This window comes from Calonectris borealis, chromosome 2 (assembly GCF_964195595.1).
Source record: "Calonectris borealis chromosome 2, bCalBor7.hap1.2, whole genome shotgun sequence".
Taxonomy (NCBI): domain Eukaryota; kingdom Metazoa; phylum Chordata; class Aves; order Procellariiformes; family Procellariidae; genus Calonectris; species Calonectris borealis.
This window is the reverse complement of record NC_134313.1, coordinates 130,141,828-130,285,100: the sequence shown is the minus strand read 5'-3', so window position 1 is coordinate 130,285,100 and position 143,273 is coordinate 130,141,828. Positions and strand designations below refer to the sequence as shown.

Here is a 143,273-nt window from a genome sequence, read left to right as displayed (position 1 = left end):
AATTTGTCTTGAGAAATTATTGTAAGTGTCTATGACAAAGCAGATATTAGAAGAAATACAAAATACTGCTCTAAATCTCTTTAACATTGCAGCAAATTATTTGTTTCCCCTCCTTTTGTTTCCCCAAGAGCAAAGATTTAAACAGGTTTTGGCTAACATATTCTGATACTTTAAATCATATACCACGGTGCATGAATCATAAGGATAATTTAGTGGCTTAAGTGTTGATCAGAGTAATATTCTACTGATTTCTGAACTTGTCAGGGGAGACAAGCTAAGATTATTCAGTTTCTCCGCATTTCCTCAATAGTGGTAGATTATTGCATTGCAGTTGCTCCTTTCTTTGTTAGCAGCTTCAAAACACAAAACCAATCCGTAACTTGCACCGGATCAGTTCATTCTTTTACTGCACCAATCTTTAGACAAAGGGAGGAAAATGGAGAAGAGGAACAATTTCAGTTCCTTGAAGTATTGTTGATCTACCACCTGACTATTCTGATCCCCCCCCCCCCCCTCCCCGAGTTGATAATTTTATTTGAGGTATATAATTTTCAGATAGCAACATGATGCAGTATAGAACATGGATGTTTCTCAGTATTTTTTCAGTAGCATTTTAATTACTGCTGCAACAGTTCTAGTAAAATTTCCAGGACCGTTTCCACCTTTGAAACATTAGGCAGATTTTCTTTCCTGAGTATGAATGTAAAAACACTGACCTTTATTTTTAGGGCTGTTCCAATACTTATCTTGTCAGTATTCCTCTTTTACTGTAGAAAGAAGAATAGCTCAGCAACTTGGACTCTGAGCTGTAGTTCAGAAGATCCCAGAATGAACTCCCGAGATTAACACCCACTACTCGATGTGACCTTACACAAGTCACTGGGGGAATGAAGGTCTAGGAAGATTTAGGAGACAGATATCAGCACCTTTGACTCCAGGCTACAAGGACAGGATAAATACCTCAAGGAATGTCAGAAGTTCAGTTAGTATTTTAATAGTGACCATTGAAATATCCAAGATATATCTAATTAAAAAAAGCACACCTCGCAATCCTGTTTAAGCAGTGCATTAGTCAACAACACTGCTTCCCATCTGTACAACCTCCTACATTTTAGAGGGGCAATGCCTTTTGCTAGCATTTTATTTAGTAAACTTTGGTTAGTTTTACCAGAGCTAATTTTCTAAGAGACATAAGTATGCATGAGTTCTAGGGAAAAATAAAGTAGTCACTTTAAAAAAGTGACTTTAAAAAAGAAAAACAAAGTGTTCTCTTCACAGTGTCATTCATGCAGGAAATGTTTTTGAAACATAAGGGTCAGCCCCTAGGCATTGAATCAGGTACAAAGACACAGTCCAGAGGTTTAGAAGCCACTGTGCATAACTAACATCTGTAGAACCTGATGGGAGGATACAGGGATTTTTCCTTGACGGACAAGGTGCAGCAGCCCTGCCATTAGAGCAGATTTCTTTGCATGAAGCAATGGCTGCCTGTCTTTCCTGTGCACCTATGTGCAATGAAAGGGGAATAAGCTATTTCATCCTATTCTCTTCTGCCTCATGGGACACAAAGGAAGAACTGTCAAATCACAAGTTTTATTGCAGCAGTATGACATCATTTTTCCTCTGAAGCATCAAATGAAAACTAGCAATAGCCAAAAATCAAGAACAGAATTCAACAAAACAAAATTACAGGAAAGGATTTCTAATCTTTTTCTTCTGAGAAAAAAAAAAAGGAAAGAAAAATCAGAATACAAGATATATAGTTACAGTTGCTCATTTTAGGAAGCTTGTTATAAGAAAAGGTACAACACTTCAGACCGAGTATTTGGGAACCAATTTCATTCTTTCCTCCCCCCTGCCTTTTGGGGGAGAAGGCACAAAAGAACAAAAAATAACTCTTCTATAGTTTTCTTATATAGAGAAGCCAATAATAATACTATTTTTTTCCTTTAGACTGAAAGAGGGAAAAATATTCAGTACGTGTGGATTTAAAACCTAAGGCAGATAGTGACATTAGCCAAAACATTTATTCTTGGTGAGAAATGTCTGGTGTTACAAGGACAAAATGAAAATAATTATGGAACATTCCAGCTGAATTTCTGCAACCTCATCTACAGAATGCTCTGCAATCACCTTTTATTCATGTGTTTGCTGTTTCCTCATCATTACTAGCTAAAAAGAAGTCTGAGCACCTTCTGTTCTATATACATTTATTCATAACAGGTTCACTGTTTTCCTGGTATGAATGTTTTCAACAGTTTATAAAAAGCTAACACGGCCATTCGGTTCTAGAATTATAGTCCATTTTCTTAAGCTGAATAACTGGCACTCAAATCTCCTAAACATATGGGGAGCAGACACTAAGCTCATAGGCACTAAATAATGAGTTGTCATGCATGCTCCATCTCTAAGGATAGCACTGAAAATCATGAACAGTCATCGTCTGTACAGCTGAATTCCTCATCTGAGCTACCACTGAGGACAGCAGCGTTGTCTGATTTTGCACCAATCAAGCCATAATCAGCATTTGTACCACGCTTTTGGTTTTAGTTAGATTTAAAGATTAGCCCTGTTCTCATCTTTTTGACAACTTTCTTAAATCATCTATCTTAAGATAGTTTACAGCCTGTTTGTAACCAGCATCACTGCAAGCAGAACCAAATTCTTGACCTGAGCAGCACTGAAGTGCAGAGGATTTGTAACCCAGCAGTTATCACACACCTAAAGTAGATCTCTAATAGATAACTACCAGCATTGCTTTTGCATATCAGAAAGGACAGGGCCAAAAACTTCTAATTTGTTATTCGGCTCTGTCCTCCACCCAGCTATATAAGTCTTTCCTGGAGAGAAAATCCGGTGCAGGGGGATGTTGAAGCTACACCGCAATACCTGTACTGCACTTCACTGACAAGTTACTCCTACTGCCCGATACCACCTGGAAAGGTAGGTTGCTTCACTTTCATTTCAACAGAAAGCAGCTACCTTTCAGGTACACACACTAGGAGTATCTACATAGGTAATTAAAGCATATTGAAAATCCACATAACCTTGGTGATCTGTATAGAGTAACTGTTTTGGATAAAGAGGGTCCTTCTCTGCATGGTTCTGAACATCATATAGTAATTCACATCCATGAAAACATAAAGCAGATGGAAAACCCTATGAAATCCAGATGGTAGTATTTTGTACTGCCACTGAGGGTATGAGGTTGCAGAGAATGGGTTGCATCGAGATGAGAGTTTCAGAAACGTTGACAGTAAACAAACAAAACTTCTGAGGAAAACAAACAGAAATAAGTTTTGACAAAGTCTGTTTTGATGTTTGTTAAGGCAGCTTCTTGGGTCCCACTGGGAAAGGAAAAACAAAGAAACAGGCATATTCGAACCTGAAGTTCCAGGCCTTTACCTCACTTGTATATCCCATTTTAAGGGTTATTTGCCCAATTTGAAAAACTTCATGGCATATTTTATAAAAACATCACTATTTAGTCCTAGGAGTTTGGAAAAATAGCTCCATCCTCTATCTATAGTAGATTTTAGTAACCCTTTCAAGTATTTCTTTAAAGCCATAAGAATTAGAAAAGCTTTTATTTAAATAAAAAAATGTCAGAAGTAAAATTTTCATTTATCTCTAGGACGGCAGCTTGAACAAAAGCAAAGAAACCACACAGATATCACGAGAATTAACAATACCGAGAAGACCATCACATACCTCTTTTCATGCCGTCTCAACATGAAATCATTGCAGTATTACCTGGGATCCCACCACAAAATGGCAAAATCAGCAGACCAAGGGAAAGCAGAAGCTTAGTTCTGCCATACCACACAGATTAGTTGTTCTCCACCCTTTTCCCCACAGAAACAGAATACCAGGAGATATTAGCAACAACACCTGAATAAGATCCCAACCTAATTGTGCACTGGAGAAACAAGGGGGATGTGGGGAGAGAAAAGCTTTTTTCTTGTATTCATCTTCTCACCTGAGTGTTATTTTCTTCCCAGGTGAAAGACATTACTATATTCCCTTTCAGGCTGAGGGCAGACTGTTCAAACTCCGACACAGTGTCCCGGTGCATTTAAAGTACACGTACCTGGTAGAAAGAACAAAACAGACTGAAGGGGAATATGGGATTTTAGTGAAGAGACAGTAAGATTGGCCTAAAATAGCAGAAGTATCCAATAATTTCTATTAATCAGGCTGGTTGCTTTACAAAAATCTAAGTCATGTTTTGAAAGTGACAAATAACTGCTAAAATATGCTAAATAAGCAGTTTTACTTTCCTTTTAGAGTTCTCATCCCCCAAAGCTGGCCCAACACTGCCCATTCTTGGTCTCCATTTCCCTGAACGGGTATGAGGAAGAGAGATACAGCTAAAATATTTTGTGCTCCTTTCACTGTTGGCTATGCTATGGCACACATAATTTGTGTATGAAAGGGAAGACTGAATCAGTTTCTCTACTCCTGTATCAATGCTTTCCTTCTTTCCCATTTTACTAATGCATTTCACATACAATATAATCTCTCCTTGTATTCCATTACACAGTCACAAGCAAGATCTGAACACAATTTTCACTATGGAGAACACTGTTTCACGGGAAAAAAAGACAGTGCTCTAACAAATTGTCCTTTGAGTCTAGACAAATTTTGTGAGAAAGTTATGTATTTATGAATGTAAAGATATGTTTACCTTGGTATAATAAAAACCTAAAAATAAAAATCAGTCTTATTACACAAGATTATGCTGAAAATTACTGATTTCTCTACATTGTTAATTTTTGTTCTAAATTTCCTATATTTATGAAATTTGAGTAACTAGAACATAAACTCAGTATACCTTAGTACATTTGAAGTCCTAAAACTTTTCCCTTTACTTTAAAGGTTTTTTTCACCTCTTGGACATGCATCAACCCCAGACATACGGACCAATAAACATATTTATTTCAGTCTTTAAAACAATGGGGTAAGTACAGCAAATGTAGCTTTGTTTATCATGTAAAATTACAAAGATATTTAACAATAACATCTGTCTTTAAAGAATACAAAAAAGCATACTTACACAGAACATATTTCCTGACACTTTCACCTTATCTAGTAATTTATTGAGTGAGTAATTCAAGTACAAAAACATGTTGTATTTGAATTAAAGCATGTAGCTTTGAAGAACAGTGAAAGTAACTAAGAAGAGTATAGTAAAAATGGAGGTGGCTAGACACAGCATTAAGCATTGCAGCTAGCAGCTCATAAGTTTATTTAACTATGGATTTCTAAAAGAAGCTTAGAAAAAGTTGATTGGAAAGCTACAAGTAAAGAAGCATCATTGCAGTTACATGTAAAACAAAATGGGTATTAAAGAAATTAAAATAGAAATAGCTTCCTAAGGTTATCTCAGGAACAGCATTTACACCTGTGGATTAATACTAATCTTAGTCCACTACATCTGTTCATGCTGCTTGCTGTGTTTGGGTAGTTAAAACCTAAAGGAAAAGCCATGCAGAGATCTCAACTGCAGATGTTGCTTAAAAGTATTGTAATGGAGATGAAACAAACAAACAAAAAAATCCAGCAGCTTTCACTCGGCTTCTAGGGTTTCTTTATTTTTTTCTTTGTGGAAATCAGCCACAAATCATTCTGAAAAATAATCATTTTCTTCCTCATTTTCTTGGGCACAGATGTCTGGCCTATTCACTTTTTATTGTCTGTCAAATCACACACAAAATATACATTAAAGTATTAGACAAAGTAGATACATTCTTCACAAAGCAAGATAACGAGGGCCTCACGTGTCCCATAGTTTAACCACCTTCAAGGCAGAGGAGCATTGGTCACTCCAGCAGTCACTACAAAAGCATGAGCTCAATTACTTAATTACTTCATTATTTTGATATCCAGTTTAAGCACACAAATCCAACATATTTTATTCAACTTCATAACTGTGTTTAGTCCAAAAGCCACAGTAAGTAGGGAGAAACGCCAGCTTGAGCACCATCTGCAATTAAGTACCACCTGACTCACATCTAGTAACATATACACTTTAAAATTGTATTTTCCTGAATTTCAGCCCAATAGCAGTTGCACTTAGTTACATAAATACTTATTTCAGTCTATACATAGGGTCTGTTTCTTCTTCCATTAGTTATCCACTTTTGTATCTATGTGGAGTTTTTTCTGCTTTATACCTATATAAGTGATGTCAGAGTTAGAGGTCGATGCCCAATAGCAGAACCGTCATAGCTCATAGACTCAATTACTAAAAATGATCCTTAACAAACTGGCAGAGCTTGATTCAACATTATCAGAATCAGGAAGTCCAGTGAATGAAAGAATAAGTTCTGCACTACCCTGCTTCAATTTCAAAGGTTGAAGTACCTGGAAGCAGCAGGTAACAGAAGTTATGATAACACATAGCAAAGAGCTTAAATCTTCCTTACCAACCTGCATACATGTGCACGCACACACAAAAACCCACTGTCCCAAGTAGCAAGGGGAAAATGTTCTGGGATTGTGGAAATTTCAGATCAGTACCCTACTATTATTGTAACTTACAACTGGTATTTGTCTTCACTAAATCATATAAAACATTACTATATTTTGTTCCTTTGTCCTGGAAGTACATACCAGTAGTAATGTCAACACTGGCAATGAGAAAATTATTTCTAATTTTTTTTCTTTACAGTAGGATATACACATATACTTCCTAATTTTTGAAGAAATACCTTGCTTCCATAAGTGTCCTGTTCTTTAAAATTTGTCTAAGGCAAACAGTGCCAGAATTTGGCAACTTTTTCAGGGTCGCAAGTCCAATTTAACTTTACTTTTCCAAATTCAACATTAATCACAGAGGTAGATAATAAGAGCTGGAAAATACTGCTTCTTGCAGAAGTGGTTGGCAGCATCTCTTTTCCCCCTAAATTTGGGCATTTCTGTTTATTGGGAGCTAGGATCTGATGTCCCACGTAGCTTACTAGCCAACTGGAAGTCTTTCAGCACTTTCAAAGTAGGCCTCTTGACTCACACCGATTTGGGGTTAAATCCCAAAAAAGCAGCAAAGTAAACATCTGAGAGGCAGCAACTTCTAGCCTTCTGAACAGCTCTACTGTATGCAATTCAAAAATCTGACTGTCCTCATAGTTTTTGATCCCTGTACTAGTAGTTTTATGTTAAGACAGTGTAGTTCAGATCCCATCCTTTTTCTCGGAACTGACTTTGTCACTTGACTTTCACCACCATCCGAGTCTATCCACAGACAGAGAAAGGTCCAGTTCCCTCCTCAGGGATCTCTCAGGGTACATGACACACACACATAGGAGCGGAGGTCTATTTTTAAAGTACTTCAAGTATCTTTAAAATGTTTCACTGCTGAAAAGCAACAGGTGTATTTGTATTTTAAGGAAGGAAGGATCTAAGTATAGTGAAGGAATCCGTTTGGTACATAATAAGATAGTTTTTGTGTCAAAGAGTATGATGGGGAAAGGCATAAAAATGGTAGTGGGAGTAGTCACAACATCAGACAACAGGCAAACACAAGTACAGGAAGGAGTAAAGGGAAGCAAGGATCAGAGAGAAGTAAAAAGGGCAAAATGCCAGACTAGGTTAGCCTCATTGACAATAAGATACACTTAAACTTCATGAAAAAGATCAAAGGATTTAGAGATAGACATGAAAAAAAACAATGGGACATTGTTCGGTGTTGTCCTGGTTTCGGCTGGGATAGGGTTAAATTTCTTCCCAGTGCTGTGTTTTGGATTTAGTATGAGAAGAATGTTGATAACACACTGATGTTTTCAGTTGTTGCTAAGTGCCCTCCTAGTCCAAGGACAGCTCCCGTGCCTACTGACTGAGCTGGGTACACGAGATGGGAGGGAACATAATCAGGACAGCCAGCCCAGCTGGCTAATGGGGTATCCCATACCATGTGACGTCATGCTCAGTATATGAACGGTAGGCGAGATCCAGGAAGTACCGATTGCTACTTGGTTATTGGTCAGCACAGGTGGTGAGCAATTGCATTGTGCATCACTCATTTTGTATATTCTATCATTATTTATTATTATTATTATTTTCCCTTTTCTGTTCTATTAAACTGTCTTTATCTCAACCCACGAATTTTTCTCACTCTTACCCTTCCGATTCTCTCCCCATCCCACTGGGGGGGGCGGGGGGAGTGAGCGAGCGGCTGTGTGGTATTTGGCTGCCTGCCAGATTAAACCACGACAGTGCTTTTTGGTGCCCAACGTGGGGCTCGAAGGGTTGAGATAACGATAGATCTGACCAAAGTGTGTTAAGGCAAAATTGTTATAAGCATTCATTATATTGATTGGTCACAATGTTGATGTATTGGCTGTCAAAGTTGTGGGGCTGGCTCTCAATGTTGGGTCATGTAATACCTTGCTTGCAGTATATGTTCCCTTTCGTGCTGTTTATCATTAGTCGGAACTGGGCCAAGATTATCATTTTGCTGCAGTTTTAAGAGGTGATAAAATCATTGGTCGTAAGTCTAATCTGGTATCTGTACTCAGCACTGCCGTCATTTCTGTACCTCGGGAAACACCTCTTAGAAATTATTAGTAATTGCACTTTTTTCTCCTCGGAGAATGAATTTAAGGGGGAGACAGGATGGGACACTTTCTCCCACTTGTTCATCTTCCCTTCCATATCATCAGAAACTCCTTTTTCTTCTATCCTCTTCACGAAGATGTCCACAATATTCCCTGAGAATTTTGAATATCCTTGGGATGTTCAAATAAGCATGTTCATATTGCTATGTCTCCTGAATGTGGTTCAGGCCTTGTTTAGGGTTAAACAACTATTCAGGAATACTGTCCAGAGATCAACCCTCAGGAACAAGAAAAGAGGGAGGGTAAACGGTGGTGCCTCGTCGGGGCGGGCGGAGCAGCGAGTCCCGGGGACGGCCGGCAGCGGGAGATCAACCCCGGCAACAGACACGGTGGCTACTCAAAACCCCACAACAGGCACTGCGGCTACTTCAACCCCCGCGACAACCCCTGTGGCTACTCAAACCCTGGCAACAGTCACCGTAGCTTCTCCAACCCCTGCGACAGGCACTGCAGCCACTCTAACTCTGGCAACAGTCACTACAGTTACTCCAACCCCCATGACAAGCATTGCAGCTACCCAAACCCCAGTCGCCCAGCAATCTTGCAGGTGATCACGAACTGGCCAGAAGGCAAAGATTTTGGAATATCCCCAGAGGAGGAGGTGACACGTGCTGAAGAGGCCCCACTGTATAATAAACTACCAGAAAATGAGAAGCAATATGCCCTGTTCACTGATGGGTCTTGTCGCCTTGTGGGAAAACATCAGAGGTGGAAAGCTGCTGTATGGAGTCCTATACGCCAAGTTGCAGAAACTGCTGAAGGAGAAGGTGAATCGAGCCAGTTTGCAGAGGTGAAAGCCATCCAGCTGGCCTTGGACATTGCTGAACGAGAAAAATGGCCAGTACTTTATCTCTATACTGACTCATGGATGGTGGCAAATGCCCTGTGGGGGTGGTTGCAGCAGTGGAAGTAGAACAACTGGCAGCGCAGAGGTAAACCCATCTGGGCTGCCGCACTGCGGCAAGATATTGCTGCCCGAGTAGAGAACCTGACTGTAAAAGTACGTCACGTAGATGCTCACGTACCCAAGAGTCAGGCCACTGAAGAGCACCAAAACAACCAGCAGGTGGACCAGGCTACTACGATTGAAGTGGCTTAGGTGGATCTAGACTGGCAACATAAGGGTGAATTATTTATAGCTCGGGCCCATGACGCCTCAGGCCGTCAAGGAAGAGACGCAACATACAGATGGGCTCGTGATCGAGGGGTGGACTTAACCATGGACGCTATTGCACAGGTTATCCATGAATGTGAAACATGCGCTGCAATCAAGCAAGCCAAGCGAGTAAGGCCTCTTTGGTATGGAGGACGATGGTTGAAATACAAATATGGGGAGGCCTGGCAGATTGATTATATCACACTCCCACAAACCCACCACGGCAAGCGCTATGTGCTCACCATGGTGGAAGCAACCACCGGATGGCTAGAAACGTACCCTGTGCCCCATGCCACTGCCCGGAACACCATCCTGGGCCTTGAAAAGCAAGTCCTATGGCAACATGGCACCCCAGAAAGAATTGAGTCAGACAACAGGACTCACTTCCAAAACACCCTCATAGACATCTGGGCCAAAGAGCATGGCATTGAGTGGGTCTATCACATCCCCTACCATGCACCAGCCTCCGGGAAAATCGAGCGATACAATGGACTGCTAAAGACTACGCTGAGAGCAATGGGTGGTGGGACATTCAAGCATTGGGATACACATTTAGCAAAAGCCACCTGGTTAGTCAACATCAAGGGGTCTGTTAATCGAGCTGACCCTGCCCAATCAAAACTCTTACGTACTGTAGATGGAGATAAAGTCCCTGTCATGCACATAAGGAATATGCTGGGGAAGACAGTCTGGATTACTCCTGCCTCTGGCAAGGGAAAACCCATCCGTGGGATTGCTTTTGCTCAAGGACCTGGGTGCACTTGGTGGGTGATGCGAACGGATGGGGAGGTCCGGTGTGTACCTCAAGGGGATTTGATTTTGGGTGAAAATAGCCAATGAACTGAATTTTATGATGTCAATTGTTATATGATATTGTATATCATTATTTCTATGGTTGCTATCAATGGTATAGCAGTGAAAATCACCCAGATTAACGAAGAATGAACTAACTCCGATGAAACCGAGCAAAGTGCAACAATGACAGAACTGGACGAGTGCAGCAGTACCGAAATGAGAACTGGCTTCAGGATGCAACAGCGCAACACCACACACCATCTCTCCAGCCCTGAAAGACTGTTATGACAGATGGAACCCAAAGTCATAGACTAAATGAACTCAATGGACATTTTAAAGGGGTAGTCCATAGACTAAGGGAATGATATCTGTGTGTACATGTATATATATATATATATATATAAAAAGAAAGATAGTGGTGATTAATTGAAATTTATCGAAAAATGTGAGACCTAAGCATAACGTAAATGGTATAGAATAAGGGGTGGATACTGCCCTGGTTTCGGCTGGGATAGGGTTAAATTTCTTCCTAGTGCTGTGTTTTGGATTTAGTATGAGGAGAATGTTGATAACACACTGATGTTTTCAGTTGTTGCTAAGTGCCCTCCTAGTCCAAGGACAGCTCCCGTGCCTACTGACTGAGCTGGGTATGCAAGATGGGAGGGAACATAATCAGAACAGCCAGCCCAGCTGGCTAATGGGATATTCCATACCATGTGACGTCATGCTCAGTATATGAACAGTAGGCGAGATCCAGGAAGTACCGATCGCTACTTGGTTATCGGTCAGCGCGGGTGGTGAGCAATTGCATTGTGCATCACTCATTTTGTATATTCTATCATTATTTATTATCATTCTTCCCTTTTCTGTTCTATTAAACTGTCTTTATCTCAACCCACGAGTTTTTCTCACTCTTATCCTTCCGATTCTCTCCCCGTCCCACTGGGGGGGGGGGCAGGGGGAGTGAGTGAGCGGCTGTGTGGTATTTGGCTGCCTGCCAGGTTAAACCACGACAGGTGTACAATCATTGTACAGTGATTTTATGTGCATCATTTTAAATGGAACAAATTGGTGAGGAGATGATACCATGGAAGATAAAGAAGACTACATTAAAGCAGTTAGGGAAGAGAGGCTTTAGAATACTTTTAGAGGACAATATAAAGGAATCTGATGCAAGATGGACTCAAGGAAAGAAGAAGAAAAGTCTTTAGTAAGACAGTAAGATTGTGGTTTCAGGAGAGAAAGGAAAGTGAAAGTACAGGAGTAGTTTGAGAGGGAAGACTTGTAAAGAGAAGCCTTCATCATGAGATCATAGTAGGAACTTTGGGGTAGATGTCAGGAATTAGTTTGCAGAAAAAGGAAGAACTAAAATTCAGCATCAATTTGGAGTTCTAAGGTTACAGTCAGAGATGAAAGCCTTGGCAGTGAATGCACTCAACAACAAAAATTAGTGAAAGACATAATTTTGCTAGTTCCAAGAAAATAACTTCCATTTAACCTAATCAGTTATACTTAGGAAACCATCTCAAATAATTTTCAACTACCATAAGAAAACAGGTAGGTGAATAGCCCTTAATTAAATAATTTAATTTCTACATACAAGCCCACACATTGAACAAAGTACGGAACATGGCTCAAGTGACTTGCATAATGGTCTGACCGTGAACCATTTGTCCACAGATTAATATGCAGTGTCAGCCTGTCAGCAACTTCTGTGTCACTATCATCACTTTCTGCAGCACTGCCAGCGGCAAGAGCTCTTGCTAATACAGAGACTTCTTTGCAAGGGCTGCAATGTTTTGCTGTGGGATGGCACTGGAGAGGATACGCTTTTGCAAGCAAAGCATGATTCCCATTCAACCCTAAGGGTAGATTCAAACCGAGTCAAAATACTTACAGTTGTAGTTGCTCTTTCGGCTGAAATTTTAGAATTTTCACCAACTTTTAAGAAAATGTTAAGAAGAAAATAAAACATCAGGCAACCTGACAACATCAGGACTAGGACTTAATTTTCCCCTATATTAATCAGAAAAAAAAAATCAACAAGTGAAGAATTGAGTTGTTGGCTCAATTTCTTTGTCATTAGACAAGAGTGTCATAACCAATTTTGGACTTGCTTCCTATTCGCTTCTTTTAAAGCATAAGTTAAATTCAGGAACCCTGTAACACAGTTAAGAGTATGAATCACTGGAAGATTATGGGTAAAGTAATATGTCTTCATATTACTTTGCTTGTAACGTCTCCTGCCTGTGAGTGCCTACATTTCTAGTTACTCTGTGAGGACCTTTAACGGCCTTTACTTTTAGAAAATGCTGATAGCCTATCCTTTGAAATACCAGACCTCTTAAAAGTAATTCAAGTGGTCCCAGAAAAAAATTGAAAGCAGTTTAAGTCTCCAGTACTTAAAAAGCAAGAAAAAAATAGTCCTTTTGAACACAGGAGAGTTTCTATATTTCCTTCCCCCATCTCTATGACCTTACAGAAAGATGTCTTTTGGCTTAGAGTCTAAGTTTTATTTGAAACATAAATTTGTCAGATGAGGATTTAAGAGAAAAAAATTATATACTCTTAGGTTTTGCTTAATACAGGAACAATTTCATTGATTTTCAGCTCAATTTGTTTTGGTTTCATTTTGCTTTCTACAGAGAAAGACTGATAGCTTTTAATATAGCTCAAACTCAAGAACTGGAAATGTGACATTCTCCAGCTCTGCTCCCCTACTCTGCAACAGTTCCTGGGGGCAGATATTTAGAGTGAATCTGTTACTGGGTGAATTGGAGTATATTTTACCATGAAGTAAGTTTAGCATTGAGAGGATATGAGAATCAAACAGAAAATGCATTACCAGTATGTGTTCGAGCAACAGAGTAACTAATTCACTACTGAAAATCCCATATTTAAGCATTACACGGCCAAACGCTTAATTCAAAACGTGTTTGTTACCAGGGGTATCAGCAGTAAAATATGAATAGCCACTTAAAATTTTTAAAAGCAATTTTTCCATCCTTTTAGTCCAAAAGTATTTTATATTATCAATGCTTTAAAAAAATCAAACAAACAAACAAAAAACAAAACACCAAACTTTTTGGCCTTTTGATTGATGAAAATCTGTATATTAACACCCAGGACATGAGTATTTCTCTAATACATGCACTCACTAATGAATCTTTGCTCATAATTGTTAGGTTATTGTAAATTGTTATTGCAATACTACCATAAAACATCCCGTGGCTTTTGGAGATCCTTTCAGGATTTTTCCTTTTTCCCCATTTGAATTGCCATTCACCATGGCTGCTACATATGTCAAATCACAAACTTACCATTAAAGGGATAAGAAGTTTTTATATAACTTTCCATTATTGTTTGCACCAAAGAGAAAACGTGATGTTTCCTGAAGATCTCTGACCTAAACTAAGGCTACTATAGATACAAACATGCTAACCCTCACAGACAAAAATATTCCCAGGTCCACCTGCAAAAGCATTTGCATATTGGTTTAATACTTATGGAACTTGACTGAAAATCAGTTACCTGCTTAAATTTGTGTGATGAAATCAAGTCATACAAACACTACAAAAACATGATGAATAACATAGATGTTGTGCTGGTTTTGGCTGGGGTAGAGTTAATTTTCTTCACAGTAGCTAGTATGGGGCTGTGTTTTGGATTTGTGCTGAAAACAGTGTGGATAACACAGGGATGTTTTTGTTACTGCTGAGCAGTGCTGACACAGAGCCAAGGCCTTTTTGGCTTCTCACCCCACCCCACCAGCGAGCAGGCTGGGGGTGCACAAGGAGTTGGGAGGGGACACGGCTGGGACAGCTGACCCCAACTGACCAAAGGGATATTCCATACCATATGACGTCATGCTCAGCATATAAAGCTGGGGGAAGAAGAAGGAAGGGGGGACGTGTGGAGTGATGGCGTTTGTCTTCCCAAGTAACCGTTACGCGCAATGGAGCCCTGCTTTCCTGGAGATGGCTGCCCATGGGAAGTAGTGAATGAATTCCTTGTTTTGCTTCACTTGTGTGTGCGGCTTTTGCTTTCCCTATTAAATTGTCTTTATCTCAACCCACGAGTTTTCTCACTTTTACCCTTCCAATTCTCTCCCCCATCCCACCGGGGGGCAGTGAACGAGCAGCTGCGTGGGGCTTAGCTGCCGGGGTTAAACCACCACAGATGAGATGTACAGCAGGGGAGAAAATATGACAAGGTATTAATTTACACGTTACAATACTCCAGAATTATTGAATTTCATTCCTCTCAGAGAACAAGGTTCTATGGACCAGAACGAACACACAGTATTAGACATCCCCAAACTAACGTTCCCCCTTAAAGAGGGGCAATACAGAGAAAGGGACAGAAGTGACACGTATCGCTTGCCATTAGGTACTTTGGCAAACACAGCGCTAAGCAGCCCTACCCGTCGGTTCGCAGCCCCTCGCGCCCGGCAGCCGCTGCCCTTCCCCCGTGTGGAAATGCTAGAGCGCCCCCTGCCGTTGGGATGGCCGTTCCGCTCAGCCCGCGGGGCCGCCGCCGGCGCGGGGGCCGCAGGGAACCGCTGCACAGCGGCCGTTCGGCAGGGGAAAAAAAGAAATCTCACTTTTTTCCCCCAGCCATATTCAATTAAAAAAAAACTACAGCAGTGGATAATTAGAGGTTGAATTTAAGCTTTTAAATTTTGTCTCAGAGACAAGATTTCTTTCTAGCCTTTCCACTGCCACCTAGTAAAAATAAATAGCTTTACATCATATGAGTCATTAAGAGCAAATGTTGGGCCAACATTGTGCTACAAAACAAGGCTTTTGGTTAACCAAAAAAAAAAAAAAGTAGTAAATCAAACTCACAAGTAAATTAATCTCGAGGAAAACTATTCTCTTCCACATGGTAATCTAATGTATGTATACCTGGAAGGCACAAATGAAGGGTAGGGACTGAAGAAGGTAAATTAAGCGCTGGAAACACCCCACCAAGTTCATGCGCTTAACTGATGTACCAAAGTGGTTCTAAACCTGCCCTTAGTCTTTGAAAAGCGAGAAAAATGTCTGAAAAACTGAACTGCCACAAAAGTGCACATCTTTTCTCCTGTTTAATATAAAGGAACCTTTAGGCAAGCTGATGCATCAATAAATTGTCTACAGTTAAGTGGCAGGCATAGAGATTTTGTGCTTAATACCACCAACTATCCTGTCTCCTAAATATGTATCTCAATCATCATATTTATGGTTAAAATGAAATATATTCTTGAATGCTGGATGAAAACATTTTGGACAACTCACAATTCCAGAATAACAGTACTGACTTGGATCCTGGAATTAAGGATGTGAATGACACCTAGAAATTCAAACAAATGGGTTGCTTGTCAGAAATGCGAGGAGCTGTTGCAGCTCTCAATTCTGCCAAGAAAGCAGAGTGGAAACAATATAACATATCCTCCCACTTGTATGAAACACTGCAAAATATTGAAGGCAAGTATATTTTCTACCCCACCAGCAGCCATTCAATAAAGTGATAATTATTGATATTCCTATAGTTCCCAGTGAAATTAAAGAGAATAATAAAATGCCGTATTTCTATTGCATAGCCAACAACTTAGGGAAGAACAAAGATTTATGAGCATATTTCTATAGTCATTCAACACAAAGAATCAGCAGAATAAATTATTCTAGTTTATAATGAGTGATATATATAAGAAGTACTGTGGGTCTTATCAGTGTTTCTTCAGCATATCAAGAAAAAGAGTATGAATGGAATAAGGAGACAGTCATCATTTTATTGCCTTTACTTGCCTTTTTCTAACTAATTAGATGAGAGACAGAAAGAAATTCCCTCTATGGAAAATTCTTATTTGATTTAATAAGGGGGGAAAAGAAAAACACATTCTGTAGAAATTTCTTTGCCCCTACTCTTTTTGCTCCTTCCCTCATTTCCTTCACCTTTCTCCACAAAATAATTATTTGCCTAAGAGGGAATGTTTCCTCCCACACCTCTTGGGATAATAAAATACTGTCTGAATATCTCATGTGCCCTCTGTGTTAGAAATGAGTACTTTCTGTTTGAAAAGGGCTATGCAGAAAACCAGGACTTGCTCTTCAGTTTAAGAGCTGCTGGGTAACGAAGTTATTTGTTAAACTTATTTCATCATTATATATGCAATAACCCATCCATAACCTTTAGATACTTCTAAACTCTGATATTTGCTTTCTGTTTCACGACAGGAATTTGTAATTGGACTTGCGCTCCTAAGAAGTGTAGCTAGACATGAAACAAATATGATATATGGTATAACTATCCTGTATAAAAGTCTTTCCATAAAAGGTCCTACATATTGCACACACTGGGGAGCCAGGCACACATTGTACTGGCACACCACTGTCGTACAATCCAATACACAACATTTCTCTCAACATTTCAAATAATCTTTTAATATTGAAGAATGACGGCTACTCTATAGACAGGTACAATACATCTTTTCTCACAAACCCTCTGCTGTATTTCAAGAAAGGGTCAATGTACTTTCAGGCATTTCCTTTTAGAGAATCAGCTTTCTTCTATGTAGGCTCTTTGGCAGAAACGGGTGGCACTGACTGAAAAGTCCCTTCAGACTTTTGTTCTTCTTATCGAAGAAAAACAAACAAACAATATCATTTTGATGCAAGTTTTTCTCCTCTTTGAAAAGATGTGTCTTTTCATACATTACTCATTTCTAATTTCCCCACTTTATCCTATTTTCTTCTTATTGTGTTCTACTTTCTTCAGTGGAATAAAGAGGAGAGACTGTTTCCCTACCTCCCTTTTTTTTGCACTGAAGAAAGGAATAATCCACAGAAAATGTGTAACAGCATACAAAATATTAGTTTCTTTCCCCTTCATTCCGAACAGGGTCTTTTTTCCCCTACCGATTCTGTTAACTGGTTAACCAGAGGGAGAATTTGATGTGACATTTGACATCTTTCAAAGCCCCAGGGCCCAAAGCTCTTCAATCTATGCAAAGCTCTTTTCAGGATAGCACTCTGCTTGCCTAATTCTCCAGTAAAGGAGCAGTGGAAAGGGAAACAATCATCACTCACCTGAACCATGCCTAGTTTTATGAACAAATGTTTGTCATGCAGCATTTTATTCAATAATCTCTCAGTTCTTCTTGTTCTCAAATAATAAGACCAATAATCAATGACACTGGAGCACTGTTAGCACCTGCATCTCTGACCACCTGCAAACACTATTAGGCTGCATGTTCCTACTATCCTCAATATTATCCCTAAGTAAATCATCTGAACAAAAAGCTGACAAACACAATAAATGGAGGGAAATGGCTTGAAGCAAAAAATGAGTCAGTAACGATGTACTAGCACTTTCTATGGCACATACTCAGGCTACTGCTATTGTTTCCAGCAATAAAAAAAAAAAAAACCAAAAACAAAACACACACCCCCCCCAACTTTTAAGAAACAATAGCTATTATTCAAGTGAGAAATACTTGTTATGATATCTATCTTTTGGTCCCAATCTTATCCCTCCGTTACTGGTATTAGGTTCATGTCAAAGCAACTTTAGAGATGAACTGTGTACTACCTTAAACAAGGATGTATTAAACATTGATGATGGTTTAACAAGGGTTCACTGATGGTTTAACAAGGGTTAACTGGTTTACTTAACCACCTGTGTGATTAAGTTAGAAAAGAAAACCAGGTCTGTGACAGACAATTATATGCCTGCATGTATGCAGGGACAGTTGCCTACTGTCTGCAGTAGACGGCTGCACAGCTACAAACGCATTTAACACTTGTCCTAAAAAATGGCAATATGAGTCTTTGTTTCCCTGCCTGTAGAATAAGGACAAAAGCAGACTTCAAAAACCAAAAAAAAGGCCTATGCATCATGCTACTATTTTAACTGTAATTTAAGTCCCCTTCAAATGAGGTAATTAATCATTAGCTTGTTTTTTACTCAGAAATTCTTTGTACTGCTTTCCATTCTAAAGAAGGTGCAAATAAGGACTTCAAAAGAGATGCTTACAGAGAGATCAGAAGTCTGGAATCTCTTCACATTTGGCTTTCAGCAGTACTCTACTTTGAGTGAATCATTCTACGAGTGCTGTTTTGTTACCCATATAAATCCACTGGAATAAGAAGCCCAATAAGTACAGAGATAGCATTATTCTACACTCCCACTGCGACGGAACAACAAAAAGAACACTGGCAGACAGCATTAGCTCTAGCCCTAGATGAAGAGACCTGGCATTTAAGAAAGCTAACAGACTGGATCTGATCTTTATTTTCACGGGGTTAGCACGAGCTTGTGCACTAACTCAGGCCTATTATATATGTAAGAGGTAGCTAGATCCCTTTGCTGAATTTATGCAGAGGAAGAATTACATCTCAGTATAACAAACATCTCTCACTAGCAGCTTAACAATTTACCTTGCTATGTGTACCATGGTGGCATTGAAACTGAGTATTAAAGCAAAACCAGTTTAATCTTAGGCTTCATCTTCCATCCAACACCTCCAAAGCATTTTATGAAAGAAAACACATAGACTGTCCAGGTGTATAAACTGAACTAAATTTTGTTCTCACAACAACATGCAAACTGGAATCAAATCCACTTGACTCAGTGTATTTATAGCAGCAAAGCAGGTCATGGGGGACTATGTTTGCATTAAGCATACAACTCTGTATCACAAGGTTGCTGCACTCAGCAGTGCCTTACTGACTCAGTCTGTGCTAGCTGCCCTATAATTGTACAAAACATCTTTGAAATTACCCCTGCCTCCATGTTTGAAATATAGTAATCATTCCTAATACTGTTATTAGGGGAAATAAACTAACAACACTGAGAAGCTCCCTTCTGCCACTTTTAAATCCATGTTCACTGTATCTCAGAAAATGTGCTGCAGAATCAGAAAAACTTCAGAGAAAAGTAACATGCCGAAAGAACACCTTAGAATCTTTTCTATACAGGCAAAAGCTAGGCAAGCAGTCCCTGGCCAGGACTTATGAGGGATGTGACAAAGGTCTATAAATACCTGTATCACTGACAGTGTCTAGAAATTGATTTATTTGTTGTTTCTTCAAATAGAGTAATCAACTTACATTGTACTAAGCCATCTGAAAGAAGGTTTAAAACAAGCAAAGGAACTAGTTTTTCTGTTCAGTGTACTGCTAAAGCTATGGAACTCCTGGCCAAAAGATGTTGCAGAGGCTGGACTATCACAAAGTTTCAAGGGCAGACTGGGTAAGTTCCTGAAGAGAAATGTGTTTAAGGTTACTGAATATAAGGAAAATATATGCTTTTCAGAAAGGTCCTTCCTTCCTTTCAACCACTTGAAGTTCAAGTGGTTGAAGCACTGGGAGACTGCTAGGAAGAAATATCATGTTTGCCCTGATCTGCTACTTCTCCCTAATCATGTTTTTGACCGCTGTCAGATGGGACACTGGGCTAGACAGAACCTTTGGGCTGCCCTGTACAGATACTCTTACATTCTTATGTTATATTCATTGCTCACTAGCAAAAAATAGCCCTAAAATTTGTTACGCATTCAGCCTTGTCGCTCACTGGGGGAACACACTTTAGTAAAGTATTCATATGGGATTGCATATGTCTCCATTATCTGTTGAAAACTGCTGGGAAAACAAAATCACCCCATAATTAACTGGTACCATTTGAAAACTCTTCTGCTCTTATTTCAGTCCTTTTTTCCACCTCAGATTTCAAAGAAATACTTGACATTTTCTAGAATCTGCAGAAAATTTCAAGGCTTATAGAAAAGCTATTTCTGTAAGTATGTGTACTTAAGCTACTCTGTCTGCTTTTGATCTGATTGGGTGGTAGAACCTTACCTAGTCAGTATACACCACATGCAAGTTGGGTTTGTTTTGTTTTTTTTTTTTTTTTTTTTAAGATGCAGAACATATAACCCTACTACTAGAGGAAGAGATACTTCACAAAAGCCGCATGAATAAAATCTGTCAGTGATACTCAGGCCCTTCTCTTTTTTTCAGATTAGGTCTTGGTTTTGCCATTTTTACTTACATCTAGGCACTGGAATGAGGAGTGCACTTTGAAAACATGCAGAATACACCAAAGATTTACTATTCAGGTATTATAGAATTTACCACCTAATCTAGAGTATAATTTCAGAACACAGCTGCATATACTTGTGTCCCGAGGAATATAAGTTTTCCATGGTTATGACATTTGGAAGTCAGGAACGTGGACCCAGGATGCACAAGTTCTCTACCTACTCCAGTCTGCTCAGAGATGCCACACACACTTGGCAGAAATCAACAAGCACCTATCTTAGCAAATCAGAACACAATGAAGACTGTTTTAACCACCTTTCCCTTTGCAGATTAATCCTGATCAAAGATGCCAACATCCTTCCTACAGGTTTGCATAATATATGTTGGCATTTTCAAAATTAATATAGTTTTAAAGAGTAATAAAGAAATATAGATCTTATCCCAACTAGTCAACCATGTAGCATTTAGTGGTTCTTTGGCAAGCTTAAACTCATACCCGTCTGCTAGAAAAGCATTCTGGCCAGTCAGCAAGGTGAAACCACACAGCCAGATGGTGCCCAATGATAGACTGTCAAATGCAAATAACCAGTTTCCAAAGAAATACCTCTTAATGGCAAACCCCAACTAACTAGGCTGTATAAGCCATTCCAAAAACATCCTACCTATTTGTATCTGTTGGCAAGATGAAGACTTAAATCATATTTCCAGGCACTTTGCCTCCTTTTCTGCTTAGACATCCATTTGAAGTATTCTTCTTAGCGTAAAGGGTTATTAGCATTCTATTTAGCACCCAAATAATTACATACAGTTGTTTAAAAACCAAACCAAACAAGCAAACAAAACTGGCTGTTCACTTCACTTCTAAGAATGAGTTCCAGGACCAGGAAATATACTTGCTTTACCAGCAATTCTTGGTAATTTTAGTCTACTGAAAACAAATGTTTAATCTTTTTAAGACATATATTAAAGTTATGTAGTAATAATATCAAGGCAAAGTCTACATTTATTTGTACATACATTTCTATGGAAGACAGTGGGCTGGATCTTCCAGCATCTCAAACACAAGTCATTGCACAGATGAGTTTTTCCATTAGATAACAGTAAAAAGAGTAATCCAGTCCAACATCTGCTTTACATAGCACAAGTCACTGCCAAATAAGTCATATTAGCTGTACGCTAACCTGTGCTAATATTCACATTCTAGAGATTAAGAGCCAGAAATACAGAATGAATAACAAATCATTTTGCACATTCAAATCTTCAGCCTTATCTTTTACAGGTAAGTGTTTTCAGGTATTGAAAGTCAGTATCCCTGGCATGGCTTTTGGGGAGAAGAAAACCCTGGCCTCTACCTCTGTAGAAAGGAAGACCTCCCTACTCTGTCCCTGGAGATCAATACATCTGCTCTAAGATGAACTTAAGAGGAGTTCAATTCATTTGACAGAACCAATTAAAAATGCATAATTCTTAAATATGCTATTCTTTAGAATAATTGTTGTAGTGAAACAGAGATTAATGGAGAAATAGTGCACAAATAGCTGAATGTGCTGTGTCTCTTATCCAGTGCCTATTTTTATGAAAATTCTATGAAGAAAATTTGGCCCAAAATGTCTAGAACTCACTGATTTTTACCAAAACATTTACCTTTGTCAGGATTTGCCATTTACTAGTTTTGTCCACAAAGTCCCAGTCAACATATTTACAATCTCTGTGATTTTGTAATCAGAGTAAATTCAGTCAGCAGCTAAATTTGTATGTTTCCTCTTAGAACGCATGGCTTTTGAGCCATAGTGGAGGTTATTTTGCTAACGCTTTCTGAAAAACTTTGCCCTGGATACAGCCCAAGGGTTAGTGAAAGTAGTGTGCTGTCCTAGTTAAATCAACTCCGTACCTAGATAAAGGCAATAACGCTGCAATGTAGAAGAAAGCAAACTTTTTATTTTCTGTCAAATGGAATATATTAAGGGAAACATAAAAATCACAGAACACAACTTGCAGCTCTAAAGCCTATCAATATGTCATTGAATTCATACACGTTGGGAAGTCAAACAGAAACGAAATACAAAAATCTGCACCAAGATTCTGTGTGCATAAAGCATTTAACAAAAAAACCCAAAGGGATTGGGAAACTCCACAGAAGTAACTGTGTGTGTCACAGCGATTAAATCTTTCAGAGGCCTCATATGTATATTGTGATGAAAAACAAGCACCTACAAGTAGAATTTACAGCTCTGTTCAGTGATTAATCCTTTAAAGCTTCAGAAGAGGTAAGTTTAGGTGATCAATGCTTCCAGTTCATTTCAAACCCAAGCTCAGAAGGAAACCTTTAGTCTGTGGTTAAAAACATACTGGCAAAAAACTAAATCATGATTTATTAGTCTTCGTTATTCTGGACTTATCTATCAGACTGCTCAAGAACAATGTTAATTCCATCTCACTGACAAAGGAAAAGATTCTACTGAAAGTAGAGGAATGAAAGTGGGTGTCTTTACAGTAGGTTCAAAAAATAGGGTACACAATTTTCAGCTGCTGCACAAACACAATAGATCTCTTATATATTTTTTTTATATATATATTCACAGAGATCTGATTTTTTAAAAATTTTTCCCTGAAGTGAGCTTAAATCTTTCATCTAAAATTGTCTATTGAAGACGAAAAACAATGTATTTTTTTTTTAAGTAATTCTGTCCAATGCTTTTGGAAGCATACCACAACAAAGGTAAAGGATTCTTCCCTCCCACCCTATATGAGCAGAAGAGGAGCTTTAGAGAATTTCACTGGAGGCAGTGAAATCCTGACATAACAAATTCAATTGAAATTAGCAGTACATTCATCTTTCTGTCACGATTTCACTTAGGACAGTCACAGTCTGCTTCCTGCATGCATCCCAGCGCATGCACAGAGTTCCAGCAGGACAGGAAGGCAAGGCAACAACAGTGCATAACAACTTACTTTCACAGCAGGAAAGAAGCTGCCCTCATAAAGCAGCATTTCCACCACCTGCTCCCTGGAGATACCAGAAAGCAAATTCTTTCTACTTGATGTAAGACAGCTACTATTAATGCTACAATAATAGTGTACAAAAGGGTCTGGCTTGTGGATCTCACATAACAAGCTAGCAAATTACAAGCTCCTAAAACACTGGCAAAAGAGGAATCTTGGCAATCACAGGAGTGCCAAGTGAGAAAAGAGTTACAATGAAATTTTAAGCTGTCATACATGCATTCCTAGTATTTAAGATATATAGAACCTTTACCTACATTGTAGAACTCAGTAAAACTTTTGGCTGGCAACGTTATCTATTCCTCCAAATCTTACTAAGGTATTAAAGCACTGATAGGTGACAAAGTGATATCCTTCCTGAAATCCTGTATGTTAAGATTACATTGGGCAAGGATTTTTCAATTAATTTGAAAAAGTCTAGAAGTAATCATTCTCACTGTCAATACTGAACAATTTCCATTTGTTTTATACCAAGCTCAGTACTGTACGTGAAGAGTGAACATACCAATTCACACTTGCAGATTTTAGTATTACTTGCTTTCCATTGTTTATTCGTATTGGACTTCATATATATTCACTGAGATTTCCATAATGATCCTCACGTGTTTTTCATTTATGAAGATCCCTCTTCCCAAGAAATTGCATTGGTCACAGGTGAACAGTTAGCTCTCTGAAAGCCCTCCCAAACTTTTCTGACTACCTAGCCTGTATTTTTATGTAATATGCACATACACCTCTAAATAGCCATTCTTTTTTCTTGCTTGTGAAAGCCAAACACTACTACCTACTAGCCATAAGCTTGCATAAAGAATATAAGCCCTCTGCCACACAATTGGGCATTTATTTTTGCACTTCTTAATCAATTGGTTCTTACGGACCATGTAGTTTCCTTAGTATCTTACTGTAAAACACCTTCTCACACGAATTTTTAAACGTATCAAATAACTTACCATAACCAGAGCTCTGTTAGCTACCATTTTGTTGACAAGAAATTATGGAATATTAGAAGCAAGGCAAGATGCCATTCTGCGATAATAATCTTTAAGAGGTCTTGCATATCTGAAACATTTAAGTACTTCAAAAGCGTCCCTCTGTTTGTAAGAGCAAAAAATAAATTAAAAAATGCAAAATGTGTTCACGCTCAAAGTATTATTATTTAGACTTAGAAACACTTTAAAAAGATAAAATAAAGACTATAAGATCAATATTTGATTTCCATTCACAAACATGTTGTATCCTCTTTTATTCCTATGGATATCCGTTCCTACTAACTGCAATGATAGCAGAAAGAGTCACATATATGTGGTGAACCCACTATTCAGAAAGACAATAAAGAGTGCATTCCAGTTCTGCAAACACACCTTATTTAAAATGTTTATTGTATTCAGCATCAGAATTATGACTGATGTCAATTTAAATAAATGTAAATGCAATGCCCGAAGACTAGAATTACCAACTGTTTTTTGTGTGTGATACATGTATTTCATCCAGTACGTTCCTGATGCTTTCTACACAAACCTCTTCTTTCTGATATTTCATACAGGCTTGCCGCCATATCTCTTCAAACCTCTCATCTGAAATGTTCACGCCAATGTTGCGGAGAATTTGTGCAATCTACAAAATAATACAATTCATGTAATTCTGGTCAGCATTTTATTTAAACTATATAGAGTCTGGCTTTTACATATATTAGCAATCTCTATTTGCCAAAGAATATTTTCCCACTCTTAAATAAAAACTACAGACCACATCCTGCATCCTTAACCAAAGAAGTTCCTATTTAAGTAAATCTGAATCTTATTGGGATGAAAGCTGTGGTGTACAAAATTGTCTTTAGTTAATAAAGTAAGGGTGATGCAACTTCAACATTGGAAAATGCAAACACAGAAGATTCAGGGAAAAGTAAACATTTTTTTAAAAGCCTTAAGGCAACTCCTGTTTATCCATTCTATTTTTACTGTTTGCAGTTATCGACATAAATCAGATTACATTATTGTCTGCATTTCACAGCAAGAATACTATACGCAAGATCTTCAATTGGTATAGATAAGTGGGTGAAGTGACTAAAATGAAATGGTTCACATCAACTTTGGGTCTTGCTATAGTTTTACTCCAAAGAAATCCAGCAGAAATACTTTTCTTCCCTATTTTCTCACTTGGATGCTTCCTGCTGCATGCCTCCTTACACTGACCTATTGACTCATTAGAGGAAGGTGGCTTTAAAAGAATATTGACACGGCTTGTGCTTTTGCATTAGCAAATGTTTGGCTTCTTCAATTGTATCATGTGTGTGCGCATATGTGTTATGTTTATGCTCTGGAGATTTTATGCATGCTTTGATGAAGACAGACCTTTAACACAGTCAGATCAACCTTGTTTGTCATCTTTCTCTAAAACTATCTTTTGTGTTAAATATAGGCCTGATCCACAGTACAGCAAATCTGCAGCTTCATCTTAGCCAATAAATCTATGACAGTTTATGCTAGCTGAAATTACAAGAGGAAAACATGGACTAAATTTTGTTCCTTTAAGCATAGGTGTTGTTTCAGTTAAATCAATAGTATTACTCATGAGGAAAACAAACCAGATTTGATCTAATGTCTTCAACAAGCTAGTGAAATTTAAAAGTTAATCTAAAAGCAATATTCCATTACAGAGTACCACTGCAGGGATCATAAGGACTACATGCTCTCATAACTGGTTTCACCATATTGAAATACAACTCTGTCCTGGCTCATCAACAGCCATAAAATAATCAGACTAAACCACAGACTATCAAGTGTGCAGACAGGGTTAAACTGACCCTCACCTATTATCAGCACAATCATGTTGAATATAAATTACACAGTATTACTCAGTTACATAACTTCTGTTCTCTTCAATAGACTAGGACGAATTCCAGTGAAGAAAATAGCAGGCCCTAGAACCATTTTGTTCTTTTGTAACATGAAGAGTCACCTCATGAAACTGCTTTATAGTCAGAATTCGCATTCATTTCTACAAGCCTATGCAAGAACTGGTAGTATTAAATGACTCTGGGCTTTCATATAATAATTTCATCAGCTATTACGTTTGAAAATACTAATGCTCCATATCAAAATAAATCGAAGACCATCACTAAAACACTGAAACAGTCCATTTCATGAGTATAGGGTGATTTAACACACTCAGAGGAGGTTCTGTACTGAACTCTGTATAGCCTGTATAGTCTACAATGGCGTATGATATCTCAGGCTACATTATAACTTCAGAGAAGAGTTCTATCTAGTGCTTGACAGGTATAAAAGGCTTCTCAATGAAGCATGAATTCTATTTACTGTTAGCTATATTCTGCATGCACGGATTTCCTGCTTCAGAGCTAGATTATAAAATGGTAAATGCTCTCGTACACGACATTCTGACAAGCCGTTTTATGGATATGTATAGAACATGACACCACACCTTTTACATCCCCAGCCACTAATTAGCAACATTATTTTCTGTAAAATATATACTCACGTTCCAGATCCACTTTCAAATGTGACTGAATATTTAATACAATGACTAGTAGAAAGGGAGAGGTTGTCAAAGCTTCTTTTTTCATTTTAGATTGGAATTTCACACTTTTGTTACAATTGTCTTATAAATTGTATTTCAGGTAATGAAGTTCTCTCTTAGTATTTTTTCACTAGAAAATGCATACAAATGTAGAAGCAAAAGAGTAAACAATACTGAAGAAGGAGCAAAGTTGTTTCAGTATTTATGTGGGAGGACCTTTGGGCTATGAGATAACAGAGTGATAGCAGCCCCCAGAGATACCAGCTGGAAAAATCAGAGAGTCCCCAAGTAAGTCCCTACAGTCTCATGTCCTATCTTTCTCTTCAGAAATATGAGATGGCACAGCATTGGTGTGTGACTCCCTATATCCTCTATCACTGTACAAGTCCTTTGTAGATCGGAGCCTACAACCCTGACTCAGCAGAGCACTTAAAAGCAGGTTGCTGAATTTGCCATTAGCAAAACCTTCAAGTTTGTTTGAAGAGAGACACTTTGAGTAAAATTTTCCACTGAACATCCCTCTGTGATAGAAGCTAGTTTTACACACCTACAAAAACCTTCCCGTGGGGCTTTTTAAGACATCTACTCATAGAATAACTTAGGTTGGAAGAGATCTCTGGAGATCATCCATCCAACCACATACTCAATGCAGGGCTAACTTTACCATTAAACCATGTTGCTTGGGACCTTGCTCAGAAATTTGAATATGTCCAAGGATGGAAATTTCACAACTGCTCTGCTCTTCTCACATTGCAGAAATGATGAGTCATAGACTCTTAAGCCCTAGATTAATTACCAACCGTTGTTCGACACAACATTTGAGCATGTGAGTAGCAACAACCTGATGTACTTCCTTATATTACTTATTGAAGTTGGATCTCAATACCTACCACCTTTATGAATAATTTTGAATGTGAAGAGTACATATTTTTCAGATAGTTGAATGGATGTAAAGAAAGATGGTAATGTTGCAACAATGAATTTTACAACCTGTTTATTTGATAGTATGACTTTCCACTCCTACATAGCTAGAGGTGCATTCATCTTGGAAGAATATTCTGAAGAAATGCACTATACCTCTGCCTTTGGTCTTGTTTTAAAAAAGTCGCTTTCATACACTCCCTTTTGACTGAAGACAGAAGGGAACAATAATGCGTAAGCATTGGCCTCATCACCGTAATTGGTTCTGTCACTGATGCGGCGAATTCGAGGAGCAGGAATATCTGAACGAATAGTTGGAACACCACACACTGGATAACCTGTGGAAATCAATCAACAGGTAGCATGGAAAAGCCTGTATGTAAAGATAGTACCATGGAGGATAAAACATTTTGTGTGAAATGAGAACAAATTTGATACTTCATCTCACATAGGTTCAATAAGGACTTATATAGTTTTATTCCTCATCTCTTTTTTCATATTTTTAGAATTCCTAGCTTCAGCTACATCATGAAGCATCACAACAGGAAATCTTGCAGTAATATTCTAGTACTTATCCAGTACTTCCAGCTAAAAACATTTTTAGGCGATTCCAAGAAGATATTCTTCTCTTAAAATTACTAGCATAATTTCTCAAAGACTTCTAGATTAACTTTCATGTTTTGAATGGATTAACCATACCAAACATCCAAGCCATGCCAACTTCCAAGCCACAATCCTAAGCAACTTTAGTTTAGGTAAATTAATTCACTATTGTACATTAGTAGAACCTGTAACAATACTTTTTAAACTTGTTCCTGATTTTGTCTTAAATAATGCTCAGAAGTGAGAAGTACAGTCCACCGTACTTACAGGTTGTTGGGAGACCACCTACTACAGCATTATACTGAGAAGAAGTTGTTCGATAATTTGCAAATACATGATCTGCTGATCTTGTTAGCATTTTTGATGTCTTTTCTGAGCTCCTCGGTTCTTTTAACACAAGATCTTCCTGCTTCAGCAGTGGCTCATCATTTGTCTTTGTGTCTTCAGGCAGAACAGGAGCATCTAGTTTTTCTCCTATAAACAAAAGTTATGGTACAGCCCGGATTTATTATCAGCACATTATAGACTAAGAGGTAAAAAACATTGCCTGAATCCTTGAAAAACTATAAAGTAGATAACATAATATAATTAATCTGCATATCTGATAATGATTCTATGCGATTTTTTACTTTCTCCTGATTTATGGGACATTCTCAACATGCAACCCAGAACTCCAGGGTTCTGAAATACATTTGTATCTGAGGCTGTACTGGTGGCAGGCAAGGACTAAATGCACTCTCTAAATCCTACCCTTCTAAAGGAGCACCTGGTCCGACACCAGCAATGTCCTTTCAGTAGCTGTTGTAAGAACAAGATCATCTCCACAATTTCCAAGTATTAAGTCATCTACCTTTTGTAATTATTTTTTCTTCAAACTCTTTAGCAGCCATCTTGTCTTTCCAGTTCAGAAAGTTTGCAAACTCCACATAATTAATCAGACCATCTTTATCCAAATCACAATAGTCAAACAAGGAATCCAGGAGCTCATCATCTATATTCAGATTAAGCTGAAAACAGGACTTTCGCAGGTCATCCTTGTCTATCATTCCATTGCCATTCTATTACAAATAAAATAAAACAATTGCTATAAAAGCGATTATAAAAAGGCTCCACCAAAAGGAACACATACACATATGTGTTTATATATACAGGTAGAGATATATGTATAGCGCCAAGCACACCATTTCAGAAGAGTAACATTGCTGAGTACAAAAAGAAACCCTGAGTAATTCAGAAATTAAAAATCTGAACATAAATCCAGTGTCAATAAATAATTTCCGACTTAAGTAATATAGTGATTTGAGATTAAAAGAAAGTCAGTGCGACAGGGTATTGTGACAAGATAACAATCTAATAATAAATGTTGAGGCAAAGCCAAGATTTCTTTTGAAAGTAAGGCATCAATCATTCTGTATACATTACAATTAATGTTACATATGAAATGTCAATTTTCTTTTTTTCCTCTCTGGAAAAAAATTTATAAGATATGAAATTCTGATGCTTGGTGACTCAGTCAAAAAGTACAGCTTGGAAGAAAATATGAACATAATACCTTCAATCAGATTTCTTTTAAGAAGAATCACCAAATTTTGCAGAGCAAAAAATTCTAAGATTATTCCTGCTCACAAGTCTCTTGCTTCCTGTTAACTTGGATATTCCAAATACTGTTGTGAAAGGCTCCAAATACTGTTGTGTTTAATTCCATAGCATATCACAGTATATTAAACGTACAATAACTATGAAGTTACCTTGTCTTTATAGTCTTCATCTATATTTGTCTTGCTATGCTTGTGTTTCTTCATGTCTGTATTTCCCCATAACACAGGAGCACTAATGTCACACACTCCTTTACATTTCTATTTTTTCAAAGCACTAACCTTATCATAATGCCTGAATGCTTCTAGTAACATGTCAAAATTCTCATAGTTAGCTTCCTTCAAACTTTGCCGAACTGCAGTCAAGACAGCTCTCTCTCTGTCTTTACCATGGAGGAACTCACATGGAACCCAGCAGTGAAGAAGATCACCAACTCCTATAAAAATAAACACTTCCTCCATTACTTGTGCATATACAGAAAATGGACATTTTAAAAAATGGCTTACAGTCTTAAGGAAAAGGAGAATTTCAGTTCTGAGATGCTGATTTTCAGCACTGCTGAGCATCCGATACGGCCATTTCATCAAAAGATCAAATGGTCCACATGATGATTTCTCTACTCACATGCAGTTAATATAAAAAAAACTTTGCAACATCTTAATATAGCTTCATAAATCCATCCACTGCTTCCAAAAGCTTCTGACAGCAGTAAGAGTTATTGATGTCCAGATAGTTGAGAGCAAAAGAACATATATTATTAATCTATCACTTCCAGTCTGTCCTATTTCAGGATACTTACAAGAATCAACGGAAAAGTCAATGTAATATTTCAGATAATTATATACCACTGATTTCTAGAAAGACAATGTACTATTTTTGTGTTACTCTTCCCATTTTCTATGTATCCTAACTTTGTTAGTATTTTTAAACACTTTGGCACACTGAGCTACAGTCTTCATCCAAGACCCCAAGACAACCAAGGTCACTTTCTAGAGTGCAAGAAGTTCATTCAGGGTCCAATAACAAATGGCAGTAGCTCACCTAATCCCCTTCTAACAGCAATGTACATGCATTATTTTCTACTTGTTAATAATGAATTTTTTGTTCAGTTCCTTCTGCTGTTCCTTATAGGACAAGCATACCTACACATTTAAAATATTTAATTTTATTACTCTACATAGTAAAGCATGTATAAAAGCTTATGCAGAATTTGAACAAGTCTTCTCTGGTCTTGACTAATTAAATAACTTTGAGCCACTTACATTTTTTGCTGCCTAACTATTCACTGTATTGCCTAGTCATTAAACATAATATTAAAACACCATTAATCCCAACATTGACTATTTGAGTTGACTAGTTTTCAAAATTTTGTCATAATGAAAACTAATAATTTTTTATTTCAATCTGTTTTCTGTCTCTCTGCTACCTTCAAAAACTTCTTCTTATTTATTGCTTGTTATTTTTACTCTTTTTATAGAAGTGCTGGAAAAATCATTGAGAGGAAAGACATATTCATTTAAATAGCCATTTTAACTTTGTCACTTAGATGTCAATACGAGTTTTTCGCTGTTTCCCATTTTGTTTACGTTCAGATACAGAGGCTTTAAAAAAAAAAAAAATCCTAAAGTTTCTTTATTTCTGACATTCATTTTTTTTCCACTAGCAATTTCAATTCTTCTCAAATTTTCCCTCCAAAAATTTAGTGTCACTGTTAAATTTTTGTACCTTGCCTCTAAGATTTTAGGAAAATTATATACTATACAACCAACAGTAATTACTTCAGCATAGTTTCATCAACAAGATAAGATTTTATTCTGCCCCTGAACTTACCATATTCATCTCGACGGAGTAACATTCCAAATGTATGGCCTGGGGGAACATTCAAAGTTTCTGCTATACTGTTAATAAGCACATTTTTTTGTTAATTGTCAAATAGTTTATTAATAGCCAAAATAAACCCTATGCTATTATTAAAAAAATATGTGATCATCTGTTATATAATTAGGGATGGTACCCATATCCCATATGGGTTCACCTGAAATTTGCTTCAAAGTTATCATTCCAGAAAAGCACGCCTTTATAACCCTATTTAGAACATTTGCTGTTCATAATATAACACAACCAAATGTAAACATTTTTTTGAACATTTATACTCATTAAAAGGAAAAACATTCTACGCTAAAATGTATTTTTTTCTAAGACAATGACAGAAATGGGTGAGAAAAGTCCTTATAACATACTAGTCAAATAATAGGAATGTTTAGGACAAACCAGATGTCCAACTGAAATAATGTCTCCAAATAAACTACTTTCAGCTAAAGTGGAAAAATTGAATCACATCTCACATGCTTTTTCACATGCAATTTTGCATCTACCAAAACCAGCAACCAAGCCAATATCCACCTGGAAAACTTGGCCCAGTTTTATTTACCAGAAAATTAAGATGCTGTTGGTGACATTAAAGAACTGTTTGTTTATTTCTTCATTTTAAAAAGACGCAATGTTCATTTTATCTCTATGTTTAATAATTAAAACTGTTACATGAATCAGAAATCTCCATCAAAATTGAAAAGAGAATCAGTGCTTTATTCTAAAATACAAAACAAACAAACAAACAAACCCACACAGAGATGGAAGCACTGTAATCTAAAAACTACTATGTGTACTTTTCTTTTACCATTTTCATATTACACATAGGATGTGGCTGGTGTAAAATTCACTAAATAAAATTAGGTTAGCTTGTATCGGTCTTGTAATATTTGTGCTGGGTTTGAGCTTGCACTGCAACCCGTATTCTCTGACTGATCATACTGCCTCATATTGCTCACACTCCAGGTCTACTTCACAGTAAGCTAGGACACAGTGAAGGGGAGAGGAGAAAACTGGCTCACATTTGTGTTCACTCCCTACAGGTTCTATGGGCATAGTTCTCCAGAGTCACTTAAGCCTGTGATCTTGAGCTTAAAATTAAATTTTGCTATCAAAGTCAATAATGTTGTTTGTGAGTCTTCAGATACAATTTTGCAGAAATCTCAAGCATCTGCAAAGACAGTCTTTGTATACATTCAGGAACCCTAGATTTGTAGCACAGCTGGATCCTAACCACACTGTACCTTAGGACTACTATAGCTCTTCATAAGTACTGTTTTGTAAAACTAAAAAGCTGTTCCAGATCACCTGAGGTTTATGAAGCATTGTAATGATTCGACTGAGATTGATACATGCTGCTAGATAATAAAACAATTTAGTTCCATGTCCTTTGCCAAGGAAGTAATGAAGTGAGAAAACAAGTGATATGACAAAGATGACCAAAAATAGTGTCAGAGTAAGTAAAATGGTCAAATCCCCAAACAATAGGTGAGACATTTCAGTTCTTTCAAACCTTCCTAACTGCAAAAGACAGGAAAAAATCCGAAGTGTTACAGTGTGCTTGAAATTTGCTTGGTGCAAATGTGATCAATTCAAATATAGACCATTTAAACAGTGAGACTTAACTTCATCACATAGACACAATACAGCCCTCATTAGTAACCTGTGTACTTATCAGCCTAACTAGGGCAAGCAAAAAGTCCCTTTCTGTAATTGAGTGCTGCAGTGGAAGCATTGAGCGCACAGTTATAATTTTTACCCAAGACAGAAAAAGATACTGGAGACTTGGCAAATGTGAGTGAATTTTGTTCTCAGAAGGTAACTTTGCTTACTTACGGATCAAGGACTTTTCCAAGCTGAGGTTGAAATTTTTCTTTGAAATCATCACTTCGTTTTGATACAATTTTTGCTGCTCTCTTCCTACAAATTATGAAAATAGTTCTCACATATATTTCTTTAACAATATTCAACAATTTTTCAATAATATTAAAAAATATTATTATATGTTAGAAGGAAACAGCAACTCTTCTGCAAGACAAACACAAATTCAGTAACTGAAAAATCCTGCTATTTAAAATCAAAGATGTCTTTACACAATGCTAAAGACATGCCAAGTGCTCTTATAATATGGTAGAACTGATTTGGATAAACTATACTAAAAATTACTCCTTGCATTTCCTATTCAGTTCAATACAGCTAAGGATGGGATTGTGAGCTGTAAAATTATCTTCAAATAGGAAGACTCTTCTTGAGAACTTACACCACTAATTAACTAGTTAAATCATTGCAACTTACAATTGCAGATCATAGAGCCAATTTAAGGATTTGGATGCACTTCGCCCATCTTTAAAGTGAGGGGTTTCTGTTCCATAAACAAAAGATTTGCTGAAGTTTGGTGAGTCATACTTCCTGTTTATTGCTTCCCCTGTGGAAAAAGTAAGCGTTTCAACCTGTATAAAACACCTCAGGAAGAAAAATGGACTAAGTATCTTCATTCTTAAGACAAAACAATGAAGAAACAAAAGCAAATAACTAATTAACAATTCTGTTCAATTGAAGAGAACTAATTTGCATTCTCCATGTTTATTAAGTAGTTAGGAATAATCTCATTGTCAAAAGTAAAGATAAAAGGCAAAATAAAAAGCAAAAACTGCTTCAGTGCTAAGATAGCTGGATGTCCTTTTATGTCTGACTGAAGACAAGCCCAACAGAATTAATGAAAAAATACCAGGTAGCCTAAGTAGTGAGGGTCATGCAAACAAATCACTTTATAATGAGCAGAGACGTGTACCATTTAATTTACTACTTGTTAAAAAAAAAATGCTAAAAAGAAAAAAATGTTTTTGAGGTGCTGCACTTTCAGATATACTCTTGCTATGTTGACTTCAGTGGAGATTTTGCCACTGTAAACAAGATATTACCCTACTTGTTCATGAATTTATTAATCCAGTTTTGCCTATAAAATGAAGTTTTACATACAAGAATATCAGATAAGTACTCTATGTAAGTAAGCTGCAAGCACATGTTTCTTATCACAGAAAAAAATGCCATTCTGTTTCTTCAAGCTCTTTTCTATCACCTTTTGAAAATAATGGCAATTAGAAGTTTGAAAAAATATTACTCACTCCATGCATTCTAATAAGGGCTTCCTCTGGCTGTATGGCAGTATGGAATTGTTATGTTATTGTTCAAAACTGGGGCACAAAGTTGACTTTTTTTTTTGTTGTCTGTCTGTTTTTGGCTTGGCCTCTCCATGATCTTGTGGATGGAAGTTACAAAGGAGACAGAAACAGAAAATGAACAATTCCACTAAAACACCTAATAAAGGTGGGGAAGAGGGGAAATAAAATCACAAGTTTGGCCAATTTATACCAATAGTACTTGTTGTAGAATTTCTCAATGAGAGAACACAGTACTATAATTTCACTTCTACGTAACTGCCTCCATGTAAAATTTACATTATTATGACTGAAATATCTGTATTGCAGTTTCTTATATGTTTGGCCTATACTTACAAAACTGTTGGTACTAGTGCAATGGGCAATTTTATTATAATAGTAATCTTATAGAGCAGCAATGTAAGTCCCTCAGCCTGTGGAAATGATGGAACTGGGAAAAATAGAAGTGGCTGCAAAAGTAATACATGTACTGCATTCCAGAGTGCTGCTTGTCACTGTTCCTGTGCAGACCTATGAGATAAAGGGTAAACATTCCTGAGCAGACCGTTTCACACAAGTACAGGCCCCAGAGGCTGAAGCAGTGGAGGCCCACTGGAAGGGCAGAGCCAAGGCTGTGGGACAGACTCACAGGCAGGATGCTGTAGGCTGAGGAACCTGCGTTCCAGAGAGTCAGTCAGCAGCCTGAAATTCCTTGTAACCAGAGCTGGATGCTGACCTCCCCATCAAAAAATCTAGCTGCCCTGAAATTCTGTTTGGATACTGACAAAAAAGAGGAACCAGAGGTGAAAGTACTGGAATGGGTTGGGCTCGCAGTCTGTAGCTTTAAGCCTGAGATTGCTCTCAATGGCATAAGCAATGCCTAACTCAATAAGCAACCAGGGCACCTGGAAATACTTTGCTTCTCAAATAGCACCCAACAGAAATCAGGCTTCCAACTCCTTCATTAAGTTCTTATACTGTCTAATACACCCACCACAAAGCGATCTACAGTTCTAGAAACATGTCATGCTCTCTCAGTTGCACGTAAGTATTTTTTTCACATCATTACATTTAAAAAGAGTTTATAATATATTAATACAGTAGTAAAAAGTAATAGTTTACATCTCAAAAAATAGCGTACAATGTGTTGAAGACACAAAAGAGGAACAATTACCTTTACTTATATTAGAACTTTTTATGTGGTTTCTTATCAGCAGCCTTTAAACTTACCCACATAATAATCATTGTGTGACACAATGTATAGATCATGTCCTTCTCTGGATTCTTTATCCACTTCCTCAAAAGTTTTTCGTGGATTTATAAGCTCTCCAGCTGATACATCTGGAAAGTAAGGAATAAATATATGGTTGGGGGAGGTGAGGGGGCGTGGGTGTTTTGTTTGATTGATTCTTAATTTTAAACAACATCTTGTTAGAGAAAATGCTAATACTGTGGAAGAATGATATTTCTTACCACATTTCTAGTCAATCTATAGGAATCTTACATGGGACTAGGGGAAAAAAAAAAAAAGATCCCAGAAACTGAGATGAACATAACTGTTGCAAGAGACCTATATGGTCAACACATATGTGATTTGCTCCAATCTATGCAGGAAAGATTCACAGGTCAAGGTAATATCTTTTATTAGACCTATTAGAATAGTTGGGAAAAGGAAAGTAAGTTGTCAGCTACCTAAACAGTTCTCCAGAGAAATCTACAAAGACAGATCTGGAACAGAGCCAAAAGCCCTACCAGTTACCAAATGTTCTCAGTTGCTTGTTTGTTCATCATAACTGAAAAACACTAGTACATTTTTATGCCTTTAAATAACTGTTATAATAATAACTTTTCTATTAAGCTGGAATTGTTGGAAGCACAGACTATGTGCTAGATACTAAATTGCAGATTATCTTGTATTTAGAAGAAATACGTTTTAACATTAAACTTCCCTACCTTGGATGATTTTTTTTCCAAAAGTAGTATTAATTATATCCAAACCCTTAGGTAACATAGAAGAAGTATCATGTGATCTGCCCAAGGATGCTTGACGATTACTAAAGTAGATTGCTTCTTTTTTGTCTTGTATTTTTTGTTGAAAATCAGTTTTAGGAAGTGGATTTATCAATGAAGCTGCCTAAAAACATCACAAACAACACAAGTGGCAGGAAACCCAGCAAATTTTAATCATTCACACATCAGTATGGCTACCCCCTCACACACATACACAAACAAAAGTTTGATCAGAAGTGTTCTAATGAGATCTTAGATGATTACACTGACGTAATTTTATCTACCAATTTACAAAACAAAACTGTATTTTGAGAGAAGACCACTAATAATCATTGCTATGCTAAATCTCCAGCTAAAGAAAATACATATTGTGAGACAGAACCTTTGATTTTTATGCGAGTTTTTCCACTTGTTAATTTATAAAATTTCAGACTGGGGCCTTTCTGTTCTTATATTAGAAACTATAGTCAAATTATAACATGACCAGAACTTAAGTATTATAATATGACCAACTCTTAAGTGTGAAAGTTATTATAGTTATAACATCTTTGGAACAAAGTCTCCTGGTGTTTATGATTAAGCACACATCTATGTGTGCCAAAACCAGCACAATTGTCTAGCAGTTAAGACTATCTATTCTCTAAACAGCTACTCCCAATTCTGCCAATGGAGAATTTAAAGATAATATTTCCAGATGTACACGACTATTGCATCCTAAAACGACACACCAACAGAAATTACTCCAGCAGGGTTTTCAAAGCTTAGCACTAGGTTGGACAAATTTTTTTTCCTCAGTGTACACTCTGGGCTTGGATCAATAGAAGTTACTTGTAAAATTAGGTCAACTTCAAGGAGAAAAAAAAAAATCTGCAAAAAAAAAAGTTTCAAAAATGTCAAAAGGGTATTTTGATCTTCCCAAATAATTTGATTTTTCAGGCTACCCATCAAAGTATCAAAATAATGGGAACTCTAGAGAGGGTTTATTATTAGACTGTTGTTGAATGTTATATAAAGAAATATTGAAAAAAGTACCAGCAAATACAATTGATACAAACCCACGCTTAGAGAACTCACTAAGATTCCAACTCTTCCTCCAGTTAATATTTAAGTAATAATGCAAAGTGAAACAGTCTTCAACAGACAGTACAGGCTAAACAAATTAATCCATTCAACGTAAAACTTCTGAGGACATACACCAAGAACCTGATTTTTTTTCATTTTGGATATGCCTAATAAATGTCCTACTCAACATCCTCTAATACCAGGACTTACATGTTTCAACCTGAAAACTTATTTTTGAGATCTGAACTCCTCTTTGCCTCAACTTCTTCATTTGTAAAATTGAAAACCATTAATTTACAAGCCCAGCTGATGAAATGCATCATAAAAGTGTATTTTACTAATACAACTGTTATTTTTAGAAATCTGAACAATAATTATGTGATGAAATCACCAATGATCTCTTCAGTTGTTTGATTACAGATTACAAAAATAATTTCTGAAGTGAAGAATACACACAAAATAGTCTGACATATCCAAAACATCACTTTTTAGCTAACAAAATCGGTTTCAACCCAAAGGTAAGAAAGAATACATAATAATTACACTGAACGATAAGCACATTCTCAGATAGCAGTTCTCTTGCTAAGAGCTCAACAGGTTTTACCTCTGCAATCAGTAAAAAAGAAAGCAGCAACATTTGTGGGTGGAAGACGGTTCATTAACTTAAATGTTGGAATGAAGTGAATAATTCAGTAGTTATTGCAGAATTTAAGTCACTGATAAGATAAGAGTCACTGAACTTCAAGTGTATTCCTATTTCAATCATGCTAATTAAATCCTATGAATTGACCTCAGAATTCAGATAATCCACAACAGCAGTGAAATGCTGCAGTGTAAATCACTCAGCTATGTCCCTTTATCCCTGACTATGAAGAAATCAGTTGCTCTTATTAAGGACATTCTTAAACGGTTCATTCTTAAAGAGAAGTAAACGAGTCACATTCTTACACTGAGTGAAAAACGTGACTCTATGCCATGTGTCAAGTGAGGTGCAATGTCAGGATCATCTGCTCTGCCGTAGAATATTCTTTCAACTCCAGGAGCTGGATTTGTTGTATTTCGAAACTTCCGCACAGTAGTTGGAGTAATGGGCTATATATAAGGCAAAGCAAAAACAATTTTACACCAGATATTCACAAAATATTCATGAAAAGAAAACGTACTGCAGCCATTTCAGTGTGATTCCAGAGAGATAAGAACAAAACATGAGGATGTTTTAGGGCTGTAACATATACGTACACTCCTGCAGATGCTGATATTCTGAGCATAAGGTCAACATAGCCCAGCCTAAATTTTATCAAGCCAGCTAACTAACAAGAGAGTTGCTAAGTTTCAACTATCTGGTTCCATCTTTAAGATGGATAACAGCTTCTTCTTATGAAAAGCAGATGTTACCTTTATCAACTTCAGAAACCTTTAACCTGATTCACAACCATTCCAACATCAATAAAGCAATTTCAGAAATTAACCACAGTTTTGGGTTTTTTTTTAATTACCCGTTTAAAGGGAGAGCTGCTATTTAAGGGATCCGTTTGTGTCTCAGTACCCTCTGACTCTTCCAAAGCATGGGGAAGGGCCAGTGGTAAGCACAATTCTGAGGGGCATCCTTGATAAAGAAGAAGGACCTCCATCAGAAGTAATAATAATTCCTAATAATAATCACTATAATTGTACTACCAGAGAAAAACTGTCTAAAACAATTCTGTCGTCCCACCTAAGCAGGCATGGTGAATTTCGTAAAACATGCAGAGTGAAAAAGAACTGCTAGAAGTGTTTTACAATCCTACCAGCTATTCTCTATCATCCCATGTGATAAAAACTGACATTTAAAAAAAAAAAATAGTAGTTTCTAATGAGACAGGATGTAGACAAAATGACCAAGGTTTCACTGATTTTCTTTTTTTTTTTAGGGCCTGTCTCAAAGCACAATCACTAATAGGAAATTATTACAAAAGTTTCACAGGGAGTGTCTGAAAAACCAACTCACCCTGGGCAAAACCTCAGTGAGGCAACTCGCAGCCGTATCACCAGTGGGAAGCAACTTTCCAGCCTAAACAATACAATCAAAAAATAAGGCATAATCGAACCCATTATACTAATAAGCACAACTAGTCAAATTGGGATCTGATACCTTGCACAAGATGTTATCTAATCGTCCCCGTTTTGATAAAACGGGGAAAAAAGGAGCCACACGCATTTTTGGGGGGGGAGAGAGGGGGTGCCGGAGCGAGATGCCCCTGCCTGCCCCACACGCTGCCCCCCTCCAGCCTCTCCCCTCAGCCTACGCCGAGACCCCGGCCCCAGAAAGGCGCAGAGAGCGGGCTGGCGGCTCCACTGCAACAGAGAAACCCCTCGGCGAAGGCACTCACGGCCAACAGCTCGGGAAACGGGTCGGTGAACTTCCCTTCGTAGACGGGACGCAGCTCCCTCGCCATGGCGGCACGGGGCCGCGGCGTTCGTTTACCCCGCGCGCTTGATAACGGCGGCGGGAGGCGTCACCGCGCCCCCTGGAGGCAGCGATGGGAGCGCTCGTGCGGGGCGGGCAGCGCCGCCGCCCCTCACAGCCCACCCGCCATCTCCCTCACACCCAGCACCCATCGTCCTCTCGCCATCTCCCTCACACCCAGCACCCATCGTCCTCTCTCCATCTCCCTCACACCCAGCACCCATCGTCCTCTCTCCATCTCCCTCGCACCCAGCACCCACCGTCCTCCTGCCATCTCCCTCACACCCAGCACCCACCGTCCTCTCGCCATCTCCCTCGCACCCAGCACCCACCGTCCTCTCGCCATCTCCCTCGCACCCAGCACCCACCGTCCTCCTGCCATCTCCCTCCCACCCAGCACCCACCATCCTCTCGCCATCTCCCTCGCACCCAGCACCCACCGTCCTCTCACCATCTCCCTCACACCCAGCACCCACTGCACTCCTGCCATCTCCCTCACACCGAGCACCCACCGTCCTCTCACCATCTCCCTCGCACCCAGCACCCACCATCCTCGCGCCATCTCCCTCGCACCCAGCACCCACCGTCCTCCCCCCCTCACACGTCCTGGAGAAAGCCAGGAAGCAAACTGCACTCAGGCTATTTTGTAACCATCATGACCTAAGAAAATAATTAAGCCAACTGCAGGGATATTATGTTTCTTAGACCAATTATTAAAGTCCTTGAAAATCCACCAGCTTTCAGACAGGCGGGTTGAGTCTTCTTTGGGTTGAAAGAAGGTCTTACATGGTCAAAAGTCTGATCAAACTTTAAATCTTTATTAATTATTCTAACAAAAAATACAAGTGTTGTCACATGTATAAACATATTAATAAAATATTTTATACTGAGACTGTTTCTCTAGAGAAAACTGCAACTCCCATCTATGCAACGGCACAGAGGTGGGTGAGAGAAGCCTGTCAGCACTACCCATATATCAGGACACGTGAATGCTCTTACTGTTTGTCTTAAATGAGTCAACACATCATATATCTAAAACACTGTATTTGCCTTTTAGAAACAGATGCAGATTATTTCAGCATGGGTAAGACCGAACAAGTTTCACTGCTGTTTAAAAGCCCCTCAGCTCTTACAAAGACTTTTACTCTCAGGTGACATTTAGTAAACTCTCCCCTCCTTCCCAGCAAAACACCTAAATTTAATCACATCCTGCTCCATTCTCTATAGTCCTATAACAGCAAACCCAATTTTAGATAAACATACAGACATTAACCGTAATTAATTAACAAACATTACCAGCTGTTGCCATTTTATTCTCGGCTCTAACATTTGCTTAATAAGGATTCAAAATGAAGGAAGCTAAATTAAAACTGAATTCTCAGGACCCTTTCCTACAAATGGAAGATGAGAGGCTCAGGCAGCGACTATGCTCTGATAATGGGGCCACTGGGCGGTAGGGGTGCCTGACTACCTGCTCCATCCATCAGAGGCATTGACAGTACACGTCAGTACTATGATCAGCTAGCTATCCAGCACACATGAAGGTAGCTTAATCTTCTCCAAGTAACATATGTTATCTTCAGCTATTATCTAGCTGTGGCCATTGCTGGTGTCCTTTTTCAAAAGTAGGTGTGTTTTTCTGCTATAGACATGGCTATACAACACCGCTAATATAGAACATCCGTTACCACTTGGGAACTAAAGAAGCTCTTGTAAACTCTTAACATGTTCAGTTCATTTATACTTCCTTCAATCATAATTGTTGTTACTTAAAGTTTAGAGTGCTCCTGCAAAATAAAGCAGTAACTGTTGGTAGTCTAACAAATAAAATAAAATGATTGGTTACGTCTTGCCTTGTGATCTGTTCTTCTGTCAGCTGCAATTTCTACCTAGTAAAGGCTAAATTGTGATTTGAACAAAACTGCAGGTGTTAGAAATCAGGGATTAATTTGATCTGATTGAGAGGAGTAACTAGGTAAGGATAAAGCTGTCAGGAGAGGGAACTATTGATACAGAGGAAGAATGAAGTACAGCATCACAAAAATTATATGGTAATTGTACAGCACAGGAAACTGGGACTTGAATTTTTATTCTTGTGTTTGTTGTATTTCTAAGGTGGCTATCTACCTGTGTTCAAGGTATTACCATTTTTATACATTCTGTTATTTCTGATTTATTTTATTTTTACATTGTTTTTTTCTCCAGTAGGTGGCCACTCTTGCTAATTGAAAGGATCTGCTCAGCCCCAACGGAGTAGGTTGCATGAAAGGCAGAAAAATACGCCCTGGCAATGTAAAAAGAATGCCTATTGCAGAAACAAGTAGAGCAGAAGTCCTCAGCCTTCTCTGGTTTGCCCCTCTGGGTTTTTTTTCAGCAGAGATGCAGGTCCCTATGAATCAATTTCAAACCTACTAACAATATACATGCTTCCCTTAGCTATCTTTCACACATCTCTTGGAAGCAGACCCTAAACCCCCTCAGACCGAAAACCTGCTCTTAGAAATGCTCTCATTGCTAGCTTCTTTGTGGAAGAGGGAAATGCCTCACTGCTGCTTTCCACGAGATGCATCCAGGTGCCAGGGAAAGCAGGAAAACACTTTTAACTGCAGGAGCTGGTTGTAGTATAAATTACTACAGCAGGATGGATACTGTAGAAAACTGGCTAGTAAAAAGGTAGAGAAGAATACATCTCTTTCACCTGTATAAAAAATACTCTACTATTAAGCTGTAAAAACTGCATCCATATTTTCATGCCCTATCAGAAAAAAATAATATTTTTAAAAATGCAAATCTTGAAATCACAGAAATGAAACAAAAATAGTAGTGGATGAATTTGGAAAGATTTTGCCTTCGTATGAATTGTATTAAAAGTAGATAGGGTTCAGCCTGGTAAAAGCCAGGCTAAGTGCATTCTCAGCTTATTACGGATAGACACACAATATGAGAAAGGGTAGTAAAAACTAGAGTTTCTTACCTCCACTTTCTAGGTATTTTCTTAAGTCTACAGTGCAGATACAAAATGTGAACTCAAAGTTCCATGTAGATGTATCCAATAAAAGAGCTGCCCCTTCTCCCTACAGTCCTGCTCATTTTAGGAATCAGTGTCATATTCACTCCTTTTTAGATTCAAAGTTAGTTGGTGCGCAGAAAGAATATTTGTAGGGTAGGAAGGATCTGTAAATTTTAAAGATAAGCTGATGAAAAAAAAATTGCACTCTATTTTAGAAAAAGAGATCAAAACTTTCTTGATTATAGTATGAATTTGTCATCTCCCATGTTAAAAAAATCATCTCTCTAGAGAAATGTTTGGAAAAAAGTTTAACAAAATATTCCCTTCTATAGCAATACTTTTTTACTAAACAGTGCTTGTCATTTGAAAGTTACCACTATTTGCTGACATCCAGTTCCCATAATATAGTGCCTTTTTCTGTCTTGTTCAGGCTAAAACTGAGAAATGGAAACCGCCTAAAACCTGCATTTTACTTTCTTTATGAAGCACAAAGACCCCATGTTCTGCAACAGTTCTCATTCTGACTATGGTGCTGGCACAGATGGCAATCAAAGCACTAAGTTTTAAATTCCTTAAGGTCTCTGAAGGCCAGATAACGTGATGTAAAACGCTGCAAGTTTTGTGAAACTCTTGAAGGACATTAGCTACACTGATACACTTTGCTGTTGTTATTGCCTGGTTACTTTCATGTTTTTTATTCAACTCATTTACTGATAGAAAATTACTGCTTTCTATGTGCAGCACATGTTCTATATGCTATGATATGACCAAACCAATGGATGTACACAAGCAGAGACAGAAGAAAGACAGAAAGAAGGTATTATAGCAGATGGACACATGAAAAAGAAATTTGGGAAGTTCAAACAGAATAAAGAGATTCTGCACGTCCTCTAAAGTCAACTTTAATTTATTATTACACATCTAGAGTCAGATTTAAACACAAAAAGACTGAACAGAGCATATTATTAAACTCTGCAGAGAAATGCTGAAACAGATAGAAATCCATCTGGTGAAATGATGACCCACTAACATAAATTTTTTTGTTAACATCATCCAACACAGTTTCACTTTTGGTATTTGACATATGACCCAAGATGACATAAAATATGAAAACGTGATCACTGGTAGGGCTATCTGGGTGATTTCAGAGCTTTTCTTAAGCAGCCATTTGTCCAGACTACAACAAAAGAAACTCTTCTTCACCTCTAACATTCACAGACCTGTCAAGCCCAAAATACAGTAACTGGAACTCAGTCATGTGATTACTGCCGCATGCTCTCCTGCCTCTGTTTCATATGTTCACAGTGAATCTTTGCTGTTTGATGAACCCGTATGTCAGTGTCAACCAGCTATTAACAATTTGGGCATTTTCACAAAGCAAGAGAGACATACACTAGCTCTGTGTTGCTGTCAGGGACTTTGTTAGCCAGTAGGGACCTCATGCATATAACACACCCTTTCTGGCAGCACAACAGCATCGTAGCTCTGCTGTTGTAGGATCTGAGTCTCAGAGTGTGTCCATCACATAATCCAAAATATGGACCACCTATATACTTAACAGACAAAAAGCATGTGAGATTTGCATTCATACTAGCAGTTTCAGCAAAATGGCCTACGTATCTTAAGTCTGCTCAAAGGATTTTGAAGATAAAAATTCTCTCATGACAAAATAATACGTTATCACTTTCACCCCTTTTTTATTAGTGCAATTATATCACATGAATATAATTCCTGTACCAAAAATTCCGTTCAGCCTTGAATTTCAGATACATTTGAAAGATTATTCCGGATTTAGAAAGTATTTATTTATTTATTTATTTATTTATTGATATTAGAAGTATAGAATATCTGATCCCTTCATATAGAATGCCACAGTTGTTCTTTTCGGAACATTGCTGCATTATGTTTTGTATTTTCTCTCATTCTTCTCATGTAAACTGAGGATGTGGTTTCATATTACACCTAACCAAAGTGTACTGCCAAACAGGGGGTTCTTGGCTCTTTTTCTTCTCTGAACTCATACTCCTTTACTCTCACCTGCACCAGATCTAGTCAGCCTGCAGCCACAGATGAGTTGGTTCAGTCAGCTGAGCCAGTAGAAAACCATGTCTTTTGGCAAATAATTTTTGCATTACATCAGTGGTTGATTCAACTCAACTCTGCAGCAGTAGGGTATCACAACTTGCTCAAGAGGTGCAAGCTTGCAACTGGAAACAGCAATGGACTAGGATCATACCTTCCATCAGTGGCTCTTCATTTGAGTGGATTAAGTGAAACATGAAATGCCATGTATGACATGAGCATTTAATCTCTAAATTGAATTTAAGTTCAAGTCATTCTAAAGATTCACAGTGTAGTAGTTTCATTTTTTTCATCCCAAACTGTTCATGTATTTATGGGGTCTGGCTGGGATGGAGTTAATTTTCTTCACAGCAGCCCTTATGATGCTGTGTTTTGGATTTGTGACTGAAACAGTGTTGATAACACAGCAATACTTCAGCTACTGCTGAACAGTCCTTGCACAGGGTGAAGGCTTTCTCTTTCTCCCCACTTGGTCATCGTCCCCGCCCAGGGGGTATGCTGGGGGTGGGCAAGAAACCTGGGAGGGGAACACAGCCCGGACAGCTGACCTGAATTGATCAAAGGGATATTCCATATCACACAGCATCATGCTCAGCAATAAAAATTGGAGGTAGAAGAAGAAAGAGCTGGCTTCCAAGACAGCTGCTGCTTGGAAACTGGTTGGACGTTGGCCTGTTTGCGGGAGGTGGTGCGTGATTTCCTTCATACTGCCTTTCCCCCCTACTCTTTCCTTCATCTATTAAACTGTCTTTATCTTGATCCACAAGATTTCTTGCTTTCGTTCTTCCTATTCTGTTCTCTGTTCCACTGCAGGGAGGTGGGTGAGCGAGCAAGCAAGCAGCTGCCAGGTTGGTTGGATGCTGGCTGGTGCTTGGATGTATGCTCATAATATATGTGGTAAAAAACATCCGTTTATCAGGATTCTGATGTTTTGCTCAGCAAATCCTGCAGTCCAGTTGAACGTACCGAGTATGGCAAATAAGCAGTGCATTAGAGCAGGATTACCTGATTTAAAGGGCAACTCTTACAAATATTCTAAAAGGCACTCTTTACAGCAAGCTTCAGCAAACTCGCAGCTCAGAAAACTTGCGTACTTTCAAACATGTTTCTCTGGAGCTAGTCTGGCATTCTACATCACTGGTGAACTCAAAGTCTTTTTCACTTTTTTTTAAGTTACATATTGGCTTTACAAAAAGCATTTATGTAAGTGATTAGCTTTTACTTAGTAAAGCAGAATGGTGAAGTTATTACTCTGAGACCAATCTGCTAACAATGGAAAAATACATGGAAAAGAAGAATTGAAGAAGACGAAAAGAAAAAGAACAGTCTGGTTTTATTTCATTCACTTCAGTAATTGTTAAAGTATTGATATGTCCATAATAGGGAAAAAAGACAAAGAAAAAGGAAAACACAAAAGCAGACAGATATGAGATTTGTTGATTTCCCTCTCATTCTACAAGGCCATCAGCTATAATATTTTACAAGTAATGAGATATTTCTAAAGCAGCACTGAAGAGTGGAGATGATGAAAAAAAAAAGGCTGTGACATGATTGATTATACCCTTCTTTTTGTTCTCAGCATATTTCTAAAGTAGCAGCAACAAGAGGAGAAGACAAATCTGCACTGGCAAGAGGATTGACTGGACAACTAACACTAAAGTCATATATTTTACGAATGAATGACATAATGGAACTGCAGCTCTAGTACAACACTGGCCATAGGCTTTCCCTAACTTAATTTTTGCTTCAATTAAATACATGTGGTTGAACTAAAGCATATTTTGAGAAGACAGCAACATCACATCTTGATTCAGTATTTCCAGTGATGAAGTGTCTAAACAATCTTCATTAAATTGTACCAATGATTAAATACCATTATTGATAAACTTATTAAATGTCTTACCGGTTCTGTTTTTTTATTTCCTTCAAATGCCAACTATTAAACCTTGTTAAATCTGCTAGACTAAAGAAACACTTATCATTTTGTTTCCTATACAGCCCACTTGTGACCAAGTGATCCTTACTCTTCTCCCTTACGAGGTCAGCAGGTCTTCGCCTCTTCCACCGTGAGGCAAGTTTTCTAGCCTTTTAACCATTCTTAAAGGCCATCCCTAAATTATCCTCAAATTTTTCAGTGTTATTCCTCAGTTATAGACATAAAAAAGGCACACGGGATTACAAAGGCTTCACAAAATACACCAGTAATAGAGAAAATCAATGATGTATATCCAACAGTCTCTAGAGCAAGGTGTGTTATTTAATATTTGCATGTATTAAGTCAGATTGTTTGTATCCACCCACTAAGCCATCAAGACTTGTTCTGTCTTAGCAACCTGTTCTCTTAAATTTTCGCACTCTCCCAATAATGAGCCTATCTCTAAGGCTTTATTAGTGGTTGTTCAATTTCTAAAAAGTTGGGTGAATTCCCAACTGCAACTCAGATTTTCCTGCTTAGTTCCTTCTTTCAACTCATTTGACTAACAGCTTTCGAAACTGGTTCTTTTAAAGCATTAAACCAGGACCCTTCTGTCTGTATGACACCCAGCTCCCACCCCTGGCACCTCAGTGTCCCCCCCAGGCTGCACTGCACCCGCAGCCGCTAGAGGACAGGCACGGAAGACGCTTGGTCGGCCCAAAGGCTCTTCTACTCGGCGCTGAGGAAAAGCAGGAGGTACCGGACACCCCGCGGATCCGTCGGACGAAGCCCCCACCCTGCTGACAGGCCGCCTTTGCGGTCACTAGTGGCTCCCCGGGCCTTACCCGGCTACAAAACACAGACAGCGAAGCTGGGGGGGGCGGGGACGCCTCTCCCTCAGGCTCCGCGTCGCGCCTCTACTCCCTCAGGCGGCGGCGGCGGCGGCGGCGGCGGCGGCGCGGGGCCCGGGTGCCGCGGGGCGGCGGCGGCGGCGGCGGCGCGGGGCCCGGGTGCCGCGGGACGGCGGCGGCGCCCAGCCCGCCTCGCGCCTCTCCCAGAGGCCTGCGCGCGGGCTAGCACGTGGCGGCCGTTGCGGCGCGGGGGGGAATCCAGGCCCCCGTGTTGCCATGGTAACGGCCGAGCCGGCGGGGAAGAGGGAGGGAGGGGAAGAGGAAACAAAAGGCGGAGGGAGAAAAACGTGGGAAAGAAATTGAGTCACGTGACGGGCTGGCGAACCGGAAGCGCATGCCGCGTGCGGGCCGTGACGTGGCGGCGGCGGCGGAAGTACGTGTGTGTGTGTGTGTGAGTGTGTTTTGGTCGGGGCAGAGGCGGCGGCGGAAGTCGGCGGCGGGCTGGGTGAGGCACGGCTGCGCCCCCGCCCCTCGCCCCCACCCCTCTCCCGCGCCCCGCCGAGGAGCCGCCTCCCCTCTTCTCCCTCCTCCACCCACCCTGCCCCGGCTCACCCGCCAGCCCCCACGGACGGACGGACGTCGCTGCGCCGCCGCCCGGCTCCCCCGGCTCCCCCTCCCCCCGCGCGTGGCCGCCGCGGCCGGGCCAGGTGAGGAGGCGCTAACGGGGCGGGGGCCGCGCTCGGTGGGGCCCCGGCGGCGAGGGGTGGGGGAGAAGGGGGCGTCTGCTGTTCGGGCTCCTGCCGGCCCGGGCGCCGCCGCCGGGCGCCGCGGGAACACTGGGCCGTGGTGCGGGCTGCCGAGGTGGGCAGCCCGGCGGGCGGGGAAGAGAGGCTGGTCTCTCCCTTCCCGTCTCAAAATGGCGCCCCCGATTTTCCCACTTCCCCTTATTCCTCTGCCTGGAAGGGAGCCGCGGGGGAGGGGAGGTGGTGGTGGCGTCGGGGGTTGGAGGGGCTGGGCCCGGGACCGCAGCGAGAAGGGGAGAGCGGGGATCCTTCCTTGCGTGCGGGCTCTCCTGCAGTGAGTTATCGCTGTCTGGATCCAGCTACAAGGCCGCGGTTCCCTCCGAGTTGCTTGTGAGATATGGCAGGGGAGGCTGGGTGAAGGATCCCTCGCTTTCCCTTTCACTTGCAGCTGGAGGAGGGACGGTGAATAAGGTGGGAAGTAAAATACTCAGCCAACGCGTCGCCATCCGGGGGATCACGACAGGCCTAGTATACTGGGTGTGCTCAACATAAGACTTAATTGGAACTAGACATAAAGCTAGAGTATGGTGGAGGAAGAAACTTACGCCCTCTTATGTTTTAGAGGAGAGCTGAATTGTTTAAGAACTATGAAAATGTTCCAAACAATAGGGCCATGAAAGGCTATTCTCTCAACATTTTCAATGATTTTTCGCCCGCACACACCTTATGCCTCTTTCAGAGCCTGGGGATGGAAAAGAGAGGCTGAACAGCTAATTAAGCAGCTGAAATTAATCAGCTTCTTCCACGTAATGTTCAGACCAAATAAAAAGCATGGCATCTTTGTTTCTTCCAATTTGGTGGTGACTTTTCAGAGTTGCAGGCAGGCTAGACTGCACATGTGCATTGTTATTGTGTAATAACAAATGTCAGGAAAAAGGTAGACGTTGACTGAAGTGAGGTGGCTAGAGACAATGATAGTACAGTCATCATTATTTACATTTCCTCTATGATAAACCAGTTTATCTGAAAGCAATTGATACTATACATCATTCATATGAGCTTATGAGATTGTTATTGTCTTTAATTGGAATGCTGTGATTTTTTTGCAGTGAATGTGTTGATTCACTTGCTTAACTTACTATCTCATTATGTTTCAATATCAACTGGCTTACACGTGACGAACATTTTGATAGTTGTACATATCACTGTCTTGAACGCTGCAGTAAGATGCCGCACTAATTCTGCCAAACCTGGAAGGGAATAACAAAAAACTTGGTTAGTAGGAATGCCTAATAAATAAGGCTTTTTAGATACTGCTTTTTAAAACATTCAAGATAGTCCAGTATAAACAAATTTAAAGTACATAATGATTACAACCTCAGCATTGTATGATCTTTCTCTGTTCATGAAGTGTGAAAAAGTTTATTAGTAATTACTACAGTAGTAAGTATGTTCATGGTAAGAAACACTGTCATTTGCTCTGAAATGTAAAAGTGGTGGAATGATCTAGTTTTAAATTTATCGTGAATTTTTGTTGTGGTCTTTGTATTTGATAATGCACTTAATCACATTCATTGTAGGAACGGTGTTAGCTGTCTTAATCTTTTCAGTGGGCTGGCTTTTGTCACTAGTGTTATTTTGATACTTCTGTATTAGCTTTCTTGTAGTTTAAAATAGGCACTGATCTGAACGCCTACATGACTGTGAATTATGCCATTAAATTGTGAGTTTGTAGGTATTGGCTAGGACTGCTGGTATTTTGTACACAGACTCAAACATAATAAAATTTGTGTGGTGATCTATTAAAATATTTGACTCTTTCTTAAGTAAAACTCATAAACTCATAAAGACTCTTTAGCAGCCCATAAATTTCCCTTCTTGAGTGATGAGAATACCCAACATCTGGTAAATTACTCGGTAGTATTAGCTGGAGTACCATCCTAATAATATGCTCAAACAGCAAACTTTGTTGTTCTGGCATTTCAGCATGGAGCTGCTGTGCCTTTGGGGGATATTCACGAGAAGAGTGAAAGTTCCTACTTATCAGAAGGACCTATGTGTTTGTAGTGCCCAAGACTGCAAAATGGGCTTTGCTTTTTCATATATGATGGAGTTCTCACATTTAACTCCATAAAAGTAAGAAAGTCTCCCTCATTTCTATCCATGAAGCCATCCATCTAAGAAACTTCCATAGTATTTTCCTCAGCAGATTTTTATATAAGTAATTCCCTTGCATAACTTCCATACCTATTAAGTTTAAGAGCTTGGTTCAAGTCAAACAGTTTTGTGCTTGCTTTTGTGTAGGTGAATGAAAATGTCTTATCAGGGTTTTCTTTCTTCACATGTTCCAAACATACTGATTACAAAGTTTGCTTAGCATACAAAAATTGGGGGGAGGGGATGTTAGTGGGTCTTCTGGAAATTTTCACCAAAGCTAAGGGTGAAAAATAAGTATGGCTGCTAAGCCCTTGAAGTTAGTGTTCAGAATTGTCTTGAAAGTGATTTGTCAAAAAAGACTTGAATTTGCAGCATGTGTGTAGGGTACTGAATGTAGTATTCCTGTCTTGTGTGGTGCTTTGTTTTCGGTTCTCAAGGCTAATATTTTACAGATGACTTAAGGAATTGGCGAATGAATGTGACCTAAGGCTTGGAGCGTGCATAGGGTCTGTTGCATTGAAATCTACTTTTAAATCCTTGTGAGGCACTATGTTCAGCACACAAATGTGAAAGAACAGGCCAAAACCATCCTGTAATGGCTATGTCAAACTGTAGTACTCCTTCTCTTCATATTAAGAAAATCTTTTCCTTGTTTTTCATGTTTGTATGCTGCCATGTTGTGAATTTACTGAACAGTTTCAGTATTGTCTGAAACTTCAAAAGGTGATGATTTCCATATACACTTACAGAAGGTGTTAGTGACTTTTTTAATATATCAAAATCATCTGGATGTGCTCTATCAGGTTTTCAGTCTTGCATTTTTTTTTTTATCCTGAGCTGTTAAAAAGTGGGTGGTATGACTGTAGTAGGTTTTATTATTAAGTTCTTGGATATATTGATGTGACTATTGAATGAATGATGTTTGCAGTATGTTTCTGGGACTTCGTGGCCTTCCTCTCAGGTAGTGTGATCTCTATCAGCTTGACAGCTGGTTATTTTTGCACATGATATCTGAGTGTCTAGAATGATTTCTGGTGAGTGGGGGAGGGGTGTTATAAGAGTGTAAACTTTGCTATATTTACAGTTCTCTGATAACTACAGCTTCTGTAGCTTGGACATCTATAAAAATTGAATTAGGTATTTTTCTTGACAACGTGTTTCAGCTTTGGGTTCTGAAGGAGTTTTGCAAGGGGTAGTAATTATTGGTTTGTAAGTGCTATAAATCTGAATAACTAAAAGCTGTAAATGGCTGGTTGAAACAAATAGATAGTATGCGATTTAAGTCAGTCTTGCCTGTTTTTCTGTCATACCTCCTTTTGCTCTCAGTATGGGTAACAGCAAGCAAAAAAGTAGTCATAGCAAGTAACCAGAGTAGTGGGTTGATTTCCTCGCTGAGTGTCATCTAGAAGTCGCTTGCTCCAAAGAGTACTAACTCGCATGGTCATTGGATGTAGTCCTTACATCTTTATTAATGGTGCAGAGTCTAGAAAAACATGGGATGAATTAAGATTAAAGGGTTTTAAATTATTTCATGGTTATCCAAGCACACTAGAATGCTACAGCAAACAGATGTATTTCATTTTAAAACAGAAATAACTTAATTGTCTTCATTACTTTTCCAAAGGAAAAGATAAACAAATGGCTAACAGTATTCTGAGCTACCTATATTTTGACTATGCCTTGCTGCTTTCTCTCTTGTAGTATAATTAGGGAGAGATTAACTGTTGTCACAGATCCATTTTTATCCAAATTGCTCCACAACTTCTGAAGTGTATTTCAGCAGCACTTGTTGGGGGGAAGAGTCTTGCCTGAGAACCAACACACCAGCTGTGCATGAATTGTTCTATGCTGTAAGGATGAAAGGGCTGGTATTTTTAAAATAACTGGATCCATTCCTGTATTCTGAAATATTCGACCAAAATTAATTTAATGCATAAGAATTTTAGTATGTAATTATCATGGTACTTAATAATAACGGTGGTGGGATGTACAGGGGCTTTTTTTGCTTCATAGAAACATTCTTTCACTGTGGTACACTTTCACATGTTTGTAAGAACATCTAAAATTTGATGTTTATTAGATCATGTTGTGCAACTAAAATAAAAAAAAAATCTGTTGATTTAAGGATATCATAATAGTCAAACAGGACACAAACTCAGGACAGACAGGGATGAATACAGGGTTGGAATATCCTACCTGGAAGAAGCTAAATTATTTTGAGAGGTGTGGGAAAAGGAGCAACATGAGCAAATAGGAGTGTCTTTAAGATGTTGAAAATTTTTTTTTTCCTAAGACCTATATTCAAGTTCTGTTTACAATGAGAAGTAAAACACCAGTTTTTCAAGTTTTATGTTAGTGAATAAATAATGCTAAGATTTCTTTTTCATTTATTGCATGGAAATTATTTTGTAAGGGAGTATCTTAGTGGAGGATGGGGTTCTGCTAGAGTGTTAGAAGCACTTTCCAGAAATGAAGATTCTTCAGGAGTTTGCAAAAGGGAGAGTTAGGAAGGAGGATGAAGGCTTAGTGTCTGAGCTAGGTGCATAGCAAACTGGAATGCTCAAGTGCCTGATATATGTGTAAGTGGTTTGAAATGCGAAGATGGCTAAAGACTACTGCTTGGTTTAAAATGTAGTTACTTTACCATAAGGAAGAAAGAGCAAGAAGTCATTTGAAAGTAGTATGTTTGCTTACCTTTTTGCAACATAGGTATTAAAGCCATTTTTGCATTAGGAGGATGTGCTCTAAACTAACCTGCTTGCATTCTAGATGCTAGAACAGCTGTATCCCCACAAAGTGTGCACAGTTCAAGTAAATAATCAACTCAAGTAGGACAAAGTTAGGACAAACCTAAGGACAAAGGGTTTTTTTCTGGTTTTGGGTTTTTTTCTGGTTTGGGGGTTTTTTTTTTAGCAGAAATACAGAAGCAGTTGTTTCTCTCACTGAGAGCTCAGTGACCATTGCTTAGGTATATTTCCTGTGGACTCACTTGGAATTTTGTTTTGAGAACAGGGAGGAAAGATAATATAGAAAATTATTATTCCAGGTTTTCTTACAGCAATGCCTACCTGCAAAAAGATTTAATCTCTACTGTTAAGTGTGTAAAAGCATAAATCTTAGACTCAGAAGTGATACCAGCAGAGTCTAAAGGCTTCCCTGTCCATATGAATAAATATTGTGATTTTTTTTTTAAGGAGTTTGAAAGAAGAGTAGGTATACTAAGGAATACACTGTTCATACTTGTTCCTAAGAGAGATCTCTATTGTGAAGATTGATCTGCTAGGACATGTGTCAGTATTGGAAATAGCAATTCATCATCTTAGAATAGTTCTCTGGTGGCTTGCACAAAATGATCTGGAATTCTTACTGGTCAAGACAGTCCATTTTTGTACATGTGGAAGGCTTTGTATTTTTGCTTCTCAAAGTATAGTTGTTAACTAGAGAAGGTATTAATGATTTGTACGTCAAGATCTTCTGTACTTTTAATTAAGGGAGTTGCTTCTGATACACATGATAGAAGTGAATTGATGAAGTATACTTGCAAAGAATTTGATGTGGTGATTGAGTTTTCCCAATTTGCTCAATTTTTTTAGTGTCCTTTAGCGGTGCTGACTTCAGAATATTGCTTAGCAATAGCAAAATTATAGAAAAAATTATTATTTCTTGTCACTTGATATTTTACCAGTAATGTGAAAGTCTGAATCTATTGTGTTAAACTTCAATCTTGATATGTTAAGAAATAAGAGACTGAAATCTTGCAAGCAAGAAACTTAATTGGATTTTAATGTCCTAATTTGAATCTCTAATGGGAAAATGAGGTATTGCAGAAGATAACTGGCTCATTTGTCATAGATTTTGTCTATATTTGACATCTTAACAGCGATTTACTCTGGACTGTTGGCTTTGGTAAATATTAAGACAAGTTATATGTAATCCATGTTGCATTAGTGAATTAGACTTCTTTCTTACTTCATTTGTAAATTTAATATCACCCACTGTCTTTTCATAACCAGGTTGTTACTGGCAGAAGCACCACTGAGATCTGAATCCTGGAACTTGCTTTCAAGAGCTTGATACAAAGGACTTCTTTCTAATTTGGGCATGGCTAATCGAGGAGCAACAAGACCCAATGGGCCAAATGCTGGAAATAAAATTTGCCAGTTCAAACTAGTACTTTTAGGAGAGTCTGCAGTTGGCAAATCAAGTTTGGTGCTTCGTTTTGTAAAAGGACAGTTTCACGAGTTTCAAGAAAGCACAATTGGAGGTGAGAAAATTGTCCTGTTAATTTGTTTCACATTGAGTTTATATTGCCCTTGCCCTTGACAACCTTGAATGTAATGGCGCTTCTAGAATGGGTCGTTGACAGCAAGGATCAAATCTGAGCCCTGTGTCTCTAATTGAGAACTATAACTTTCTAAGCTAAAAGTTGTAGTTGTTACAAGGCTGTAGCAAACATCCATCTCAAGTGGAGAAACCAAATGTGTACTTGAACTGCATAGTTTTGAAAACTGGGCTTGATGTTACATTTTGTTTGTGGGTGGATGTGTGGCTGTTTTAATTGTGCTGTATGCTTAAGCATGAAATAACTCCTTAATAAGAATTAAGAACTTAGTTTCTATGAAAACTAAGTGCTGCATCTTCCAAAAAGGTTGTGTTGTCATTTACGCATCCTGGCTTTGCTTTTGATTTGGGAGAACTTGCTACTTTTCTGGATATACCTTTCCTTGTTAGTAATCAGAGAATTTAATGTGCTGTTTTTACATTTTGTGACTTCAAACAAAACAGGTGCTGGCTACTAGAATTAAAAAAAAAAAAAATATCTGTTTAACTGTGAACAGATTTTACCCCACCCCAACCGGCACATTTCTTCTGTTATATCGTATGCTGAAGCTGTTTGTGCTTTGAGCTCCTTGGATAAATTTGAACTTATCCTAAAACTACCTAACGGCATACAGTCTTAAACAAAATATGGATTTTATGGATTGATAAATATTCTCTAGTAGTCCCTGTCGCTGCTTGCATGAATCGGTCTGTTTCGTTGTAGTATTTATGTGAAGCCCTTTCAGTGGTCTGTATATGTCTTTACACATGAACAGTTGTTGAAATGTAAAAAATCTACAAAGCTTACAAAAATAAATACAAGCTGAATTTCATTGCATCGTTTTTTTAACCTATTTCTAGCTGCTATATGTGTTTATTTTGTATATCTGTCAGCATAAATGGAGAAACATTTTTTTCCTTCTTCAGCAGTCTTACTAATGCTCACTTTTGGCTTTGTGCGTTTTATAATGGCTTTAAGATAAGGGCTAGTGTGAAAGGTTTCTGTATGATCTGATACAGCTATGTGGTAATATGGAGAGCGTTCTCAAAGATCTATAGTGAATTAACTTCCCAATATCAATGTGGTTTTTAGTTAAAAAAACACTCTTAAAATTAGGTGAAATTCAATTTCAGCAATCTCCAATTCATTTAACCTCCTTTTTGTTTTTTCTTGTTTTAGTGTCTGGGTAGAATTAGGGATAACCCAAACCCTTTACACTGTCTAAAATCTATACAAGGGTTAAACAAGAGCTTAAGTTCAAGTTCAGATATATAGAGTTTAGTGTAATCTTTCTATTAACTTGTGCCTTTTCTATATAAAATAAGAACAAGGAAATGCCATATAATACAGTTGAGAGAGATTAAATGTAGCAATGTTGGGATTCAGAAAAAGTTTTCTATAGAAGAGAAAGCTGTCTAACTCTGTAGCTTGTAGTTGCCTAAGGCATAATTTTCTTTGTATACAGAAGGGCCTTTTAACAAAGAGCAGCTTATGTGCATTGTGGATCTGAATAAAAACATCTGAAAGAGAGTGCAGTTCAAGGCAGACATGTTGGTTAGTGGTGGTGTGTTTGATTACTAAGACTTTGCCACTTCAGACTAGTGTGGCAATGCCTGCTAGTTGCTTAAGACAAAAGTATGGCTGTTAAGGATGATAGGCTTTCAGATAATTAACACAGCTGATTAACTGTCAATTTACTATGGCCTTGCAAGATAGAAGAAAGTTGCCTTGTTTGCAGAAATTAACTGGCATTTTATGGTGGCTGAAATGTTCCTTTCAACAAAAACAAGAGGATGTCATAGAATAAAACCCTTGTTTTAATTCTTTTCCTGAGTACATCCCTTCATTTATGGAGTGTAGGTACATTCTTCTGTTGAAGAGAATAATGTCTGTAAGAACTCTTGTTTAGCATCTTGTCTCTGCCTTGGAGAAATATAATATTGATCTGGTTCTGAGGAGGAAGCCCTTAGTCTGATGCAGGATGTGTGTTTTTTCCTCTTTGTTTTGGTTCTGGGCTGCTTAGGGAGTTACCAAGAGGAGCCTGTTTTACCAGTGCTTGGATATTTAGCATTTAGAGAGATTTATGGTGATTTAACATTGGAACATCAAAGCCTTTACCTTCTCCAACCTGCCTGCTCATCTGTGATGGATGCTAATACCCCTGAAGCAGAACACCTGACCACTTAACTAGTCAGCTTCTATAGGGTAGTTACAGTGTCCTTTATAAAGCAAGATTGACTTGCCTTTGGTTTACTATAATGAGTTTAAAGTTGCAGCAGTTTTGGAATGATTCATAGCCTATGATGTCTTGGAGTGTGTGGGACAGGGTAACATCACAGGTACGCAAGGGTTATGGATCAGTGCCTCTTTAGATGTTTGATTTAAATTGGCCACAATCTGTCAGTATGCTTAGTGATGAGAGTCCCCAGTTCAGCCAAGTAGAGGGCTTCCCTTAGCGTTTCATCAAGCAGAAGGTCTTTAAAATTTTTTTGTTTGTTTGTGGAAGGAGCAAGGGCAAGCCAGTATTTCACTAAACGTCTGTCATGACTGGAAAAACAACTCCAAGCATTTATGCTGGATTCATCTAAATTCTTGGAATTGTTGCATTTTCTGCTGTGTATGTACTATAACTGGGCAAACAACATGACTGTAAAGCAGGTAATCAAGACAGTTCGTCAGACCACTGTAATAGTTGTGTGCTTATTTTTAAACTTCAATAGCTAAGGTAGAACAGATGGCTGAGTTAAAACTCAAAGGGCTAAAAGAACCCAGTAGAAGGAAATCTTGCTTTTCAGTTGTGTTTCTTTTCCCCCCAAGAAATTCTTGAGATTCTAGCTTAGTTTTGTAATATGGGTTTCTATATTGTGTGGGGACTCACCTCCACATTTCTAATATGTACCTTAATCTGAATGGAAAGTCTTTTCTAGGAGTAACTGTTTGAAGACTTGGAATGGGTTACTTACTGTTTTCTGTAATTAGAAGACCATTATTTATGGTAATGCATTCAGCTGTAGTGGCAATGGATGCAAGTTTCCCTGAAACTGCAGGCTGTCAAAATTATGCTGAAATTAATTCTTGAGGTCACTTGCAAAGTCAAAAATATGGCTGCTTTAAGAACAAGAACTTTTGAGAAGTGATTCTTTCTTCCATAACCATTAGCTAAGGTGGAGTTGTCAGGAGCTGAAAATCAAGGCTTTAAGATACTATTCAAGTAGTGTAGATGTATAGAACTGTAAATACCTGAACTATTGGATTATAGCATGATGGGATCCTATTATTGGTACTGTGGATAGTCTGTTGAAGCAGGATGAAATGTATCTAGAAGACTTAAGAGAAGGTTTGTGGTTACTCATATTCACTATTACAAAGAAAAAGGGCATTCTTTCCAATTATTGCTTTCTTATGTCTTTAACTTGAGGAAAGGCTGGTTGTTTAAATAACTGTTCTGTGTTGATCAGAGTTACGGTCTATCAGCTAACGCTTGCTTCAAACGTGCTATATTTTAATAATAGGCTTGAATTGTTTAAGGAAATCATATTTGCTCTCTGTGAACATAATTTTATATGAATATAGAGATATAAGCAGCCTTCTGGTTTCAGCACCTCTATCTTTTTTGTAGCTGCTTTTCTAACCCAGACTGTATGTCTTGATGATACAACGGTAAAATTTGAAATTTGGGATACAGCTGGGCAAGAGCGGTACCACAGTTTAGCACCCATGTACTACAGAGGAGCGCAAGCAGCTATAGTGGTATACGACATTACAAATGAGGTAAGTACTATATTAGGGAGGCACAAGGGGGATTTGGAAGGTAGCAGTCTTGCCTTGATCTTTCCTTAGTTTTTCTCACTGACTTGTGTGAATCATAGAATCACAGAATGGTTTGGATTGGAAGGGACCTTTAAAGGTCATTAGTCCAACCCCCCTGCCATGGGCAGGGACATCTTCAACTAGATGAGGCTGCTTATTTCATATTGGACTATGTAATGTTAAATTGTAACTGTAAACTTTTCTTGCCAAAAGACCATTTCTAGGTTTTTTTTATTGTATTAAAAAAAAGAGAGAGAAAGAAAGCAAATTCAGTTGTAGAAGTGTTTCAAACCCACGTTTAAATCAGTTCACCAAAATTGAGCTGTTACTCTCACCACGTTGCTGGTGGCAGTTTATTTCTGATAGTGAAAGACATTATTTTAATATTGTATTATTGCAAGTTACAGGAAAGGATTGTAAAGGTAGCACAAGCCATTGAGACAAAAACCTAGGGTTATTTGATTTCTTTTTATTTGAACTTAGATCAGATAAGCTTCACTTGTTTTTGGTAAAATGAGACTTAAAACCCAAAACCCTCAGAAAACCTAAAAACCCTGTACCATAATGAACAGTGCTCAGTAATTAGAAAGTGTTTTGAGACCCTTTCAATATAGCTGTTCATAAACTTGATTCTTCTAGAGGAGAAATTAAAATTTCCATTTTCTCTCTTAACCACTTCTTTCCTTACTTTGTCTACATAAAGATCATCCTGTTTTTACTTACTTTTTTCAGCATTATCCCAACTAAGCACATTTGAGAACTAAGGTAGGAATGTTTCATTTTAAAAGCTCAGTTGGCAAGTTGGAATGTGCTTTTGGACAAAGGTAGCAGCCTTACGTTGGCCTTTTGCTTGAAGTATAGATAACAGAGATTGGGATAATAGGTGAGTACAAAAGGATGGTAAAACTCAGTTGCATCATTTTGCAATCATTAACAGGAATCCTTTGCCAGAGCGAAAAATTGGGTCAAAGAACTTCAGCGACAAGCAAGTCCTAACATTGTAATAGCTTTAGCAGGAAACAAAGCTGATCTAGCTAACAAAAGAGCTGTGGATTTCCAGGTATGTACATAACTTCTGTTTATAGAAATAGCATTTTGTTGGAATAGAAAGTAAATAAACCTACAAGGAGCTTATATGCATAGCCCAACCAGTTGTTATAGAGGTCATGCTGTTAAATATAAACGTCAACTGCAACTAATTAAATTAGACATACTACTGAAAAATCTATTTCTGTACAAGTGGCATGTAGCAATAGATTTCTTTGAATAATTAAGTTTGACTTTGAGGAATAACTGATATACTTGCATATCTTTAAGGCTAATTGAATTTCTGTTCTTTGGTGTGACCTCTTCCTGTCCCCTATCCAAAATTACCAGTAACTAGAGTTTCAATGGATGACACAGCAGTAACTGTCAAGTGCAAACCATTCTCTCTGGCTTTTCAGCAGGAGAATTTTGATTATCGTATGGTACAAAACTGATTGATGTACTTAACTTGCTTAGGCTATACTGTTGAAGCAGCGTTGAAGTTTTAATTGTGCTTTTCATAGCATTCTTTTTGGTTTAGTGGATATATCTGTGGTCTCACTGCTATATTTTATCTTCTAGAAAATTTAACTAAGTCATCAGAAAATAGCTTCCAAAGCAAATAAAACTTACTGCAGGTGGTTCTGGTCCATTCATGATTGATTGAATTTAAATTAAGATCATATTTATTAGTCATTTCATTAGTCTCTTACGGTTTTAATCTGTATTTAATCTGCCACTGTGTGACATACTGCTGTGTATAGTAATGAAACCTTTTGTAACTATAGGAGTTGGACTATGAAGGTTAGCAGCGTGTTAGGTATTTTTCTGCCAGAATTCAACAACTTTGTTTTCTAATTTTATACTTCCATATCAATTGTAACATAAGCTGTGTGAGGGAAGACCTTGGTATTTTGTGAAAAACTGTGGTATTTAACAAAAATTTCATATGTGTGCAGTCATAAACTTAATCAAGTTTAATTACCAAAGTATAACTACCTTTACTATTTTTTGTGCAATTACAATCTTAATATTTTTCAAATGTTCAGTTTTTTGTTAATGTGGATTTATGGGTTCCTTGCAGGCTTGACAATCCTTTCTCATTGGAAAGCACATTTTAGATTTCTATGTATTTGTTAATCTGTTATTTCGGATATAGTTACCTAGATCTTAGCAGATGTCACTTAAATGAATATAGAATGCTGCAGATTATTTTTTTCATCATAGGTATTCTATAGTTTGCCTTTTTGCAGATTCCCTATCAAATGCAAAGGCAGTTACATAATCATAAGAAGCTGGGGATTCTCAGTTGAATTGGCTAACAGGAAGTAGCAAAAATAGGAAACCTCTTATAAACAGTGTATTTCAGATCAAAATTCAGACTGAAAAGGGAGATAATGTGGCAAGATATTTAATACTGCTTATTTGTTTTATAATTGTGAATTTCTGTCAGGATAATGGAACTGTTCTGATCCATCTGCCTCAATGGTTGAAAGATGCGAGATAGTTCACAAACTGTCTTCTTTCCAAAGTAGTAATAGACTTTCTGACATTTGATGGCACTTTCTGGAGCTTATTCATTCTTGCTGTCACAGCTAGTCTTGTGGATCAGAGTTGTCTTTTTTAATAAATATTTTTATTTATTATTTAGTTTTGCCTGAGACTTTTCCATCTAGATGTTTTTAAGACGAGTAAGGATTTTTAAGATTGCATTTCTAAACTTTTAACTGCTTGATGGTATTGTGACCTCTTCATAGCTGATGAATAACGCGTTGTCACATGAGTGTTTCAACAAACTTTCTTTCAAAATGGTATAGAAATTGTTCCTTACTAGCAATAAAAGTACAATGTGTAATTAATGTGGTTTTTTGGTTTTGGGTTTTTGTTTTGTTTTTTTAAATGAAGTACTGCATTTTTATTTTAACTTTCAGGAAGCACAGGCTTATGCAGATGATAACAGCTTATTGTTCATGGAGACGTCTGCCAAAACATCTATGAACGTAAACGAAATATTCATGGCAATTGGTGAGTTTATGAACAAACTGAGAATTTAAGGGAGTTGTTTTCACGAGATACATACAATCACAATCTTCCTAATCCAAGATCTTTGTTTCACCTAAACTGTTTCTCACACTGAAGTTTCCTTAGCCCATTTCAGATCCTTTTTGGTGTTAAGAAGTCAGATAAACTTACTTGAAGCACAGTTGCATAGGTTTTCTGTCAAGAACCAAAACACTTGGATTAACTTGGAATAGCTAAGCTAGGTTACTTTTGAATTCTGCCAGCAAGTTCCATGTACCTGTTTTGATTCCATTATGAAAACTTGTAGTGCCTCAAGTTCAAGCAAAATTAAGCTTTAGTTGTTATATACAAAAAACGACCTTTCCCATGGAATAGGTAACCATAAAAAGCTTTACACAGCTTTTCTTAACTGTAAGATGCACTTGGCATTTGTTAATCAAATTAGTGTAAGAATGTAAGTGAAAGTGTATAAATGTGTGCCTTTTGATGGTATGTTGTTTGCAGCCGATTCCATACTGCTTTGGATAGATGCAGAACCTGCAATAATGTACCTTTTATGAGACAGTGGTAGTTGAAGCTGGAAACAAGTCGAAATGGGAGAATGATAATGGACTTGCTTAAAAAAAAAGTCAAGTCATTTTAGTCTAAACAAAATATTTGCTAAATATGCTTTTGTGTTAAAATTTTGTTTGAATTCCAAACGCGAGCTATCTGAAATCCAAAAGTTGTGCCAAAGATGACAGTGTGTGCTTAAATTCAATGTCCAACTATAAGTAAAGGACACTTCATGTAAAAAGTAAATTTACTAATATATTTTTAGCCCTGACATAATTTTAGGCATTTCTGTAAAGATGCTAACATGTAATAGTAAATATAAATTACTAAGAAACTTTGTTAATTCCATTGATAGACACAAAATTGTATTTCATTATTAATAAAATTTTGAAAGTTGAGGAAAAAGCATCCATTTTTAGGTTGGTCACCAACCTATTTAGTAATCACCTTAATCCCAGTAGTGGCTCTGTTACTGGAGGATAGTAATGTATAGTGTCAAATAACCTTATTAAATCTGTTTTGTATTTTGCACTACAGTGACCTCTCTATCCCACTTCATTTTGTGAAAAACAGCGTTGCTATCAAAATTAAATGTTTCTAAAGAGCTCTTATCTTCTGCTTTCCAAGTCAGCAAAGCAGAAGGTAATTTGTGGTGTGGTTCAAACTTCCAGCAGATGCAAATTAAATTATCACTATAGCAACACTTTATAACAAGTACTTGTTTCATATTAACTATAGATACTTGGGGGGGGGGAACCACATAACTGTGTGAGTGGAAAGTGTATTTTTCTCATAGATGCTCAAGATAGGCCTGCATTTAATGATACAGAAATGCTCAATTGCACTGTTCTGGTGAAATTTTAAAATTAATTTGTTTAAAAGTGCAGTTTGCATCTTGTTTAAAAAAAAAATTAATACCCAAAATCTGATAATTTTTTTGGTAATTTCTTATATCTACAGTAATTCTTACTTCTCCATATTTTAGTAAAGTATACAAAGTAAATTTGAGAAAACAATGCCCAGTTAGTACCTGGGTATTTTGTCTGCGAGGTTGGTTGTCCATGTGAGTATTTTTTCACATCAGTGGTTGAAATTCAGCTTTGTCAGTGCATCAGAACAAGATCTCTGTAGCAATGGACCTTGAAAGGAAATCTTGACGAGGATATAAGCATTGCATGGAACTCAGAATAGCCTTTTGCACAACATGAATGCAGTTCTCAGGACCATGTGTACATATGATCTTCAAAAATGGGAGAAAATGAAAAATGACAACATGGACAGAATTGAGGGATGCAAGCTACAGCTGCTTGTAAATTGACTGTTTTAGAGCTCTTTCAGAACTTCCAGTTAAAATTCATGTTAATTTATAGTTCTAGAATGTATCTAGAATCCAAAACGACAGTGCTCTGAAGGCATTATTCTGCTGGTAGTTTGTCCCTTTGTACTGTCTCAGCAGCTTAGTATCACGTGAACTCTTGGTTTCTATCACAGCATCGCAGAACAGCCTAAGTTGGAAGGGACCTCAAAAGATCATCTGGTCCAACCTTTTGTGGGAAAGGGAGCCTAGATGAGATTACCTAGCACCCTGAGATTATGTAGCACCGCAACACAGCTTGTTGATTTGTACTCTGCTGGTTTTCTGGCTGTTATACTTGCATTTCATTCCTTTTAGGAAAAGTTGTTCTTTAAAAGTTACTGGCCAAAGTAATTACTTTGGAGTCGAAGCATGCAGCCAAACTGTAGAACAGGGATGTCTGTTGGGTCCTGCTAACATGGGTGAGACAGCCCCACAGAAGTCCTTTTATGTAGTATTTAGCTTTCTCTCCGTCAGAAAATTGTTAGGAGGAGGTACTGCTCAGAAGGGTAACACTTGTCAGCCTTGTTTTTCATGTCAGCACCAAGGAGGTATCCTGGAGCTACAAGGACAACAAAGAAATTATCACAGTCAATTGACTCATAAGAGCTGGAGAGAAGAGACAGCTTGAAAAAAAGAGGAGAGACTTGATCTAGTGCTGAGGGCCATTTTATATGTTGTATGCAAATACTTATTCTGGCTAGATAGCTGGGCAGTAGTTTGACCCATTTCTGTCTGTTTTGTGCCTTTTCAATGTTTCTGTAGCTTTTAGCACTAATGTCCCGATCTTAAAGCCTGTTCTGTGTAGGTGGATTCCCATGAGAGCCATCATGTACTGGCATAGCATACCTGTGCAGATACATTTTACTGCTCAATTACTAATGTATTTCACTTTTGAAAATCATTGGTAAGGTAGTTAATCATTAAGAAGTTAAATGTCTTAACTACTTTTATTACCAACACACTGAATCAAATCAGATTTTATAGTGATTATATTGATATGCTTATAGAGTAATAAAGTGTTGGCTGTTTGTGTGCTCAGGTGATTTAATTTCAGTATAATCTCAGTTTTAACTCTTACTTCTTGTTGATTTTGTAGCAAAAAAATTGCCTAAGAATGAACCACAGAATGCAGGAGCCAACTCTGCCAGAGGAAGAGGAGTAGACCTTACTGAACCCACGCAACCACCCAAGAGTCAATGTTGTAGTAACTAAAACACCAATTGCTTTAAACTGTTCTGAATATTCTTCTGCTTCCTAACTGTTAATAACCATGGAATTGGAGTGCTTAACCTGGCCCAGTACAGCTTCCAAACAGCGAAGAGACTTATGATAATAGTCAAGTTCATGATACAGAGTTTTGGGTTTTTTTGATCTAAAATTTTAACATGCATGTATCCACCACTGGCTGTAATGTTTCAGCAGTAGAGGAGAGATGGAAGCGGAATAAACTTCCTTCAGTTGAAAGGTTTTAAAAATCACTTACCATTAGGGGTGTAGAAGAACTACTTTCCGTGGACCTAATTGGCCAGTTCCTGTAGCCTCAATACTGATTACTGTTATAATAAATAGAATTGGGACTTTTCATAATTCTCAATTGTGCTTTAAAACCTTTTTAGAAACAGCATCTAAAATTACTTAAATGTATTCACAGTATTGATGCAACCAGTTGTTTCTGCAGGTATCTACTGTTTAGTTATACATTCCATAGTTTAATAATTTAATTACAAATAATACTTGCATTAACAATTTTAAGAACCCTGTGCTTACAGGAAAGTGGAGTTTTAGTTGGTACACTGTATGTAAATTATATCAACCCAGTTAGCTATCTAAAGGAATTAGTGATAAATCAAGTTTAACTTCATTTCTAATCTGTTCAGAGGGTACAGACCAGTAAATTCAACTTTACAACTTAGGATTTTTTTTTTCTCTGCAAACTGTAAGAGCTCTTCAAGTAAAACCACAACAAACTCGGTGTCTGTGACTTCTTTCTTGGTTTTGATCATTGCTGGCCATTACAGTTTATGTTTTTCCCCTAAGGAAAAAAATAGTGCACTAACGATTATGTACATCCAACTTGATTTTAAATTTGGATATTAATGTACTGTAAATAGGTACTCTGCATTGTAGTCTACTTTTGTTTAATACTTTCTGTAATATTTAAGAGTTGCTTAAAGGTATACAGAATGTACAGTTACTTAAAGCTAACTTTTTTCCTCTCTAATCAAAGGGGGTTCTAAGTTCTTCCTTCACGGCTAGAACAGTAATAAATGATGCTCCTGTATCTGTAACATAAGTACTGCTGTCTGTCAGTAATGAACTTTGCAACTTTGTTTTCCAAAGTACATTTTATTTTGATCTGTCCAGTATATTGCACTAATTCTTTTAGTTATTTTCATTATATGAAATCTACCAAGTGTGTCAGAAGAGATGAATTAGTCTATTTAAATGTTGAACTGATAGCAGAAACTTACTTGTGCAGATTTTAAATTTGCAGTAATCTGGGTTTAGCAAGGAAAATGACAGTTCACCAGTGTTTAGTTTTATATTGAGGTGCTCAGGTTTGAATAAAGTGGTTTAAAAAAAAAAAGATTATGATTACTGTTTCTTATTGAGAGTTTCAGAAGGGTTTATTGCATTTGCACAGTTCCAGACAAGATGTCTGATTCACTATGTGGGTCAGCATTTAAGATGATTAGAAGTAAATTCATGACACAGCTAAATATAAGCTTGTACTATATGTACTGTGGCACTCCAGTTATCCTATGATAAATTTTTAAATGTTGAGGTAATTGGGTATCTTATCGCATCCATTTAGAAGTACAATCAAAATAGTAATGTTATCTCTTGAACCTGCAGCTAATGCAGTCTTTACCAGTTGTTCACTAATGTAGCTTGCTGCGTTGTTGTAGAGTGTCTCAGAGGTGACTCTGCCTCTTCCTGCAGTTTGTGATTCGCAATTGGACGGGTATGTTTTTGTATCCTCTTCAAACAGTGGTGGTGGTTTAGAACCCACTGGTGATACAGTCTTTAGCAATTCTTGACCAGCGTAACTTGCAGGTTTGTTACAAAATATCTTGGAGTCCGTTTTTTCTGCCAGTTGTGGACCTGAGTCATAATTAGATAGGCATGCTTTTGTATCTTTTGGGGGCTGTTTCATGTCTTTAGACCATATTGCCAGTACATTCTCTCGCAGCTGTTTATGGGTGCGACTTGGACCTGTTGCACAGAAATTACCAGTGTCTGTTTCTTCTTGCTCTGCAGTCTGTGGGTGTGGCTGAAGGTTGTTACATAGGTAAACTTTTCTGTCCTCAAACTGTTTCAGTTCTTCAGAGCCACTTTGTGTGCTAGAATCAGCCTGTTTTATATCTCTGTTCTGTGAATTTACTTCATTGTTACTGAAAAGAGACAGTCCTGGATCAGCTTGATTTTTGTGCTCATCAGTTTCCTTAGGAACTCCATCTTCACTTTGCAAATAATTCCTCCTAGAATATTTTGGCTTATTTTGTTTCAGGTTGCCTTTTGAGTCAGTGAGAAAAATGTCTTTATTGGAATACAGTATCTCTATTCCATCTTGCAGATCTTTAGCAGCCTTTGAGTCATTTAAGTTGTCTTCAGTGAGGGGCATCAAATACTGACACTTACACAGAGAAGTCCCGTTTTGTTGAACACATTCGTACATTCTCACATAATGAGTGAATGTTGTTAGAGTTAATGCAAGTACTTCATTGTAATCCAAAACCTCCCAAAGTCCATTGGAAGCTAAAATAAGAAACTGACAAGTGTCATCAATGGGGACAGATATAGTATGAGGTACAGGTATAACAGATCTTTTCAGTACTGGATCTCCGTGATGTCCAAGACCCCTTGTAGTTCTCAGGTACCCCTCTACTAATCCATCTGGTTCATTAGTGCTGATGTTTCCACCATTCTGAAGTATGCGTTTTCTCTCGCTTACATTAGAAGTGCTGTGCTCTTTTGAGAGGCAGTGACTTTTTCCATTTTTACATAAGACTGCATGTGCATTACCTAAAATTGAAATAAGATACTATTTTGAATTGTAGCATACTGATGTTTTTTTTTTTAAGCTACTGCTGTTAGATTAACAGCCTTTTGCGAAGGACTGGGAAAAAAACTGAGGTCATAGTTCAATTATCTACTGCCACAGGCAACAATATGTCCATCAATTAATCTGGTTCTGTTTTACAGCAAAGTTTTCTGTGTTTTTTTTTTCCCCTCCCATTATTCAGAAGACCATTCCAGAACTTTATTCTTCTGACTGCAACTAAACTCTTATGAGGAGTCTTAAATGACATTTCATTCAGCTTAAAGTGCATCTGATAGAAATGTTGCACCTTGACTGGCTTTAAGCAAGAGTGCATATTTTTCTTAAATACTCTTTTTTCTTTCCCCCCCCGAGGAGAGTGTGTGCTTTCAAAATATTATGGCTGAATGGACTCATCAAGAAGTTTCAGGTTCAGACTGTTTTTAGCAGTATAAAATTTCTAGTACCTGAAAATAGTTTGGACATCATTTAGAATTTACAGTTTACTACTGTGGTGCCTTAAATCTCTTCCTTGGTTAAGGGACCCAAGAGAGCAAGAGTTCTCACAGTCATTGTGAGAGGTTGAGGACTGACTTCTTTCCTTTAGTAGGAATAGGTATTTTACCTTTCCCTCAACACTTTTGAAATCTGCAGGGTGAGAATGAAAAATGTTAGAAATTGCAACACTGCAGGTGACTAGTCTTGTCAGACTTGAATGCAGAGCATAAAGGAAAGCAGCTCTGAAACAAAGTGATGTATTGTTTGAGATCCTCTATGGCTATGCTGGGAGAATACCATTTTTTGTGTTAGAGGAGGTTATTGGTCTGCTCCCATGTGTTGACATAAGGGCAAAAGTGATGTCTTACAGAAGGAACTTGAGTGGGATGGTAGCTTTCCGGACTCTAAGCTGGCTGCAGTGTGTACACTTATATTGTATTTTTAATATCATCTGGCTAGACTAGGTTTTCTGAAAAGTGTTTGTAAGTAGGCACTGCTTATATGGTAGTTGTATTTCTTGGACAGTATTGACATTGTCTAGTGTAGGAAACAGCTAAGTGTAGTCTGTGAAGGCAGAGTTCTCTAGAAGGTGATTCAGAATATCAAACTGAAGGGTGCACCTTTTTTATTGATTATACAATGTAGATGCCTTAAGTTACACTGTGTGAATGTTTCCTTGTGCTTGCTCCCTCCTCCTTCCTCTGATTTCCATGGAGAGCTACAAGATTGTCTAAAATTTCCTTTGAACCCTCGGAGTAAGACCACCATCTGTAAGCCTAACAAAGGGCATAATATAACCCATGTGGAACAATTTGACTGCAAAAAAGAGTAAAATCTAGTTGCTTTTGGATGCAAGACTCTTGTCTGCAAACCAGAGACAGGGCAAAAGAATCAACAAAAACTAGCTGACCTGTCAATGTGGGATTAAACGAAGAAGACAAAGCTGGCCAATGCCACCATCTCCTGCTCCGCATATCTGACTGTCCTCTTAGTTGCTCACCTGGTGATGAAGGAACATGTCTGTACTTCTGTAAGGACACATTCCTGGGGGGAAAATGAAGCTTAATGTTGTGCAAATCTTTTTCTTTGATGTGATATGTTCGGTGGAAAATTAAATGTGTTAGATTAAATAAATGTGTATTTAGCAATGGTTCAAATGGACTTTAATGATAAAAGGCTTAAAGTATCTCTGATCAATTCAAGCCTTAACTCATTAGCAGAGCTTGAGTTTACAGTATTTTTAATTGCATAAAACCTCATCTCAGAGGAAAGGATGGAGACAGGTAACTAGAACCAGAAAACTTAAGTTGGTTGAATTCTCTACCAAATTTTCTTACCTTCATTCACCTCTCAAGCTCATTGTAATAAAAATGGGTTTCTCCCCTAATAAGGTGAAAACAAATGCAAACAAAAACATTACAACCCTTATGTGAGTTAATACTGTATTCCATTAAAGATGTGGCTGCATCTCCTGAAAGAATATCTGAGCTAGCACTAAACTATCAGTTTTGATACCTGTAATAGTAAAGTTCAGGTAGCTGCGAAAATGCTTGTTTGAGGTAGAGAAAGTACGGCAGGAGAATGGAGGAGAGGAGGCAGAGGAACAGACCAGTTACTTAGTTCAGTGTCAGTGCATGTTGAAGTTGTTCCTCAGACTGGCAGAGGATTGCGTATTATTTTTAAGCAAAAACATTCTTTTTTTTTTTTTTATCTGGGATCAGTTTTTCTGAATGTGGAATATGATAATTTTTTTTTGCCTCCTGAAAAAAATGAGGCCTCTCAAATGGTTTTCCTTTTCCCTGCTGATCTTTGACCCTCTTGATTAATTTCAGTCAAGTTTCATATGAAGAAATACGAAGCAGTCTTACAAGTTTTGTGAGTACACTCATTTGAGGAGGAAAGAGTGCCCCTGTTGATGGAAAGTTGCAGTGTTAGCACACTCCTTACTAATGCTGGGGAGAGTGATAGAAAAGTATTATAGTGCTGGACATGTGCTTCAAGCAGAGACTGGAAGACACTAGAGAATATAACTGTAGACACAAATCCATTTGAAACTATTCACCCAACAGTTTTTTTTATATAATTCTGCTTGTGTACTCCTTTATGGAAAAGCAAGCGTCTTGGTTGTAATCTTACGGTTGTCTTATGTACATAAGAGAACTTAACTGGTAACTCAAATCATCAAGTGGGAAGATACAATGAGTTGCTAAGAACTGCAAGAGCTTTATCCAGTGTTTTCTGCAGCAGGGCTGGGTGGAGAAGCATTAGGAATGTATCAGTGTTTCTGATTGTAAGTAATAACTGATTTTCTATGCTATAGAAAGGCAGAGCAGGGTTCTACTTCATAAGGAAACAGGTCCAAATAGATCTTCCATAACAACAGTAAATAACAACCAATTCCTATTTTAGAAATTAATAATTCAGATGATCCCCACAGATCGTGTTTTCAGTTTGCTGGTAGCAAAATGTGGTGGCACTTAGTCTCAATAAAACAAATTAAGAAAAAGAGTATCTTAAGCATGTTTCATTGACACAAAGGATTTATCGGATCTAAAATCAGAAGATTTGTGATTGCCTGCCCTAAAATGATGACACCTTAAACCTCTTGATTTAAAAAAAAAAAAAAGCCTTACTACTCTTACAGAGGTCACTTGGGTATTATGGAATGCTTCCTAACTGTGTCTTTCACGTTAGTAAATTGACTTTACTGCTTTAAATCAAATATCATATTGAACCTACTTATCTAATAAGCTTAATACTTACTGTCTGATACCAGTATCAGTTGCAACGGAATTTATCATGTCGTCTTCACATTGTCAAGTTAAAGGAATTGCTGGTTTTTATCTCTAGATATCTACTGCCAACCTATCTCTAGATTAGCTTATTTTTTCTCTTTTTATTGGGAGGAGAAAAAAAAAAATCCTGGTGTGGAATGTACATACCTATATTAGCAATGTGCAGTAACCCAGCAACACCTTTGGCTGTCCTGGCTAATGGACTATGCGTGTTGTTTTCAGAATGTTTTCGTTCTTCTTCCTCAATGCCATCTGCCTCTTCACTGCGGATTCTTTCCACCAAACAGGTAACCACTGAACAGCCACTCCAGCGAACTTTGGAAACCTCATTCCTTCCCAGTCGTAAAAGTCTATCCATTCTCCAAAAGGACTTGGCATATGCTTTGTGAATCCATTCGTAAGTATTGGTCTTGTTGGTCTTGTCGTTGCCTGGTTTATCAGAGAAAATCTTCTCCTTTTCCCTGTAATCTGCCTTGATTACTGTGTCAAAAGAATCTAGAATTTGCTGTTCATCCTCACTCTTTTTGTAGGAGGAATCCGCTTGAGCAAGCTGGTCAAGAAATAGAAGTGGAAGCTCTGCTGCAACTGTTTCTGCAGCTGTCACACCATGAGAGCCATCAACTAACCCCAGAAAACATGTGTCTGACCTATTTCCATAGTTGTTGAGCACTATAAATCTGTCTTCCATGTCTCCCTGCCATGTGGAATTTTTATCTTGGCAAATTGATAATGCTTTTATTAAGGAATTATTTACTTTCGTAAGAGTACTAGGATTGTTAACATTAGCAAGATCACAATATGATGTAGGAGTGTGATTATCCATAAGGAATTCAAATGAATAATCAATCTTCTGCCTATGTGTCTCAGAATATTTAGGAATCTTGGTCAATTTTGAAATTAGTTTCTGTCTCTGAGCCAACAGTGTTTTGTTGTCAGTCTTTGTTTGTGGGCTATCAAAGCCCAGCAAAGTTAGGGCTTTGTGGGTTTTTTTATGATGAAGAACGTGGTATGGATATATTGTTTGTTGACATGCAGAGCAAAAAACTGAAATGCGCTTGGAATTGTTGTTCTCAGGTGCAATTGTAACCTTCCCCAGGTGATCTTCCTCATCTCTGGAAAGTTCAAAATCAGGTGGGTTTGTTTTGTCCTGAGATTTTTCCTCCAATGTCATTCTATAAAGGAGTTGAATATGTTAAGAGTTTTCATATTTCAATATTTTAGGTAACACTACATTTACCTAAGCCTTGTTCTTACTCTCTTATAAACTCTCTTAAAAAAAAAAAAAATTGCATCATTGTGTACTAATGCATGCATGGTCAAGAAACTAGGAAACCCATGTGAGATTATATAAAAATTGTAACTAATAACTATGTTAAAAATCAGTGATACAGCAAATTCAAGAAGTGAAAAGTTTGGAAATACAGAGTTCACGACACAATTTAGATTATTCTTGTACCTAGTGAGGTTTCAGTCAGTTGTTTCCTCCTTGTGATTCAGTGCATAGCCCTGTGCCTTCACACTGTTAGAACTGTAAATATGACATAGTTCCTCATCAGCTTTTCTGTATCTATTGATCACTTTCCAGACATGGTAGTGGAGCGTAATTCCTACTTGGGGGGGGGGGGGGGGGGGGTCATATTCAAGATTAAGATAAAATAAAATCTACCAATCTGGCATGGGAAATACGAAACAGGGCCAGAAGCATTGGTGTATCTCTTTAATCAAATCTCACTCTTATTGCCATCAGTTTTAGTTGTGAGGACTTTAGGAGTCAACTGGAAAAAGATTAAATTATTTTATACCATTGTATTTAGGCACACAGAAGATAAATTACATTTATGTGGACAATACTCTTATTGTTTTTCTTGCTACAAGAGCTAGATTTTGCAATGTTCATGTTTCTTTAATGTAGGACGGATTTTGAATGTGTCAGTTTCTAAATCAAGAAAGCATAATGAAGAACAAAAGTATTATCAAATGGGCCAAGCAGTGTTTGAGCTTTTAGGTCTGTGGGAAACACCCCTGCTCCTTGAGCTGCGAGACCTGCGAGCAGCAGCACGCGCCCTCTATATTCTCCAGCCATCAGGATGGAAGGAGAGACGCACTTCGCAACAGAGCTCGTGGAAGAGCAACGCGGCTGAAAATGTGGAATCGAGGCCAGGTACTGCAAGGACATCGTAGGGTCTAGTCAGCACAAACCTCTCTGCCTGTTCCCCAGCCGAAGCTAATCTCTTCCTCCCGTCCCCATGCACCTCCTTTCTCCCACTTCAGCTTCTTGCTCCAGTCTCCCCCTCCTCTTCAGACCAGTCCGTCTGTCCTCAGTCTCCTTCCTCGATGCTGTCTTGCCTCCTGAGTCCTGGGACTTTCTGTGCTCCTGCATAGACATTCTCTTGAATATCTAGTTGGAAACACTGCTCCTGCTGCTAGTGATGGGGATATGTGCATAAAAAGACACCGGCAGCCTTCTCCTGTTATTAGCAAAGGGAGCACTGAGTGCCAGGACAAAATATGAGACTATTGTTAGATCTGGCACCTGGTGCTGCAAACCCAAGAGTCAGAGCTGTAGAGTAAGTCCTAGCAAGGTGCTCCCTAGTAGAGGCCAGCCGGTGCAGGGGGCACTGCCCAAATTCAGCACCTACACACCAGTGTGTCTCCACTGGCAAACTGATGCTTCTTTTTAAATATTGTAACTTGCTCTGATTTGGGTAAATTTACAAGAATGACAAAAGGTGCACCACTGATGCCATCTCGGCCAAATTTCCAAGCCCTAGTTTAAAACCTGACAATCTTAGAGATTCTCTATATAATAGTTATTGGAACTTCGGTTTAATACATGCAAAACAACATATTTTTCAAATCATATTCTCAGAAACAGCTAAATCATATTACCAGAAACTTTCAAATTATTCTGCTTCAGGCTTGGAAAATTTCAGTATGAACAGTTAATATCTGGCAGAGTTTTAAGTTACTGAAAACGTGAGGTAACCCTATTGGTAGCAGCACTAATAATTCTGCCTATAATCTGAAATAAGTAAGAAACCATGTAAGTATCAATATTGCTTATTGGTTGTTTGAATGGCTACCGTGTCCCGTAATGTGGTGTACAGCTAAACCTTACAGCTGCTTGCATAACATCCTCTCCCCCTAGATCAGCACATAACATACATGTACAAACACCGTAATAACATACAAAATCCTGACACCATGTGAGAAGCTCAGCTTGCCACCCTACACATGATCTGTCTACTAAGTATGAAAACATAGTGTTTACATTTAAGTTCATTGTGTTTATTTTATTTAGTGTTTAGTATTTGTGTGTGTAGGGATGAGAAATTGGACAAGAATGCATTTATTATATATTTTTATTCTCTCTTTTGAGATTTCTGGCTTTCAGTTAACCTTTGTTAGAATCATAGAATGGTTTCAGTTGGAAGGGACCTTAAAGATCACCTAGTTCCAACCCCCCTGCAGGGACACCTTCCACTGGATCAGGTTGCTCAAAGCCCCCTGAACCTGGCCTGGAACACTTCCAGGGAGGGGGCATCCACAACTTCTCTGGGCCACCTGTTCCAGAGTCTCACCACCCTCACAGTAAAGATTGTCTTCCTAATATCTCACCTAAATCTACCCTCTTTCAGTTTAAAACTGTTACCACTGTTAATCCACCACCAGGGCAAACAGCAGTGGTTTAGCAGCGGTAGAGTCCTGCAGCCCCATTACAAGAGTAGCCTTTAGTAATTTCATCCTGCTTCAACCTCATCCATTTTCTGGGGCTCTCTCTTTAAACTTGATACAGCCACACCTTAAAGGAACTATTTTGTAAGTGTTGTCTCTTCCAGGATTTCAGCCGGGAAGTACGTTTTCTTCTCTCACACTGTTTCTGTCCATCACCTCTGGGTTAAGTGTTTCCATGATTTGTTTTTCATGGCATGCACTTTTCTCCTGTGCTGACAGTTGTTTGACAAAATTCCTTCAGCTGCTTGAAAATTACAGGAGCGTTAAAAGACAAAGCCCCAACCTTGTCCAGCTCCAATTAATACGTCTTAAAGAATCAAGTGCCTCTGATCAGCTGAGGTAGATCAGTTATAAATTTTTTAAAAGAAAATCTCTTCTGTGGAAAGTGATACTGGCTAAAATATTAGCAGAGCCATTTAAAAACTCCTTATGACACTGTAGTATACCTTGTCCTTGCAGAGGTGAGCTTGCAGGTGGCTACAGCTCTCAATCTGTTGCAGGACCAGTTTATGGGAAAGTTCATCTCTCCACAAGAGGTGAGCATCAGCCTCCTCTAGAAATGCTGCACCACTTTAGTGGGGCAACGTAAGGAGGCATGTGATTAAAATAACCGGAAAATATATGCTTGCGCAGATCCCTTTTCCTTTATTCTGCATAGTTTGAATTTGAGACTGGGAGATTGCACAAGCCTTTTCACTGCTGTCATCGTGATGATGCATTCAGGCCTGAGAAAAGCTAGGACTAATATTTCCTGTATGAAAATCTGGTAAGCTGCTTTTGTCAGCCTTTTAAATATGAACCCATTTTACCTTTAGTATATAAAAGCCCCTTGGCTTAGAGACAGGAAATTGAGAAATCTCAACAAAATGTTAGTTTGACCTCAATAAACTTAATTCTTAAGGCTCACATACTTTACAGATGTTTGTATCTCTGTAGGTGGGTGTAAGCACTAACAAATCACAATTTCAGAGCACTAAAACAGTCCCACTTTATTACAATGTGTGAATAACCAGGATAATCTACATAATCATTCATGTAGAATAACAAGATATGCTATAACTCTTTGGTTGCAATCATTTTGCTTATAATTATTAAAAGGGCAGCCCTGATGTTAATTTTTTATAGTGTGCATACACTGCTTATGTTAATAGCTGAAAACCTTGTAAAAATGAAATAAAAAAGGAAAACCTCCTTCGTTGATCTCTTTATGAAGTAAAAATGATTAGTCTGTATTTCCTTCTCTCCTTGCATTTCCCTCATCAAGAACAGATACAGGCTCACAAGTTTTTTCTGTCGGGTTAAAGGATAACAGTGAGATACTGACAGCACAATACACGAAGCTAAAGCGCTCTCAGCCTCACACTATTTAGAGAGCCAAAACCCAGCACTGCTTAATGTTCTGAGCTGAAAATAGAAGCAGATAAAAAGTTAGATGATGTAGAAAAATTAGATGATGTAGGAAAAAAAAATGTACAGTTTGAGATTGTATGCATTTTCAGGGGCAAAATTCTTATTTACCATTTGTGTCACAACAAAGAGCCTCTTGGTCAGTGCTTAGTCTTGCTACTAGGAAAGGGAGGCTGCTTCAACTCTGCCGCACGCTGCCCTGTCTGTAAGAGGAGCAGAACACGAGACTGCAGGCCAGGGGCTCATATGGGAGAGGATACCCTCATCCCAGTAAATCTCATATTTCTGGCAACCCTCTCTAGCTGTGGCACTTGGAGTTGCTTGCTGTTCGTATAGCAAGGTGAGATTATTTTCTGTTTCTGCAGTTTGGCACTACAATCTCATTTTTTAATTAATGAAGATGTCACTAATTGAGCTTCGAGGATCCAGGATCCAATTTGTATCCAAACAGCAGAGTCCCGTATGCAGTCATCTCCCTCTGACACATGTCATTCCTGTCTCCACCCAGAGTGTGCTTCTTCCTCGCTTGTCACAGTCAGCACTTAACTTACACAATCTCTAGTCCTGACTTAACTTACACAATCTCTAGCCCTGAACTCCTTCCTCCGCGAGATTTGTTTTTTTATTATTATTATTTGCTACATACTTGTGGTCTTAGAAAACGATGACTATTAGGGATGCTGAAACCAGCATGGGGAAGATGCCTGCTTGCCTGCAGGCAACAGGAGGAGGCAGAGAAGGGCTGTGTGTTGTAAAATGGAGGTCACAGTCTCCCTGAGCTTCTCATCACAATATTATCTGCTAATATGTATAAACAGGTCTCACTGCTGCAAATTCTTGCTGAATGAAGCACCAGCTTCCTTGCCTGTCTTTTTCGTCTTCGCCGCTTTATTTTTGCCTTGCATCTTCTCTGTTCATGCCTCAGCCAGTGCTTCCCTCTTGGTCCCCCCTTTCCCATGTGCCTGTGATGCCATGATATGGCTTCATTGCCTCCACATGTTCAGCCCTGCTCCTCTCCTCCTGACTGATTTCCCTCCCCTCCGCCCATCACACGGTTTGGCAGTGGCACCTCCCCACGAATGCATCATACCCGCTTACAGAAACTGCGCTGGGGACTCTCGGCATCGCCAGGACTGTCTTTCCCCAAGCTGCGGTGTGCCTGATGCCACTGGCCCCTGCCAAGGAGCCACCACAGGTGGCCAGTGGGGCTGTAGTATTTGCCATGGTGCAGCTGGACGGTGCTGTGCATCGCATACCCTGCGGCACAGCCTGAGCCACCATCGGCTGTGCAGGTGCTGCCTTAGCAGGTCCCAGTTTTACATGGCCACCTTTGGCCAAAGCAGCAAAGAGCTAATATCTTATGTGAAAACCCTTATGTAGCCTTTCTTAAAAGCATATAAGACCTCTGAAAAACTCTTCACCTGAAAAGACAAACTCATTTGCTAACCCAGCAGCCATGCCCTACACCTTCCACCAGTTTTAGCAGAGCTGGCCCTTTCATTCTCCAAAGCCATCTGCAGAGGGAATGATGCAGAAGGAACAAGACATCTTCTCCCAAGTGAGTCAACTTAGGTGTGCGTAGTAGCCTACTTACTGTATCCCCAGAAGCAATGATGCAGCTTCAAGGAAGTCTCGTTATGAAAGGTGTAGGAAGAGATAAAGATGAACCTCGTGAGTCACAGGAGCGTGCCAGGGGCAGAGCCTGCCTTTGGGACTTGGGAACACTCCCACCCCTAGACCTGATAATAGGCAAGAAAGAAGGAAGTGATTAATAATTAAAATAATTATGGAATAAATTAAGGTTATGGAGCAGATCATTTTGAGTGCCATCACGTGGCACGTACAGGACAACCAGGTGATCAGGCCTGGTCAGCATGGGTTTATGAAAGGCAGGTCCTGCCTGACTAACCTGATCTCCTTCTATGATAAGGTGACCCGCTTAGTGGATGTTGCCTACCTAGACTTTAGTAAAGCCTTTGACACTGTCTCCCACAGCATTCTCATGGAGAAACTGGCTGCTCCTGGCTTGGGCGGGTGTACTCTTCACTGAGTAAAAATCTGGCTGGATGGCCAGCCCCAAAGAGTGGTGGTGAATGCAGTTAAATCCAATTGGCAGCCGGTCAAAAGTGGTGATCCCCAAGGGTCCGTATTGGGGCTAGTTCTGTTTAATATCTTTATCAATGACCTGGACAAGGGCATCGAGTGCTCCCTCAGTAAGTTTGCAGACGACACCAAGCTGGGCGGGAGTGTTGATCTGCTGGAGGGTAGGAAGGCTCTGCAGAGGGACCTGGACAGGCTGGATCGATGGGCTGAGGCCAACTGTATGAGGTTCAACAAGGCCAAGTGCCGGGTCCTGCACTTGGGCCACAACAACCCCATGCAACGCTACAGGCTTGAGGAAGAGTGGTTGGAAAGCTGTCTATTGGAAAAGGAGCTGGGGGTGCTGGTCGACAACCAGCTGAACATGAGCTGGCAGTGTGCTCAGGTGGCCAAGAAGGCCAACGACATCCTGGCCTGTATCAGAAATAGTGTGGCCAGCAGGAGCAGGGAGGTGATCGTGCCCCTGTACTCAGCACTGGTGAGACCGGACTTCGAATACTGTGTTCACTACAAGAAGGATATTGAGGTGCTGGAGCATGTCCAGAGAAGGGCAACGAAGCTGGTGAAGGGCCTGGAGCACAAGTCTTATGTGGAGCGGCTGACGGAACTGGGACTGTTTCGTCTGGAGAAGAGGAGGCTGAGGGGAGACCTTATTGCTCTCTACAACTACCTGGAACGAGGTTGGAGCGAGGTGGGTGTTGGTCTCTTCTCCCAAGTAACTGGCGATAGGACGAGAGAAAATGGCCTCAAGTTGCGCCAGGGGAGGTTTAGACTGGGCATTAGGAAAAACTTCTTTACGGAAAGGGTTATCAAGCATTGGAACAGGCTGCCCAGGGAAGTGGTTGAGTCGCCATCCCTGGAGGTATTTAAAAGACATGTAGATGTGGCGCTTAGGGACATGGTTCAGTGGTGGACTTGGCAGTGTTAGGTTAACAGTTGGACTCGATGATCCTAAAGGTCTTTTCCAACCTAAACGATTCTATGATTCTAAGATAATTAGTCTTATTTATCTTCTTAAGTGTTTTCCAAAACTGGAGTCTTTGGATTCCAGGCCCACTGGTTTTGTGTCATCCTATAAAGTGGAAACAGTCCCCATTATTAGGTCTTCTTAGATGAGAGTTATAATTTGTGACATTATCTGCTTGGGCGGAGGTGCAGCTTCTCAGCTGGGAGGAAGCATCAATCTGGGAAATGGGAGTAGCAAAACAATAGCAAAACCAGCTCTTTCTACACCCCAGATATTTTGCACCTGTTCCCTGTAGCTGCGTGTGCTGGTTTTGGCTGGGATAGAGTTAATTTTCTTCACAGTAGCTAGTATGGGGCTATGTTTTGGATTTGTGCTGAAAACAGTGTTGATAACACAGGGATGTTTTCGTTACTGCTGAGCAGTGCTGACACAGAGTCAAGGCCTTTTCTGCTTCTCACCCGACCCCACCAGCGAGCAGGCTGGGCGTGCACAAGGAGTTGGGAGGGGACAGAGCTGGGAAAGCTGACCCCAACTGACCAAAGGGATATTCCATACCATATGACATCATGCTCAGCATATAAAGCTGGGAGAAGAAGAAGGAAGGGGGGACATTCAGAGTGATGGTGTTTGTCTTCCCAAGTAACCGTTACGCATGATGGAGCCCTGCTTTCCTGGAGACGGCTGAACACCTGCCTGCCGATGGGAAGCAGTGAATGAATTCCTTGGTTTGCTTTTCTTGTGTGTGCGGCTTTTGCTTTACCTATTAAACTGTCTTTATCTCAACCCACGAGTTTTCTCACTTTTACCCTTCCAATTCTCTCCCCCATCCCACCAGGGGGAGTGAGCGAGTGGCTGTGTGGTGCTTAGTTGCTGGCTGGGGTTAAATCATAACACTGGGTCTGTCTTTGTGGGGCAGCTCCTAACCCACTGAGTGCCTGCGTGGGGCAGAGAGGCTGTGAAGCATCAAGTGGGGATGGCAGTCTGCTGGGAGGGGAGGCAAGTGAGGTTTTGGAGATCCACAAAGAGAAAGCTGTGGCAGAAGGTGGAAGATGGGTGAAGATAACGTAACTGTGCCTCCTGCACTTTCCTCCCAGCGACACCCTGCCTCCCTCACCCCACAAACCCACATCTGGGGTTGCTGCTGTATTCCTGGGGTTCCTCTGCTTTTTTCAGCTGTACACACCACAATTATAGTTGGTGTAAATGGAGGCTTCTAACCTGTTTAATTTCTGTGGCTTAGCCAAGCGCTTAGCCGTGGTGCTTGCAGCTGTGTCCCTAGTTCTTGGGATTTCCAGGTGCTCTCCCACACAGATATGGGGAAGGCCCAGGAGTGAGCTTGTACAGTCAGATGTGCTTAGGCCAGTATAACTTCAACTTAGAGAAATAAAAGGGGTTTTCTGTGCGGAGTTTTATTATCTAAGTCAGTGTCATATCAAGGGTGCTGGTAGGCAGGTGCAGGTAGCAGCAAGGAGGCCCCTTCCCTCCCACCCCCTGCCAGCTGAGCCCGTGCCAGTCACCAGGGGTCTGTAAGGCTGCCTGCACCGACGGACCTCCCCTACGCGGGGATGGGGTGGTCAGCAAAACTGTCAAAGCACAGGCACTCAAAGTACGCCGAGTGGCGTCCCAGAGAATTGCAGGGATCCCTGTCACATATGAAGTAGCAGAAAGAAGAGAAAAAGACGTCAGAGAAAGGAATAAACAAAATATTGTGGGGAGGCAGAAGAAAGAAAAGGTAAGGGAAAAATAGATAGTACATCTCATGTTTGCATGAAGCAATCTAGAGCTCTCACTACCACGAAATAATACAGTGTAAGCCTATGTAGTGACTGCAGATGGCTAAATAACTTTAACAAGCAGCTTCTGAACTTGGTACACTTCACATGGTACTGGCAAAGGCAGTAAATGTCCTGTGCTGCGTGAGCCCAGACTTTAGTTTTCTCACTTGGTTTTTCTTAAATCAAAACTCTGACTGCAGTCAAGAGGAGTATCCTCTGGGTAAAAAGTGAATAAAAACTGCTAAGTGCTCCATCACTAACAACAAGTTTGTGTTACTAAAACAGCCATGAGTGTTGCAATGACATTTTCTCCTTTTTTTTTCTTCTAACATTTTTTTTCCTTTAAAAACTGAGTAATTGGGGTGTGAGGTTCCCTATAATAGACAAAGGCCTAGTGGGAAGGTCCGCCATCTGCGTTATTAAAGTCACATGTAGGCACCATGGGAAGCTGACAAGATGCTAGAGACAGCATAATGAACAAAACTTTTGTACTGTTAATACTTTCAGTGATTCATAAAATATTGATAGCAGTCTTGAATGCGTGGTGGCCAAGAGGGAGGCCACTTCACCCACGAGGAATGCGCTAATGAAAGGACACAATAGGATTTTATACTTGGAGAAATTCCGCAGAGGGACAAGAGCTCCGCTTTTCACATTTGCATTGAATGGCAAGAATAAAAACAGGTGGGAGAGCAGGAAGAAAGTCCCATCTTGAAGAAAAGGAGAGGGAGAGAGGGCTGGGTTGGGCACACTGGCTCCGACTAGGCTGGGAGATGGGATGAGGGGTACGGATGGGCTCCCAGAGCTCGGCAGCGGGCTGGAAGGTCCCTCTAAGAGAGGCAGCATTCAGCATTAGGCTGCTATTGGTTGAGTCATTCGTTAATTTACGTAACCGAGATAGGCCCCAAAAGCCCCAAATGACAACTAGATAATAACCAGGCGTCAGGCACACCCTAAACAGCATTTTAATTTCCTCTTTTGTGACTCGGCATCAAGAATGCAACCGCCTCCTTTGCTGGAATAATGCACACGCTCTTGCATTTAAGCCCGTCGGGTGTTCACAGTGAATTCGGGCGAGAGCAACAAACGCGAGAGGCATGTCTCCTGGGAGCACCCGCTCTGAGCAGGCACCTCCTTGGGGCTCTCTGCAGCCTGAGAGAGACCTGAGAATCACAGGAGCTGGCACTCATGCCTCATCCAGCTCCTGGCTTGCTTAATTTGATGCAGATGGGTAGTCTTCCTGAAGTCATGGGGCTACTCACCTGAGTTTTTGAGCTAAGCAGCGCAGGCAGCGAGGCTCACTCGGCTCCTACCAGAGCTTGCTAAACGCTGGCTTCAGAGTCAGTTCAACTTGTGCAAAGCCACTGACATGCCCCGAAGGACAGAAACTGAAAAATGTGGCAAGGGTTTTTCAGACAATGCTTTGAGTTTGAATCTAATTTAATATCTTCATAGTGCAAGTTTAATGATGAAAAATAAGCACCAGAGTGATTCTGTTGTGCTCAAATGGAGTTATACATGCATTACAATTACAAAATTAATATGTACTTGCTTGTTAATTCAGGCAACAGAAAAAGCCAGCTTGGATATATGAAACTAAGAATGACAGGAAGACACTCACATGTCAAAGCATAATTTTTTTTTCTGTTTTCCTAATGTGTTGCGACTTGTCATGGCCAAATTATATTCACTGAAGCCAGTGAATGACGACAAGTCAACATAGCCCAAGTTATAGTCCCATGTCTCCAGCCAACAAATGATCTTTTAATTCCTTATTCTTGCCAAAATTGTGAATGTAACATTTTACTTGTCACTGGAGGAGTTTAAGGCAAAGCCAAGCTTCCCCCCCCCAAAAAAAACCCCAATATATTTGCACAAAATTAGAATGAGAACAATGATTTAAATCAGGTTTAAAGTTTAAAAAAAAAAAAAAAGAGAAAGACTTACCTATCTGCAGTTAAAGAGTGATTTCTTTCTAAGCTGCTTCTCTGCAGCAGCAGGCAGTAGTTCTGCAAGTGTAGTGAAATTAGTGTTTATAAATGTTACTATAGTAACTGTATCCGTAGCCACAGGCTGGTAGACTTACTGTTCTGGTTATCTAGTGAGCAGCAAGGTAAAAAGGGAAAAAAAAGAGACATAGTATTGTAAGACAGCTGTGCTCTTGAGGATTCAAGCAGGAACTGCAGCAAAAGTATTTTTTGCCTTTATACTAACCAGTGCCTCACTGTATGCAATAAAGCAGTGTTTTTCCCATTAGATCCTCACAGACACACCATGAAATGTAAACAAATATTTGGGCACTTAACCAAACTCCGCATCTACTTCATAACAACTTTCAGCTTTGATTTTACTGTAATGGAAGTAAAAACTTATCAGGCTTTTAAGGACCCTGAAGAATAAGGTGAAAGAATAAGGTCACTCGCCTAGACTGTCTGTGCAGTTTCAGACATAAATGCACGCTGAGTGGCCTTAATAAACATCAGTGAAATTACTCACCTGTGTAAAAATAGTAAATGTATTTTCAGAATTGAAACTTGTAATTAATTTCTATGCGGATGTGCAAACTTGATGCTGGGTTACATACCATTACCTTACCATTTAAAGGAGAAGCTGGTGATTTAAAAAAAAAAAAGAAAAGAAAAAAAAAAGAAAAGAAAAAACATATTGGGGGATGTAAAGGCTACAGCACCTCCCAGAAAAAATAGGAGTCTACGTTCAGGCACGGACATTAAGCGGTCCGTAGGAGCCAATATATTGTTCCAGATGTGCTCTGCGCTTGTAACATTTGCTACCGAGGAAGAGTAGTGGGAAAGCTGAAAGTGAAACTAAGCAGTAACAGTTTCATTTTCAAGCCCTGGAGGAAAGTGGAAACCTAACCGGCATAAAAAAATGCAAGCAAAGATTTCTTAGGTGGCTGTTACCATACAGTGGCTATTTGTTATTTTAAAACATGATTCACACACTTAAAAATAAAAATTCATTCTCTCTTGAATTTAAGAGAAACTGGATTTTTTTTTTCCCCTTGAATTTGCTGCAAAGCTTGGGGCAGCCGCCTCCGAGGCCAGCGGCTCCTCCACCTTAACAGTCCGTCTTAAAGCACCGGGGATGGCAGCAGCCATCTTACGGGTCGCTGTCACAGAAGCTGGGAAGTCCTAACCAGCCCCGGCCTCCGCAGCGGGTCCCCCGGCCCCGGGGAGCCCGCGGCGGAGGCCGGGGTGCAGGCCCCGACCCCACATCCCTCCTTGCCAACCCCCTGTCGATTTAAAAACCTCAGCCAAAAAAAAAACCAACCAAACAGACCCCCTTTTTCATGAAAATACTATTTTTCCATTTTTTCCCCTATCATTCAATATAAATGTCAACTTGCCGTAAAACATTATGCTTGAAAATACCACCAGAAGCTGAGAAAACGGGGGCGAGGGAAAAGGAAGACCACAGGAAAAGTGTTTTCTCACTCCTGCTCCCCCCAAAAAAAAACTTTGCAGAAGCCCGGAGTCATCTTTGCTTGCCCGGTGCAAGGTGGCAAGGCCCTGTGTCTGCGAGAGCTCTTTATACGCAGGGATTCCCTTCCAAACTAATATTGCTGCTCCAGGTCTACACATCAAAGAGCTGTAGATTCCATGCAAATGCCCAGCCCCAATCCCAACCTTTTAAACCATGGTGCCATACTATAGAATTGCCATTTGTGGTTTCTCACAGCTCAACCACGTTTTTACATACGTGCAATGGAGCGTAACCGCCTCAAAACTAAAGCACTTGCTTCTGTGCATAAAGCACAGTTTCTGTGGCAGGACTATTTACTTAATTTTAGCTTTCAATTAAAAGGTAATCCCTTTAAGACATAAGTTGACCTGCTGTCAACACTTGTTCCTGGACAAAAACAAAAGCAAGCCCTAAAACCATGACGTGAGGAACTGAGGAGTGAGTCTTGGAATTCTCCTCTATTTAAAACTGACTGGGATTTATATATTGGCTGAAACAGAAATTATCGGGGGGAAAAAAAATGAATCGTTTAAAAGCGGCTGCAAAGTGCATAGAGTGGAAATACTATGGTTAAGTCAAACAAAGTAGTGCCACTACGAGGGGGAACTGAGGCTGTGGCAGCACCGCGGGCTCACCGGGATTCAGGAGCGCGTCCGCGCCGCGCTGCCACCGCCGGTGGCCCGGGGCCCGCGCGGTGCGCGCAGCCAGCCATGTCGCCTCTTTCCAGGGCAACTTTCGCCGCCGCCTCCCGCAGGGCCGGGACGGCTCCGCAGCAGCTTCCCGCAGGCAGCGGCTGCCGCCACCGCCCTTTCCGCGGGGGCGCAGGGCGCCGCCCGCCCCCGCGCAGCCCCCGCGCAGGGTTACGCGGGCGCGCGCCCCGCGGTGCGCGGCGGCGGGAGGCGGGAGCCGCCCCCCCCCCCGCCCGGCGGGGCAGGAGCCGCCCGCGGAGCGGCGGGTCCCTCCTCCCGCCCCCCCGGGGAGCAGCCGGCGGCGGCGCGGCGAAGGGGAGGGTCTAGGGCCGGGCGCACCGCACCGCGCCGGCCGGCCGGACGGGCGGGCGGGCGGCTGCCGCCGCGCCGCGGGCATGGCGGAGCCTGGCGGCGCCGGGGCCGGGGCGGCGGGCGGCGGCGGGCCGCAGCAGGGCTCCCCGGCCGCCGGGGGGGTGGCCGCCGGGGGGCCGCCCCGCAGCGCCGCCGAAAGCCCCGGGGGGCCCGGCTCGGCGCGCACCGCGGGGAAGAAGGCGCAGCTGCGCGCCGCGCCGCGGGCCAAGAAGCTGGAGAAGCTGGGCGTCTACTCCGCTTGCAAGGTACCCGGCCGCGGGCGCCCACCCGCCCACGGAGGGTGGGGATTGACGGGAGGGAGGGAGGGAGGGGAAGGAGGCGGTGGGGAAGGGCCGTGCCGGGCGGGGGAGGCGGCCCGGCTGCAGCCTGGCGCTCCCCGCGGAAGTGGCGGCTCCGCGGGTGCCGGTGGATCCCGCTCCCCCTGGAGCTTTCCGGCCGCCAGTCGCAAAAATAAACCCCCAACGCGCCGAAGACCGGACCGCGGGGGTAGCGCCGCCCGCCTCCTGCCCGAGCCGGGCGGCAGCGGAGGTGCCCGTCCCCGGCCTCCGTCTGTCCGTCCTTCCGCGGGAGGCGGCGGGCGGGGCGGCTCCCGGTGCCGGCGGTAAGCGCTGGGTTAACAGCGCTGCCGCAGTTGCCCGCCGCGCAAACATCCCGGTGGGGAGAGGGGACACCCGCCTGCCCCGGGGGGGCTCAGCCCCGGGGGAGCGCATCCCCGGCCCCGGGCGAGGGCTGCCTGTCGGCCGGGGCGCGGCGGCGGCCTCGCAGCGCAGAGCTGTTGACATCGCAAAAGCCGCTGCCCCGAGCTGGCACAGTCGCCAGCCGCTTTGGCAGAGAAGCAAAGGGGCGCGGCCTCCGGCCTTGGGAAAGTTGTGTCCCCGCCGGTCACGTACCGCCGTCCCGGTGTCCGGTGCCCCGGCCGGCAGCGGGCACCGCCACTCGCCTGCACCCTGCCCCAGCGGGGATCTTTTCTCCAGCGCCTGCCCGGTGCTGGCCTCTTGTATTCGGGACGGCTGCCCTGGGTTTCCCTCCACAAGCACTTTCCCACCACCTGCAATTGTCTTCTTGGTGGGAGAAGCAGGACTTGCCTGTTTGTCGGAGACGGAGGGAGCCAGGTCAGAGCTGTCTCTCCTGCCTTTGGAGGTCTGTGACAACTGGCATTATCATCTGTGCATACGGACATGCGGCGCGCAGAGGAGGACCAGCGTGCTCGGAGCATGGGCCGCTGGCTGCGCTGCTGCTGTCGGTGCACACAGCGGGTCTGACATGTTCAGATTGGCAGTGCTGATGTCAAATCTGCTAGTAATGCTTTCAGCGTTGAAAATAGCTGCTTGTGAGAAATGTGCATCTTGTTTTCTCTGTTCCCTTGCTTTGGAAGCCTCAAAAGGGCAAACGTTAAGTGAAAGGCCAAACTAAATGCTAATGTACATGAGGAAACATCATAGTATGACTTTGTAGTCCTGTCTGGTGGTGTGAGGAGCTTTAATTGTATGCTGAAGGCATGGCGCAATGCTGTCATGTGAGGACAAATTAGGGAAGCCACACACATTTCAATTTCTTAGCTGTTTCCAAACGTGCAGGCACCTCCACTTCAGCTTTGGTGCATAGATGGGACATTGCAAGATGGCACCGGTGTCAGTAAGTTAAAAGAGCAGCTAGTGTGCTTGAAACTTGTGACCCTCATTGCAGGCTGGGTGGCATGATTTGAAGCTTTCCCAGTGCTGAGTCCCCTTTGCACCCCCATAATTTAATGTTACCAAGAAGCTGGTTGTGGGGTGGGTAAGATTTTCACGGGCTGCTAGGAGTGCATGTGTGTGTGAATTGCTTTTTTCTTCCCTGGTCAGTTCTTTTTTCTTCCCCTGATGTATCTCCAGATGATCTTTGTGAGGGCAAAAGCCTTCTCCTGAGGTGCTTTGCCCCACAGAGGTAGCTGTGCTGTGAAGAAGTGCAGGCAGCCTTGTCTCTTCCCAAACCCTTTGCTTTTTCGGAGACTCACCAGCTCCGCGTGTGCACTGCTACAGGTGCTTTGTTGTAAGGGAGACAAGTGCCGTTTGGGAGGGGAGGGAGGAGGGCACGCTGCGGCCTGCCGCCAGCCCATCTTTCCCTCTCACAGGGCTCCGGTGGTGGGGTGCAGTGCGGTGACAGCTCCTACTGCCGATGCTCTGCTGGGGTGTCCTTGCTGGCCCTCTTCTGTGAGAAGTCCTGGGTGCATGCCCCATTGGCACTCCTGTGATGGATGGAGCGGGACCCATGGCCAAGGGCACCCCAGGGCCTCTTCTTCCCGCCAGGATCAAGGCACAGCCACAGCACTAAATGCTGCTCTGTGTTCAGATTGAAATGCAAAATCTACCTTTGCTATTTCACTTCTCTTTGGTAATTCAGTGGCAGGCAGCTTTCTTTCAGATCTCAAAACAGAAGCAAGTAGGCAGACGGGAAGCTCCTTGTAAACTAATCAAGCGGCTTCTCCTGTGGGATAAAGGGGGAAGGATGGAGCAGGGTGGAAGAATGTGTTATTTTTCTTCCTGAACACCTGGCAGGTGCTCCAAAACGACACTGCTTGGCTTGTAACATTAGTGGTTTGCAAGAAACTGTAGCAGTGCAGAGTGTAACGTTGAACTTATTCTTACTTTGGGTTGCAACTTCACTTCCATTTATTTTGCACTTCTGTGTGTGAGTGCAAAAGAGCGAGAGAAGGCAAACACTCACACCATCTCCGAAGGGGACATCTGTGTTCATTTCAGTGGCCATATGTGAATCTTGTGTAAATCTACATAAAGCTGTACAGGTTGGAGGGCAGAAAATATATAATGGCATCCTTAGCGTCGATCCCCTTCTCCCATGTAAAATTCATTACAAAATTCAGCACACAGAATTTATTAACTTCAGAGATGCTGGGAGTAGCAGTGGCAGGCAGCGTGTGTTCGTTAGGGATGAAGAGCAGCCACACAAGAAGATGGAGAGGTCAGTGGCCATGTAGAGGGTGAGTCTCACTGGTGACAGTGGAAATGACAAGTAGAAAAGGGTGGAAGGTGCTGCTCTGGGGTAGGGTGCTCAGTCCCCAAGAGGGACCTCCGGGTCCTTCTTCAGCGATCCCTTTTCTTCATGGGAAACATGGACAAAGACTGCTGGCAAAGACATCTTCAGTGTGCACATATTCTGAGCTGAATGAGAGTGAAATTTAGGGAGCTGCTGCCCAGGCTAGAGAAATGTGGGGTTTGTTTCTTTTTCCTGATAAAGAATTGGGACAGGAGAGTTGTAGCTGTTGAGCTGCTCTGCTTGACTTTTTCCGCTGTGAGAAAAGGTCAGGGTGGAAGGGAGAGAACAGGCTCTTCTGTGTGGAAAAAAACCCAACCTTCTTAAATGTCTAAGTTTGTGGGGGGGGGGGAAGAAAGCATGTTCTGAACAATAAGATACATAGTAGGAGTTGGCACAGTTTTAATGACTTTTGGAAGTGCACAGTAGTGCTGTATTGCTGTGTGAGGTTTTGTATTTGGCACTTGGTATCTCTGTGCACATATGAATGGCTGCATACATCATTTTGGTTTTGTCCAGTGTGAAATTGAGCATTAGGCATGTGAGCTTGCAGCACTTTTTTTTATAAAAGCAGCACTGTGTGACTTACATAAATATATTTAATGAAGATGTAGGAGGAAGTCTCCTCGGCTTTTTTCCCCTATTGGTTTACAGTATGTGAAAATACAACCCTCTCTCCAGTCTCACTGGGAGTTTTTCTTATAAACAAGTTGAAATAAGTACTAATTCAGTACACTAAGTTTTCTGTAAAATTGGTTATTTCTCATTATATATATCTTACAGTAATGCCTGGATGCTTATAAATATAATTAGAGCCCCGTAGCCTAAGCCATTTGCACAAGTAGCAGGGAATAATACCTCCTTGAAGAAAGACCTTGTGCTTTAGATAAAGAAAATGGACAGAGAGTGAGAAGGGTTATGATGAGATGACTTGGCCAAGGCCCTGCGGCAGGTGAGTGAGTGGCAGAGGTTGAAATAAAATCTGGGTCCCGGGCTCCAGACCAGCTGCTGACCCTTGGTAGAGGCACTTCTTCCCACTTCTCATCCTAGAGTGACCTCTATGGAGTTTTCCTGCTCCTACACACAAAAAAAAGAGTTCGTAGGGTAAATATGTACCACTGTTTCCATAATGAAATATTTTTTTCCTGACTTTTATGAGGCAGATTAAGATGAGGCAGACTTGGCCGTATTACTGCTGGACTCTGTATAGTGCCAGTACAGCTCCTTGAATCTCAACTGGAAATGTATTAAAGTTGTTTTCTGCAGCAGTGTGTAGGAGACGTGCAAGACATCTAAAGCTTTCTTACGATCATTTTCGTAGTGGGGTGAATCTGTTTTACAATGTCTCACAAGCCCAATTAAAGCATCTTCTTTTAAATAGGAAATCTACCATTAACTTTACAAGGTGGGAATTTGGCCCCTATTATTAATAAAAGCTTATCTATTCTGTAAGTGAAACTGGAAAATGCAGGGAATGAAATACTTGGCTTGATCAATAAATGAAGAACATGTCCTTAGAGTTGAACATTGAACTGATCATTTTTTATTGCTAAAGATAAATGGGTCAGCTAATTTCCTGATACGTATGAGTAGCTCTCCAAGCAGTGTCTAGCTGTCTGGTTGCTGGGTACTGAAGATTTGAATAGGAAAAATATGTATTTTAAATTCATCAATGTATTTGTTATGGTTTGTGTGATGTTCTTTGTTAAAAGCATCAATTTGAGATTATTGCTTGCAGGAAAAAACTTAGAGGGTATTTTACACGGCTTTTGTGTTGAGAGGAAAAATATTTTTTCTAGAGTAATTATACTTGCTGGAAATAGAAAGATCTGTAATGTTGTGTATATATAATCTGTTGAATCTGCTTTCCATCTCAGTTACCAGACAGGACAACCTGTATGATTTTGAGTTGGAAAGAGAGCCCAGCACAACAGCTGCTCTGAAACTCAGTTTTAAGACTGTTGGGGTCTCTTACTTTGTAATTAAGTTAGCTTGAAGTTTGCACGTTCCTATGCTCATTTCACTATGCAAAAAGGGGAGGAATGTTTTAGTCCATGAGTTACTGTAACATTCTTCATTTATTCATTATTATTTAGACACTTGAAACCCACTTAAAAGGGGCTGAGATGTGCAATGTTGTAACTTTCAGGTGCTTCCTTTTTAAATAAAAATGCTAACAACGTATGTTAAAATGTGCTGTATTTTTTCACTGTCCATTTTTGATCTGCTATCAGTATATTCAGTATTTTAAAGGAATCAGTAACTTTAGTTTGTCCAGAGTTGCAGTTTTCACTACCCAGAGCTACCGGACAGTTTGATTGCCCACATTGTAACACTCCACCTAACATGGAAGGGGTGAAAAAAATGATTGAGATTATATTGTAGAGTGCACTTTTTTTTTTTGGGAGGGGGGAGGGCCGGCAACAGTGTGTAATCGTTGCATTTTCTTATACTGCTCTCATCAATTTTATTAAAAACCACCAATGAAGATGGAGTGTTCGTGATCCCTGGGCCTGCGAAGATGACAGTCATTACTTTGCAGGCTTCAGTAAGGCAGAAGTCCCCAACTTTCTCCAGTGGCTTTATCAAAGCTCTGCAGATGTCCCAAAAAACAAGGCTCCAAGGACGGGATGTACTAGTTCAAATGCTTCCTTTCCTTGCTCCCCTCAAAACTGTTTTGATCTTAAATTAAGTTTTTGCGGAGGTGAAGTCATACTCTATTTTCTAATGAAAAGCAGATGAGTGACATTAAAAAAAAAAGGAAGAAAGAAAGGAAAAAGCTGAAGATAGTCAAAGGATTGAATGAACAAAACGCTGTGGAAGACTTAAAACAACTCAGCAGTTTAAGCCACTGAGGAATGCATGTTGCGTATTCACTGCAAAATACTTGCACTGTCAACATCTAAAACGAAAGCTTAGTTTTAAAGAGGACCTTTTTGGGTTGTGTTTCCCCTTGGTTAACAGAACATTTATGCTGATTCTGGTGTTTTATAGAGAGATTAACGAAAAAACCCCACCCTAGTAGTTGTTTGAGAAAGGTCTCTGGAATAATTTGAACAATACAAATTAACATCTGCTTCAAAAAGATCTGGCAATGAAATGCTACCGAGGGCAGAAAAAATCTGCTGTTGAACACGCTTGTTTTTATTCTTCTGTGGGTGGGTTGATATTTATTTTTGGCAGTTTAACTGAGCTGTTATCACGATTCGTACATCTGTTTGTTTGCATCTTTGCTGTTAATTATTGTGTGACACTAAAGTTTGTGTAGTTACTCACTGTTTATAGTTTTTAGGCTTGATAGTAAACATTGTGTGGTGAGCTTCTGTGAAATACTGCTTCCACTTGGAGAAAAAATTCTCAAAAAGCTTGTGCTTAGTTTGAGGGGTTTTTATTTTGGACATGTTTCATTGTGGTATGATTTAAGGCAATTAATAATAAGCATGATATTATGTCAGTAATTTACAGTGTTGAACATTTGTCCGGACAGCTGCATGGGAAGGATCAAATCTTACTTCCCTAAAATAATATTCAATCAATTTTTGTTTGAGAACTTCTTTACGATTGTCTCTTGAATTTTCTTTGGCAATAATCTCATTTTCTGACAGTTTTTTCTGTGACAGCTTCTCTATCCTTGTCTTAATTGCAAAAACTTTCATGGCAATGTTGCCTCTCCCACAGAGCAAATATAGATAGCTTATTTGGCATTGGTTTTGTCTAGCTCGAGATGCTAATTGAAAGTGTGGTTTCACATTATCTCACAGATGTCCAAAGTCCCCACACCAGGGCAATCCTTGGTTCGCAGGTGTCACTCAATCACTGATCCCTCTTTCTAGTCATTAAACTTTAAGAGGTCCTGTGGGTCTGGATAACAAACAAAAGTAAAACTGGCTCAATGCCTGTGAAACTGCAAGAGATGGTTTCCGCTGTAAAATAACATCGGGCCTTCTTTACTTCTCTGCCAGTCATATTACTCATAGAAAACATGATAGAAAAAAACCATAAAATTAATCATAAATCCATCCAGATTGCATTTTATGAGACTTTAAAAAAAAAAATTATTTTAATCTTTCCCACATTTCATACTGAAACCTCCCCGATGCCACATGATAAATAGATGGGGGGGCAGGCAGTCTGCACCCACGCAGTTTGAAGTTTGGAGAGCCAGGGGGTTCAGGCGACACAGGTTGTCCCCCTTCCAAGGAAAGTACATGGAAGTGGTTTTGCAGGTGGATTTCTGAGTCATCCTGGTGGCTCTGGCTGCTGAAAATGCCTCTGACACCTCTTTGTACCTGCCAGACCCACCCGGGTGCAGGCAGAGGCCATGGCACCTGGGGCCAGGAGCCCAGCTGGAAAAGACTTAAGCATTAGAGATGGTAAAAACATCATGGGGTGCTCAGCAAACTGCAGGCAGCAGTTTTCTTGGTGCTCAGGTTGCTGAATATTGAAATTTGTTTGGAAGAACAGTTTACCATCAATCTACAAAGCTGTCAGTCTTAGGAGCTGTCAAGCTGTGATCCTTTCTGCTTCTCCTGGGTGCTTCTTCCTTAGCTAAGATGGGATTTGGAAACATAAAAGGAAAATGAAATAGGTTCCTGAAATAGATGGCATTAAATATATTCAGAATCGGTTTTGAAAAATGACGCATTAGGGCTGGTTATATTATCACCACAATTTTTCCTACTAAGGTTGTTTCAGTCATAAATATTATGCAGCAGTTGGCATACTTTCCTCACTGAGGTCTTGGCACTGCAAATTCATGAGTATCTTGTTACAGCTCAGTGCACAGATATCTCTGAACCATAGAAAAGCACACTTTTCTTCCGATTAGATCTTCACATAGGGATATGAATGCTGTTAGAAGAATATTACCATCAAAATAACTAAGATCTTTTGGATATGCAGAAGAAAATTCCCTCCTATAAAGTTGCCCTTTGGATAACTAGAATCGGGACTTTGAACTTCTGAATGATTTGAAACACAGTTACCCAAGTCACAACCTCTCCCTTCATGGTCACCCCTTTTAGCTGCAGTCTATCGGTGGTGTTTCGCAGCCGCTGAGCGTAAATGAACTTTCCAGGGTAAGCAGCAGGTTTCATTGGTGGCGTCACTGTCTTTGGCATCTGTTGCTTTTGTGGCCAAGCCTTGCTTTAGACAGCATTCTCCAATAGTGCAATTATTGCTTGCTTTTTTCAGTATTTAGTTAACCCTGTTTGGGTTGTCGTGGGCTCGGTTTTAGTTGCATGATTCCTTGTTGCTGGTATAGCTGATAAGGCAGTGATAAGCGTGTCGCCTGTCAAATAACCTGTTTGTGTTTAAATCATTAAAACTGTCTCAGTGGCAGGATCTGTACATGTTGATATACCCGTAAATGTTCGAATACTTCTTTCATATAGGAGCTAGAGTGAGGGCTTTCTGTAAAGGAATTAGCCAGAGTTTGTGTATGTATGTTGCCGAGCACGGTTTGCTTACCAGAACCATGTTAATCTCTCTATTTGGGGTGCTATTCTATTTCTGATTATTTCTAGAAAATAAAGTCTAGCTGTGTGGTAGATAAAAAACCCAAAACAAACAAAGCAATGACAACAACAAAAAACACCCCGAAAATTCCCCCCAAAACATCCAAATAAAACTAAAAACCAACTTGAAATGAAGAATGTTACTTTTTATTGCTTTTGAAATATTGTGGTTTCAGCAAGTTCCTGTTTTTTTACGCTGTTGATCGATACCCCTTTGCTTTGATTTCAGGCTGAGGAATCCTGTAAATGCAATGGCTGGAAGAACCCCAACCCGCCGCCCACGCCCCCCCGGGCCGAGCTGCAGCAGGCGGTTGTCAGCCTCGCTGAGCCCTGCCGCAGCTGCAGCCACGCGCTGGGTAAGCTTTTGCCTTTCTCCTGCAGTCCACGGGCTTATACACAGGAGCTTCCACTCTTGCGAGGCGGAAGTCAAGATGCCCTGCCAAGACCTAGAAATGGGGGTTACGATTGGACATAAATATCAATTAACTTAGACAAAAATATGTCAGAAATATCCTAAAATGAGTTTTGAAGAAATTGAACTAAGGTACAACTTCTAACCACCCAGATATCTCAAACTGTTAAAAAGCAAAGCCACTTTTAAGCTACCCATAACAATTTTAATACTTTGTGTAACATATGCATTAACCTCACATTGTTTTATCTGTCAGCTGCCTTAGTTACAAAGTGAATGACTCTCTCCTGTAGGTTGTGTTATGTTTTCTTACTATAGAATAAACTATAAAATATTCTTGAACATTGCTAAAGCAGGTACTCTTACCTACAAAAAGAACTGTGTCTTTTCCGTGTCAAGGAAGATAATACTGGGGTTGTACAGCTTAGCATTGTCTAAGTTATTGTGCAGACAGCTTGCATATCTTGGAAGCAACTGCTCAAAATCCACTGTTAAATACTGTTGTGGGGTTTTGTTTGGCGTTGGTTTTTTTTTTTAGACTAATAATAAATAATGATTTGTTACCCACGTAGCCTGAAAAAGAGTGGTGAATCACTGTATTTTTTTTTTAAGAATTTGTGCTTATCAAAATAAAAGATGATGTCTTTTTCTGTATACATTAGCAAATATTGAATAAAAATTGAGCTAAAATAAAATTCAGAACTAATTGAAAAGAAGCAATTGCTATTTAATTTTTGTTGATGTGCAAAACCTAGGACAGTGAAATAAGAAAAAGGAAATCTAAAACCTTCACAATGGATCATTTATTTTTTTACTTTTGAAAATAATACGGTACTTTGTGTGGAAATATGTTTTTTTTTTTTTTTAATTGGGATTTATTTCTATTTCTGCTCTCTCTTCTTTTTATGCTCTCATTACGTTTGATCTCTTTCTGGGCTTTTCAGCAGACTTCTTTCCTTTCCTGATATCCCAAATATCTGGGTTTGCTTGCATGAGAAGATTAACAAATGCATAGTATCACAGAAAGTTCGGTCGCTTTAGCCAAGTTAGTTTCAACCTTTCATCACGCAGCTTCTCTGTGCTGCTTTTCATTTTGCAGCAAGGTAGCTTGTGTTACCTGTCCCCTTCATTCCTGGCCTTTGAAGAAAGGGTTTTTTTTTGGGTGGGTTTTTTTTTTTTAAATCTCATGAGATGTTGTGTCTGTCAGTGCCCTGTTCTTCAGCAGAATTTGTGGATTGCTATGTATTTTGTAGAAAACCTCAGCTCTCCTAAAGGCTGAGACTGTTTTTGATTTATCAAAAAATCTTATATTGCTCATTAGCTAGGGAACCAGGGAAAACCAGTACACCAGTACCAGTGAAATGTACCTTATGGAACAAACCTTATTTTTATTTATTGCTGTTTTTAGAAAAGGTAAAGTTTCTTATTCTGCCTGCTGCAGCTAATGAGAGTGATGTTTCATTTGAAATAACTGAAATGAGTTGCTGTCTGCTTCCTCATGCTGCTGGCAAAAATACATCTTTCAGTGGTGTTTTCCAAGATAATTTTCCTATTCATCTCCTCTAAATGTTCCTTCTGAATGCCTTTAAAACCAGACTGACCACAAGGTGTGCAGGCTTCAGATTATCATCTGCGCTGCATTTTCTCTTCCTCGGAGAGCCGTTGAAATAGCGATGTAGAAATTCCTGTACTGGTTAAAGCCATACCTGATGTAAAATGTAGGATGTTCAGGTTTTTTGCCTTTTTTTTATTTATTATTTTCTTCCAAAGGTAATCCTAGACTTTAGTCTTGCGTGAGACGTCTCTTTTTGGGGATATGGTTCGATCTTCAAGCCAGTGCAGTTTTTGTTGCATAAATCTGTTTGGTGGTGTGTATTAGCTTATCGAGCTTATTTCTGTCTACTTACCTACAACTTATATTCTTCTATTTGTGGCTCAGCCCCACAGCTTGGCTCTGTACTGGGCTTTTAATGAATATTTATTTTATTTGGGTGATGTTTTGGGTCACTACCACAACTCTGTGAAGTGGTGACTGAATTGTGTGCTGGGAGAATTCACGTTCCACCAGCCTCAAGACCAGGTGTTACATAGTCAGAGGCTCTTTTATTTTTTATATTTAATTGGTTTCTCCTGTGTTACAGAGTGCATTTTCCTGTTGGTAAACATTTTCGGTCTTGAGTCTAATGCACTTTTAAAACTCAATAATTAATGTTTTAGTACACTATGTACACACTCAGGCTCTCTTTTTTTTCCCAGCACTGTCGTCAGTTCCTGCTGTGCACCTTCATATAGCGTATTTGGGTATTTCTTGGTTTGCCTGTCCTATATACACTACTAGTGTTTTTATGTACACACTGATTTTGAGATAGACTGTGGCCACATTCCTTCTGAGTCTGTTTTCTAACTGCTCGTAATTGATATGCTCAAGTGCTTGCTTATTGAAGTTGCACAACTAAAATAATTAACTTGCTATTTTTCAGGTCTTCATATTATTGCATTGGCCTTGCTCTTTCTGCTTGCTTTCTTCTTCCGTATGCTGTAGCAAGCTATAGTTGTGATTTTTTTTTTTTTTTTAAATTTATTATTTTGCAAACATAACAGCGGCTGAGGAAGGATGTACCAGTTGGGCAATGCAGATGAGAGGGACTGTGTAAGTCTAGTCAAGAGTAACTCAGTATTTGATGTCACTGTACTAAAGCTTTGATTTTAATAAAACATTTATTAACGGCCACAAGAATTTGGGAATGGGCTATGAACACGCGAAGAAAGACAGTTTGTTGGACTGATGTACAAACATTGGTGACTCTATAGTATAGTAAATACATGCTGGTAATACGCTTATATTACTTTTAGATTCACCGTATGGGTAATAATTCTCTAGTTTAATGAAACGTTTAAATATGGCCACTAAGTAGTTAAGGCAACTTCCAGTATTGTTATGGAAACTGTGTGGAAATGGCTTCTTATGCTGTTGTTTTATTAATTTGTTTGTTGAATGCAGGGTTTCTTTAGTATGTTATCAATTTCTAATGCAATGCTCATCTAGGAGGGAATTTATTACTTTTACAAGATCATAACAGACAGCTGGGAATATTAAACCTTCATATCTGGCTCAAGGACAGAAATGAAATAGTTTTATTCTGCCCAGAATGCTGAATATTTGTCCTTAAAGAAAGTCCAAGATGACCATCCCCCTTTCAGTTCTGAGCATATTCTCATGTCATACCAAACTTTCCAAAACAAACCATCTTCGCCGGGTGACCAATAAAGATGATAGTTTTCAAGTCAAGTGTTATTTCTCCCCAGTTCCTCTCCCCGTAAGGAATCAGATTTGTGCTGAAAATTTCTTACCAGTCCTAATCACATTGGCATATCTAAGATAATATAATAATTATCCAAGAAGTAAATATTGATACAAGTTATTAAAAGATATAAAAACTAATATGCCCAACCTTCTAAATAATTTTCCTTTTCTTGTAGAGGATATTTTCTTGTCCTTTCAGAGGAAAGGATATGCATACCATGTACATTGGCCTGGAGTCAGCGAAGATCATTGCTTTTTGTAATGCAAATATCTTCTTTCTGGGAATTGACTTTGTGTTTTAAATTGCCTTCTCTCTTCCTGGGGCCAGTTGTTCAAACCAGCTTGAAATGAATGTCCCGCTTCACCTGTACAACCTCAAGCTTTTGAAGATTACAAATGTGGAACTGTATTTGCCTTTGGAGATGACAAAAGGGAGTTTGTCACTTGGAAATTATGACAGGTTGAAAGATGCTTTTTAGTAAACTTCTGAACAAATGAGCATGTACAATCTGCAAAAGCTTTGTTAATATAGCGTGCACAAAGCATAGTTTGACTTTACATGTTATGAAAGTATGAGACTTAGCCAGTAATGTCCAGTTTAAAACAAAAAGCCTATTTATGGAGCTTATTATTTGGTTTTTTTTTTTTTTTTTTTTTTAAATCTTCATGGAATAAGGTGCTACTTGTATCAACAACTGGATTACCTGATTTATGGGAATTATGGATTTATTTTCTTTAGTCAAGAAACTTTGTCTTAAAAGCATAGCTCTTGGACAAAAATATATGTAGTTATTTATATATTGCGACATATTAATACAGACGGGACTTGTGTGGTCTGTTTTAAGTGTTAACAGGCACTGTGATTCCAACTAGCCATTGTTCCTCTGCTGTGGGAATTACGACCCCTGGACTACCTCTACAAATTGCTCCGATGTGACATATATTTCAGTTACCTCTGATAAGACCTTCTGTTTAAATAGGTTATTACAGAATCAGTGCCTTTACTGTTAAGGCTTCGTTTGAGATATACTTGTGCTATCTGTTCTCTCAGTAGGATTTTTACAGGTTTGAATTTTTATTTCGTTTAGCTACTCATGTTTCTCACCTGGAGAATGTGTCTGAAGAAGAAATGAATAGGCTCCTGGGGATTGTATTGGATGTGGAGTATCTGTTCACCTGTGTCCACAAAGAAGAAGATGCAGACACCAAGCAAGTTTATTTCTACCTGTTCAAAGTAAGCTGAACTTGTGTTCAGGTTTTTCACTCTCTCACACATAAGGCGATTTCACTGCCCCTCATGCATGTCCTGACTTTATCTGGTGAGGCTTTTTTTCTCTAGTGTGGTGCTTTAGTGGCTAACTATGGGCTAGATGTGTTACTTGCAATGTACCGTATCTTACTCCAAAAGTTATCCAGATGATTCAGGAGCTGACCCTGAGTCCCGTCTATAAACTGTGCAACCTGCGAGTCTTACCCTCTTCACTTACACATCGGGAAAAGTCAGTTGACGTAAATGCTACCTTAGCTGCCTACGTTTGCTCAGAGAAGCCTCTTGTATGCATTTCACAGAAGGTGAATTCACAGTGAAGTTTAGTAGCTATAAATTTAGATGACTAAACAAGCAGATACATTAGCCAGATTTTCAACACCGCTTTGCAGTGTATTGTGCACCTGTGACTTCCATTGACCCTATGTATGCAAATATGCTAACTTTAAAAAAATTGTATATTTTTAACAGCTTTTGAGGAAGTGCATTTTACAGATGGGAAAACCTGTAGTAGAAGGATCTTTGGAAAGTCCCCCATTTGAGAAACCTAGCATTGAACAGGTAAACAGTCAACTCATGGGTTTGGTTAGTGTTGGAGTTTTTGATTTTTTGGGGTTTTTTGGGTTTTGTTTGTTTTGGTGGTTTTTTTTTTCTTTTTTTTTTTTTGTAAACTTAGGCATTGGTTTTGAAAACATAGCATTTTAGGCAGTTTGCAGATGTTTCTGTGTATTACTTAGGACAAAGTAGGGGACTGTAGGAGACTTCTGTTGCTGCTTCTCCTTTAGTGTTGGTACAATAGTTACATTATTTGACTTCTCTCATCATTCATCTTATGCTTTAATGAAACTGACTTTTTTGTGATTTTAGGGAATGAACTTAAAATACTACTTTTATGTGTGGCAGTTCTAATCTTCCTTTGTTTCAAGTGATGAAAAATGCTGTTGAAGTTTTGAAATCCAATATCAAAATGACACTTGTCTTCTGTAAATCGATGAAAATATTGCAATCCAATTCAGTGAGATCATAGCCTTCTCCTTCAAAGGGTACACAACAAAAAACAAAGCCGAAACCAAAGAATAACTGAGGCTTTTGTAACTCTCAGTAGATAAAGAACACATGACAAATTCAGATTTTGTTTAAGCAAGCTCCTGAGAATGCACTTTTGGCACACAAGTGGGCCTATTAGCTTCAGTGAGACTATGCAGAAGCTCATACCTCTCTGCAAGAGGAGCTCAATGTTTTCCCATCAGCGGATGAATGGATGCTCTATTGTTAAACACGATATTTTAAATGTGAAGACTGTTATGTGTAGTAATTATTTCCTTGCAACTCTCACTTCTTATAATTTAGGAAAATCAAAACACTTTATTGCTGAATTTCTGGGAAGTCTTCACCTTAAGTTCTCCTTTAGTTTGAGTATAAACAAAGAATAAGTGTATATACTCCTAGTCCTTAAAATACACTATTAAAAAGGTTTTGTACAATATAATTTTTTGTCACATTCTTCATACTGTTCAATTTGCTTAAGAAAATAAAGCGTAGAGATGAAAGGGTAATTCTTCTTACATTTTATTTTGAAATAATTTTCCCCTAAAATAGACCGATATTTTCAATTCTGTTTTTAGCAGTTCAGCAACGCAGTCCCACAAAATTATTTGCTAAGCGGCAGTATTATAATTGATTTATAATATATATGTATTGCAGCACTTTTAGTCACACATTTTAACTATTTTCAGTGGGTTTTTTTAAAGTGGACAGTATACAAAGTGCAATGAGGGGACATACTTGTGAAATACTGGCACTTCTTGAAGAAGTGATATGATGTGTAGACACAAACTTAACTAGAAGTCCACAAGCCCTAGTCTACTATTGAAAAGTAGCTGGAGAGGTTTATAGGTGATACTTGATTTACAGAGGAAATAAATGATGCAGCATGGTTATCAGCAAAATTGTGCATATGTGAGCACATAGAAGAAAGCCTACTGAATCTTTCTCTGTTCCCTGACAAAGTTTTTTACTTTGAGAAGCAAGGAAAAATAAAGAATTTTCCTTCTCTCCCTCTAAGTCAGCTGCTAGAGTTGGGTAGAATAAAAACATCAGGATGTACCTGCTGCTATGTACAGGGGAACCAGCCCGTGGCAGCTACATGAGTAGCTCAGCAAGGAGTTCATGGTCTTCGGTATTTGTTTTCTTTCCCATGTAATGCAAGTTCTAGGTTAATAAACATAAAGTGAGGAATGTTCAAGGACACTCCTACAAAAATTGTGACTAAATAATTAAACATAATTTTCTTCTGTTTTAAGGGTGTGAATAATTTTGTGCAGTACAAATTTAGCCACTTACCCTCAAAGGAAAGGCAAACAATAGTGGAACTGGCTAAAATGTTTCTGAACCGCATTAACTACTGGCACCTGGAGACACCTTCTCAGCGAAGACTAAGATCACCCAATGATGATATTGCGGGGTATAAGGTGAATTATACCAGGTAACGCTGCTTTTGCTTGTTACAAGTCTTGTTTACAAATATGACATGTATATACTTCAGGAATACACCAGTACCTGTACGCCATAGGTGCACCTTGTGAATTTTTGCAGTCGTGGAGATGAAAACCTGACAGTTTTAGTGAGATTATATCAGAGTTTCACATGCATCCTTGTGTTTTGAGAGGTGTGCTTTATCAGCCAAGAACAGGGAGTAGAGGTCGTAAACATCTGTATCTAACAATGCTTTTGCATGTCTTGTATTTGCAAAGTTGCTTTTAGTCTTCTTAAGGTATGAGCCTCATGTAAGATCCTTATTTTATGTACTAAAATTCAGACAAGTTGTTATTCAAAAAAAAAAGAGAAGATAACATTAGGCATTGCAAAGCATCACAGTTTGAAACCAAATCATGGAAGATTTGAAAAATTAAAATAATTTTGTAAGTGCTTGAATGCTAAATGGTGAATAGATACTATTACGTTCCTTAGAATCATAGAATCATAGAATCATTAAGGTTGGAAAAGACCTCTAAGATCATCGAGTCCAACCATCAACCCAACAGTACCATGCCCACAACACCATGTCCCTAAGCGCCTCATCTACACGTCTTTTAAATACTTCCAGGGATGGTGACTCAACCCCTTCCCTTGGCAGCCTGTTCCAATGCTTGACAACCCTTTCCGTAAAGAAGTTTTTCGTAATGTCCAATCTAAATCTCCCCTGGCACAACTTAAGGCCATTTCCTCTCGTCCTATCGCTAGTTACTTGGGAGAAGAGACCAACACCCACCTCACTACAACCTCCTTTCAGGTAGTTGTAGAGCGCAATGAGGTCTCCCCTCAGCCTCCTCTTCTCCAGGCTAAACAGTCCCAGTTCCCTCAGCTGCTCCTCATAAGACTTGTGTTCTCCAGACCCTTCACCAGCTTCATTACCCTTCTCTGGACATGCTCCAGCACCTCAATGTCCTTCTTGTAGTGAGGGGCCCAAAAGTGAACACAGGATTCGAGGTGCAGCCTCACCAGTGCCGAGTACAGGGGCACGATCACCTCCCTAGTCCTGCTGGCCACACTATTTCTGATACAGGCCAGGATGCTATTGGCCTTCTTGGCCACCTGGGCACACTGCCGGCTCATGTTCAGCCGGCTGTCAACCAGCACCCCCAGGTCCTTTTCCTCTGGGCAGCTTTCCAGCCCCTCTTCCCCAAGCCTGTAGCGTTGCCTGGGGTTGTTGTGGCCCAAGTGCAGGACCCGGCACTTGGCCGTGTTGAACCTCATACAGTTGGCCTCGGCCCATGGATCCAGCCTGTCCAGGTCCCTCTGCAGAGCCTTCCTACCCTCGAGCAGATCAACACTCCCGCCCAGCTTGGTGTCGTCTGCAAACTTACTGAGGGAGCACTCGATCCCCTCGTCCAGATCGTTGATAAAGATATTGAACAGGACCGGCCCCAGTACTGAGCCCTGGGGAACACCGCTCGTGACCGGCCGCCAACTGGATTTAACTCCGTTCACCACAACTCTCTGGGCTTGGCCATCCAGCCAGTTTTTTACCCAGCGAAGAGTGCACCTGTCTAAGCCGTGAGCCGCCAGCTTCTCTAGGAGAATGTCGTGGGAGACAGTGTCAAAGGCTTTACTGAAGTCCAGGTAGACCACATCCACAGCCTTTCCCTCATCCACTAGGCGGGTCACCTGGTCATAGAAGGAGATCAGGTTGGTCAAGCAGGACCTGCCTTCCATGAACCCGTGCTGGCTGGGCCTGATCCCCTAGTTGTCCCAATAAAATCGTCCTTAAAATAATAGTTGTTGTCCTTAAAATAATAGTTCTTGTTATGACCTTTTAATACGTTGTCAGAATTCAAAGGAGTAATTTAGCCAACTGTGGAAGGAAGAGCTAGGCTAAAAAGCCGGGTCTCTCTTAATTTTGCTTTTCTCGTAACAATAGTGCCAACGCACAGAGACAGCAGTTAAGGCTCCTGCCGGCGCAGGCAGCAGTTAACGTGCGGTCTGTGGAGGCAGGCAGGAGCTAGCTAACGTCTCTCTCTGCACACCTGTTCCCAGGAACGGCCAGGGACATTTTTCCTGGCTGAGGATGAGCGCTGCCTTCTGCCCGCTTTTCTGGTGGCCTTTCCTCTGAGAAACAGCTCTGTGAAAGAGAACAGCAAATCCTGGTGTGAGTTGAGACTGGCTGGTGGTACAGCAGACTGTGCTGTCTGTGTCTGACCGGGATGCTCTCAGATGACCTGTCACCTCAAATGACTACCTGGCGTAAAGGACAGTTACTGATAATCCATGGGGCTCCTAAGACCATGTTTGGTGTGTCTTTGCCCTCCGTTCATTTGTGATAAAGATGTCAGATAGCTAGGGTTGGTTGGAGTCAACTTTTATTAGGAATCAATAGCTAGCATTGGCTCTGGGTGGTGACTTTTATTATTAATCATTTTGTCACTTGCTGTTTCTCAAACCTTCCTGCCTGCAGTCCCTAAGGCTCCCTCCGACCCAAAGTGCCGACTCTTTCTGTCTGATCTAACCTGCCAGCGTCAGCTTCTCCCCTCCGCGGCGTTGGAGGCACTGCTCGGGGTACTGAGGAAGCCCCTGTGCGCCACGGGTGCACCTCATGAATTCTTGCGGTCACTGACTTCATTTGAAAACCTGATTATTTGAGTGAAACTATATCAGAGTTTCACACTCATCCTTGTGTTTTGAGAGGTGCGCTTTATCAGCCAAGAACAGGGAGTAGAGGTCTGTAAACATCTGTACCTGACAACTCTTTTGCAACTCCTGTCTTTGCAAAGATTAAGACACGAGAGTTTGGGAGAGCATTTTGAGACAGGCTGTACTTTGGGTCTGGATGAGCAAACCAGTGCAGGATCCAGCACAGTCTGTTTGCATCCAATTCTTAATTTTTTTTTTTTTCCTAATTGTTGGAGCTTTCATAATGGTCGGGGTCTGATTCTGTTAAAGCTACAGATACCATTGACTATTCACTTACATGCAGATAATGAAATCTTGTTTATAAAATTAACAGATATCGTGACCTACATAGTCAGTGTACTCCTGATCTACCTCTTCAGTACCACGATCCCTTTCCCAAGAAGATTAACATGACATGCTGTATTTTCATATGTACTTTTTAATGCAAAACTCTGTACAGAGGGAGTTACTGGTGAATGAAAGAGTACCGAGTCATGGTGTAATGGGAAGAAGCCAGCTGGTGGGAGAGCAGGGTGGGAGTCCAGGCGGGTTGGTGTGGAGATAGTTAGAAGTGTCACCCCTTCTGCGTCTATGTGGGGAAATGCAGAAGTTTAAAGAGGGGAAAATGGGCCAGGCTAAGGGTCTTTGGAGTTGCAGGCAGGAGACGTGGGAGGCTGAATGAATGAGCTGTGGAGAGAATCCCTGACATCAACATGAATTTTATGTGATCTGTGATTACTGTCTGGAACAAGAGCACTTTGCGGAAACTAGACTGCAGAGAAAAAGAATATATGAAGACTTAAAAGTACTTGGTTGTCATTTCTTTAAAAAACTGGGCTATATAAATGCTGCTTAACTCTGTCCAGACTTGATGTGGAACTGATTTATATGGTCATATAGCTCTCAGCTGTGTTATAAATGATGTGGGTAGTGGTTTTATTGCATTAATTCATATGTTAGATGGTTATAATTATCTGGCTTTTTTCCCCTTTACAGGTGGCTTTGTTATTGCAATGTCCCTCAGTTCTGTGACAGTCTACCTCGGTATGAAACCACCCAGGTTTTCGGTAGGACATTGCTTCGCTCCGTTTTTACTGTAATGAGACGGCAACTGCTGGAGCAGGCCAGGCAAGAAAAAGACAAGCTTCCTCAAGAGAAACGAACACTAATCCTCACCCACTTTCCAAAGTAAGGGATCACAATGTGCCTGCATTCAAGGTTAACCAGTAGTATGCAACTTTGGCATGGAAACGGAAAAATTACCTGCAGCTTAAAATCATTTCTCCTTTTATTCAGTAACAAGTAGATACTGCAGCTTTCTTTTCTGCTATAGCTTGAACCAGTGTATTTTATGTACACAACTGCTTGTTTTGCTTTGTCCTAGGGCATTACTTTATAAAAAGGATTATTCATCTTGCTGGGGGATTGTGCTTATTGGCTATTAGCAGGTATTGTTGGTCACTTACTTTCTTTTTCTGTAGTCCTTGAAAGCAACATAGGTCCAGATCTCCAAAAACATGCTCGCTTCTGCTTTTGTGATGGAGCAGTAAAAAAGGGAGTGTTGTACTGGAGTTTTTGTACACCTAAGAATTTCAGTTTAATTCAACATTGTAATAGGGAACAAAGTAGTCATCCCACCCCCAGAAGAAAAGTGTTCATTTGACAAAGAAGAGAGTAGTTAGTATAAAGCTGCATCAGTGAATGCTAAACTCATGAATTTCATATTGACTACGTGTTCCAGTACTGGAATATGGATGACAATCTCTCACAATTAAAGAATAATAATTACATATTGGGGTATGTGGGAGAATGACTTGTCTCGAAACATGTTCAACTTTGACAGTCTTTAATTTCAAACTGGTGGTTTGAACCAAATCTTACTGGTGGTTAAGGGTGGTGGTGGTGACGGGATCATTCATTGTATGCTTCCTGCTAAAACAGTGTATCACTTGAAAAATATCCTTATTTTGTGAGGGTGGCTCGGCTCTCTAGCCCATATTTTAAAAGTATGTCCCTCCTAACAACAAAGAAACTGAACCTACAGGAAAGGTGGTGGCACTGATGCTGTGCAGGCTGCTCTCTGGGGCTAGAGTGGGTTAGTGCTCGGGGGAATGAAAAACAACGTGAGCTTTCCAAAGCTGGGTAGAGCCAGGATTTGTTGCTCTTACTGTTATTAATAGTGCCTTTTACCACTTTGAAAAGCGTAAACTGTCTCTGGGGTAGACTGTTATGGATACAGGAATGTTTGAGTATATCTGGGAATAGGGTTATGATCTGGCCCTGAAATAGGTATAAAAAAGGATTTAACACCGCACTGATAGAAGGAGCAGATTTGCGGAGGAAGGAGGTGTGCAGATGTCCCTATGTTTCCACTGCCTTTTACAGCCTAGAAAAGTAATTTGAAAAGCATTATTATTCACTGCAGTTCCTCTTAATATTCTGCTGGGGAAAAAAAGAAAGACAGCACTGTTTGCTGATGATCTGTGGGAAATATGAATAGCGTTTTAAATCTTTCACGGGCTGTACTTGTCTGAAGCATTTATCTCTCTGCTGGTGTCACGCAGCGTGAACCCTGCGGAGGAGCTGCCGCTCAGAGCACGGAGCCGGTGCCGGGTTTAAGTGCAGGGCTGCCGGCTGCCCTGGCCGCTCCCTCCGGGGCAAAGGGAGCACCCACAGGTTATGTCTCTGTGTACCTGGGAAATAGTTACCAAGGGGTCTGGACGCAGTCTCTGTGCTGCCTGTAAAGGTAGCCTTTGCGAAATTTGTGCTTTTGCTCCACCACAGATGGTCAAATAGCTGTTACAAACTTTTTAGCCATTATCAGCTGTATAGATAGCAGGAAACACCGCACGTTGCGGTGCTTAGGTATAAATGTCCTATATGTAAAATACAAGAGTAGGACTTGATCCTGAAAATCCTTATCCTGTTCAAGAAAGTCTTACTCAACAGTCCCGTTGGTTTCCACTGGACAGTTTCTATGCATGTAGATGACTCAAGACAGTAAAAATGTGCCGTGTCAGCTTCTGGTCTGAAAACCCTTTTGTGCAACATAGGATAAGCAGCTATCTTGCTTCTGAGAGGGAACTGATCTATTAGCCCTGTGAAGGCAGGCATGCTGGATAGTCTGATCTGTGGAATTTCTCTCACATATAATAATATTAAGAGAGGTTTAAAATCACGCTGTTTCTGTAAATGTACAAAAGTAGGATTAAAACTACTGTTACACAAGCACAAACATGCAATTAAATGTTACAGTAGCACGCTTAAAGGAATGAAAATATCTTCCTAAGAACATTGTTAATAACTAACACTGGGATTTTATAAATCTGTAAGAGGCAGAAAGCAAGTGCATCTGCAAAACACCAGTTTATCAAAATAGACATATTTTGTCATCATTGTATAACATGAGTACCTCGGCATCTGTCAACTCATAGTTTTCTTATTAGTGCACAGTTTTGTTCTGTAAAAGTAGTTGGTAACTGTTTTCTTTCTGCATTTGCAAATAAGATAAATATTGCTTATAATCAAAGATAAATTTTCATAGGTGAAAACACTCTACTGAATTAAGATACTTAATGTCTACTCTGGCTTGTGATTTTGTGTGTGTGTGTTTGGTTTTTTTTAAAGAAGGAATTGGCCAACAGCATTTTCTTACTGAATCATTAAATATTTTTTAAATTAAAAAAAGTTGCAAATGCTTATTCTGAAAAAGAGCCTGTTTTGAATGATCCTATTAAGTTAATATTTCACCTGGTTTTGTGCCTAGGTTTCTGTCGATGCTGGAAGAAGAAGTGTACAGCCAGAATTCTCCCATTTGGGATCAGGATTTCATGGTGTCTAGTTCCCGAACTGGCCAGCTGGGAATCCAGACAGGTAATTTGTGATGGGTTAGGGAGCACCTGAATACAAAGATAAAACTGTACAAGTGATGAATTCCAAGGAACGAGACTTAGATATGCAGTTTTATAAATAGCAGGCTATACCAAAATCAGTCTGCCTCGAGTAAGCCCAGGTGTCTGACTCTCTGGTGCTTCCTCATATAAAGATCCCATTTTGATGATGAAATCCAGCTAATTGAAGGTGCCAGTGGAGCAGGCTGGGTGCTGAGGCAAATTGCCTGAGTGTTCAAGCGGCACAAGTGCACTCAACGTGGGCAAGTGACAATGGTCAGTGGGTAAATGGCCACGGTGGGTCACCTGCTGGACAGTGGTCCCCTCGCATGAGGACCCACGCCAGTCCTCCGACACCCTAGCAGCAGGGATGTAGGGACCTAGCAGTAGGGAATTAGGGACTTTCCACATCAGATGTCCCAGTGCCTTTGCACACATACTTTTGATTTTCTTGTTTTTATATAGCTTTTCCTTGCTTTGTTTCTTATTCATGTGCCTCATTGACTGTTCTGCAGCTTTATACTCTTTTCCTCAGTTAGGGTACTGAGGTGTAAGTCATCCCTAAAATTGCAGGGAGACATTGATGATGGTTTTCTTTCACTTTCCCCTTCTTCTCTTCCTTTCTGCTCAAAAGTATTTAAAATCCATTTATGCAACTCAGGGGCTGACTTCAATTTTCAGTATTTTAGGAAGCGAAGACTGGACGTATTTAATTCAATATTTTGTGACAATTCAGTATTTTGAAACAATTCTTGAATGTCAGTTGACGAAACCATCATGTCAGCACTTTATCTGATAGTGAATTTCCTACAGTAGTAGGGAAATTCCACTGTGACAGATACAGGCTTTTTTTGTGAGAAATTCCTGGTCTGTACCATGAACTGGTGAATTATGCCTTAGGCGCAATTTCATTGCAACTCTAAAATCATGTTGCTCTCAGAGTTCATTCTATCATGTACATTTCTGCAGTGCTTCATTTTAATGTGCACCTCCTAAACACTGAATTCTTGGCATGAATATGGCACAAAAGAGCTGTTTCTGCTGATGACGCCAGGATAAAGGCATGCAAAGAGAAAGACTGCAGGTGTCCAGACTATGAGCTGTCACCTCAACCCCCCACCTGCCTGCCAAAAGTTCTGACACAAATGAAAACTGGATGATTTGGGATGAGTGTTTTTGTTTTTTTTTTTTTAAATATTAGAGAGAGAGATATTAGTCTGTGGCTTTTTAAAATAATAGTTTCATCCTCTTAAGTGGTGCAACAACTTCTCCATTTATTGACTTTGATTTGTCCAACCAGTCTTTGAACACTGTTAAAGTGGACAGCTGAAGCTGAATGATGAGATTTTGCTTTTCAATAGACTCTTACAAAAAGCCTTTTCATGAGGCTGAACTCCAGCAGCCTTGGCAGGTATATGAAGGAAGTTCGTTTTCTTAGCTTGTGCTCAGCACTGCAGAATAATAAAGCCTGATATTTGCAATGAAGTAAACCTAACTCTGGAATCCAGCAGTAATACAGTCCCTCCTTAGGTAGAAGTTTAGAAAAATATGTTGAGATAAAGCTCTAATGTCTCTGCTTGCAAACTGGTGGCATTACTCTGTCACACAACGTTAGCTGTTGCTTGGCGGGTGGTGGATGTGAAGTTGGGTCCCCCATTGTGACAGTCCTTCAGTCACCACTGTAATGGGTTCCATGTCCTGATTTTTTTGTGTTTGTCTTTTATGCCATTGCAGTTATCAGTCCTCCTCCTGTTGCAAGATCTGTTTCATATAGTGCAAGTCCTTCATCTCTGGAGCAACCCAACAGTGGGAATATGAGTCCTGCTTGCAAAGTTTCTTCTGCCCTTGACTCAAACCTAGGTAACGAAGAGGGACACTTGCTTTTGGGCTTCTGTCGATGTTATCAGTAGTTACAATATATGGTGACCATTGCCTTCACTCTGCAGTAGTGACCTTGAGGTGTTTTTGCTAAAAGACATGCACACACATATTTTTTTCTCCACTATGGTAATGTTTAACTAGCAGAAATGGCAACTGTATTTGAAAAAAAAAATTGGTTTGTTTAAATTCAATTAAAATGGGGAAGGGTCTGCTGGTGTCAGAGATTGTTGAAAAACACTTTATTTGGAGTACATGTATTATGAGCCATGAAAAAATGTTTTGTTTAAGTAAAGACAGAGTCGAAGGGGCCATTGCCTATTTTTTTTTTTTAATCTTTCAAGGTATTGAAATTGCATACATTTGAGCAATAAAGAAAAGCACAAACACACCAACCAGGTTAAATTTTAAACCTGAATGAGGTCAGGTTAAAAAAAGAAGTTTTTGGGAAAAAAAGTTGTTGAATGCATAAATTCTCCTAATAAATCCTTTCTCAAACACCTCAGGATTAATGAGCCTGTCAAGAGAGTTTGTAGGTCAGGGAGATGATCACGAGCTCATGTAAAGTAATTCCTCAAGGAAGTAGAAAAAGCTAAATGAATTCTCAGCCTCGGTGTTCGCTACAGAGGAACTTAAGGCGGCTCCTAAACTGCAGCTTTCTTTGAGGGACAAGTTGGGAAATGGTCTTAAAAGTGGGAATGAGTAGGAGACTTTTTTTTTATTACAGATCAGCAAAATGAGTAGTAAGTAGTCACTGGAAGAATTATATTTTTTTGAGAGTGTGAAAAGATATATGGAATTGACAAACTAATTGTTAAGTTGTGCAGTTGAGCTGTCATTGGAATTGCCCTCAGCACTACAGAATTGAAACACACAGATGCAAAACTAAAGGGGTTCTAAGAGAATTCAGGAAGCTGTCAATTGTAAGTCTCCTATTTCAGGCAATTAGAAGAAACAATAATAAACTGATTAAGAACGGAATGAATAAATGTGTGGGTAATGTGATGTGTGGAAATTCAGCATGCCTTTTCTAGAACTCACGAATTGTACCTATCTGTGAAGGAAGTGGTGAGCATTTGGAAAGGGTTTTGTATACCTGGATTTCCAGAAAGCTTTTGACAAATTGCTTCAAAAAATTCTGTTTTAAAACAAGAAATTAATCCCTTGGGAAATAAGAAGGAAGGTCCATTCACATATGAATAACTGTTTAAAAAGTAAGAAAGAAAGAATAGGAATAAATCATTTCCACAATGAAGGGAGGTTAACAATAAAATTCTGTTGTTAAGAAAACAATTGTACTGCTTGAAAGTCTGAAAAGGGGAATGAACGGTTTGATCCTCATATATTTACAGCACTACAGATGTGGAGAAACAATCTGTAAGGTATATGTAAAATAGTGGGCACAGTGGGCCCTAAACTACCTGGTTGTTTCAGAAATAAGATCTTAAAACTATTGTGGATTTTCCTTAGGGGGGGAAAAAAACCCAACCCAACCCAAACCAAACCAAACCAACTTACCTCACTGCTAAGTGCTGATCACAAAGGCAAAATTCTGCATCCTGGCTCTGACAATGACCAGTAGCAGATCTTTAGGGAAAGAATACAGGGACAAGGTAACCATGGAGTGATATTCCTGTTTGTATGCTTTCCTAGTATTTGGCAGTTTGCTGCTTGGATAAATCTTGAGCTAGCAGCTGGCTCTATCAGTATTATTGTACCCACTAGTCCTTGGTGGACTTTTCTTTCATGAATTTGTTTAACTAGTTGCTTTTGCTATATTACATGTTGGTCCGCAGTTAGTAGGGCAGTTAATAATTAACATGGTATATTTTGATTTGGAAACTTCATATGGATTTTCTAAGTCAAACATGTATGACGTGTCAGACTGTACATGCTGCTTGGTTTACTAAAAGGATAGAAGAAATCTATAATGGATACTTAATTCCAGTGAATCCCAAAATGGGATTTCATGTTATCCGAAAAGTATGCACTATAATTTGTATATTGAGCACTGACCTTCCAAGACAGCAGCATAGAGATTCACTGCAGAGGATGCTGAAGCAAAAAGAAAAGCAAATAGTTTCACTGTGAATTTACAGAGGTGTAGGAGAAGGAGAGGTATATTCATCCTGCTTCACAAAGACAAAATTGCAGCAGTGATAAGTATTGTTCGGATTGCATTTCTTTCTCTTTCTCCATTTCTATAGGTATTACAAAAAAAATTCCCAAACTTGGCATACAAATTAAAGAATGTAACAGAAGTGCTGGACTTCACAGTGCTAGTCTGTGACAGTTTGGTTGTTCTAATTTGTCTTGGCTTTGTTTTATAGGGGAAAAGAGAAAAAATAATGAACCCTATTCTCTGGAGGATTCAAAAAGACCAAGGGTTGTAGGAGATATTCCTATTGAGTTAATCAATGAAGTAATGTCAACAATTACAGATCCTGCAGCAATGCTCGGGCCGGAGGTGAGAAATATATAGACCTGGTCTGTTTGCAAATGGTCTGTTTTCAATAAATGTTCCACATGGATAAAGTATGATAAGCTATGAGTCCACAAAACTTACCATGCTGTCAGTAAGAAAAATAGAGACTTTCAAAGAGTATGATCAGGTGAGCAAAAAATATTGAAGAAATGCATCATTAACATGAAGAATAGTTCTACAATGTTTTTAATGCATTGTGTGCTGTTTGCAAAGAGACTTGGAAACTAGTGATAGTAAAAAAGTAGATCCCAGGTTATTTTGCAGGGTACTTTTGTTACAGAACAGTTCCAGAGTATGCTTTTTATTGTTAATCATAGATGTAGCTCATAAGACAAGGTAAATGGGGTTCAAATATTGCAGCAGAATGAAAGATTGAAAGTTAAAACCTCTGTTTAGTGCAGAAGGGCTGATCTAAACAGTTATTTGCTCTGTCTTCCACAGTTGCTCTTTTTTTCTGCTGGAAGAGAAAAACAAACAGAATTGCAGAATTGTGCCATGTACAGAATTGCACACTTTTTTTTTTTTGGCTGGCTTTTCCTCCTTCTGTTCCCTTTGCCAGGCTATGTTTTGCCAGCAGCTCTTGTTTGCCAAGGTTTAGCTAGAGACTGCTGAAGATTTGGAACCACCTACATTTCTTACTCAAACTATATACTGTGACTGATGGCTCTGCATATTACAAATGCCGTGCCAGTCTGGCTGTTGGGGCTGGCAGTGACTAGAAACCCAGCAGCCAAACTTTGCTCTAAAAAGTAAACAGTATGTGCATGCAGAGATGTTTTGGCATTGTAAAATGATCTTGAAAAAAAAAGTTAAATAAATTGTCTGTATTAATTTCATCTCCATTCAAATATATGGATGCAATTACCAGATATGTAACAGCAAAATCAGTAGAAATTAAAATGTTCTTTTTAGGCTCTTACGGTAGTGGCATAGATAGTGGAAAGCACTACTAAAATGAAAAAATATGACTTTGCCTGCTCTGCCATTAAAATATGTGATTTGCAGTATGCGTAGGCTAATCCACTACTTTTGTTCAAGCTGGCTAGACTAAAGAAAATATGAAGACTTAGAGGCAACTGGATGAGTGCTGTCCCTCGAGAGATTTTGGAACTTGGCGAGTCATAACCATCGCTGTTGTTACCTAATCTTTACCAAAAGAACTTTGAATAAGCCTTTGTACACTGTAGTGTAGACTTCTATCCAGCTTATTTGATGGTGTCACTTCTGCTAAAAAAAGTAATCATTGGCAGCTCTATTTTTTGTAAAAAGATGCTTGGAAAATAGAGAGGGTTTCATTTGTTTGTTCGTTAAGACTGTTCCATCAGAGGATGTGAAATCTCCAAAATGTGATTTTGTTCCTCTTTTGTGCGGTACAGACCAACTTCCTCTCAGCACACTCGGCCCGGGACGAGGCGGCGAGGCTGGAGGAGCGCAGGGGGGTGATTGAGTTCCATGTGGTCGGCAACTCCCTGAACCAGAAGCCCAACAAGAAGATCATGATGTGGCTGGTTGGTTTACAGAACGTGTTCTCCCATCAGCTGCCTCGAATGCCGAAGGAGTACATCACGCGCTTGGTCTTTGATCCGTGAGTACTGCTGGAGCGGGGTTTGGCGGGTGAGACGGGGAGAGCCTGGTGCTGGTTGCAGGCAGCAGTGTAGGAAGGGGCCAGCCGAGGTGGGGTGGAGGGCACCTCTGCCCATGCTACCCTTTTCTCATCTTTTCAAGCCCCCCTAACTCTTGGCCAATCTAATTCGATTGTACCCCAATACTATCTCGGTATCTGTATTAATGACAAGTGGCTTCTTGTGGTGGGACTGTGGTGGGTTGACCCTGGCTAGATGCCAAGTGCCCACCAAAGCCGCTCTATCACTCCCCTCCTCAGCTGGAGTGGGGAAAGAAAATATAATGGAAGGCTCCTGGGTCGAGATAAGGACAGGGAGATCACTCAGCAATTACCGTCATGGGCAAAAACAGAGTCAACTTGGGGAAAATCAATTTAATTTATTACCAATAAAATCAGAGTAGGATAATAAGATAAAAACTGAATCTTAAAACACCTTCCCCCCCACCTCCTCCCTTCTTCTGGGGCTCAACTTCACTCCTGAATTCTCTACCTCCTCCCTTCCAGTGACACAGGGGTCGGGGAATGGGGGTTGCGGTCAGTTCATCACACGTTGTCTCTGCAGCTCCTTCCTCCTCAGGGGGAGGACTCCTCACACTCTTCCCCTGCTCCAGCCTGGGGTCCCTCCCATGGGAGACAGTCCTCCCATGAACTTCTCCATCGTAAGTCCTTCCCACAGGCTGCAGTTTTTCACGAAGTGCTCCAGCATGGGTCCTTTCCATGGGGTGCAGTCCTTCAGGAACAGACTGCTCCAGCGTGGGTCCCCCACGGGGTCACAAGTCCTGCCAGCGAACCTGCCTCAGCGTGGGCTCCTCTCTCCACGGGTCCACAGGTCCCCTGCCAGGAGCCTGCTCCAGCACGGGCTTCCCATGGGGTCACAGCCTTCTTTGGGTGCATCCACCTGCTCTGGCATGGGGTCCTCCACGGGCTGCAGGTGGATATCTGCTCCACCATTAACCTCCATGGGCTGCAGGGGGACAGCCTGCCTCACCATGGTCTTCACCATGGGCTGCAGGGAAATCTCTGCTCCAGCAGCTGGAGCACCTCCTCCCCCTCCTTCTTCACCGACCTTGGTGTCTGCAGGGCTGTTTGTCTCACAGATTCTCACTCCTCTCTCCATCTGCAGTTGCTGTTGCATGGCAACTTTTTCCTTCTTAAATATGTTTATCCCAGAGGCACTACCACTGTTGCTGATGGGCTCGGCCTCGGCCAGCAGCGGGTCTGTCTTGGAGCCGGCTGGCATTGGCTCTGTTGGACATGGGGAAGACTTCTAGCAACTTCTCACAGAAGTCACCCCTGTACTCCTCCTGCTACCAAAACCTTGCCACGCAAACCCAATACAGGGACATGGGCCTGAGGGGAAGGTTTCTACCTATCTTGTACTTTTGAGTGTTAGAACTGAAAGTCAGAAAGTAATTATGGTGCTTATTAGTGGTTTCCAGGCCCATAGTAACTTGCAGGCTGCTCCATCCTCTATCTGTGGAGATCGTGAACTAAATGGCAGCAGATTTTCAATGAGAAGAACTTGTAGGATTTATGAAGAACAACAGCATTTAAGTCAGCATGGGAGAAATCACTCCTCACCCAAGCACATTGCTTTTCTCTTTATTAGTGCGAGTTTCCTGTCTTGCTTTGGGTGCAGCTCTGCACTGCAGGCACTTGAAAAGAGACACATTGGCTGTAGCAGCATCCACAGGTTGCACATGGTCCTCCACCTACCCTAGTGTCCTGACTGAATTGTGCCTTAGCTGCTCAAGCATGAAGGGAGGTTCTCCTCAGAAGTGTCCACTTTTCCACCATTGTGTTTCCTGCAGAGTCTGCTTCCTTTTGACCAGTATGTTCTCCCAAAGTTTCTGCCTCTGAACAATCCATGCCCAGTCATAGCCTAGGGGTTTGCTGTACTGACCGCAACACTTCACAGTGGAGGATGTTTGTGGGCTCATTGTTGTGTGTCAGCAGAGACCTCGAGAAACTCTGACTGAGCTGATCACAGCCAGCTACGCAGCCTGGTTTCTGCAAGAGCCTTTCTCCACCACTGGTGATATCAGCCTCTGTCTTTGTGCCTAGTATTATAGCTGCAGCAGTTATGAAAACATTTCTGGAACCATTTTCTCTGCTTTTAGGCTGACTAGCATTCCCTCGGCAATACTTTCTCGGTGCCAGCAAACGCTGCTGCTGCTGGGTCTGTGCTGTCCCTGAAGCACAAACAGCCCAGTGCTGGGGACTGTTGGACAGGACTTCGGTCTCCAGGCACAGAAGGCTGATCTTGGGGACTTCTCCTGGATTCTTCAGAGGGGAACAGCATTTGTGTCGTGAGGCCCAGCACCAGTCCAGACTCTTTTACCTCTCCTATATGGGGGTAAATGCCGTTCGGTTGGGAGAGAGAGGCAGCACCGGGTTCTTGTCTGAGTTTAGGAGCCTTAGCAGCACTGTGATCTCAAGCAGAGGCTACTGGTTGAAGAAGCCAGGTTCCCTAATAACCGAACATCAAAGCAAAATTCTGAAGTAGTGGTGTTGAGTCATGGTCTTCTCCCATATTTCTTACTGGGAAAGACTCTTCTAGTAGGCTGAGAGGAACTGCTGGTAGTTTAAGTGCTCTTCAGTATAGATATCTCTCTGGAGAGCGGTCTGTGCTTGAGAAAGAGGTATGGATACTGCTACAGCAAGAAAATGCCCTCCTTTATGTGCCTGAGGTAAAGAGTTGACCCAAAGGAAAAGAAGCATATTGCCTGGACATCTCAGCGTACCCCAGCATCTGCCGTGAATCTCCAGGGACACACACTGGAGACCTACGCTGAGTAGTGGGTACACACAAACCTACGTTAAGTGTGAGATACTGGAGTCCAGCAGTTCTCTTCCCAAATTTCTTTCAGCTATTACCTTACTTATTATTGCTTTTAATATTCTTATTTCCGAAATGGCCATCCTTACTGAATCTTGTTGCTTAAACAACTCAAACATGAGTAAACAAAATTAAAAGCTCAAGCTACTACATTGTTGCTGTCATTCCACAAATAAAAAGCACCAAAATAAGTACAAGAAACAGAAGAATATATAAAATGTATAAAATCTCCTTCAACGATGGCACATAAAATATAACTACTCTTCAGACTACCTTTTTTAGTAGGGGCTCACTTTTGGCACCAACATTTCCCCCCAAAAGATATCTTCTGTAAATTTACTGTATTGTTTATACAATTTATTTGATACCATGTATTGAATAATCTAGAGAACAAATGCAGTGTAAATCTTTCCAGATCTTGAGGATTACACTAAAATTCTTAATCCTTGACACAAGGGTTCAGCTTGCATGTCATTATGTCTTTCCTGGCAGTCAATGTAAGTGCAACAGAAATGGATATTTATTCTGGTCTTGATTCCACTAGGGGTGGGTGATTAGAAATAAGAAATGTCATTTCTTGCTTCATCAGCTGCATTTGAAACTGATAGCTTAGCTATAGAGAGCACATGCAAGGAAATAGGAATCCCTTAGAAAGGACTTGCTGTCCTGTAACTCCATTAATTTCTAATTTAGTCAGGGTAAAATCATCCTGAGAACTGCGCAATGGCATCGAATAGATTTGATGAAAGCAATAAAACTCTTATTTATGGGGCATTACCCTGGTATCTAGGAGTACTTGGCAAGGCCAGGACCTTGCTGCATGAATGACGAATTTTATGGTAAATTCAAAGCATGATGTTAAAATAGCAACTCTTCTGTAGATGCAAGCAGCTAACTTAACAGAGGCATATACAATTGCATTAGCATCATGGAAAGAAGTGAATCAAGTTTCTAAAAAAAGGAAGGTAATGGCACTTTATGTACTATGTACATGAATTAAAGTGACTGTTATTTTTGTCTACTCAGGAAACACAAGACCCTTGCGTTAATAAAAGATGGTCGTGTTATCGGTGGTATCTGCTTCCGGATGTTCCCCTCCCAAGGATTTACGGAGATTGTTTTCTGTGCTGTGACTTCCAATGAGCAAGTCAAGGTAAAAATAATTCTCTGCTAGAGTTTATTAAATATACTTGAGTCCCATTCATACTGCATATGCTCCTAATTTTGTTAGTCACATTGAATATATTGCTGAGTTGCCAAACAGAAATAGAGTTTGAAAGTTACAGTGATTCTGAATATAATACAGAAAAACTAAACAAATGTGCAGATTTAGACTCATCAGCATAATAGTAGGATTACTTGTAATTAATTAAATAAATAAAATCTTTCTCAACACAATAGTGGCCAGTAATGTCCCATTCTTGGACTATTCGCTTCTCTGTCTCCAGCAATTGCCTCTCTGTGTAGCGTAACACCTCATGATTGACTGAAATAAGTATTGCTTGTGTGTGACAGTAATTTGTGTTCACTTTGTGGCGTTACATGACTTCAATCAAAATGAAATATATAAAAAAAATTAGGTATAGTTTTGCATCTTGGAATAAGCACATGGTCTATTCTGTACAGTCTTTAATGAGTTAATTTCACAAAGTGTTCTCTGAGTGTTGAGAGTTAGCAGCTGTGTTGAAAGAATATAGAGCACTATGAATACAGGAGATTCCTCCCTCTTTCCCGGGGACTACAGGTAGATCTAACTATGACCATTTGATTCAGGATTTTGCCTTTAGATGGTGCTGTAGCTTTATGTTTTTGAGTTGAAACTATTAGAGCTGAGATGTGGGTTAGTTCAGAGTTTGTAGCAGTTGAACACACAGAAATTGTGTGCTCTGTTTTGAAGGGAAGAGCTCTGGGTGTGGAAGGGTAACACAGTGGGATTGAAAGCCTGTGACAACTGTTAGTAGTTGGGTTATATTTGATTTTATTCAACTCTGGTGTTGGAGAGGAACATTCCCCTGCACTTAGCAGTGACCTGTCATAAAAGTATCCGAAGTGTTTTAGCAAATGCAAACAATAATGGAATATGCTTAAGTTATGTCTATTCTAAGCTTGACTAATTCATAAAAGGTGTTCTCATTCTACTAAAACAGCCAACTGCACTACACAAGTTAGGCTGCCAAAGGTACGTTGTGATTCTCTGGGAATAACCTTTCAGAATATAATAGAGCAAATAAATCTGACCCATCAGAGTGCCTCCTAGGTTGCATACGCACACATAACGCACTATTTCTTCTGTTACCCTCTGGGTGCCTTGCTGTATCAGTTGACTATTTCTGAAATTTGCCTTCCCACATTCCTGTCTGAGTAAGGTGACCCCTACCAGCAGCTAACTGAGAAACACTAAATGTTCACACTTGGGTAACTGCCTACTCTTGGGAAAAATAAATACCTATTTTAATTCAATTTGAGGTTGGAGTAAAAAATATGGGTACTGTTTTCCTTTATATATGATATTTAAAAGTTGGATTGTTTTTGAGATAGTTTGATCCCATGTTACAAAATTATTTTAAGTTTTCCTGTACATGGCTTAGTTTTCTTTTGGGATTGTTAGACTTTGGCAAGTGTTTGTGAGAATGAATAAATCCTGTGACAGTTATAAAAATAATAGGTCAGCAGAAAATGTTTGAAGTAATTGTCATCTTAATTGCTGGAATTTATTTAAGACACAAAGTTAACATTTTTTTGTCAGGGATTAGATGCTTTAGAATTACTGGAATGATTTGCAATGTTTCAGGTGTAAATAAAATGTCAGTCTCCTTTATGCTGTTCCTTTCACCCTGCTGATGAGAAGGGAAGTAAGGAGCTTGGCAAGCTGATGTACTGCTAGCTTGCATTTAAGGAAAACATTTTTCATTAAAAATTTTGGTTCAGAGTTTTTGTCCTCTTCAAAGAATTTGAGAACTCAAATTTGCAATTAGAAAGTCTCTTCATTATCTTGAGCACTTTTGAGTTCTAAGAAATGCTGTACCAATTAACAAATTGTCAGTTGTCAAACCACTTCTTTGTATTTGATGCCATGCATGATGTGTGCCACTTTAACAAGTGAACATATGGCTTTAAGAGCTTCCTCAAATTCAGAGGTATTTATTTTTACACATATGAGGTCTTAATTTCGAATATGAGGTCTGAATACCAGATGCTTCAAACACTACCTGGAAAGGAAAGACTAATGCACAAATTTTGTACCTAGATTAGTAGGATTTTAAAGAAAATGTGTCACTACTGAATTTTTTGTATTGAGCTTCAGCACTTACCTAACTTGCTTTTATCTGGCTATTTCCATGTTTGGGACTATTAAATTGTGAATTAAATCAGAAGTATATACTTTCTAATTTATTTTTCTGGCTTATGTACATACGTAAAAATTTCCCCAGTTTTCAAGAACAGAGTACCGAAAACGATTCCATGGGTATTTCTGTAAGTGTCCAGTTAGTCTCCACGATGTTAAAATCGGAACATATGCAGGAACAACACATTATTATGAGCTTTCCTGTCTATTTTACATTTCTTCATCTCCCAGCAGAAGGAGAAGACTATAGCTTACTTGGAAATGTGAATAGATGGAATCTTTTGTTTACTTTGGGGTTGAATGAAAATGGAAATTATTCCTGTGTGCAGTCAGAAGGCATAGCTATTTATTCGATTGTGGACTCAATAATTTTCTGCTGCTTATTATGGTAATAACTGTTTCGCTATTCCCTTTTATGCCCTATGATAAATTCAGATTCTAAATCCTTTGAGGCAGAGGCTGTTTCTGCTACAGGTGCACAGAACACAGTAAAACAGATCGCATCTCAGAGCGGGTTCCTCTAGAAGGAGTCATTTCGGTATTCCTACTGCTTTGCAGTTCTGAAGTGAAATGGCTAAGAAAGGACCCCCTATTATTACAATAGATGTAGTTTTGTTATTGGTGAAATATGTGGCTATTAATAGTTGATATCTAACTTAAAAGGAAAAAAAAAATGTGTGCACCTTGAATTACAACTTGCAGGACAATGTACCTCTTTAGAGCTACGCTTTACCCCTAGAGAGAGTCTAGGTTTTGGTCTCTTTTAGATTAAAAGTGAACCAGATGCTAGAAGCTGTGATATTTTCTGTTCCCTGCTGGGTCACAAAGATATCCTTACAAAGCTGAAAACGTTTTGATCTTGAGTATGCCTCACCAAGTTAGTTATGAGAAAATCTTTAAAACAGGTTCTAGAGGAAAGACTGCATTTTGAGAAACAGACTGTAATAATCCTCAGACCATAGTTTCTGATATGTGCAGTTCCCAAAGGCTTTGTAATGGCTTTTTCCTCGTACGTTTCACGCAGGGTTATGGGACTCACCTAATGAACCATCTGAAGGAGTACCACATCAAACACAACATTCTTAACTTTCTCACGTATGCAGATGAATATGCTATCGGCTACTTCAAAAAACAAGTAAGTCAATGTAAAAAATTACTTGGTGCAAGAAGTTAACATCTAGCAGTGATGAACTGAACAACTAGATGTGACAAAGTAGTTGAATAAAATGCATAATGCAAAATGCACTTCTGTGTTCGTCTTGTGTGATGATATTGGCTTATAATGCATTTTACTTTGATGGAATCAACTAAATATAGGTGTATGGTATAGCCTATAACTTGTCACCTCTAAAAACTAGTCGAATATGGGTTGGCTGTTTCTTCATTCATTCAATTCCTTCACTGATTCTAAAAGACTTGTAAAGAAGGACAAGACATACCTGTGGCAGACTAGAACTTACCTGACCGTGCTCACAGCTCCTCCTATTTGAAGCATGAGGTTCAAGTTCAGGAAAGATTGCAATGTCTAATCTGTCAAAACAGATTTGATAGATTAAAGAGGTGTCCACTATCTGGTCAGACAATAGAGCGAAGATGGAGTCAACAGACACAAGTCGGATCATGGGAAATTGCCAACTAGATAGAAGAAATTTTTTTTTTTTTCCCCTTCCTGTCCTAAGGGTGGTGAAATACTGGAAAATGTTGCTCAGAGAGGTTGTGGAATCTCTGTCCTTGGCAGTCTGCAAGACTGGACATGGCCTTGAGCAACCAGATCTGATGAGACCTGCTCTGAACAGGGATGGGGCTAGATGACCTCCTTAAGTCCCTTCCAACCTCAGCTGTTCTATGATTCTGTATATAAAACTGATACAATTCACTCTTCACACATTCAAAATGCATAAAAGCTGGGCTTGTGATACTGCTATCGGATCTGTGCAGACAGACCCTTTTCACGTCTGAAATGTCCCTTCCCCAATTTGAAGGTGCTCAGTGTACTCTCCATGTAAGTCTGAAGCCTTTGAGGATAAATTGTGGGGCAGAAGTCCTGGTTGTATTCCTGATTTTTACTGAGGTTTCATAGATACCACTGCAACAGAGGAATAAAATGTAACCAAAGTGAGAGTCCTACACTGCTTTTTATTGTCTTGGTTAATTCTTTTGTGGGTTTGTTTTTCAATTAACTTTTGAACTGTATGAAGGCTCTAGTATAACTTTGGAACTTTTAATAGTATTTGTTATCTTATTTTTTCACTTGAAATACAAAAGCAAAAAAAAAAAAAATCATTGTTTTTTCTGGCTATAAAATTACTGTCATCTCATCGACTTCAACAGCAACTTTCCTTGACTAATGACTACAGGACTGGCATCCTTTAATATTAAAATAGCAAATTTTTGGAAAAATCCAGGAAATCTGTCCACAGTAAAAATCTTTTCCTCCATCTCTTTATCTCCCCTATCTCGCTTCTTTTCCTATACATATAAGCAATTAACTATTCTTGTATCAAGTGGCTCCCATGAGAAGGTGTTTGCAACACTATGAACCATGGTCTGTAATTCTTTCTGTTGTGTTGTCTGTATTTTAACATTATGATGAATTTGGTTCTAAATCATCATAACATTTCAGTTAAAAAAAAAAAATAAAAGAAAAATGACATCATGACAACTTGAGTTTTTTTCTTCTTCAGGGTTTCTCCAAAGATATTAAAGTACCAAAAGCAAAATATGTTGGCTACATCAAGGATTATGAGGGTGCCACATTAATGGGATGTGAATTAAATCCAAGGATCCCCTACACGGAATTTTCTGTCATCATTAAAAAGCAAAAAGAGGTAAAGGCTGAAATGAAACATTGAACATTATAATCTATTCATATGTTTAGAAACAATTCAGTCACTGCCAGGTTAGCTCTCTTCTTTGCTTTGGTGCTTAAAACATTGGAATGTATACTTTTATTAGTTAGAATAATTCTTTCATTCAAGTCCCAGTGCCAGAATTTTGCAGTTGAAGCATTAAATTCTACCTTACTAACTTTACGATAACAGAAGTGTTGAAAAGTACTGATCTTTTGAGTATTTCATAGCTAAATTTTGTCATAGATAATAACTAAGCAAAATTTTGTGAGATTGGTTTGTTCTGCAGCTTTGTCAATTTTTTTCTTTTTTTTTCCCCCAATGACAGTAGTGTTCATTAGAGTGACTTTTGAATGGAATGTTTGTACTGCAGAATGGAGTGTTTGTACTGCCTGTCCTGTATTTTACTTGAAAGAAAGAGGATTATTTTTTCTGCCACTGTTTTAATATACAAATCAAGGGTGGGCTGTCTTAAATTCCAGGCTGTCCCTCTTTGGAATTTATGTGGGATGTTCTTTATTTAGTCCATAATAATATTCCATATAATAAGGCAGTTTATTAGCAAAATAATTAAGATATTTCCAGTTGTGTTTAAATACCTTCCTGGGCTTTTTAAAGAAATACAAATTACAAGGATAATTTGTTCTTTCAAGGTTGGTCAAATATCATGACTTTTTATTTTGTTAAAATGCTTCTTTGTGGAACAATCATTTTCCTTCCAATAGAACTATTTGGCCCATGCTTGCAGAAAGAAGGACAATACTGAGTGCTATACATTTAGTTTACAAGGTTTCTTAACTTCACTCATTGAGAAAGTTTTCATATGTCCATACAATATAAATCATAATTTTTTCCCTCTCATGTCTCCTTGGTTGGGTTACTCTTCAGATCCCAGTCTACTGTTGGACATAGCACCTTCCCCTCAGGGATGGGATGTTGTCAGGGTGGGCAGATAGCGGACGTGTCTCTTGTAGCCTGTTACATCTCAGGCATGCTTAACTGCAGTAATACAGTTCCAGGCCCAAACCATCAACATGTTACTTCCAAAAACTTAAGGTAGTTTTTAAGATTTTTGGCTCTGGGACAGCTTTATTAGCATATGTTATTTTGCATTCTTCACTCTCTCATTTGGTGGGATGTCCATATTGTTCCAAAGCACTTGGAGACACTCCACTTGGAGATAAAGTGCCTTGGTCCTCCAGACATCTCATGTCTACCATTATTAGAAAGAAAGCTGTTGTTATACACTGATCTATGCTGTTTTACCTTCTCTGAGAATAAATATTTACACCTTTGGAAGTGCATCTTAGGATTGCCTGTCTGACACTCAAAACACAGATCAGGCTTTTTATTCTCCCTGTACCGAGGAAATTTAGAAATAGCCCTCACAGTCTGCAGCTTTATGAAGAACGTTCACTTGTCTGCTCAAATCAAAAGCAATGAAGATGATACCTGGACATAACTAGAATTTTGAATGTTGACAGTATGGATTACGTGCTGATTTGGTTTGCTGCTGGTATTGGTCAGTACTGGGCATCAGACTTTTCTAGTCCTGTCCTTTTAGAAGTGAAGCTTTTCATAGGATCTAAGCTTTTATTTAAAGGATTAGAGTATTTGCCTATGGCTGCTAACACCATGACACCCGACACTGGGTCCCGGTCACAGACCACCATTTGTGAGTTTGCACTGCCTGATTTGTAGCTCATTTACAGTCATTCTGAAAAATATGAAAAATCCCTTTATGCAAAGCTTTGTGACCCGCTGACTTGTGAGTAATCAGTGTTACTGATTGAACAGCTTGTTTTAATCAGGAAGAGCCACTAATTCCTAAATTATAAGAAGGGTTTAAGGCAGATTTAACAATTAGTTTCAAAATATTTTGACGTTACGCTGGAATCTGGCCATGGTGGTGTTGTATACTGTATTTCTCTTAACATTTGTAACCTCTATTGAAGAAAAAGATTTTTTTCTTTTCCTCTTCTTTGAGAGAAAATACTATGTGTGGGGAAGTGAAAGTCCTTAAAAATAAAAATATGTCCATCTTTATTATTTCCAAGGAAAATTGTCTCTCAAACTGTGGTGGTCTGAGTGGCTGTGCGTTTGTTTACTCCCAGTTATGAAGTAAGCCATTTTGCAAGTGACATATTCAGGACACACAAAGCTTAGGTAAATGTCTAGGTGTGTATCAGGAGCACCAAAGCAAATTACTTAGAATTGAGGTAATGAGGTTGCAAAGCAGAACAGAGTGTACCTCAGAATTGGGAAAGCCTATTCTGGCATTTACAAGCAGAGCAGAATATCGGTTGCAAAGAGTGGCATCATTCTGACTTCCTCGAGAGAATAAGAGTATCTCTGACTGTTATCTAAGCAATTCCTACAATTATATGGAGACTTTGAAGTGAACAGGTATTTCTAAAATTTTGGAATATGAACATATATGTGTATTGAAATCTGTGCATTCAGTATGTGCCTTGAAATTTCTGACCAGGCTGTGCTGAAGCAGTTCAGAAGCACCAGCTGTTAGAATTAGAGCCAGTTCCCAAACCTGCTTCCAGGAAATTTCCTTCCTTACCTCTGCTGCCACCTTCCCAGGAGCTGTGCATCTTGTGATCAATACAGCAAGCAATGACGACTTCTATTCCAGATTTGTGCCTAAATAGGCAGCTGAGAGGCTTGGTAGCCTCATCTGCAGAATCAGTGTTCAGCCAGGTAGCTCACCCCTGTTACCAGCTTCAGGGGATCTATAAGGACTATAAGATCAGGAAGCGAGAGTGTTTCTGATCATCACAGCTTTGCATTAATCCTCTGAGTTACTTTTGAGCAAATCAATTATTTTTTGTTTTCTCTGCTGCTTTATTACAGATCATTAAAAAGCTCATAGAAAGGAAACAAGCTCAGATACGAAAAGTTTATCCTGGCCTTTCTTGCTTCAAAGATGGAGTACGGCAGATTCCTATAGAAAGCATTCCTGGAATTAGTATGTATCAACCTGTTTTAATGCAGAACACAAGCAGAACAGCCCAAGAAAGGTCCAAGACTAGAAATACTAGTGTAGTCACGTATTTATTTTTGATTAAAATGTAATTGTTTTGGTCTGTTGATTTGATTTCTATGAAGATTGTTGTTTTTCCAGTACAATTGCTGTCTTCGAGACTTCCCCAAGGCATCCCAGGCTGATGCTCTTTTATGTACTTGTGTGTAATTTTATTTATGTGATCCCTCTTTGATTTGTATCTCAGTGTAATCAGCAATTTCCCTTTGGCACCACTGTTATGCACTGCAGTCCTGTACAAGGATTTGTTCTGTGCTAAACATGGACTTACAGGACAAAACAGAATTAGAATATTTAAGTATCATCTTTTGGGGGATTTTTTTCTACTGTGCTTTTCTGCAATTTATTCTCTGTCCCTAGGGAATCAAATTGGATAACTTTGACATCATTATACTTTACAGAGGTTGTGGTAAAATATGCATTGAATTATTAAAAAAATGTGTGTTTCAGGTAGGAATATTTTAGAATCTTTTCAGCAGTCTGGAGGAAGAGACATGTAGGAAATTGAATGGGGCTGTAGGCTAGATGGTTGTGTTATTTATTAGGAGTAGCTTTTATTAAAACAAACCCATTTTACTGTAGTAGTGCTGAAATGGCTTATCTTTTTAGAGTTGCAATAACTCAGTTAATGTTTTGACCTACTGTAGTTCCCATGTAATCTCTCATGTTGTTGGTGTACAGGAGAGACTGGCTGGAAACCAAGCGGAAAAGAAAGAGGGTAAGTGCTGCACAAAGCAAAACGATGAAGCAGTTTGGAGATTCCTTTGAGAAAAGTCTCTAAATAATGTCATTTGATATTTCCTTCCATCCATTGGAAAATAGATAAATAATCTGCAAAGGATGAGTTCTTAAGTGGGTTTGGTTTTTTTTTTTTGGGGGGGGGGGGGGAGTGGGTGTTGGGTTTTGTTGTTTTTTTGGTTTGTTTTTGGTTTGTTTTTTTTAATTTTATTTCTTCCATAAAATGCTTGAAACTTTGGAGTTGATTTTAGGTAAGATGCATGTCATAGGAATGAAGATAGGGATTCAAGCTAATCTTTTTGTATTCATATTTTCTTTCAAGTAAGGAGCCCAAGGATCCAGATCAACTTTACAGCACATTAAAAACCATCCTGCAGCAGGTGAAGGTGAGTGCTAGTTTTAGTTTACCTTCTGTAAAGATTTTAAAATGATTTCCAATATAGAGTTTCCATATTAGATACCTTACTTTTTTCTTTATCAAAGAGCCATCAAAGCGCTTGGCCCTTCATGGAACCTGTGAAGAGAACAGAAGCTCCTGGATATTATGAAGTTATAAGGTTTCCCATGGGTAATGCCATTAACATTTTTTAAGTATAGAGTTTAAAAATCTTTATAGCTGGAGATATAGCAGATAAATTGTAATCTGATTGTTTTATGTTAAAAGATATATATTACTTGCAGCTGAATAGCTTGCAGCTCTGAAGTGCCAAGAGTACGATGCTGTCGTTTGAAATTTATGACTGCTTTGTGACCTTTGTGAAGCATCTGTAGTGTACACATGTGAAATCTTCGTATGCCCTAGAGAGCCCTAGCAAGCTCTTAAATGGTGCAGTCAGCTAGAAACTTTTGGGACTGATCTGATTTATGTGAGTTGTATGAATATGTTCTTGTGTGTGGTAACTGGTCATTGCAGATCCTACTGGTATGTTAAAAAATCTCAAGGCAAACTTTCAGGAACACCTCAGCATTTGAATTGCTTTGAAAAACAGATTTAAGCTTTCTAAATCACATGGAGAAAACCTTTTCAAAAGTACCAGGGTTTTCTAATTAAGTCTTAACAGTTTGCCCCAATTTAAGTTTAGGAAAATGCTTCATGCAACTGATTGTAAGACAATTTTATCTGTGTATTTTAGATCTGCCAAAGTTGTCCGAGGTGGTTTATTTATTTATTTATTTTTATTTTTAAATCATGCAGCTGTTTTTATGCAGGATTACTTGCAAAGGGAAGTAGGCAACTGCTAATAACATTTTTCTTTGCTTTTGACTGCTGGGTCATAAAATTTCGATGATGATTCAGTGCTGTTCTAAACAGATCTTGTTTTGATTTGTATTGCAGCAGATTTAAAACTGAATCCTGCTCCTCCTTCATTGTTTATGCAATACTCACTCCATCTTTCCGATTACAGTTTCTGTACCTTGTATTTCATTCTCTAATAACATCAAAAGTTCATTGCAGGCTACTATCAATCAGTTTCTCAGAGAATGGAAGAGTTTGTTCATGTTGCTTTGCATAGGCTCCTAGCCTGTGTATACCAGTTTGGCTTAATGATTTTTTATATTCAACTTATCATTTCCAAATTGCAAATGTACGTGTACTTTATAAAACAGCAACCTGTATCCCTGACACAAATGTGTTTCCTAGCAATGAAGAAAAAGAATGTTGACACCCTCCTGTGGCAGAGTTTTCTCTGCCTGCTTTTCTGAACAGAGGCTAGATCTAGTTGGCTGTTTAATCTGAACAGTGGTTACAAAGACCTTACTGCCTGGGTTGGCAAACCCAAAGCAGGAATATTGTCCGTCCTTTCCTTGTTCAGATGTATTGGAGGTGGGGGCAGCAGCTCTCATTTTACGATTAAGCTGAGGTCTTTGGTTTAGTTTTGCTTTGTTTTTTCAGCTAAGGAACCCAGCACAACTAAACTGCATTTTGATTCATGATCAACTTCTGCTTGCTTTCTGCTCTCACTGCCAGAATGCTGATACTGTACAAAAATCGCTCAGACATGATTTCAATTAAAAAGAAACAGCATTGTCTCTTCTTATGCTGTCACATACAAGATACAACATTTCTCTTTACATTTGCATACAGAATAAATTCTACAATATTTGAGAGGTGTGGCTGTAGGTTTTTTTGACTACCTTTTAAGGTCAGTTCTCATGTATAAAAACTTTTTTCCCCTGTTTTAAGTGCTTTGTCAGCTGCTTATTTTCAAAAAATACTGTTTGGGTTTTTTTCCTTTTCATCTGTAATACAAAAGCTGTATGGCTGAGTGACAGCTGGAGCCAAACTTTCACTGTTGTTAGAGAACAGTTTAACTGACCAGCCAGGCAATGTTTGCTTTAGGGTGAGCTGAACAGCCTTCTCAGTTGGATACTATAATTAGACTATGCATATCTAGTTTAGTGTAGGCACCTAAATTTCAGACTTAATGGGAGCTGAATGAGCCTTTGGTTTTGCAAAATATTGTGCAACACTAGCGAATGGCAAGTTACATATCATTGGAAGAGGTATTTGAGAGCATCCATCAAACTTCTCTTAAATAATCCCCTCTTGTCAATTTGACCGGGTTTTTCTCTATTTTACCAAAGTCAAATCTCCCTTAAAACAAAACAAAACAAAACAAAACAAAACAAAACAAACCCCACCAAACCAAAACAAAAATACCCACAACCGTATTTTTAAATCTGAAGTTTTAAGGTTTAATTCCTTTGCATTGGAGATCTTTGGTCTCTGCTTTCCTTGCAATACTTGTTGGCTGTAAGTCTTCTCCATTTTGGCTGTTTCTGTTAACAGTTTCACAAAGGTGCTGCTGAAGCCTGGCTCAAGCATTGCTAAAAAAATAGTTGTTGGAGCATCTGAGGTGAGAAAAGCCAAGGCATCCAGCACACCTCCCACTGCTTCTATTCCTGTACTCAGTCCTAGAACACTTGTAATGTAGACAAAATTTTTATATGCCTGATAAGAATTACTGGGAAAGTGACTGTGTGGAGAACACTGAGATGATTTACGTATTTTATGGATGACTGATTTTAGTATAAAGGAAAACATTTCTTAAAGAATGTTCTGTAAGTAAAGGTTTTGTATGATGCGTTGAAAGCAGGAGAGATCTCTTTTCACATGGCTCTTAAAAAGGGATACATAACTATAAACTTTGAAGATGTAATTAAAATATATGTAAAGTGCGGAACGTTTAATCTTAAACTGCAAGTACTGCTTGTAGTATAGACAAATGTCTCTTCTCTGCTGTGTTTGCACAGAAGTGAGGATTTTAGGTTAACATCCATGTTTTGTGATTGAATTCTTTGCTTATGCACCCAGTCCTAAGGCTCCTCCAGCAGAGCTAACAACAGCTTTGCCTCACAGAGTGGTTTGAGGAGAGTTAGGGATACCTAATACCCACCGAAAACTCAGAGAAGTATGAGAACACAAAAGAATGATGCTTTCATCTTTTAAAGAAGGAAAAATAAACTCTACACAAAATCAGACTGAAATATTGCTTAGTTCCAGGGGCTCAGTTGCTGTTGAAGCTAAAAAAGGGATTGTGCCTTAGATGAAGATTAGGAATTCCAAGTCCTAGCTTTGCCAGTTCATGTTAAAAGGCACATCAGTCTAAAGGGATATTGCATACAAAAAGTATTTGAATCAAACGCTGTTAATCTATTTTTCTCCTGTACAGATCTCAAAACAATGAGTGAGCGACTCAAGAATAGGTACTACGTGTCTAAGAAATTATTCATGGCAGACTTGCAGCGAGTCTTTACAAATTGCAGAGAGTACAACCCCCCCGAGAGTGAATACTACAAATGTGCCAATATACTGGAGAAATTCTTCTACACAAAAATTAAAGAAGCCGGATTAATTGACAAGTGACACTGTCTTTTTTACAACCAATCAGTGTGCCTATTTTATGGGCAGGGGAAGCCGTTCTATATCCAAGTTGTGGGACTTTAGGGTTTCAAGAAACTTCTGTTTAATACTTAGCACTTTTAAAAACCCTTTTAGTTTTGCAAACATGTATTATACTGAAGTTACAAAAATTATTTTATTAAAATGCTTTATAATGTATTTAATTACGGAAGATTTCTTTTGTGTGCCCATTACCGTATGTTCGTAATAAGTTTATCAGCTACAGCCTCAGAAACCCCACAAAACATGTGGGAAATTGCACATGTTTGGGAATGTGGAGAAAATTCCCAGACAACAAATGTTATAGCTTACCTAATGCAGTACCTATTTGATAAAGTTTTATTTTTTTTTTCCAGTAAAAAAGAAAACAGTAAGGGAAAAACAACAGGTGTGGGGGGGGTCTGAAACACTTGTTTCTTTATAGAATCTTTTTATAAGATATTATTTTTTAAAAGAAACACTCAGCTGGTTGAGAAGCTGTGAGAGAAGAGCAGCCAGTTCTGAAAAAGAACTGCCTGTAATCTTTGATAGGTGCAAGCTTTTCTATTCATTTTGGGTTTTGATAAATATTTTACCTGCAAATTGTAATCTCATAACCACTATTTAAAAAAAAAAAACAAATATCTGGCTAGATGTATAATGTCATAGTGACTTGGCTTATGCAGGACATAAGTACCCAAAATAACTTCAGAGAATCTGATTCGCATATACTAGACAATTTCAATTGGCTTAGCAGAGTTAAGGTTTTGATGCACTTCATGATCCACCCTATTTACTACTCTTCACTGATAAATTCTTTAGATTATTCAGCAGAGATAAGACTATTGTACACAGAAGTCGTCAACTTATGACAGCTTCTAGCTTATATACTTGGCTCTGTGGTAAACTGGATTTTCTACCAAGCTTTATTGTAAATGCTTATTAACTGTGATTATTTAGACCCAGGAACATATACTAACATGAGTTGTAAAACGTTAATATCTTCAAATTGAGCACTTATATATATTTTGCTGCTTACACTACATTTAAGAGGTACACCTAACTTCGTAATGGAGATCAGTACAGGCCAAAAAGTTGTCACTTGACATTTTCTAATTAGAGTTTGTAACTGTAAATTATAATTGCTTTTGTGAAAAACAGATTTAACTTTCCTTTTTGGTGTTTTATATTTAGAGATGTTACACTGGTAAAAAGCAATAGTTATAAGACTGAAAAAACCCCAATCCTGTGCTGTGTCAAAGAATATATTCCTGCAAAATGCCTGTGCAATGTTAAATCACAAATTGATTCAGCAAGTAGATGTCAGGAACTACCTGGAAGTAGTAAATGTGGTACACAAGGTATTCAAAATGTTAACACTAGATTTGCCATAGTGTTTTGTTTGAGGTTAGCCTGACCTACATTTGGATCTATAACAAAGGTACAGTAAGTATTTTTTTTTTTTAATAGCCAGTACTGGATGCTATAATCCTGTTTTGTAGATTGGGCCTACAGATGCACCTGTTAAGCTTGGTATCCTGTGAAATTTTGTTATTTTCAGAGTAGATTTTCTTATCGTCTTTCAATCAGATTGTCTCTTCTATATTGAAACATTTGTTTTCTAATTTAAGAATTAATATTTTCATAGATACTGTGCAATAAAGTTACAGTAGGATATGTGGTTTTGCAAATGCTTTAACAGCTGATGAACTTTACATTTGTAAAATTAATATATTGTACTGGTACAGAATAGTTTTAAATTATATATGTACAAAACCCTACTTATTTTGGTCTCTTTTTTCATTAATTAGTTCTTGCACTACAAATATACACTCTGAAGCAATTTCACAACTGAGCACAGTGAATCTACAAGAGTGCCTCTTCCAGGTACACTAGAAAATATGCAAAAAAGCCTCTGAGTTCACTGGGAGCATGGTGTGCTAAGCTGAGCTGAGAATTCAGTATGGAAAGCTGTGGCCATTCCAAGTAGCTTTCCCAGCTCCATACTTACTGAACTACAAGTGCTGTTACTCCCGTCTCCTCAACATCTCAGACAATTCTTTGGCTGAGCTGTTCAAAAGTTTTGATTTTTCACCTCAAAGCATGCTCATGCTGTTTTCTCATTTTTGTCTGCTAGAGTCCTTTATTCACAAGACACAATATACATAGGAACAAACTACAGTTCATGTTGAGCTTGTACTTGCCTGCTATCACCATGATGTTACTCAGATGGTACGCTTATTTTGCATACCATAAACAAAGCCTACACCTGTCCACTACCTGACAAACAATTGGAGAGTATGAAGAGATCCCCATCCCGTCCCCCCCAAGATTTAGTCCTGTGCCACATCCCATAAACATGTACTGTTCAGAGGGTAGCAAACAGAGGTTTAGCAGTTTTCCTGGACACTTCTAGGGCTATCAATTGAGATTAGGTGAGCTAGACTCAGACTCCTTCCTGCAGTTGTGATGGAACTGCAGCAATTCTTCAAGCTTACTCAATCCAGAAAAACTCCAGACATGCCTTGGGCTGCTCTGCTATCACCTTGTTCTGTCCCTGATAAACAGCTGTTACAGATTTGTTTGCTGAAAGAAAAAAGCACCTGAAGTTAAATCATTCTGCTTAAGTTCCTATAGTACTAAAGAGTTTCAGAATGAAGATGGTAACACCCAGAGCTAGAATTTTAGGATACAAATTGAAGGTTAAGTTTCAGTTCCAACATCCAAAGACTGTGTTGTGAACAAATATTTTCAAACACTCAGTAGCTGCAGCTTTTATTATTACTGTTGAGAGAGTCATGTAAGAAGTTACCAGTAAAACAGTAATTAACACTATACATTTTTATTACAGACAGGCAATCTTGCAAGACAAACAAAGAACCTTTATTTTTGTACTTACCTGTTATTTATTTTGAATGTAGCTTTCCTCTTTGTGTTCATGTATCCATTAATACTCTTAAATGTTTCTCAAGCAAAGAAAAGCTAGTTTGAATATGCTGCAACCTTGAAATCTTGCCGGACAGTTTATAAGTGTTCTTCTAGCATACTGCCTATTGTGGTACCAAATGGTACCAGTTCAGATGTGGCAGGTCTTCCTCTGTTAAAGGCACTTGGCAAAGCAGGGCCAATATTACGACGACGTCCTGTAGTAGGAGTTTACTTTACACTCCACCAGAGCAGAGCACTCTTCACCAACCTTCACAGGTAACCAGACAGGAACAAAGCAAATTTAAGTTGATTGTACCTTGCATTCAAAGCAGTACCAACTAACCCTAAATTGCTACTTTTGAGAGCTCCAGCTACGTAATCAAATTACAGCTGGCAATCTTGCTTCTAAACAATGCTTATGCCACTGGATTCCAGTGTGCTTACTGCTGACATTGCTACCCTTGAAGCAAATATAGAAACCATGCAAAAAGAACACCAACTCTGAGCTGTTTCTAAACACTAAGACATTTATTATGAGCTTCAATATGAAACTACAACCATTACATAAACAAGATCTGTACAAACATTGTTATTAAAAAAAACCCCACAAAACCATTTGTTCTGAAGTGCCTAAAGTTCACCTTTGCCAACCACTGTGAGATCAAGTAGGATATAAGTCATAAAATTACATTCACCATCTTTTCCATCAGATATTTCTGATATGCTCACAGATCCATGATATAGGGATGCCTCCTCTCAAAAGAGTTTGAACGGAATCACCTTAGTTATAAAAGTAGCCTTGTGTCTTTATATCATTAAAAACAAATCACTGGATCATAAACAAAACCCCTTAATTTTATATCCTTAATATTAGACACAGACAAATATGCAATTATTTCTATAAGATATTCCGCAACAATGATTTCCCAGATGAAAGATTTCCTTTCTTTATGGAGCGAGCATGGTTTTGCTATCGTAAGTGGAAATCTCAACGACAACCAACAAACTTCTCGTTGTATTTTGAGAAAGATTCTTTCTTAAGAGAATGACGTTTAGCATCTTTTTTCTGCTTGAAAATTGGAGAATTCAGAAAATGTGTATCTGTAAATGGATCTCCTCTCCTGAGTTTCCTGTTAGAAAAAAAAAACCACACAAAACAAAAAAAAAGGCAAAATTGAATTTTGTTCCCCACGTCACTTAAAACACTGACTTTCAGCTAGTAAGTTCAATTTCACATGAACTATTTCGTATTACTAACATCAGACCTCTCTTAGAATGTTTTATTAAGAACCTGTTTCCAGTATTTAAATAATCCCCTCAAATCCTGCATTTGATGGAATATCATGAACTTTATATCAAACTGGAAAGTAAGACACCTACCCTGCAATGCTTGGTTCTTTATAGCTCACAGTAAGAGTACAGCTTCGCTTGCGTTTTGGAGATCGTGGTCCTTCACCTTCTGGAACAATAGCTGCATTCCCAGTGCTGGGGAGCAATGAAGCGGTATTGGTAACATCACAAAGATGACCACGAGATGGCTCAGAAGGCTGCCCTGGGAAGAAATTAGGCACACTTAAGACAATTCAGGCAAGCTAGCTTAAAAGAGAATGTCAATGAACATACTAGATGTGAAGTAACTCTCAGCTATAACTATTATCTTCATCTTTCCACTTAAGAATACATAAGAGGATCAACAAATATTCAGGATTTTAATTTGGAAAAATAAATTAACACTAAGTAGTGCCAGGCAAAGTGTGATTTGTTATTCCACTTCTCTCTCAATTTATACTCTTGTTCCTTCTTTTTCGTCAGCTTTAATACATCATTAAAACGCATATAAAACACAGTATTAGTTCATTGTTGACCAATTTCTTAAACAAAACATATCTTTAATTCCAATTTCTGCTGAGGGAAAAAAAAAAGGCAGATAGAAGAATTAATCTAATGATTTTTATAATATTATTCTGTTTGTATTTATTAAAAAAACTAAAATAAAAAAGCCTAAATCCCTTAAACAATGTAATCTCTCAAGGAAACAAAACCAATTACAGAACACTTTCTACACTTACTAATTGCCTTGTCACTTGATTTATTGCTTTCTGTCTCTTTTTCACTATGGAGTTTCTGCTCACGCTGTGCCAAACATCTTTTAGACCTTGGCCTTGCATGGACTGGCGATGTATCTTTCTTGTCCACTGAACTTTTCCTTTTTTTCGATTTACTTTTGTAAGGCTCATAGAGGCTATCATCTGAATCTTCTTCAGTATCACTCGACTCGATGGTATTAGTTTCAGATAAGTCGTCTTTGTCATCCCCACCAGTATCCGTGTCATTCACCTTATTTTGTCGAAAAGGTGTAACATGGACACGCTCTTCAAAATGAAAGTCATAAGCATCACTGGAACCACCCAAGAAATCCAACTTTTCTTTGGAAACCTCTTTACCCTGTCTTTTTTTTGGTCTTTGTCTGGAAGTATTTTTAGGCCATTCCAGTTTTCCCTTCTGATGCTTCTCTTTCCTTACTTGAGAGTCTTCTCTGCTTTTACACTCACGTTGTTTAAGATCAGAATTATTGTTCAAGTTGAACTGCGCAGTTTCAGGATCTATCCGCCTCAACACCAGGTCTGAATCTAACTTGTTTTCATTCAACCGAGAAATATCTGAATTTATGTTTTCTACAGTACATTTCTCTAGACTTTCCTCAAGTCTAATTTCATCCTGTTTAGAAAGCTCTTTTGTTGAATCAGGTGTTTCTGGATGGTCCAAGACACGAGTGCAAAGTTCATCGTGATTTCTCATCTTTGAATAGCGACGCCTGGTGGACACACTTTTTGGTAATACATTACCAAATCCATCCTCTCCACCTGAAGAAACATTTTCCAGCTCTGACCCTGTGCTGTCCAGATGAAAATCAGATGTTTGTCCTTGTAATTGAAGGGAAAAAGACATATTAAAGCTAAATAGTAACAACCTGTTAAGTTTTTGTGCAAATTCTGAACCTGTCAAAAATTAAGATTATTCTTAGAATTTTCTCTACAGATTTGTATAAACCAATATTTGGCAATCAAGATAAGCTCTGTTGAATACAGCTTCCAGACAGAAAGCAGTTAGGTAACTGCATGAGGATTTTCCTCTAAACCTTTCTGTTTGTAAAGGCTATCTACACGTCATTTATTTTTCCCGTGTGTTTCGCTTTGTTAACAATTGTTGATTTCATAAATGATAATGCATGACTAAAGATGACTTTACTCTGTTGAACTGTGTGGTAGATAATGAAACTAGATTGCAGGTATACAGAAGACAAAGCATTTTCAAATTCCTCCCCCATTTTGCTAGGCATCTTCATTCAAAAAGTTTACCAGTTGCCAACATTAATATCTAACCTTTATGATAATAAGTGGAAATTACTTGATGGTTACTTCAAAAGCAGTAATTGCGTTTTAAACTTACACTGACACATTTTTTCCCTGATTCAGAATAGAACAATGTCTGATACTTTGATTTAGTTACCTTTGTCTGGAACTATTTTGATTAAGGAAATGGCATTGTCAGATTCCTCACAGATCTCTGACACAGAATGAGCCAGCTCATTTCTATCACTGTCAGCCTCCATCCCACTTGGAAGTACTTGATCATCTCCATCAGCACAGTGTAGAGGTCCTCTAGAGAAAATACCAAAGGTAGTATTTACTGAATAGCAATATATTTTATAACAATGAACTACTTCATTACACTGGATTTCTTCCCTTTTTCCAGTAAGAAAATTAAGCTTACTGTAACAGAATTTTCAAATATAAATAGGTATTAATAAAAGATACTTACACTGAACGTATTTGTCCTACGACACTGGAACTATTTTCAAGAACTGAAGCAAGCACTCTCTGATTCTGTCAACGAAATAAATCTTACTGTGACTAAATAGCTGGAACAAGCTTGCACCATGTACAAGTTTTAGACAACAGCCAAGTTACCCACAGAAAGGCCAAAGAGGCCCTTGACTCTTTTTCTTTCTGGCTGGCTAACACAAAGTGCTGTGGGATCTCACATACAGCTCCTGCAAGTCAGCACATTCATCACCAGCCCAAGCATACAGATAATGGACAGGGGAAGGAACTGTGAGGATAGTACAGGGAACAAGACACAAAACCATAGAAAATCAGGGTGCCCCTACCACCTCGTAGCAGAGCCTCCGTCCCACTAACAACATACTACACACCCCGACAGTGTGGACCTCATGTCATATTGGGAACCATGGGACTAGTCGTACCTCCAAACTAAGGCTCAAATCTCAAAAACTACGTGCATCTATGTTGGAAGGAGTAAGGGGAAGAATTAACAAAAATCGTGCCCCTCAAGAGCAAAAGGTACTTACTACACCTACGGAACACAAATTCTTTGCTGGGCCAAGGAGATCAATTGAGTCCAGTAAATTCTGAGAAACTTTTGAAATGATCTCATTCAAGGCTGACAGTTGATTCTAATGGACAAAAGAAGGAGCATAACACTGTTACTGTCATACTCTAGTATGAACTACCAATGTAATAACTTCTTATCGGTATTATGAGATTACTAAATCCTGAAGATACCTGTGTCGGGTACCTTCAACTGTGATAAACAAAATAAAATTCACAGAAGATAGATTTTAATTAAAGAAAGAGTAGCCAGAAAAAAAAAATTAGTTAATGACCAGATTAGGTGAAAATATGAAAAAACTTGTTCTACATATTGAGTTTATTTTTTATGAAACATTTAAGATCATAAAGATATCAGTGGATTGGTGCAGATTCTGATGTTCAGCTTCACTGAATCATAAAGTTACTATTAAAAATACCTCAACAAGTCCTTGTGCTTGCTTGAAGCTAAGATTTCTTTGCAAGTCAAACATCCGAACCTTCAGGTCTTGATACTCTTTCCTTAAATGAAGGATGGTAGCCTGGGCATCCCTCAGTTTGAGCTTTTCTTCTTGCAAAGCCTGAGCTAGAGCTCTGTTGTTTGCTTGGATACTCTTTATTTGCATGGAGCTGTTGGCTGCAACAGAACAGTGAGTATTTCAACTTGGTTTAAAAAAAAAAAAACTATTAAGATATTTAAGCATCTTACTTGCTATTTTGCACTTTACAGTGGAGATCTGGCTGATTTTACCCAACCTCATCCATTTCTGATTTCTTTTCTCTTTCATTCGTTCTTTTATATCACTCAGACTGTCTTTGAAGGGCTTTTTCAAGTATTCAGCCATCTTCTACCTTTAGAAATATAAAGGGTGAAAAACTCATTAAGCTGGTGTTGCACAATGCTCCCCAACACCAAAAGAAAAGGAACAGAAAAACAAGGGTAAAGCCTATGGTATTTTTAAGTTACATATACACACACAGAAGAGACCCACAAATACGAAAGGATACACAGCTATGGCCATTTTCAAAACCATTTTTACAGCACGGCCGGTTATTGCCGATTATCTGAACTGCAAATGGCACGGTGTCCGCGGCGAAGACCAGGCCGAGGCCTCCCAGCACCCGCATCGGGGCGGTAGGACGGGTAGTGGGGGAGCGGGGGTGGGTGTCCCCGAGGCGCCGGAAGCAGGCCCCCAGCTCCTCTAACGCTGAACGAAAACCCTCATGACACCCACCCACCGACTCACCGACAAGCCGTACCTCCTCAGAAAGGCGTATACACCGACGGGCACCTCCCACGCACGGCCACGGCTGCCCGCGCCGCAGGCGATACCGCCCCGCCTCAAGCCCCAGAGGCCGTTAGCCCACCAGCAGCAGCAGACAGCTCTCGCCTGGCAAGACCCCCGGCTTGCCTGACAACGGCAGCAACCGCTGCCCGCGCGCTCGGCCTCGGAGGGCCGGCAGGGCGTCCCCGCGCGCGGCCGGACGGTTGGTACCGCTCCCGACGTTCAAAAACCACCGCCGCGCCCTCGCATTGGTAGGACCGGCGCGTGGCGTCACTGCACGGCCGCCGCGCTCATCCGGGCCTCGCGCCTGGCCCCGCCCCTCAGCGCGGCACGGGAGGCTCCGCCCTCCGGCAGCTCCCAGCTGAGGCGGCAGCGCCCAGCGTAGGTGGTCTTGCTCCCTGGAGGCCGTTGCGGCCGGTAGCAGTCCCAGCGGCCGCAGCGGGGCTCCCGGCCCACGCCCCGGGGCTCTGGCTGAAGTCGGGCTCAGGGCTGACGCGCCCGATGGGCCCCGCCGCGGCTCCCCCGGCCAGACCCTTGCCGCGGGTCCTGTGTTCACCTGCACCACCTCAGCTGCCATAGTGGAAAGACGTAGAGGTAGAACAACAGCTGTTTGTTAAACAGCGAAACTAGGAGATAAAAATCATTAGTCCTAAGTATTTTTCTTACAGCAATTGCGTGTCTGAGCAGGTAGCAAGATGACCCTTTTGCACTCTTCCTGGACCGTGCTTCTTGTGGAGTGCTCCTAACTCCTGCTGTTGCAGCTTGAAATGAAAATAAAAGCTGCAGAGTTAAACCTATTTTCAAACACTTATTTTATGAAAGAAACTGTTCCAAAATCCCATCAATAAGATGATGGCCATTGCCGCTCTGTGAGGGTTACGTGTGGCCAGGCCGTGAAGCGTACGACAAGTGTGGCCGAGGTTCGGCTCGCGGCCTGGCCGTGAGGGAAGCCTCCCCGGGGAGTGCCAGACCTGAGGCCACTGTTCACTTCCCTACCATCCCATGGGCATTTTCTTTGATTATGTCATTTTTGTAAAAAATGTAACTGATTAGTATATGCTAATATCTATGCATCTTCAACATGGAGTGCTGAACTTTGATTAAACACTGCATTATGATGGGAGAAGAAAAAAAATGAGCTAAGCGATACCTTATTAACAGTAGAATAAATGATATTCTTGTATCTGAGAGATTAGCACTTTGTAGCTACTACATTTTTTCTTTTCTAACAGCTACTCCTGCCTACTTGATTTTATTCATTACAGCTTGGATGTGGTGTGGCAAGCTGATTTCAAACTTGAAAAATGCTCATAGATCATGACAGAAACTAGTCTATGATATGTATGCATTTATCCTTTCCCACTCCTTGGAAGATTATGTATTTTTTGTTTCTCCAGCTCAGAATAGCTGGCCTCATCTATGTAGTTTTTACAGTAGTGTAAATAAATATAATTTAACTTACTGTCTTAGTTCATCAGTAGATACTGATCAAGTTGGGGTTGTGTTTCCTGTCAGCAAATAAGCTGCCCTGCAAACACAATTTCTTAACGCATTGTGATGATCCCCTTTTGAGACATGAGATCATATCAAAAAGAATCACAATTTCTTTAGGGTTCAGCATGATAAGTTATGAGCAAATTAAGCACATTAGACCCTCTTAGTTAGTAGTGTCACACAAAACCAGAGCAACACAATTTTAGTTTCTCTTTACATCTTTTTGCTTCTTTCTGTCCGCTTGCTGAGTCTACCTGACACCTACCAACCCATCCTTCCAGCCCGCAAACAACCCTCCCAAAACCAAACAAAAATCCCACAGGCCTGGGGAAAAAAAGAAAAAAAAAAAAAAAAAGAAGGAAAAGAAAGAAGTACTGGATATTAAAACCCACGTACCCAGTAGAAATACCAGTTTTCTGATATTGTACAATTAATCTCGCATCCACTTCCTACAGGCCTCTCACTGTTTTACAGGCAATAATTGGGCACGCTCCTCCACTCAACAGCAGCTAACAGCCTCACTTGGACACTTGCAGACAGCTTTCTCTAAACATTAGATGAAATGATCTCATTGAGCTCAACTTCTTGGGGCTTGGAGGGTGGTTGTTTTGGGGTTTTTTTCAGCTAAACACCAGCTATTCTAACCGAAAGTAATATCTTTCTCTACAAACTTTGTCTCACTTAAAGCTAGCAGGTGTTTTGCATTTGGCCAAGTAGCAATTGGTAGTTTCCAGCAATGCTGGTAAGGTCTTTTAGCCATTAGTCATTCATTTGCTTGACACGAATATACTGATTGTGATTAAATGAACCATGCTTTGATTGAAAAAGAACGCTTTCCTCATTGCTATCTAAATGCTACTCTTAATTACTTTTTTCCCCCTGAGTATACCTGTATAAAGATTAAAAAAACTCTCTTCACCTTTTTTCTTTCTGTTGCATTTCATGTTACCCATCAATTTTTTTACACCTCTTTCAGAAACACTTTGGGATCTTTCTGCGGATTATCTTTTGGGTTTTAATGTTAAATTTCTATATCCTGATAATCACATTTTCACTGTCACCAAGGTGTGCTCATTCCGGCATTATTCTAATCTCAAGATGGTTGTATTTCTGTTAGGTTATTTGCAGTTTACACCCTCTGTATTATTTTATTTATTTATAGTGTGGGATTCCTAGTAGTGAATTTTTCTAGCTTGACTGACTCTTTGCTGTAAGCAATTTCACATTTTCCTCTATGAAGATTGATTCTGTGATTGATGCCAGAGGTGCTCTAGATTATTAGTTTATTTCTAGCGGGTGTACTCATGGCAAAGCAGCTGCTACTGTGACTGGAGTTGGTGGAGTATTAAAAGATTTGCTCTCATCTTAGATTTACTGACTTCTATTA

The 143,273-nt window shown here is 39.7% G+C and overlaps 5 protein-coding genes across 19 annotated transcripts; 2 read left to right on the top strand and 3 right to left on the bottom strand.

Annotated features, from left to right (window-relative positions):
* Positions 1-22,373: 22,373 nt before the first annotated feature.
* EFHB (EF-hand domain family member B) lies at positions 22,374-40,809 on the bottom strand. Of its 3 annotated transcripts, XM_075143434.1 has the most exons (13): positions 40,717-40,809; positions 40,335-40,397; positions 39,296-39,439; positions 37,229-37,409; positions 36,506-36,616; positions 34,413-34,542; positions 33,954-34,037; positions 32,079-32,146; positions 30,530-30,684; positions 29,503-29,710; positions 28,920-29,126; positions 28,206-28,387; positions 22,374-25,205 (listed from the first exon to the last, which is right to left on the bottom strand). In XM_075143434.1, exons 1-13 carry the CDS (start codon positions 40,780-40,782, stop codon positions 25,041-25,043), a joined length of 1,764 nt encoding a protein of 587 aa, XP_074999535.1. In that variant the 5' UTR covers positions 40,783-40,809; the 3' UTR covers positions 22,374-25,040. The 3 variants fall into 3 exon arrangements, with proteins under 3 accessions (XP_074999535.1, XP_074999534.1, XP_074999536.1); XM_075143433.1 differs by lacking the exons at positions 40,335-40,397; positions 40,717-40,809 and adding an exon at positions 39,844-40,106 and having other exon boundaries at positions 24,121-25,205; XM_075143435.1 differs by lacking the exons at positions 22,374-25,205; positions 40,335-40,397; positions 40,717-40,809 and adding an exon at positions 39,844-40,106 and having other exon boundaries at positions 28,127-28,387.
* Positions 40,810-49,042: 8,233 nt separating this feature from the next.
* Positions 49,043-76,827, top strand: RAB5A (RAB5A, member RAS oncogene family). 3 transcript variants are annotated; one of them, XR_012672636.1, is made up of 7 exons: positions 49,067-49,358; positions 55,565-55,815; positions 59,492-59,643; positions 60,620-60,742; positions 62,640-62,733; positions 65,739-74,138; positions 76,172-76,827. XR_012672636.1 is itself a non-coding variant. In XM_075143436.1 (7 exons), exons 3-7 carry the CDS (start codon positions 55,653-55,655, stop codon positions 65,852-65,854), a joined length of 648 nt encoding a protein of 215 aa, XP_074999537.1. In that variant the 5' UTR covers positions 49,095-49,358; positions 49,843-49,931; positions 55,565-55,652; the 3' UTR covers positions 65,855-67,229. The 3 variants fall into 3 exon arrangements, 2 of the variants coding, with proteins under 2 accessions (XP_074999538.1, XP_074999537.1); XM_075143436.1 differs by lacking the exon at positions 76,172-76,827 and adding an exon at positions 49,843-49,931 and having other exon boundaries at positions 49,095-49,358; positions 65,739-67,229; XM_075143437.1 differs by lacking the exon at positions 76,172-76,827 and having other exon boundaries at positions 49,043-49,084; positions 65,739-67,229.
* PP2D1 (protein phosphatase 2C like domain containing 1) lies at positions 50,529-86,156 on the bottom strand. 4 transcript variants are annotated; one of them, XM_075143430.1, is made up of 3 exons: positions 86,080-86,156; positions 72,125-73,149; positions 67,416-68,668 (listed from the first exon to the last, which is right to left on the bottom strand). In XM_075143430.1, the coding sequence occupies exons 1-3, from the start codon at positions 86,154-86,156 to the stop codon at positions 67,416-67,418; spliced, it is 2,355 nt and encodes a 784-aa protein (XP_074999531.1). The 4 variants fall into 4 exon arrangements, 3 of the variants coding, with proteins under 3 accessions (XP_074999531.1, XP_074999532.1, XP_074999533.1); XM_075143431.1 differs by lacking the exon at positions 86,080-86,156 and adding an exon at positions 83,909-86,067; XM_075143432.1 differs by lacking the exon at positions 86,080-86,156 and adding an exon at positions 78,714-78,937.
* Positions 86,157-86,513: 357 nt separating this feature from the next.
* Positions 86,514-133,568, top strand: KAT2B (lysine acetyltransferase 2B). 8 transcript variants are annotated; one of them, XR_012672632.1, is made up of 18 exons: positions 86,514-86,750; positions 95,281-95,407; positions 99,856-100,001; positions 100,506-100,595; positions 102,338-102,519; positions 106,200-106,391; positions 108,970-109,076; positions 110,828-110,953; positions 113,302-113,438; positions 114,833-115,041; positions 118,946-119,072; positions 122,290-122,400; positions 123,950-124,093; positions 126,977-127,091; positions 127,848-127,884; positions 128,231-128,290; positions 128,388-128,472; positions 131,579-133,568. XR_012672632.1 is itself a non-coding variant. In XM_075143423.1 (18 exons), exons 1-18 carry the CDS (start codon positions 86,529-86,531, stop codon positions 131,770-131,772), a joined length of 2,415 nt encoding a protein of 804 aa, XP_074999524.1. In that variant the 5' UTR covers positions 86,514-86,528; the 3' UTR covers positions 131,773-133,568. The 8 variants fall into 8 exon arrangements, 5 of the variants coding, with proteins under 5 accessions (XP_074999524.1, XP_074999526.1, XP_074999525.1 ...); XR_012672633.1 differs by having other exon boundaries at positions 128,362-128,472; positions 131,579-131,768; XM_075143423.1 differs by having other exon boundaries at positions 128,227-128,290.
* Positions 133,569-135,278: 1,710 nt separating this feature from the next.
* Positions 135,279-140,660, bottom strand: SGO1 (shugoshin 1). The gene is made up of 9 exons (XM_075143429.1): positions 140,367-140,660; positions 139,816-139,958; positions 139,547-139,743; positions 139,088-139,192; positions 138,538-138,602; positions 138,226-138,377; positions 136,785-137,639; positions 136,096-136,267; positions 135,279-135,845 (listed from the first exon to the last, which is right to left on the bottom strand). Exons 2-9 carry the CDS (start codon positions 139,949-139,951, stop codon positions 135,704-135,706), a joined length of 1,824 nt encoding a protein of 607 aa, XP_074999530.1. The 5' UTR covers positions 139,952-139,958; positions 140,367-140,660; the 3' UTR covers positions 135,279-135,703.
* Positions 140,661-143,273: the final 2,613 nt, after the last annotated feature.

What these genes read in the sequence shown, in the direction of transcription:
- RAB5A (XM_075143437.1), top strand. Translation starts at nt 55,653, where the DNA reads ATGGCTAATCGAGGAGCAACAAGACCCAATGGGCCAAATGCTGGAAAT. An exon ending in TCAAGAAAGCACAATTGGAG is followed by an intron (nt 55,816 to 59,491) that starts GTGAGAAAATTG and finishes TCTTTTTTGTAG; the next exon opens with CTGCTTTTCTAACCCAGACT. An exon ending in CGAAATATTCATGGCAATTG is followed by an intron (nt 62,734 to 65,738) that starts GTGAGTTTATGA and finishes TTGATTTTGTAG; the next exon opens with CAAAAAAATTGCCTAAGAAT.
- EFHB (XM_075143433.1), bottom strand. Translation starts at nt 39,978, where the DNA reads ATGGAGGTCCTTCTTCTTTATCAAGGATGCCCCTCAGAATTGTGCTTA. An exon ending in TGGAAAAAAAATCATCCAAG is followed by an intron (nt 36,617 to 37,228) that starts GTAGGGAAGTTT and finishes CTTACTTTCCAG; the next exon opens with ATGTATCAGCTGGAGAGCTT. An exon ending in CATTCAGGCATTATGATAAG is followed by an intron (nt 29,711 to 30,529) that starts GTTAGTGCTTTG and finishes TATTTGTAATAG; the next exon opens with AATGGCAATGGAATGATAGA.
- PP2D1 (XM_075143430.1), bottom strand. Translation starts at nt 86,156, where the DNA reads ATGGCTGGCTGCGCGCACCGCGCGGGCCCCGGGCCACCGGCGGTGGCA. An exon ending in GGACGCGCTCCTGAATCCCG is followed by an intron (nt 73,150 to 86,079) that starts GTGAGCCCGCGG and finishes ACTCCTTTATAG; the next exon opens with AATGACATTGGAGGAAAAAT. An exon ending in ACTGCACATTGCTAATATAG is followed by an intron (nt 68,669 to 72,124) that starts GTATGTACATTC and finishes TTTCAATTTTAG; the next exon opens with GTAATGCACATGCAGTCTTA.
- SGO1 (XM_075143429.1), bottom strand. Translation starts at nt 139,951, where the DNA reads ATGGCTGAATACTTGAAAAAGCCCTTCAAAGACAGTCTGAGTGATATA. An exon ending in AAGCACAAGGACTTGTTGAG is followed by an intron (nt 139,193 to 139,546) that starts GTATTTTTAATA and finishes TTTGTCCATTAG; the next exon opens with AATCAACTGTCAGCCTTGAA. An exon ending in GTAGGACAAATACGTTCAGT is followed by an intron (nt 138,378 to 138,537) that starts GTAAGTATCTTT and finishes TATTTTCTCTAG; the next exon opens with AGGACCTCTACACTGTGCTG.
- KAT2B (XM_075143423.1), top strand. Translation starts at nt 86,529, where the DNA reads ATGGCGGAGCCTGGCGGCGCCGGGGCCGGGGCGGCGGGCGGCGGCGGG. An exon ending in ACGCGCTTGGTCTTTGATCC is followed by an intron (nt 115,042 to 118,945) that starts GTGAGTACTGCT and finishes TTGTCTACTCAG; the next exon opens with GAAACACAAGACCCTTGCGT. An exon ending in TCGGCTACTTCAAAAAACAA is followed by an intron (nt 122,401 to 123,949) that starts GTAAGTCAATGT and finishes TTTCTTCTTCAG; the next exon opens with GGTTTCTCCAAAGATATTAA.